This window comes from Arvicanthis niloticus, chromosome 5 (genome assembly GCF_011762505.2).
Source record: "Arvicanthis niloticus isolate mArvNil1 chromosome 5, mArvNil1.pat.X, whole genome shotgun sequence".
In the NCBI taxonomy this organism is placed as follows: Eukaryota; Metazoa; Chordata; class Mammalia; order Rodentia; family Muridae; genus Arvicanthis; species Arvicanthis niloticus.
The window spans coordinates 102,799,788-102,943,966 of NC_047662.1; the positions used below are offsets into that span (position 1 = coordinate 102,799,788).

At 43.7% G+C, this 144,179-nt stretch overlaps 1 protein-coding gene, 1 long non-coding RNA gene and 2 pseudogenes across 2 annotated transcripts; 2 read left to right on the forward strand and 2 right to left on the reverse strand.

Annotated features, from left to right (window-relative positions):
• Window positions 1-752: 752 nt before the first annotated feature.
• On the reverse strand, window positions 753-1,505 carry LOC117708286 (sperm motility kinase X-like; annotated as a pseudogene).
• Window positions 1,506-20,635: 19,130 nt separating this feature from the next.
• Window positions 20,636-21,507, forward strand: LOC117708269 (sperm motility kinase X-like; annotated as a pseudogene).
• Window positions 21,508-64,880: 43,373 nt separating this feature from the next.
• LOC143442488 (sperm motility kinase Z-like) lies at window positions 64,881-67,909 on the reverse strand. Its single transcript, XM_076935190.1, has 2 exons — window positions 65,579-67,909; window positions 64,881-65,432 (listed from the first exon to the last, which is right to left on the reverse strand). The coding sequence occupies exon 1, from the start codon at window positions 67,907-67,909 to the stop codon at window positions 66,020-66,022; it is 1,890 nt and encodes a 629-aa protein (XP_076791305.1). The 3' UTR covers window positions 64,881-65,432; window positions 65,579-66,019.
• A 17,559-nt stretch (window positions 67,910-85,468) lies between these two features.
• Window positions 85,469-94,822, forward strand: LOC143442474 (uncharacterized). The gene is made up of 5 exons (XR_013110718.1): window positions 85,469-85,551; window positions 87,426-87,462; window positions 89,604-89,733; window positions 91,437-91,613; window positions 93,802-94,822. It is a non-coding gene; the product is annotated as an uncharacterized LOC143442474 (long non-coding RNA).
• Window positions 94,823-144,179: the final 49,357 nt, after the last annotated feature.

Consider the following 144,179-nt stretch of genomic DNA (forward strand, 5'->3'; position numbering starts at 1 on the left):
GGCTGCTGGTTATAGACACCCAGGAAGATGTGCTGGAGTCTGGGGAGGATTTGGAACCTGTATTCTCTTCCTGGAATTTCTTACTGGGGAAGGGGCTGCTGGTTATAGACTCCCAGGAGGATGTGCTGCTATATGCATACGAAGCCTCAGAGCTCTCACTGGTCCCATCTTGTGTGCTTTCAACGGTTGAGGTTTGGGACAGCGTGAACAGTGAGCCTGTGGTTCCTGAAGATGATGTTATTGTTGTTGTTGTCTCCTTTCTTTTTCTTGAGGGTGAAGTTGTAGAGCTTATTCTGCCCCCCTTTTCTCTGAATGTGTCCTTTCCAACATGAGGCATAAAGCCCTGCAGTGGGGAGGTGTTTTCCAGGAAGCTACTCTTGAGGGAAGAAAGGGTGGGAGGCACACTGTGTCTCCTCTTATGGCCTTTCCTCCCAAGCCCAGGCAGCTCAGAGTGGCTGGGAGAAGTGAAGGTGCGAATGGTAGATGCACTGCTTCCCCCCCTTAAAGAACAAGGAAGGCTGTGAGCTTTTGTAGGGTTCAGTGTGCCACCCTGCCCTGCATCATAACAAAATTGGGGCCAGAGGGTACCCTTTCTTTTGAGGATGAGGTACGTTGCCATGGCACGACTATACTTCCGTTCCTTCAATGCATATCTGAGCTCTTGAACTTTATGCCCCATTAAAAACATTTCAAAAGCAATGTTGGGCTCTGGTACTTGAGGGATTTTTTCTGAGGATGTCAACGTGCCTTGATCACGGCGCAGCCATGGGTGTGCTAATACTTCTTTGATGGATGGCCTTGTTGTGGGGTCTATTGTAAATAATCTCTTCAATAGGTCTTGAAGGTCTGGGGAGAGGCGATATGGGATCCAATAGTACTGGGATTGGTTCAGGTACTTTATCTTGAAGTGCGCTGCCTCTGTAAAAGGAAGTTGACCCACAACTAAGTAGTATAAGAGCACACCCAGGCTCCATATATCTGCTGGAAGGCCGTCATATGGTTTCTGATGGAATACTTCAGGAGCACAATATTGTGGGGTACCACAGAACCCCTCAAACTGTTCCCCTGAGGCCAGTCTTTTGCCTAAACCAAAGTCAGTTAGTTTCACATGCCCATCCCAGTCCAACAGGATGTTCTCGGCTTTGATGTCTCGGTGGACAATATTCTGACTGTGGATATAGTCGATGGCCAAAGACAGCTCTGTGAAGATGGTCCGCGCCTCTTCCTCCTGTAGACGCCCACACTTGTTGATGTGTTTCTGCAGGGATCCCTTGGATGCATATTCCATCACAAGGTAGGTTTTGTGCCTTGTGTCAATTATCTGTAGTAACTGCACTATGTTACTGTGATGAAGAGTTTTCATTAATTCAACCTCAGAAACAACTAAGAAATCTTTCCTTGTGCCCCTTTTCAATATTTTGATGGCGACCATTGTCTGGGTCATAAGGTGGAGAGCCACTTTGACTTCTGCAAAGGACCCTTTGTCTAAGGTGCCCAGGATGTAGTAATCACGTGCCAGGGTGTTCCCTTCGTGGCAGCTGGCCTCGAGCTCCCTCGACAGCATACTCCCCTTCTCTTGGTCAGAGTCTCCAGGAGCAAGAGCAAGAAAGGTGGCAGGGGAAACACATTGGAGTTAATTCTAGGCAAGCTTACTGCTAGAGACTCTAAGATTCAAAGTCAGAGATGCGTCCAAAGACATGTCTGGCCATGCCTCAGGGGCACAGGGAAAGCAGAACAAAGCAAAGACAAACACAGTGGATGGAAAGAAGGAAGAAGGCTCAGAGCAGAAAGACAGCAAGGGCAATGGAAGACAACATTTTAGTCAGGAGAACAAGGATCCCCATCTCAAAGGACAGAACATTGACAAGCTTACCGAAGACATCCATTATGAAGGCAAAGCACTGAGTTAAAACTCAAACTTGAACTTCAAGATAGCTTTACCCAGAGTGCATGGGTAAATGCAACCTGCCCCAGTAGATAAACACAGTATATACACAGGATGGGGGCAAAAGTCGCACAGCACCTATGAATAAGAATGAAAATTTGTCATTTTTCTGGAAATGGATGTACTTTGAGGTCACTGTGTTACACAGAGTAATGTAGCCCAACAGAGACAAACGCCACCATTTTTCCTTACCTGCAGGAGCTCAGTGGTTTGAGGCTGTGTTAAACGAAAGGGGAACTATGTGGGGACTGGAGGTTAAGAGGCAGGACGAGATAGGGAGTAACAGAAAGTGACAGAGTCAAATAGAAGTCAGGAAAAGAAATGTGGATGTTGGCAGGCAGCGATGCCACTCAGGTTTCTCCCCACATTTCATCTCAACCCTCAGGAGGCAAGACAGGTGAATCTCTGAGTTTGAGGCTACCCTGGTCTACAGAGAAAATTCCAGGTTAGCCAAGTCCACACAAAGAAACCCAGCCTACAAAGATCAAGAAGAGCAAACCAAACTAAAGCAAGAAAGAGAGAGAGAGAGAGAGAGAGAGAGAGAGAGAGAGAGAGAGAGAGAGAGAGGAAAGAAGAAAGGAAGAAAGAAAATGGATGGATGTTAATCCACACCCAAAAAAAATGAAAAACCTAAACAAACAAAAAACAAAAGGCAAAGTTGTAAGCAAAGCCCCCAAATGAATAAAGTCACATAAACAGAAAATCAAACCTCTGAGCTTGTGGAAAGAAAACACAGGAAAGAACTCACTCTGGAAGTGTAGCTGATGTTCAATGTCCAAATCCAAACAATCGCCAAGGTTCAAATCCGATCCAACAACCAACCACCGAGTCTAACCACCACCCACCAAGTCCTACAGATCACCAAACAGCTCTCTGCACAGAAGGACACAAAACAGCCCAGACAGTGCATTATATGATCAGCTGTGGGTCACTCCTCATAGTGGCTCTCTGTGACATCAGAGCATTACTGGCCACCCAGAACCGGCACAGCTCACCGGGGGCTTTTCTCACTCCTTGGTACCAACAGGCTCTATCTGTTACTGTTCATTTCACTGAGACCAATGCCCTGACAAGAGGCACGTGTCGGGAGGGAGAACTTTATTTAGGCTCATGCTATGAGGGGTTTGCTGGAAACGTTGGGATTCCTCCTCTGGGGTTTTAGTCTCCTGCCTAAAAGAATGTTTCATATTGCATGGAGACAAGATAAAATGGATTTGGAGGAACATCTAGAAGTTTCCAGAAGGGGAAAAACAAGAAATATCATCTCCCTCTGTCTTCGTCTTTGTGTCTCTGTGTCTCTGTGTCTCTGTGACTCTGTGTCTCTGTGTCTCTGTATCTCTGTGACTCTGTGTCTCTGTGTCTCTGTGACTCTGTGTCTCTGTGTCTCTGTATCTCTGTGACTCTGTGTCTCTGTGTCTCTGTGACTCTGTGTCTCTGTGTCTCTGTGTTTCTGTCCCTCTCCCCCTCCCTCTTCTTCTCCCCTTCACCCTCCCCTCTGTGTGTGTGTGTGTGTGTGTGTGTGTACCTGTGGATCTTAGAGGGTTATGCTGGGGACAGTTTGTCAATCTAAATGCCAAAATATTTTCTACCTGAACTCTCCTTTCTAATACAGTTTGCTAATCAATTTAGCTACCTCTTAAGGTCCTTTCTGAGTCATGATTGAAAACCCAGGTCAGCAGCATAAAGGAAGGCTTTAGTCTTCCCGCATGCACTGGCCAAGTAAAAGCTGTTTCAGGTTACTTTGACTCCACGTGCCCGCTGCAGAAGCCCTGCATATGCCCTGAGTCTGCTCCTCAGCCTCGAGCCCCACCCTCAACCCCAGACCCACCTCCCACCCCCTCAACCCAGCTCCACTCTCACTCTTCACCCTGACATTTGTTTGTTTTATAGTCTTTAGTGTAGAACCAGGCCTACTGGAATCTTTCTCCACCTCTTGTCAGCGTCTACAGATTTATAGAATCTATTAATGTGTTCCCGCCATTGTTTTGGAGAATGGTTATTAAAAACAGCTCTGCTTATAGGTTCAGTAAAAGTAACTGAATCATTTTCGCTATACTTCCTACGCATTTAGACTTCCTAGTTGAATTGGTTTTCTGGATTTGGAAATGCTTCTGTGGATCATGGTTCGTTTGTACTTGTGAGTCGGTAGAGGCCCTTTGAGTTGGTACTTGCATGCTCTCTATCTGGAGTTATTCTTTCCTGCAAGTGCTTGTTCCAGTTCTTTTCTCAAGTCAGTAGACCATGAGTGGCTTGGCAAGGGGAGGACCATCACAGTCCTTATAGAAGACTGCATCCAGTTCTGGCCCTTGAAGTCCCTTCAGCCACGGTTAGGGCCTCTGGACCCTTGTCTGTCTGTCTGTCTGGACTGCTCTCTGGCCAGGTCCAAGGAAGATTTCATTACCGAGGCAGAGACCCTTGGAATTGAACCAGAGGACACAAGAGTAGACTGCTTCTGCCCTGTGATTTAGCCACCGTTCTGTTCTCCCAGAACCTAAATAGGCAGACTGAACTTTTGTGGCATCTGCAGAGTTGGGCTTCCCTGAAGCTGGCTGTCAGAAGAGCTCGCTTAGGCCTGTTGCATTTGTTGAATAAAAACCAACTAAGAATAGATATTTGATTGGGACTCCAAAGGGTCAAATTCACCTGAAGATGGTAACAGAAAAAGAAATCTGAACTCAACTGGAGAAGGGGGCTGGTGTGGGCTACAAAGGGGCTATGAAGGGGCCTCGTGAGGGCTGCTGCTCTATCCTTCTTCACGTTCACTTTCATACTTTAACTTTGGCATTGTTAGCTTGTTGCACTTAAATCTTGTTTACTGTTAAATTAGACAAACACACCCTCTGGTTTCTTTGGCAGTCTTTTTTCCTATGGGGTGACAATTAACAGTTTGGTCTCCATCATAAGAAACTGACAGGGCTTATATTTTTATTACAGCCTTCTACACAAGGCAGAAGTGAGAAGTGTACTGTATTCCTACTGCAGTTTAAGCGACAGCATATGTAAACAAGTTTAGCTTCTTTAAACGTTTACTTGTATTTATTTATTTTATAGTCTTCACACTTGGCCAGTGGGTTTTCTAGGGAGTTTCACAAAGGACCAGCTCACATCCCGTTTCTCCTTCTGTATTGCCACATTCAGAGTTTGCAATCTCATATAATTTCACTTCTTCACTGCACTTTAATCTGTTTGAAGATAAACATAAAATCATAGTCTATTCTTACCCCTCCGAGGATACTGTCCAAGGGCCTAGTGGATGTCTGAAACCATGAATGATGCTATAGTTGTGATGACTCCTCTTTACTGCCACCGTGCTGGATTTATAATCACCATGGAAACACTCTTCTGGGTCTATGAGGGTGTTTCTAGAAAGGTTGAGCTGTGGAGGAAGACCCACTCTGTGTGTGGTTGGCCTCATCCCACCGGTTGATAGGGTCTGAGCCTAAAAACAGAACTGAGAAAACAAGGTGAACACCATTGTTCATCAGTCTTTGCTCTCTGACTGCAGGAGCAATGTGACCAGTCAGTCACACCATGCTCCTGCCACACAGCTAGGTCCCTCCTGCCTTCTTCACTGAGATAAGCTCTGTCCCATAAAATAAAATAAAGTAAAATAAAATAAAATAAAAAACATAATCTCTAAGACAAACTCTTCCTCCCTTAAATTGCTTCTTTTCCATTTATTTATTTATTTATTTATTTATTCACTTTACATCTTAGTATCAGCCCCCTCTTCCTTCAGTTCCCCCTCACACAGCTTCTCCCTAACCCCCCTTCAGTTCTCCTCCTGCCCATATCATCCCATGTTGTCACATCAAGTCACTGAAGGATTAGGCACCTCCTCTCCCACTGAGGCCAGACAATGCAGCCCAGTTAAGAGAACAGGATCCACAGGCAGGGAACAGCATCAGGGACAGCCCCCACTCCAGTTGTTGCAGAACACCCATGTGGACCAACCTGCACATCTGCTACGTGTGTGTGTGTGTGTGTGTGTGTGTGTGTGTGTGTGTGTGTTCGCGCGCGCGCGTGTGTGTGTGTGCGTGTGTGTGCATGTGCGTGTGCGTGTGCGCTCGCCTGTGTGTGTGCGTGTGTGTGAGTGTGTGTGTGTGTATGTGCGCACGTGTGTGTGTGCGTGCGCGCATGCGCGTGTGTGTGAGTGTGTGTGTGTATGTGTGTGCGTGTGTGTGCGCACGTGTGTGTGTGAGTGCGCACATGCGCGTGTGTGTGCGTGTGTGTGTGTGTGTGTGTGCGCACGTGTGTGTGTGCGTGTGTGTGCGCTCGTGTGTGTGTGTGTGTGTGTGTGTGTGTGTGTGTGGGTGTGCGTGCGTGTGTGTGTCCAGCTTCAGTCCACGTATGCTCCTTGGTTGGTGGGTCAGTCTCTGGGAGCCCTCAAGGGTCCAGCTTCATTGACGGTGGGTCTTCCTGAGGAGCCCCTATCCTCTTTGGGTCACCCATTTTCTTTCTCAACCCTCCCATAAGACTTCGTGAGCTCCACCTAGTGTTTAACTGTGAGTCTCTTCATCTGTTTCCATCAGCTGCTTGGTGGAGCCTCTCAGAGGACAGTTATACTAGACTCCTGCAAGCATGACAGAGTTTCATCAACAGTGTCAGGGATTGGTTCTTGCCCATAGGATGGATCACAGTTTGGGCCAGTCAGTGGTTGGCCATTCCCTCCATCTCTGCTCCATCTTTGCCTCTGTACATCTTATAGCCAGGACACATTTTGGGTTGAGGCTTTGTGGGTGGGTTGCTGTCCTTATCCCTCCACTGGGAATCCTGCCTGGCTACAGGAGGTGGCATCTTCAGGCTCCATATTTCCCCCTGCTAGGAGTCTCAGCCAGAGTACCCCCTACAGAATCCCTGGGGCCTCCTCCTATCCCAGGTTTCTGGCACATCCTAGAGATCCCTTCACCACCGATTTTTGTTCTCTGCCTCCTGCTCTCCATACATATGATCCCCTTGCCCTGTTCCCCTCCACATTCCCTCTCCCACCCGGTTCTCTTCCTCTGATATCTATTTTATCTCCCCTTCTGAGAAAGATTCAAGCATCTCCCCTTAGACCCTCCTTGTTATTTGGCTTCTTTGGGTCATGGTTATCTTGTACTCTATGGCTAATATCAATTTTCAAGTGCATGCATATCATGCTTGTCCTCACCAGGATGATATTTTCAAGTTCCTTCCATTTGCCTGCAAAATTCATGTTGTCCTTGTTTTTAATGGCCGAATAGTATTTCATTGTGTAGATGAACCACATCTTCTTAATCCATTTGTCAGTTGAGGGACATCTAGGTTGTTTCCAGTTTCTGGCTATTATGAATAGAGCTGCTATGAATATAGTTGAGCAAGCATTCTTGTGGGATGCTGGGATATATGCCCAGGAGTTGTACAGCTGAGTCTTGAGGTGGAACTATTCACAATTTTCTGAGAACCTGCCAAATTGATTTCCAGAATGGCTGTACCAGTTTGCAATCTCACCAGCAATGGAGGAGTGTTCCCCTTGCTCCACATCCTTGCCCACATGTGCTGTCACCTGAGTTTTTGATCCTAGCCATTCTGATAGGTGTAAGTGGAATCTCAGCACTATTTTGTTTTGCATTTCCCTGATGACTAAGGGCACTGGACATTTCTTTAAGTGTTTTTTGGCCATTAGAGATTCCTCTGTTAAGAATTCTCTGTTTAGCTCTGTACCCGATTTTTGAATTGGGTTATTTGGTTTGTTGGTGTCTAACTTCTTGAGTTCTTTATATATTTTGGATATTAGTCCTCGGTCAGATGTAGGGTTGGTGAAGATCTTTTACCAATTGGTAGGCCATCATTTGGTCATCCTTTTGATGGTGTCCTTTACCTCACAGAAGTTTTTCAGCGTCATGAGGTCCCATTTAATAATTGTTGATCTTAATGCCTGAGCTATGAGCATTCTGTTCAGGAGGTTGTCTCCTGTACCAATGAGTTTAAGGCTGTTCCCCACTTTCTGTTCTATTAGATGCAATGTATCCAGTTTTACATTGTGGTCTTTGATCCACTTGGACTTGTGTTTTGTGCAGAGTGATACATATGGATTTATTGCCATTCTTCTACATGCAGACTTGCAGTTAGACCAGCACAATTTGTTATGATGCCCTCCCTTTTCCATTGCATGGTTTTGGCTTCTTTGTCAAAAATCAAGTGTCTGGACGTTAGGGGGTTTATTTCCTCGTCTTCTATTTGATTCTATTGATCAACCTGTCTGTCTTTGTACCAATACTATGTGGGTTTTTTTCTTCTCTTATTGCTCTGTAGAACAGCTTGAAGGCAGGGACGGTGATTCCTCCAGAAGTTCTTTTATTGTACAGGATTGTTTTAGCTGTCCTGAGTTTTTGTTTGTTTGTTTGTTTGCTTGCTTTGTTTTTCCACATGAAGTTGAGAATTGTTCTTTCAAGGTCTGTAAAGAATTCTGTTGGAATTTTGATGAGAATTGCATTAAATCTATAGATTGCTTTTGGTAAGACCGCATTTTTAGTTTGTTAATTCTGTCAATCCCTGGGCTTGGGTGATCTTTCCATCTTCTGATATCTTTTTCAGTTTCTTTCTTCAGTGACTTGAAGTTCTTGTCATACTAGGTCAGTTTTTGAGAATTACACTAGACTTCCTTGACTTCAGTCCATCACCCTTTAGGACCACAAGCCTCCCCACCGTCTTCTACATTTAGAACTGAGTGTAAGGATGGAGGCCTGCTGTAACTTTGTCCAATGTGCAAGGATTTCTATCCGGAATAGGAGCAGCTGTGATCACCTGAATAAGCCCGTGACAAGACTGGGCCACATATTAACTTACTGGGGGATGAGGAGGGAGGAGACACAAGCAGCTATCAGCTGCTGGAGAGGGGGACTCCTCTCTGATGAGGTAGTCACACTTGGGTTGCCCAGGCTCCTGTAACCAGGATCAGACTCACTGGTTCACCAACTTAGACTTGGGTGGAATGGTTGGTCTGTCATTAGTGCCATATCTGGGATGAAGAGACATCTGTTCACATCTCCCCAGGGAAAGTTCCCTAAGGCCAAAACTGCCAGAGTACCAAGCAGCCTCCTTGCCTGTTTGCACTCCAGCTGCACCCTAGCCAAGTGTCTCCTTTGACATCAGCATGTGAATAACATTATCTATGAAGGCTTCAGTGTTAACAACCAGACAGACAAGCAAATGACCCATTTTTGTATTAAACACTAATTTCACTATTATGGGAAACAGATGTGTAAGGAGTGGATGAAGTCCTGAATGAATGTGTGTTGTTGCCAGGACCAGTCAAGGCAAGGACCTCACTGCCTAGATGGATTCCCCAGATAGGGCCCAGAGGGATGGCAAATCCCTCCTCTGGTCCCAGTGCCAGTGCTTACAAATGGCTGGCTATGCAGTGTATGCAGAAACCATCAACCACAGCACCTCCTCTAAGGTGTTTGCAGCCTGAGACGGCTCCCTTACAGTGACCTCCTACCAGTATTAGTTAACCTGTCTCCTGGTTCAGCTATATACAATAGAGCCGCCTCCTCAGTTCAGATGGATAAAATAATCATGCTGAGTTTCTGGGCTGTTGGTGGTGCTGCCTCTCCATTAGAGAGCACAGCCCACCTAATTCCAGCTTCTCTCTCTCTCTCTTTTTAATTGGATATTTTATTTATTTACATTTCAAATGTTATCCCCTTTCCAGTTACCCCTCTAGAAAGCCCCTATGCCATCCTCCCTCCCCTTGCTTCTGTGAAGGAGCTCACCCACCCACCCATCCACTCCTGCTTCCCTGCCCTGGCATTCCCTACACTGAGGCATCAAGCCTTCCCAGGACCAAGGGCTTCTCCTCCCACTGACAACTGACAAGGCCATCCTCTGCTATGGGGCTGGAACCATGGGATCCTACATGTGTACTCTTTGGTTGGTGGTTTACCTCCTGGGAGCTAAAGGGAGTCTGGTCGGCTGATACTGTTGTTCTTCCTATGGGTTCCAAACCCCTTCAGCTCCTTCAGTCCTTTCTCTAACTCCTCCATTGAGGACCCCGGGCTCAGTCCAATGGTTGGCTTAATTCCAGCTTTTCTACACCTATCGCCAGACTTACTGTCTTGTCATTCAAAGTACTGAGCCTCCGTTCAGTCTGCAGATGATTTTCCCCAGTAGATAGCCACTGTGTTTAACAAAGCAAACGTTTGGAACGCAGACTTAAACGAAAGATCTTCTGCCAGCAAACCACTCATTAGCCAAAGCGCCCTCAAATGTGTGTCTGAAACCATCAGTGTTAAGTGAACCCACAGAAGGACTCTGGAAGCAAGTTTCTCTCTTCTCCTCCCAGGCTAGTATCACGTCTCCCTCCCACCCACACACCCACACCTCCCGAAAAAAATCCCTTTTCAGAAATAAAGCAAGTAGTAAATCAGAGCGTGCCTGCAGCTTGTGAATTCAGTAAGTACAGTGATGGGCATTTGTTAAGTGCTTCTGCATTCCTTTCCCAGCCTGTCTCAAGTTCAAAACAACCATGCTGACTCTCTCTGAGTACACATTACACCCATTTCGCTAATGCAAAAATGCACCCAAAGTCCCAAAGAAATGAGACAAACAGAACTTCTTCAGGAACCTTTTTCCTTTGTGAGCTTTTGAAGATTATATGAAATATCACCCAGGTTTTTAAATTTATTTATTTATTTATTTTATTTACTTATTTATTTTAGATTTTTAAGTTGAGAAAAAACTTTCAGGTTGGCCTGAAGTTTGAAAGATAGTTGTAACCCAGTCACCATGGCGATTTTTCCTAGGGGAAAAAACATGCTGGGTGTTGAGATGGCCATCAGAAAATCAGCTCTAGTTGGCTACGCTGGGAACTTGGGCAAAATTTTTATCCTGGTGGAAGGGCAACATAATTCTAGACCCAAAAACATCAAGATGGAATGGAGGGAGGTAGTTGGTGATGAAGATAGTTTGCTTATTTTGTCTGTGGACAGAAACAGTATATGTCAGAGGCAGGGGGTAGCTGAAGCAGGACTGTCAACAGAGAAAGGAGGCAACAAAGAAACTTCATTTTGAGAAGGCAATCACAGGGCCTGGACCCATACCATGATTTCTAAACTCAAAGTCACATACAGATAAAATATTCAGCTAGCTTATGATCTGGGAACACAAGAGGTAATTATAATGAGAATTTATTTAGATTTTTAAAAAAGATTTAGTGTTTTGATTGGAGAGAAAGTTCATCCATTAAGAACACAAACTGCTCTTCCAGACATCCTGAGTTCAGTTCCCAGCAACCACATGGTGGCTCACAATAATCTGCAATGGGATCCAATGCCCTCTTCTGGAAGACAGTGATACATTGTTTATTCATTCATTCATTCATTCATTCATTTTATATATGTGAGTGCACGGTCACTGTCTTCAGGCACACCATAAGAGGGCATCAAATCCCATTACAGATGATTGTGAGCCACCACGTGGTTGCTGGGAACTGAACTCAGGACCTCTGGATGAGCAGTCAGTGCCCTTATCCGCTGAGCCATCTCTTCAGCCTCTATTTAGATATTTTTAAATATAAACAAGTCATTAAGTGGGTTAAAGGCATCCCTCCTTTTGCACAGATCTGACACATAGACACGTCAGGCAGCTTTGTTCAGTTAAATGAAAGATCAGTCATTCACAATGCAGTTCAAACTGCAGTTTCTCCTCTATGTGTGCTCTAAGTAGTAACACCAGGGACAGATGGCTGGCTGACCTTCAACCCACAGTTCACTATGAAACCTGCAGATGGGCACCATGATCAACAACCAACCACACTGCTTCTTTCATTGTTCATGATTGTTCCTGTGCCTAAACTAACTCCAGCAGACAGTAACACATACGGCACACCATGACACAGTTTCCCTATCCTAGGGATAAACTCTACTACCATAGTCCACCTATATACAAGATTTCACTTTCTGCAGTTACCATTACCCAAGGTGAACCAAAACTCAAAAGTTTTAAATGGAAAATTTCACAAGTAAAATCTCATAACTTTTAAGGAACTTCATTATAGTGTGTTGTTAATATTATTTTATTTTGCTGCTAGTTGTTATCATTGGCCTCCTCCTCCTGTATTTATCCTAGAATGTAAGTCTTGTCATAGGTCTGTAGTAACAGGAGAATGCAGAACAGTCCTATACCGCATGATGGTATTTTAGTCAACAGTAGATCATATATCATGGTGTTTGTACAGAAATTATAGTAGAGAGGCCTGGAGAAATTGCTCAGTGGTCAAGGGCTCTTGTAGTAGACCTGTATTTGTTCCCACCAATCACATGGTGGTTGACAATTCTCTATAATTTGGTTTCAGGATCTGTCTTACCTAGGGTTGCGATTGTTGTGAAGAGACATCATGTCAAGGCAACTCTTAGAAAGACAAACATTTAACTGGGGCTGGCTAATAGATTGACAGGTTTAGTCCACTGTCATCATAGCAGGAAGCATGACAACATGCAGGCAGATATGATACTGGAGAAGGAGCTGAGGGTTCGGCAGTGTAATTTGAAGGCAACCAGAAGAGACTGGCATCCATAGGCAGCTAGGTGGAAGTTCTCTTCTACAATGGGTGGAGCCTCAGCATAAGAGGAGACCATCAAGCCCACACCCACAGTGATACAACAAGGCCAAACACCCTAAGAGTACCACTCCCTTGTGGGCAAAGTGTATTCAAACCACCACAGTATTCAACACCTGACCTCCAAAGGCACCAGGCATAATTGTACATAAGTGCAGGCAACATAACCATACACATATATTTTTAAGTGATAATAACCTTTAAATTAAAGATCATGAACCTGGAGAAACCCTGTCACCTTGTGACTACATCTGTAGAAGAGATGTCTTGGTACTTTCCATGTCATTATAAACTAATACCTGGCAAGAAGCAACTTAAGGGTTCAGGCTAATTTCTATTATGATCACTGATGGAAAAATTCTCAATAAAATACTGACACACTGAATCCAAGAACACATCAAAGACACCATCCACCATGATTAAGAAGGTTTCATCCCAGGGATACAGGGTGGTTCAATATACAAAAATCATTCAACATAATCTACCATCTAAACAAACTGAAAGATAAAACCATACGATCATCAAATTAGATGCCTTTGACAAAATCTAACATCTCTTTATATTAAAACTCTTAGAGAGATCAGGGTTACAAGGCACATTCCTAAACACAATAAAGGCAATATATGGCAAGCCAATAGCCAACAACAAATTTAGTGAAGAGAAATTTAAAATAATTATACTAAAATCAGGGACAAGACAAGGCTGTCCATACTCTTCATATTTCTTCAATATAGCCCTTGAAGTCCTAGCTAGAGCAATTAGACAACTAAAAAATATCAAAGAGATATAAATTGGAAAAGAAGAAGTCAAAGTATTGCTATTGGCAGATGATCTGATAGTATACATAAGAAACCCCAAAAATTCTACCAGAGAACTCCTATAGCTGATAAACAACTTCAGCCGACTGGCTGGATACAAAAGTACCTCAAAAAAATTAGTAGTCCTCCTTTAATGAAAAACAGGCTGATAAAAATGTTAGGGAGACAATACCTTTCACAAAGGTCATAAATGATATAAAATATCTTGGTGTAACTGTAATAAAGCAAGTGAAACACCTGTATGACAAGAACTTCAAGTCACTGAAGAAAGAAACTGAAAAAGATATCAGAAGATGGAAAGATCACCCAAGCCCAGGGATTGACAGAATTAACAAACTAAAACTGCTGTCTTACCAAAAGCAATCTATAGATTTAATGCAATTCTCATCAAAATTCCAACAGAATTCTTTACAGACCTTGAAAGAACAATTCTCAACTTCATGTGGAAAAACAAAGCAAACAAACAAACAAAAAAAAAAAAACTCAGGACAGCTAAAACAATCCTGTACAATAAAAGAACTTCTGGAGGAATCACCATCCCTGCCTTCAAGCTGTTCTACAGAGCAATAAGGGAAGAAAAAAAACCCACATAGTATTGGTGCAAAGACAGACAGGTTGATCAATAGAATCAAATAGAAGACGAGGAAATAAACCCCCTAACGTCCAGACACTTGATTTTTGACAAAGAAGCCAAAACCATGCAATGGAAAAGGGAGGGCATCATAACAAATTGTGCTGGTCTAACTGCAAGTCTGCATGTAGAAGAATGGCAATAAATCCATATGTATCACTCTGCACAAAACACAAGTCCAAGTGGATCAAAGACCACAATGTAAAACTGGATACATTGCATCTAATAGAACAGAAAGTGGGGAACAGCCTTAAACTCATTGGTACAGGAGACAACCTCCTGAACAGAATGCTCATAGCTCAGGCATTAAGATCAACAATTATTAAATGGGACCTCATGACGCTGAAAAGCTTCTGTGAGGTAAAGGACACCATCAAAAGGATGACCAAATGATGGCCTACCAATTGGTAAAAGATCTTCACCAACCCTACATCTGACCGAGGACTAATATCCAAAATATATAAAGAACTCAAGAAGTTAGACACCAACAAACCAAGTAACCCAATTCAAAAATCGGGTACAGAGCTAAACAGAGAATTCTTAACAGAGGAATCTCTAATGGCCAAAAAACACTTAAAGAAATGTCCAGTGCCCTTAGTCATCAGGGAAATGTAAAACAAAATAGTGCTGAGATTCCACTTACACCTATCAGAATGGCTAGGATCAAAAACTCAGGTGACAGCACATGTGGGCAAGGATGTGGAGCAAGGGGAACACTCCTCCATTGCTGGTGAGATTGCAAACTGGTACAACCATTCTGGAAATCAATTTGGCAGGTTCTCAGAAAATTGTGAATAGTTCCACCTCAAGACTCAGCTGTACAACTCCTGGGCATATATCCCAGCATCCCACAAGAATGCTTGCTCAACTATATTCATAGCAGCTCTATTCATAATAGCCAGAAACTGGAAACAACCTAGATGTCCCTCAACTGACAAATGGATTAAGAAGATGTGGTTCATCTACACAATGAAATACTATTCGGCCATTAAAAACAAGGACAACATGAATTTTGCAGGCAAATGGAAGGAACTTGAAAATATCATCCTGGTGAGGACAAGCATGATATGCATGCACTTGAAAATTGATATTAGCCATAGAGTACAAGATAACCATGACCCAAAGAAGCCAAATAACAAGGAGGGTCTAAGGGGAGATGCTTGAATCTTTCTCAGAAGGGGAGATAAAATAGATATCAGAGGAAGAGAACCGGGTGGGAGAGGGAATGTGGAGGGGAACAGGGCAAGGGGATCATATGTATGGAGAGCAGGAGGCAGAGAACAAAAATCGGTGGTGAAGGGATCTCTAGGATGTGCCAGAAACCTGGGATAGGAGGAGGCCCCAGGGATTCTGTAGGGGGTACTCTGGCTGAGACTCCTGGCAGTGGGAAATATGGAGCCTGAAGATGCCACCTCCTATAGCCAGGCAGGATTCCCAGTGGAGGGATAAGGACAGCAACCCACCCACAAAGCCTCAACCCAAAATGTGTCCTGGCTATAAGATGTACAGAGGCAAAGATGGAGCAGAGATGGAGGGAATGGCCAACCACTGACTGGCCCAAACTGTGATCCATCCTATGGGCAAGAACCAATCCCTGACACTGTTGATGAAACTCTGTCATGCTTGCAGGAGTCTAGTATAACTGTCCTCTGAGAGGCTCCACCCAGCAGCTGATGGAAACAGATGAAGAGACTCACAGTTAAACACTAGGTGGAGCTCACGAAGTCTTATGGGAGGGTTGAGAAAGAAAATGGGTGACCCAAAGAGAATAAGGGCTCCTAAGGAAGACCCACCGTCAATGAACCTGGACTCTTGAGGGCTCCCAGAGACTGACCCACCAACCAAGGAGCATACGTGGACTGAAGCTGGACACACACGCACGCACACGCACACACGCACACACCCACACACACACACACACACACACACACACACGTGCGCACACACACGCACACACATACACACACACACTCACACACGCGCGCGCGCACGCACACACACACGTGCGCACACACACGCACACACATACACACACACACACTCACACACGCGCATGCGCGCACGCGGACACACACGCACACACACATGCACACACACGCACACACACAGGCGAGCGCACACGCACACACGCGCGCACACACACACACACACACACACACACACACACACACACACGTAGCAGATGTGCAGGTTGGTCCACAGGGGGTTCTGCAACAACTGGAGTGGGGGCTGTCCCTGATGCTGTTCCCTGCCTGTGGATCCTGTTCTCTTAACTGGGCTGCATTGTCTGGCCTCAGTGGGAGAGGAGGTGCCTAATCCTTCAGTGACTTGATGTGACAACATGGGATGATATGGGCAGGAGGAGAACTGAAGGGGGGGTTAGGGAGAAGCTGTGTGAGGGGGAACTGAAGGAAGAGGGGGCTGAAAAGTGAATGAATGAATGAATAAATAAATAAATAAATGGAAAAGAAGCAATTTAAGGGAGGAAGAGTTTGTCTTAGAGATTATGTTTTTTATTTTATTTTATTTTACTTTATTTTATTTTATGGGACAGAGCTTATCTCAGTGAAGAAGGCAGGAGGGACCTAGCTGTGTGGCAGGAGCATGGTGTGACTGACTGGTCACATTGCTCCTGCAGTCAGAGAGCAAAGACTGATGAACAATGGTGTTCACCTTGTTTTCTCAGTTCTGTTTTTAGGCTCAGACCCTATCAACCGGTGGGATGAGGCCAACCACACACAGAGTGGGTCTTCCTCCACAGCTCAACCTTTCTAGAAACACCCTCATAGACCCAGAAGAGTGTTTCCATGGTGATTATAAATCCAGCACGATGGCAGTAAAGAGGAGTCATCACAACTATAGCATCATTCATGGTTTCAGACATCCACTAGGCCCTTGGACAGTATCCTCGGAGGGGTAAGAATAGACTATGATTTTATGTTTATCTTCAAACAGATTAAAGTGCAGTGAAGAAGTGAAATTATATGAGATTGCAAACTCTGAATGTGGCAATACAGAAGGAGAAACGGGATGTGAGCTGGTCCTTTGTGAAACTCCCTAGAAAACCCACTGGCCAAGTGTGAAGACTATAAAATAAATAAATACAAGTAAATTTTAAAGAAGCTAAACTTGTTTACATATGCTGTCGCTTAAACTGCAGTAGGAATACAGTACACTTCTCACTTCTGCCTTGTGTAGAAGGCTGTAATAAAAATATAAGCCCTGTCAGTTTCTTATGATGGAGACCAAACTGTTAAAGTTAATTGTCACCCCATAGGAAAAAAGACTGCCAAAGAAACCAGAGGGTGTGTTTGTCTAATTTAACAGTAAACAAGATTTAAGTGCAACAAGCTAACAATGCCAAAGTTAAAGTATGAAAGTGAACGTGAAGAAGGATAGAGCAGCAGCCCTCACGGGGCCCCTTCATAGCCCCTTTGTAGCCCACACCAGCCCCCTTCTCCAGTTGAGTTCAGATTTCTTTTTCTGTTACCATCTTCAGGTGAATTTGACCCTTTGGAGTCCCAATCAAATATCTATTCTTAGTTGGTTTTTATTCAACAAATGCAACAGGCCTAAGCGAGCTCTTCTGACAGCCAGCTTCAGGGAAGCCCAACTCTGCAGATGCCACAAAAGTTCAGTCTGCCTATTTAGGTTCTGGGAGAACAGAACGGTGGCTAAGTCACAGGGCAGAAGCAGTCTACTCTTGTGTCCTCTGGTTCAATTCCAAGGGTCTCTGCCTCGGTAATGAAATCTTCCTTGGACCTGCCCAGAGAACAGTCCAGACAGACAGACAAGGGTCCAGAGGCCCTAACCGTGGCTGAAGGGACTTCAAGGGCCAGAACTGGATGCAGTCTTCTATAAGGACTGTGATGGTCCTCCCCTTGCCAAGCCACTCATGGTCTACTGACTTGAGAAAAGAACTGGAACAAGCACTTGCAGGAAAGAATAACTCCAGATAGAGAGCATGCAAGTACCAACTCAAAGGGCCTCTACCGACTCACAAGTACAAACGAACCATGATCCACAGAAGCATTTCCAAATCCAGAAAACCAATTCAACTAGGAAGTCTAAATGCGTAGGAAGTATAGCGAAAATGATTCAGTTACTTTTACTGAACCTATAAGCAGAGCTGTTTTTAATAACCATTCTCCAAAACAATGGCGGGAACACATTAATAGATTCTATAAATCTGTAGACGCTGACAAGAGGTGGAGAAAGATTCCAGTAGGCCTGGTTCTACACTAAAGACTATAAAACAAACAAATGTCAGGGTGAAGAGTGAGAGTGGAGCTGGGTTGAGGGGGTGGGAGGTGGGTCTGGGGTTGAGGGTGGGGCTCGAGGCTGAGGAGCAGACTCAGGGCATATGCAGGGCTTCTGCAGCGGGCACGTGGAGTCAAAGTAACCTGAAACAGCTTTTACTTGGCCAGTGCATGCGGGAAGACTAAAGCCTTCCTTTATGCTGCTGACCTGGGTTTTCAATCATGACTCAGAAAGGACCTTAAGAGGTAGCTAAATTGATTAGCAAACTGTATTAGAAAGGAGAGTTCAGGTAGAAAATATTTTGGCATTTAGATTGACAAACTGTCCCCAGCATAACCCTCTAAGATCCACAGGTACACACACACACACACACACACACACACACACATACACAGAGGGGAGGGTAAAGGGGAGAAGGAGAGGGAGGGGGAGAGGGACAGAGACACAGAGACAGAGACAGACACAGAGACACAGAGACACAAAGACGAAGACAGAGGGAGATGATATTTCTTGTTTTTCCCCTTCTGGAAACTTCTAGATGTCCCTCCAAATCCATTTTATCTTGTCTCCATGCAATCTGAAACATTCTTTTTGGCAGGAGACTAAAACCCCAGAGGAGGAATCCCAACGTTTCCAGCAAACCCCTCATAGCACGAGCCTAAATAAAGTTCTCCCTCCCGACACGTGCCTCTTGTCAGGGCATTGGTCTCAGTGAAATGAACAGTAACAGATAGAGCCTGTTGGTACCAAGGAGTGAGAAAAGCCCCCGGTGAGCTGTGCCGGTTCTGGGTGGCCAGTAATGCTCTGATGTCACAGAGAGCCACTATGAGGAGTGACCCACAGCTGATCATATAATGCACTGTCTGGGCTGTTTTGTGTCCTTCTGTGCAGAGAGCTGTTTGGTGATCTGTAGGACTTGGTGGGTGGTGGTTAGACTCGGTGGTTGGTTGTTGGATCGGATTTGAACCTTGGCGATTGTTTGGATTTGGACATTGAACATCAGCTACACTTCCAGAGTGAGTTCTTTCCTGTGTTTTCTTTCCACAAGCTCAGAGGTTTGATTTTCTGTTTATGTGACTTTATTCATTTGGGGGCTTTGCTTACAACTTTGCCTTTTGTTTTTTGTTTGTTTAGGTTTTTCATTTTTTTGGGTGTGGATTAACATCCATCCATTTTCTTTCTTCCTTTCTTCTTTCCTCTCTCTCTCTCTCTCTCTCTCTCTCTCTCTCTCTCTCTCTCTCTCTCTCTCTCTCTCTCTCTCTTTCTTGCTTTAGTTTGGTTTGCTCTTCTTGATCTTTGTAGACTGGGTTTCTTTGTGTGGACTTGGCTAACCTGGAATTTTCTCTGTAGACCAGGGTAGCCTCAAACTCAGAGATTCACCTGTCTTGCCTCCTGAGGGTTGAGATGAAATGTAGGGAGAAACCTGAGTGGCATCGCTGCCTGCCAACATCCACATTTCTTTTCCTGACTTCTATTTGACTGTCACTTTCTGTTACTCCCTATCTCGTCCTGCCTCTTAACCTCCAGTCCCCACATAGTTCCCCTTTCCTTTAGCCCAGCCTCAAACCACTGAGCTCCCGCAGGTAAGGAAAATGGTGGCGTTTGTCTCTGTTGGGCTACATTACTCTGTGTAACACAGTGACCTCAAAGTACATCCATTTCCAGAAAAATGACAAATTTTCATTCTTATTCATAGGTGCTGTGCCTCTTGTCAGGGCATTGGTCTCAGTGAAATGAACAGTAACAGATAGAGCCTGTTGGTACCAAGGAGTGAGAAAAGCCCCCGTTTGTCTCTGTTGGGCTACATTACTCTGTGTAACACAGTGACCTCAAAGTACATCCATTTCCAGAAAAATGACAAATTTTCATTCTTATTCATAGGTGCTGTGCGACTTTTGCCCCCATCCTGTGTATATACTGTGTTTATCTACTGGGGCAGGTTGCATTTACCCATGCACTCTGGGTAAAGCTATCTTGAAGTTCAAGTTTGAGTTTTAACTCAGTGCTTTGCCTTCATAATGGATGTCTTCGGTAAGCTTGTCAATGTTCTGTCCTTTGAGATGGGGATCCTTGTTCTCCTGACTAAAATGTTGTCTTCCATTGCCCTTGCTGTCTTTCTGCTCTGAGCCTTCTTCCTTCTTTCCATCCACTGTGTTTGTCTTTGCTTTGTTCTGCTTTCCCTGTGCCCCTGAGGCATGGCCAGACATGTCTTTGGACGCATCTCTGACTTTGAATCTTAGAGTCTCTAGCAGTAAGCTTGCCTAGAATTAACTCCAATGTGTTTCCCCTGCCACCTTTCTTGCTCTTGCTCCTGGAGACTCTGACCAAGAGAAGGGGAGTATGCTGTCGAGGGAGCTCGAGGCCAGCTGCCACGAAGGGAACACCCTGGCACGTGATTACTACATCCTGGGCACCTTAGACAAAGGGTCCTTTGCAGAAGTCAAAGTGGCTCTCCACCTTATGACCCAGACAATGGTCGCCATCAAAATATTGAAAAGGGGCACAAGGAAAGATTTCTTAGTTGTTTCTGAGGTTGAATTAATGAAAACTCTTCATCACAGTAACATAGTGCAGTTACTACAGATAATTGACACAAGGCACAAAACCTACCTTGTGATGGAATATGCATCCAAGGGATCCCTGCAGAAACACATCAACAAGTGTGGGCGTCTACAGGAGGAAGAGGCGCGGACCATCTTCACAGAGCTGTCTTTGGCCATCGACTATATCCACAGTCAGAATATTGTCCACCGAGACATCAAAGCCGAGAACATCCTGTTGGACTGGGATGGGCATGTGAAACTAACTGACTTTGGTTTAGGCAAAAGACTGGCCTCAGGGGAACAGTTTGAGGGGTTCTGTGGTACCCCACAATATTGTGCTCCTGAAGTATTCCATCAGAAACCATATGACGGCCTTCCAGCAGATATATGGAGCCTGGGTGTGCTCTTATACTACTTAGTTGTGGGTCAACTTCCTTTTACAGAGGCAGCGCACTTCAAGATAAAGTACCTGAACCAATCCCAGTACTATTGGATCCCATATCGCCTCTCCCCAGACCTTCAAGACCTATTGAAGAGATTATTTACACTAGACCCCACAACAAGGCCATCCATCAAAGAAGTATTAGCACACCCATGGCTGCGCCGTGATCAAGGCACGTTGACATCCTCAGAAAAAATCCCTCAAGTACCAGAGCCCAACATTGCTTTTGAAATGTTTTTAATGGGGCATAAAGTTCAAGAGCTCAGATATGCATTGAAGGAACGGAAGTATAGTCGTGCCATGGCAACGTACCTCATCCTCAAAAGAAAGGGTACCCTCTGGCCCCAATTTTGTTACGATGCAGGGCAGGGTGGCACACTGAACCCTACAAAAGCTCACAGCCTTCCTTGTTCTTTAAGGGGGGGAAGCAGTGCATCTACCATTCGCACCTTCACTTCTCCCAGCCACTCTGAGCTGCCTGGGCTTGGGAGGAAAGGCCATAAGAGGAGACACAGTGTGCCTCCCACCCTTTCTTCCCTCAAGAGTAGCTTCCTGGAAAACACCTCCCCACTGCAGGGCTTTATGCCTCATGTTGGAAAGGACACATTCAGAGAAAAGGGGGGCAGAATAAGCTCTACAACTTCACCCTCAAGAAAAAGAAAGGAGACAACAACAACAATAACATCATCTTCAGGAACCACAGGCTCACTGTTCACGCTGTCCCAAACCTCAACCGTTGAAAGCACACAAGATGGGACCAGTGAGAGCTCTGAGGCTTCATACGCATATAGCAGCACATCCTCCCGGGAGTCTACAACCAGCTGTCCCTTCCCCAGTAAGAAATTCCAGGAAGAGAATACAGGTTCCAAATCCTCCCCAGACTCCAGCTCATCTTCCTGGGTGTCTATAACCAGCAGCCCCTTCCCCAGTAAGAAACTCCTGGAAGGGAACACAGGCTCCAAAACCTTTGAAGACTTCAGCTCATCTTCCTGGGGATCTACCACCTGGACTCCCTTCCCCAGCAAGAAAATCCAGGAAGAAAATACAAGCACTGAATTCTTCCAAGACAGCATTTCACCCTCCTGGGAAATAGACCATCATGGGCCTCTCCCAATGAGAAGGTGGGGATGGAAGGGCCTGAAGAAGAGGATCTCCAAAGCCTTAAGAAGACTCTGTTGCTGCCTCCCAGCGACAAATAACAATATCGTGGCAGCCAGTGAAGAGTGCTTCAGAGACTCGGGCTGAAACAAGTAGGTGGGGTGTTATGGGAAAGGATACACTCTCTAGTTTCTTCTTCCCTTAATGTATTCCAGCATGCTCACTGAGGGGGTTGGTGACATTGTATCTATCATGCCAGAAAGAAAATCCCATCCTGTCCTCCCTCCTCTGAGGAATCCTCCAATGCTTGAGCTCCATGTAGACAGCAGAGGATAGTGACCCAGCGCTGGGCAAGGATGCTGGGGCAGGTTGGTGAAGGGATCAATGGAGCACTTGGGAGGAATCAGCTTAAGGGCTCATGTCAGCACGGAGCCAGCACAGCCATGCACAAGTCCTGCAGATTTCTAGTAACATTTCTTGTGTCTGTCTCAAGTGCTGTCAGAGTCCCCCTGGTCCCAGGAGGGTGATACCAGAAAGTGGAGAGGAGCCAGCTGAGGATGCAGACAGGTGCATGGAGGAGAGGGCCAGGTAGGAATTTCAGGGGGCTGTGTGCCAGTGGGAAGTTTTGTCCATACTGCAGGCTAAAACTAGAGGCAAAATGTTTTCCCCTGAAATCTGAAATGAGATTCTGGGAATAAGGTCTGAGCGATGTTCCTTCTGCCTATTCCCTGTAGAGAGTTCCCCACAGGGCAGCAGTCCCAGAACAGCCGTGGCCCTGCACATTCATCTTCACAGCACCCAGAAGCCCCTGGAAGAAGCATCCATGGACTGCTGGTGATTCCCAAAAGAACTGAGAAGAAACATCAGACTGCAGAGAACCTCCATGCACAGTGAGGATGTCAGCTCAGCTGCCTGTCTCCAGGTGTACTTGTGAGCTGAGCAGACAATGGTGCCGGGGGCAGAGGAAGGAACTCAGGGAACCTGACCTGTTCCATGGGTCCAAGAGTTATGTGTCTCCAGGATAGAGGCAGCAACAGAACTGAGAAGCAGTGAGGGTCCAGCTGGAGTCCGCAAGTCAATCCAGAGTCGGCAGACAGAGCTCAGCCCCACAGTTCTGCTGCAGGCCTCCATAGCCTCCTGACTACTGCAGTCACAGTGAGATCCAGAAGCCCTTACTAAGCTCCCAGCTCTAGTCTCTGATTGTGCAAGTTACAGTCACACTTGAGTCATTTCATGGGTATTCCTTAAATTTGGTTGGACATGCAACACACACACACACACACACACACACACACACACACACACACACACACACACACAGTCTATAGTGTTGATGTTTTCTTGAAGTGTAGAGAATCCACATTTGAAACAAGGTAATTTCATAATTTCAGTGACTTTGCCTTCTGGAAACAGTCCCCCACATCAGTTTTCTCTTGTCTCCACTCCCTTCTGACAAAGTAACTCCCTATTCTCTGGCTTTCTAGGAGTCACGGGAAGCCAGGATAGGCCTTGTTCCCCACTTTGGTCCAGGGTACCCAGCCATGCACAAAGTGATGCTTACCTATGGACTGTCTTTTGAGGAGACCCAAGGTGAAGTCTGAAGTGCTTGCCACCTGAGTCCAGAGAAGGTGCTGGTAAGAAGTATTGCAGTGGGGAGCAGGGAAATGTTGAGGGGAGAACAGATGAGATCCCCTGATATAACAGTGTGGGGTTTCCTCTGGGTAACCCATGGTGACTTGCCCTATTTCCCCCAAGTACAAAGACCCAGAGACCCTCAAATGTGTTAAAGAGGAACTGGATTCCTCTATCCCCTGACCCCACTCTCTCCTGCAAACTCTCTGGTTTTTATACAGGTGGCTGCTGGCATGCTCATGTCTTTGCTAACTCTGCCACCCCTGCTTCTGCTGCTGCTGCTTCTGCTGCTGCTGCTGCTGCTGCTGCTGCTGCTGCTGCTGTTTGTCCTGCTCCTGCTCCTGCTCCTGCTCCTGCTCTTGCTTCTCCTGCTGCTGCTGCTACTGCAGCTGCTACTTCTGCTGCTGGTGCTTTGGCTACTGCTTCTTCTGCTTCTGCTGCTGCTGCTGCTGCTTCTTCCGCTTCTGCTGCTGCTGCTGCTGCTGCTGCTGCTTTTGCTTCAGCTGATGCTCTTGCTGCTGCTGCTCCTGCTGCTCCTGCTGCTCCTGCTGCTCCTGCTGTTGCTCCTGCTCCTGCAGTCTGTGCTGAGGGCAGCCTGGGGCAGTGTGAACTCTATAGTCTGTGCTGAGAGCAGCCTGGAGTGTTATGAACTCTGTAGTCTCTACTGAGGCAACCTTGGGCAATGTGAATTATATAGTCTGTGCTGAGGGCAGCTTGGGGCAGTGTGTATTGTTAGCTTTAGGCAAATTTTACTGAGGCTTCAACTACTGATCTTTAGAATTACAGACATTTAACTAAACTTTAGAGAAGGCTTCCCCAATGTATCTTGGAAAAAACAGACGTTGCAAAATAGTTCATTTAATTTCTACCTAATACTATATAGTTTAGCACATTGATATTAAATTGAATATTTGGTTATAAACTGCAAGAGGTGTCTGTATCAGACAATTGTAAGAATGCCAGCTATAATGAATAACAATTGGATAATGAGGTAACCATGCTTACATTTCTTCATTTTGCACAAAATACGTTTTTTAAGGCTGGGGTGAGTGCATGTTGCTCTTCCTGAGGACCTGAGTTTTGTTCTCAGCACCCACATCAGATGGCTCACAGCCACCTGTAGCTCCAGGGGATCCTATACCCTCTTCTGACCTCTGTGGGCACTGTGTTCAAGTGCAGAAACCTGAATACAGATCCACACATTCATACATAATTAAAATCTTTAAAAAAGTAGGTCTCGTAAAGAAAAAAGTATAAATAATGACTTGTAGGAACCAGAAAAGGACACGAGGTTTTGAGGTATGTTTATCCTGTAGCCCTCTTCTCCCTAATGGGCTTTTATCACTAGGGGGAAGAAGACTGTCTGGACTCTGGATTACTTGACAGACGTGTTATTGCACAATTAGTTGAAGCCTTCCTTCAGAAGCAGAGGGAGGGATGATGGGAGACTGCAGAGTAGAAGAAAGCCAGCCACACCTAAAGTCAGGCACAGTGGCAAACTCTCCTGCAATCCCAAAGTTAGGAGACAGTGGAGCCAGGAAGGCCAGGAGTTCCAGGTTATCCTGGTCTGTATGGTGAGCTTGAGGTCTGGACTACATGAGCTGGTGTGTCACATAAGCAAATAACATATTTAAAAGGGGGAAATAAAATTATATCTGAGGTGCCAAAGCATATTATTTGCCCCTGTGACCTTGGCCTTGTCATAGCCAGACAAGACAATTTTATCAAAGCAGTTGTTAAGGTTCGAATCTGGAATAACTCCCACAGGCTCATGCCTTAGAGTGGTAAGTCCTTTCCTTGCAGTGTTATTTAGATGGCTGTGGAGCCTTCAGGAAGTGACGCCTGGCTGGCAGCAGTAGATCTCCAGGAGCAGGCTTTTGAAGGTTATACCCGTTCCTGGTTGGGCTTCTTTACCTCCTGTGAACCGGCCCCCCATCTCTGCTACTGCAGATTGACACACTGTGTGTGTGTGTGCATGCGTGCGTGTGTGTGTGTGTGTGTGTGTGTGTGTGTGTGTGCAGGCAAGAGGACAATTTCTGGAAGTCAGTTGTCTCTACCATGTGAGTCCTGGGGATTGAACTCATGTCATTGGGCTTGGCTGTAAGTCTCTTTGCCCACTGAATTCCAGTAATTCAGAAATACTTTTTAAAAAAAGTAATAACTTAATGCTCAAGTAAATACACACACACACACACACACACACACACACACACGTAGAAGGATTAGGTAGACATTGCCTGTATTTAATTAAAATTCAGTGTTTTCTGAGAGTGAAATGTTGTCAAGAAATATTCCCTTTTGCAGTAGTGTTCAGATCTGCCTCTTTAGAATGTTCTTTTTTTTGAATGTTGATAGTGGTGCCTTGGCTGGTTTTGTGTGTCAATGTGACACAGCTAAGAGTCATCAGAGAGGAAGAGAAAATGCCTCCATGAGATCCAACTGTAAGGCATTTCCATAATTAGTGATCAATGATGATAGCACCGTTGTAGGTGGTGCCATCCCTGGACTGGTAGTCCTGGCTCCTATAAGAAGGCAGGCTGCACAAGCCAGGGCAAGCAAGCCGTTGATTGGCATCCTGCTAGTGGCCTCTGCATCAGTTCCTGCCTCCAGGTTCTTGTCCTGTTTGAGACTTTCTTGTCCTGACTTCTTTGGTGATGGACATGATGGCTGTGGGATTGTCTGTCTGTCACTCTGGTTTTATGCTGTACCAGGACATTCCAAATTTGGAGGTGCATAATGGAGCATTACTTAAGCCATGAATAAGAATGAAATTGTGTCCTTTGCCAGATTACAGATACCCTGGAGATCATCATGTGAAACACATTCAGCCAGACTCAACAATTCCCTCATATTGATGGTTTCCAAGTTCTTGGCTCCCCTGACTCTAGGCCCATCCTGAGGCAGCATGGCAGAGGTGGAGGCACATACAAAGCCTGCTTGGCACCCGGGACACAGAAGCAGAGACAACACTTACTTATTCTGAGATTGGTCTTACTATGTAGCCAAGGCTGGCCTGGAACTCATGTAGTTCAGGTTGGTCCTAAATTCAGGACCCAACTGCCTTAGCCTTGAAGGTTCTGGGTATGTGCTAGTGTGCCCGGCTAGGATGTGTTCTCAGAATACTGTTTTCAAAGCATGAGATACCTTCATGTGTGGGCCACTATGGGTCAACTAACCCTTCTGTGGCTGGTCCCTTCAGGTAAGGGGTGGAGTGCAGGGCAGAGGAGGGGCTTCTGGCACTCAGTTGGAAGGAGCCCATGGTCCAGCTGGATTCTTATCTGCTGGTAACATTTCTACACCACAGACACTCTCTAGTTTATGGCAGCTGGGAACTTACTTTTGCTTTCAAGAATCCAGTGATAGGTCAGATTCTCAAATACAGCGATTGTGGCTGGCCATGAGTGAGAAGAGACTCAAGATTTTAGAAAGACTCCCTGACGGAACTTGCCCCTCACAAGCTGACATTCCATTGCATGTTTACATGAATGAGAAAAAGGTGATTTCCCATGCCTGTTTAACCCGGATTCCCTGAGGCCGAAGCCCATAAGAGGCACAAATACATGACTCTATAGGGTGGGGACCCTGTTTCCCATGGAGTCCTCTATCACCTCCAGAAAGGAATTCTGACTTTCTGGAAATAAAGAATACAAGATTTTGTTGAGTGAATAAAATGTCATGTGTTTTGCAAGCAGACAGTAAAAAGATTTCTTTCACACTGGACTGTAACAAGCTTAATGTGCTGTCTGGTCAGCCCGTTTGTTCATCTGATAAGCCTCTTGATGTCATCCTAACTGGGCAAAGAACTCCCATAGGTAGGAATGAGGCGGCTGTGGAGAAGACAGTATGTTTCCCACCTAATGTTTTAGATTTCCAGCTAACAAAATAGGAGGTTTCTTCTGAGGCAGTGTTTCAGAGTTTTCTCACTTTGGCCACCAGGTGGCAGTAGAATTCTTTTAACTCATTAAAAATTTTTTTAATTATCCTTTGCCCTAAGGTTTTTTTTTTGTGAAGATATTATGTAAATCTCTTGTTTCAGAGTCAACACTTTAAAATAATATATGTACGTGCTTTAACTCTTATCAGCATATGTGAGTTGCACAAAGTAATAGTTTCATTATGACTCTCTTAAGACAGGTTTTCTCTGTCACATGGCCTTGGCTGTCCTGAAACTCAGAGGTCTTGTGCCTTAGAGTGCTTGTGCCTCCCCAAACGCTGGAATTAAGGTTGGACATCACCACACCCAGCTCATTACAACACTTTCATAGATAGATGTGGTGCATGTTGGTCATATTTATCTCCTATAAGGGTTTCTTTCATTTTTTAATCTTTCATTCTTTATTTTGTTAACTGGGATTGTCCGTGTGAGCCAGTATGCTAAGTCTGTGTGGGGCTGGAAATCCAGCCTCAGACTTTGGTCCTAGTAGGTAAGCACTCTATGAACTTTCTTCAGGGGGAAGTTCTTATATAAAGTGTTTACTCCTTTCCCAAGGATCTCCTCTCCTCATAATAAAAACCTACCACTAAAGATAAGACTTTCCAGAGGAGAGAACACCATTGCTAGCAGACAGGCAAGCACATTAGGGAGACTGGAATGTGAGACCACCATCCTTCTAGGCTGTTTGTGTCCTTGACAGGTGTCAGTGGTTTGGGGTTTCAGGAGCCCTTCTTGTCTTTGGGCTGGTTTTGTTAAATGACTTTTAATTCCAAGATAATTGCTTTGATTTGGATACCCGTGCCCAGCCCATATGTTGAAAGCTTGGCCCCTACATAAAGGTGTTGCTGGCCAGTGGGGCCTTGTTGAGGAAGGTCTGGTGACTGGGGGCATGTTCTTGAAGGGGATCTGGGACTCTGGTCCCTTCCTGTTTCCTTTTTGTTTCCCAGTACTTGAATGTACTAAATGCTCCTGTCTCCCAGGCAACCGAGCTAAGCAACCATGCTCCATACCTTTGAAACTGTGAGCTAAGCCAAACTTGATCTCTCCATTATTCCTGTGGTGACTGAAAGCTGAGCAATGCAGAAATTCTCAGCAGAGCCTCTTGCCCCTGCCTGCCTGCCAGTGGAGAGGCAGTGCCGTTCAAAGAACTGTTCATTTGCCTTGAGTGTTAATCCTGAACCCACTTCAGGATGTGGGTGAACATGAGCAAGAGCTGCTACACTGGATAAGACTCAGACTTTCGTAGATTAAATGATCACAGTTTGGAAAGAATTTGTCACCCTGTGTGATCTGCCCAGGGGCGCTCTCCAGAACAACCAAAATTTTGGCTGCAAACTTTTTATCTTTTTGAACCTTGGGTTTTCAGGAGGCACTGTGCCCTGCTAAGCACTGTGTTCCACAGGCAGTTTGATTTGCAGTTGAAAATGGTAGGAGGAATGCCAGACCAGCATCTGCATAAATAGAGAGATGGGACCAATCCTGAAAGAGAGATGGCTTCCACAGCAGGGGGATGCCCATGCATTCCAGTGAGCTCTGGGTATGGGGCAGGGGATAGGAAGATGGATGGGGCCAAAAATTAATTCCCATGTATGACATTTATTTATTTAGTCTCTTTTTGGGTTATTATATGAAGGAGTTTTACTAGTCCAACTTAAAAGCAGACTCCAAATAGTTGTATTATACAAACTTTGATGGTTTCAAACGTGTAATAAGGGATGGAAGGGAAAATCTCATTACAAGGAAGTCCTCACCACAGCACTTAAAACCCAGGATCCTTCAGCTAATCACCCTTAGCCAGGCCAGTCTGTGCCAGGGACTGGCACACACCCTTGTGCTGGCCTACCTGTAGCTGGATTTCTTCTCCAAGTTCTGGGTTCCTCCTCTTATTCTCCCTCCTCCTCTTCCTCTTCTTCTTCATCCCCTTCTTTCTCCTCTTCCTCCTCTCCCTTCTTGAGATATGGTTTCTCCATGGATGTCCTGGAATTCACTATGTAGACAGGCTGGCTGCAACTCACAGAGATCTACCTGCCTCTGCCTACAGAGTGCTGAGATTAAAGGCATGAGCCACTGCTGCTGGGTGGCAAATTTCTTTTAATCCTGAGTGATCCCTTGGTCAGTAGTTAGGGTCTTCATGCTGTTTCTCTGTTGAATTCCTCAGTCCAGTAAGAAGCAGGTCATCATCATCCTTACTATCCTTAGCACCAGCAATGGAGTTGGAAGAAGGAAGGTTCTAGATATCAGACCAGCAATCTTCCTCAATGGAATAGCCTGTGGAAGGTGGCTGTGGGAGAAGTGGGGGACACAGTGTTGGGAAGTGAGGGACACAGTGTTGGGAATTGGGGGACACATTGTTGGGAAATGAGAGGGCTGTAGAGGGGAGGTGGCTGAATCCTCAGCAAGTGGTTCAGCAATTGGGACCATGATGGCAAACTTTGTCATTTTGTCACAATCTAGCATCACCTGGCAAGAGAGTCTCCATGAGGGACTGTTTAGGTCAGGTTAGCCTCTGGAAAACTATCTTGATTATAGTCATTATGGTAAGAAAACATGACCTGGGTAGACTATGTGAGGGGATGAAGTGAGCTGAGACATAAGCACACGAACATTAATTCATCTGCTTCTGCTTCTTGGCTGTAGATGTGGTACACTGTTGTTACCATGTGCTGCTGTGGCTTCTCTGACAAGGATGGACTGTAACCTGGAACAAAGTGCCAAAGCAAACCATTTCCCCAGAGCTGTTTTTTCATGATATTTGTCATGGTAACAGAAATGAAACTAAGACCCCATGTTAGAGAAACAGAAACCTGCTCCTTCCAGATGAAACTTCTACCTAGGTTGGCAGGAGCCTGGATTTTGGAGGTTCTAAAGTCACAGTACTGGGGCTCCTGCTGTTATGTTTTATAAAAATAAAGAGGAGAGAGGGAATATGTTTGGTGGATGTGCAGTCAGGTGTGAGAGAAAGGGTGCCTTTGCAGGCTCGTCCTGAGGCGTCCCTTCCCCCTGAGGGACTAGCCACAGGACTGTATAGTATAGAATAGAGTTTCTTCAGGGCATGGGGAGGGGAGTTGAGAGGGTAGCAGAGACAGGGAAAGGCAGAGAGTAGAGGAGTAGAGGTCAGCCATGAGCACGTGGAGGGGGGAGGCAATGGGGAGAGGGGGGAGCAGGAGCAAGGGGACAGAGCAAGAGCATGAAGGAGAGAGAGTGAGGAGGGGTCAAATGGCCCCTTTTATAGTGATCACACACACCTGGCTGTTGCCAGGTAACTATGGGACAGAGCCTAGACAAAATGCCAACATCCGCTGTGCCAGTCATCAATCCTGGCAGGAAGGCCAAACTGTGCCTCTCTTTGCTTGAGTTCACAACTCAGAAGTTATGTCACAGACCAGGCTAGGAGGTGGAAGATGCAGCAGTCAGAACTTAGAATGCATGACCCAGGGTTATAGTTCACTGGTAGAATACTTGTCTAACAGGAGCCTACCAAGGGGCCTCTGTAGCCTCACAGAGCAATTCCTTTTTTTATTCGATATTATATTTACATTTCAGATTTTATCCCCTTACCCCATTGCCCCTACCACCCAGGAACGCCCCATCCCATCCCTCCTCCTCCTGCCTCCAAGAATGTGTGCTCCCACCTACCCCCCCACTCCCACCTCCCCACCCTCGAATTTTTCCCTTCTCAGTGTTCAGCCTTCATGAGACCAAGGATCTCCTCTCCCACCTATGCCTTACAAGGCCATCCTCCCCTAAGTATACAGCTGGAGTCATGGGTGCCTCCCTATGTGCTCCCAGGCTGGTGGTTTAGACTCTGGGAAGCTCTGGTTGGTTGGCACTGTTGCTCTCCTCTTTGGGCCACCAACCCTTTCAGCTCCTTCAGTCCTCTAACTTCTCCATTGGGAACCCTTGATCAGATCAATGGTTAGCTGTGAGCATCTGCCTCTGGATATGTCAGACCCTGGCAGACCTCCGAGGAGACAGCTACATCAGGCTCCTGTCAGCATGGACTTCCTGACATCCACATCAGTGCCTACCTTTGGTGACTGCACATGGGATGGATACCCAGGTGGAATGGTCTCCTGACAGCCCCTCCTTCAGTTTCTGTCCCAAGTTTTGTTTCCATGTTTGCTCCCTTAAGTATTTTTGTTACTCCTTCTAAGTAGGACTGAGGCATCCACACTTGGTCTTCCTTCTTCATGAGCTTCATGTGGTCTGTGAGTTGAGTCTTGGCTATTCCAAGCTTTTGGGCTAATATCTGCTTACCAGTGCGCAAATACCATGTGTGTTCTTTTGTGATTGGGTTACCTCACTCAGGATAATATTTTCTAGTTCCATCTATTTACCTAAGAATTTCTCAAATTCATTATTTTTTAATAGCTGAGTAATACTCCATTGTGTAAATGTACCACATTTTTTGTATCCATTCCTCTGTTGAAGGACATCTGGGTTCTTTCCAGCTTCTGGCTATTATAAATAAGGCTGCTATGAACATAGTAGAGCATATGTCCTTATTAAATGTTGGAGCATCTTCTGGGTATATGCCCAGGAGTGGTATAGCTGGGTCCTCAGGTAGTGCTATGTCCAATTTTCTGAGGAACTGCCAGACTGATTTCCAGAGTGGTTGTACCAGCTTGCAATCCCACCAACAATGGAAGAGTGTTCCTCTTTCTCCACATCCTCGCCAGCATCTACTATCATCTGAGTTTTTGATCTTAGCCATTCTGACTGGTGTGAGGTGGTATCTCAGGGTTGTTTTGATTTGCATTTCTCTCATGACTAAGGATGTTGAGCATTTCTTAAGGTGCTTCTTGGCCATTTGAATGTCCTCAGTTGAGAATTCTTTGTTTAGCTCTGTAGCCCATTTTTAATAGGGTTATTTGGTTGTCTGGAGTATAATTTCTTGAATTCTTTGTATATACTGGATATTAGCCCCTTATTGGATGTAGGATTGGTAATGATCTTTTCCCAATCACAGAGCAATTCCTTAAATGCCATGTCTGAGCCTTGAATGCCCTTGGGCATGTATTAGAAGGGAGTCGAGGGCATCCTTGAGTGCTGAGCGGAAGGAGAGAATCATGATGGCTGGGTATGCCCTGGAAAGCTGGCTTCTTCCCACACTCCCTGTCAAGAGCTCTTATGCCACCCAGCTGCATCTGCACAGAGTGATGGTTTTGTTTTAGCAATGCTAACAGAGGACAAAGGGTAGCTAAAGCCCAGCTCACTCTGTCAGGATCTCTGTTGTCCCTGAGTGGGAGGCGTAGTGGAGACCAGCTATGGCTCTTGGGATATCCTTCCTGCTCTAGCGGACTTTTCTGAACCTTGGGTTAAAACCTCCAGAAGTAATGCAATAGTACATCTAAAGTGCCTGGGCGTGAGGCCTGGCACTGGAAGTTTAGAGGTCCTCTCTTTTTCCAGACAAGGAGCAGAGGGGTGCGGGTGACCAGAGATGTGCCCGGGAGGACATGTCTGGACCTTCCTCTACTCCCTCATTCCCTCTCTCCCTCTCTCCTTTCCTCCTTCTTTCCCTCTCTCCCTCCCTCCTTCCCTCCCTTCTTTCCTCCCTCCCTCCCTCCCGGCTTCCCTCTGCAGTCCACCTAGGAGACCAGCTGCTTGCCTGGCAGGCTTTGCACTGGGGTTGCAATGTGGTGCAGTGGTGATCTGTGTTCTCAGCTCTACAGGAGGAAGACTGGGAGTCCTGCTCCCAGATGACTGGTGGTGTAGCAGGCTAAGCCTCTGGCTCTGCTCCAGATGCTATCAAGAAAGGACTATGTCCGAGGACCTATTGGTGTGGCTTGGGTAATCAGAGCAACTTGCAGGCCTGCAGGCAGCAAGTGGTGGGCACTAACCCTCAGCTCCAGGCTTGGATGCTTCCTGGGCTTGGCCACTAGCAAGAGCCTTACAACAGCTCTAGGGCAGCCAGCCTATGAGTGGGTTTCTGCTGCCTCATGATAAAATGTCAACACAGTTTTTGTTTTATTGACCCATCTTGACTTTCATTAGTTTTATGTTAACCCAAACCACTCACACGCTAGGCAACTTTAGAAGCTGCAGAGTCTCTGGGTTCGATTCCCAGATCTACCCCTTAGCAGCAGCATGACTCTGGCCAGCTGTAACTCCATGATCCTCCCGTTTCTCACCTATAAAGACTCAGAAATGTCATATCTAATGAAAAAACTATTTTCAATAAGAGAAAAATAGGAAAAAATATTAAAATTAAAAAAGAATTTTCATAAAAATATTCTTTATCTTCCTTTCCAAACTTCCAAACACAAAGCAGTTGTTTGTACATAATGTAAACTATATCTTTTGAAGTAGAGAAACACTGACAGGTGAATTAACTCACACGTGTGTAGGGCAATGATTAAGTTAAGTCATTTGATCAGGTGCAGACTAACCTCCCAACTGGTCTGTTGTACCTCTGGGAAAGGAACTGTTTATAAAGTACAAGCACCCATTGCTACCAAAATACTCATGTCTGGGAGCCTTTCCTATGGATGTTCACCTGTTCTGTCCCCACACATCTGAAGCTTAAAGCAGTGTGATCAATGGCTAAGGTGCCCAGGCCATCTCTTCTTTTTGTCCCACTGCTGTGTATCTGGCTCTCCCCATGGGCGTTTGTAATTACATTTTGCATATTATGTCTCCTTAATTTAAAAGTGAAACAGGAGTTACCAAATAGAGGAGATCAAAGAGAGCTCATTACAGAGGACAGCACAGGCAGCTCTCTGTGTGGTTTCCTCTGTAGTGTTGTGGAGCAGGACTTTGTGTTTTAATAAAACATGCTTTCAAATTGCTTTTTTAGTTTCTCATCACCATATTAGTTATGGTTTTGTTTCCTGAGAGAAAAGGCCTATTTAAAAAAAACAAAAACAAAAACAAAAACAAAAACAAAACAGGCCCTTCTGCTCCTCTCCTGGGTCTGGTGCCTGGAGCAGACACTCAGCTGGTCTGCTCCCATGTGGACATCTCATCTCAAGACATCCTAGAGGAGCCTCTGAACTCAGAGCAGTGGGGACACCTTATCCTGAGACATCCTAGAGGAGACACTGCACCCAGAGCAGCAGACACCTAGCTGGTTTGCTACTGTGGAGACACCATATCCTGAGACATCCTAGAGGAGCCACTATACTCAGAGCAACTGGAGAGCAGGATTAAAAGACCACAGAGACATCTGGACCCTGAGGAGTTCAGACACAAGCAGGATAACTGGAAAGGCAGGCTCCAGTCAGAGACAGTGAGTGTAGGTAGCACTAGAGTTAACCAGATGACGAAAGGTAAGCGCAAGACCGTAAGCAACAGAATCCAAAGTTACATGGCATCATCAGAACCCAGCTCTCCCATCATAGCAAGCCCTGAACATCCCATCACACCAGAAAAGCAGGATTCAGAATTAAAATCACTTCTCATGATGATGATAGAGGACTTTAAGAAGGACTTAAATAACACTCTCAAAGAATTTGAAGAGAACACACGTAGACAGGTTGAAGCCCTTAAAGAGGAAACACAAAAATCCCTTAAAGAATTGCAAGAAAATACAACCAAACAAGTGAAGGAATTAAACAAAACCATCCAGGATCTAAAAATGGAAGTAGAAACAATAAAGAAAACACAAAGGGAGACTACCCTGGAGATAGAAAACCTAGGAACACAATCAGGAGTGATAAACACAAGTATCACCAACAGAATATAAGACATAGAAGAGAGAATCTCATGTGCAGAAGATACCATGGAAAACATTGACACAACTGTCAAAGAAAATGTAAAATGCAAAAAGCTACTAACCCAAAACACCCAGGAAATCCAGGATACAATGAGAAGGCCAAACCTAAGGATAATAGGTATAGATGAGGGTAAAGACTCTCAACTTAAAGGACCAGTAAATATCTTCAACAAAATTATAGAGGAAAACATTCCTAACCTACAGAAAGAGATGTTCATAAATAAACAAGAAGCCTACAGAACTCCAAATAGTCTAGACCAGAAAAGAAATACCTCCCATTACATAATAATCAAAACATCAAATGTACAAAACAAAGAAAAAAATACTAAAAGCAGTAAGGGAAAAGGGTAAAGTAACATATAAAGGCAGACCTATAAGAATTACACCAGACTTCTCACCAGAGACTATAAAAGCCAGAAGATCCTGGACTGATATCATACAGACCCTAAGAGAACACAAATGCCAGCCCAGACTACTATACCCAGCAAAACTCTCAATCACTATTGATGGAGACACCAAGATATTCCATGACAAAACCGAATTTACATAATATCTTACCACAAATCCAGCACTTCAAAGGATAATTGGTGGAAAACTCCAACATAAGAAGGGAAACTACAACCTAGAAAAAGCAAGAAAGTAATCTTCCAACAACCCCAAAAGAAGATAGCTACACAAACAAAATTCTACCTCTAATAACAAAAATAACAGGAAGCAACATTCATTTTTCCTTAATATCTCTTAATATCAATGGACTCAATTCGTCAATAAAAGGACATAGACTATCAGACTGGATACATAACCATGACCCAACATTTTAGTGCATACAGGAAATGCACCTCTGTGAAAAAGACAGACACTACCTCAGAGTAAAAGGTTGGAAAACAATCTTCCAAGCAAATGGTCCCAAGAAACAAGCTGGAGTAGTAATTCTAATATCAAATAAAATCGATTTTCAACCAAAAGTAATCAAAAAAGATAAGGAAGGACACTTCATATTCATCAAAGGAAAAATGTACCAAGATGAACTCTCAATTCTGAACATCTATGTCCCAAATGCAAAGGCACCCACATACATAAAAGAAACTTTACTAAAGCTCAAAGCATACATTGCACCTCACACAATAATAGTGGGGGTTTTCAACATCCCACTCTCAGCAATGGACAGATTATGGAAACAAAAACTAAACAGAGACACAATGAAACTAACAGAAGTTATGAACCAATTGGATTTAACTGATATCTATAGAACATTTCATCCTAAAACAAAAGAATCTACCTTTTTCTCAGCACCTCATGGTACCTTCACCAAAATAGACCATATAATTGGTCACAAAACAGGCTTCAACAGATACAAAAAGATTGGAATAATCCCTTGTACCCTATCAGACCACCATGGACTAAGACTGGTCTTTAATAATGACAAAAACAACGGAAAGCCCATATACAGGTGGAAACTGAACAATGCTCTACTCAAGGATGACTTGGTCAAGAAAGAAATAAAGAAAGAAATTAAAGACTTTTTAGAATTTAATGAAAATGAGGACACATTAAACCAAAATTTGTGGGACTCCATGAAAGCAATACTAAGAGGAAAACTCATAGCTCTAAGTGCCTACAAAAAGAAACTGGATAGAGCATACACTAACAACTTGACAGCACACCTGAAAGCCTTAGAACAAAAAGGAGCAAAAATATCCAAGAGGAGTAGAAGGCAGGAAATATTCAAACTCGGGGCTGAAATCAACCAAGTAGAAACAAAAAGAACTATACAAAATATCAACAAAACCAGGAGCTGGTTCTTTGAGAAAATCAACAAGATAGACCCTTAGCCAGATTAACCAAAGGGCACAGAGACAGTATCCAAATTAATAAAATCAGAACTGAAAAGGGAGACATAACTACAGAAACTGAGGAAATTAAAAAAAATCATCAGATCCTACTACAAAAGTCTATACTCAACAAAATTGGAAAATCTGGAGGAAATGGACAATTTTCTAGACAGATACCAGGTATCAAAATTAAATCAGGAGCAGATAAACCATCTAAACAGTCCCATAACCCCTAAAAAATAGAAGCAGCCATTAAAAGTCTCCCTACTAAAAAAGGTCCGGGACCAGATGGTATTAGTGCAGAATTCTATCAGACCCTCCAGGAAGACCTAATACCAATTCTCTTCAAACTATTCCACAGAATAGAAACAGAAGGAACAATACCCAATTTGTTCTAAGAAGCTGTAATTATGCTCATATCTAAACCTCACAAAGACACAACAAAGAAAGAGAACTATAGACCAATCTCACTTACGAATATTGATGCAAAAATACTCAATAAAATTCTCGAAAACCGAATCCAACAACACATCAAAACAATTATCCATCATGATCAAGTAGGCTTTATCCCAGAAATGCAGAGATGGTTCAATATTTGGAAATCCATCGATGTAATCCATAAATAAACTCAAAGAAAAGGCCACATGATCATCTCACTAGATGCTGAGAAAGCATTTGACAAAATTCAACATCCCTTCATGTTAAAAGTCTTGGAAAGATCAGGAATTCAAGGCACATACCTAAACATTGTAAAAGCAATATACAGCAAGCCAGTAGCCAACATCAAACTAAATGGAGAGAAACTTGAAGCAATCCCACTAAGATCAGGGACTCAGTCTCACCCTACCTATTCAATATAGTACTGGAAGTCCTAGCCAGAGCAATTAGACAACAAAAGGAAGTCAAAGGGATACAAATAAGAAAGGAAGAAGTCAAAATTTCACTATTTGCAGATGATATAATAGTATACTTAAGTGACCCTAAAACTTCCACCAGAGAACTCCTAAACCTGATAAACACCTTCAGCAAAGTGGCTGGATATAAAATCAACTCAAACAAATCAGTGGCCTTCTTCTACTCAAAGGATAAACAGGCTGAGAAAGAAATTAGGGAAATGACACCCTTCACAGTAGTCACATGTAATATAAAATACTTTGGAGTGAATCTAACCAAGCAAGTGAAAGATCTGTACGACAAGAACTTCAAGTCTCTGAAGAAAGAAATCGAAGATCTCAGAAGATGGAAAGATCTCCCATACTCCTGGATTGGCAGGATTAATTTAGTAAAAATGGCCATCTTGCCAAAAGCAATCTACAGATTCAATGAAATCCCCATCAAAATTCCAAATCAATTCTTCATAGAGATAAAAGAGCAATTTGCAAATTCATTTGGAATAACAAAAAACCCAGGATACCGAGAACTATTCTCAACAATAAAAGAACTTCTGGGGGAATCACCATCCCTGACCTCAAACTGTACTACAGAGCAATAGTGATAAAAACTGCATGGTATTGGTACAGAGACAGGCAGGAAGATCAATGGAATAGAATTGAAGCTCCAGAAATAAACCCACACGCCTATGATCACTTGATCTTTGACAAAGGAGCTAAAACTGCCCAGTGGAAAAAGGACAGCATTTTCAACAAATGGTGCTTGTTCAACTGGAGGTCAACATGTAGAAGGATGCAAATCAATCCATTCTTATCTTCTTGTACAAAGTTCAAGTCCAAGTGGATAAAGGACCTTCACATAAAGCCAGATACACTGAAACTAATAGAAGAGAAGGTGGGGAATACTCTCAAATACCTAGGCACAGGGGAAAAGTTCCTGAACAGAACACCAATGGTATATGCTCTAAGATCAAGAATTGACAAATGGGACCTCATAAAATTGCAAAGCTTTAGATTGGGAAAAGATCTTTACCAATCCTACATCCAATAGAGGGCTAATATCCAATATATACAAAGAATTCAAGAAATTATACTCCAGACAACCAAATAACCCTATTAAAAATGGGCTACAGAGCTAAACAAAGAATTCTCAACTGGGAAATTCGAATGGCCAAGAAGCACCTTAAGAAATGCTCAACATCCTTAGTCATGAGAGAAATGCAAATCAAAATAACCCTGAGATACCACTTCACACCAGTCAGAATGGCTAAGATCAAAAACTCAGGTGACAGTAGATGCTGGCGAGGATGTGGAGAAAGAGGAACCATTGTTGATGGGATTGCAAGCTGGTACAACCACTCTGGAAATCAGTCTAGCGGTTCCTCAGAAAATTGGACATAGCACTACCTGAGGACCCAGCTATACCACTCCTGGGCATATACCCAGAAGATGCTCCAACATTTAATAAGGACATATGCTCTACTATGTTCATAGCAGCCTTATTTATAATAGCCAGAAGCTGGAAAGAACCCAGATGTCCTTCAACAGAGGAATGGATACAAAAAATGTGGTACATTTACACAATGGAGTATTACTCAGCTATTAAAAATAATGAATTTGAGAAATTCTTAGGTAAATAGATGGAACTAGAAAATATTATCCTGAGTGAGGTAACCCAATCACAAAAGAACACACATGGTATTTACTCACTGATAAGCGGATGTTAGCCCAAAAGCTTGGAATAGCCAAGACTCAACTCACAGACCACATGAAGCTCATGAAGAAGGGAGACCAAGTGTGGATGCTTCAGTCCTACTTAGAAGGAGTAACAAAAATACTTAAGGGAGCAAACATGGAAACAAAACTTGGGACAGAAACTGAAGGAGGGGCTGTCAGGAGACCATTCCACCTGGGTATCCATCCCATGTGCAGTCACCAAAGGTAGGCACTGATATGGATGTCAGGAAGTGCATGATGACAAGAGCCTGATACAGTTGTCTCCTTACTGGTCTGCCACAGTCTGATATATTCAGAGGCAGATGCTCACAGCTAACCATTGATCTGATCAAGGGTTTCCCAATGGAAAAGTTAGAGAGAAGACTGAAGGAGCAGAAAGGGTTGGTGGCCCCAAGAGGAGAGCAACAATACCAACCAACCAGAGCTCCCTAGGGTTTAAACCACCAGCCTGGGAGCACATAGGGAGGGACCCATGACTCCAGCTGTATATGTAGGGGAGGATGGCCTTGTAGGGCATAGGTGGGAGAGGAGATTCTTGGTCCCATGAAGGCTGAACACCCAGTGGGGGAGAATTCGAGGGTGGGGAGGTGGGAGTGGGGAGTAGGTGGGGGCACATCCTCATAGAAGCATGAGGAGGGGGGATGGGATAGGAGTTTCCTGGGTGGTGGGGGTAAGGAGGTAAGGGGATAAAATCTGAAGTGTAAATATAATATCTAATTAAAAAGACTATAAAAAAACAAAACAAAACAAAAAAACCCCAAAACCCCAGAATTACCTAATTATAATCGTTTTTAACCAGACAAAAGGCAACGCTAAAAATGAATCAAGGGTAATAATGATGATTTCCTGACTGTAATGAAGCAAATGTCATGATAGAACTGGGTTTGGGGGACTTGATTTGACATCGGCAGAAAGAGAGCATCTGTGTGTGTGTGTGTGTGTGTGTGTGTGTGTGTAAAGAAAAACAATCTTATAATCTATTCCTCGGTTCATTAAGCTACATTTAGTTGTATGTGATTGAACTTCTCTTAATTTTTTTTTTATTCATGTGGTGCTTAACACAGAGATCACTTTACCTCATACATCTCAATTTATTGTACAATTCCTTTTTATAACTCCTACTGACCACTGAGATAAACAATCGAAGAGGTCCTCATGGATACATATCAAGGTGAGACATCTCCAGGAGACAAAAGTAAATAAGGGCAGGAAAGTATTAACTGTGGTCTGACAGGATGTCTTCGTGGATAAAGGTCCTTGCTGTACAAATCTGAACCCAGAGCACACAGAGATGTACAAGGAGAGAACCAATTTCACAAAGTTGTTCTTTAACATCTGCACCCTAATTGTGGCATGTGTGTGCACATGCAATAAATAAATAAATAAATGGATAAACAAATCAATAAGTAAACATGAGTTAAACTATATGATATAGTCCTGTATGAATATGCCTCGGATACGCACCCATGTATTCAGATATGTAGGGAAAAAATAAATACTTATATCTATGGAGTAGAGGGGATACATTATCTCTTGTGTATGTTCATGGACATTTAGAGGGTTGAAGTTAGATGTGCTGGAAAATTTTATGTCAACTTGACACAGCTAGAGTCTTCTGAGAAGAGGGAATGCCTCCACAGGATGGGGCTGGAGGCAGGCATGTAGGGCATTTTCTTAATTAGTGATTGATGGGAGAGAGCCCACTCCTGAGAGGCACCACCCATGGGCTGGGGGGCCTGGGTTTTATATGAAAGCAGGCTGAACAGATCACAAGGAACAAGCTAGTAAGCAGCACCCAACCATGGCCTCTGCTTCAGCTCCTGCCTTCAGGTTCCTGCCCTGTTTGAATTCCTGTCCTGATTTCCTTTGATGATGAACAGTGATATGAATGTATAAACAGAACAAATCCTTTCCTCCCCAACTTGCTTTTGGTCACAGTGTTTCACCATAGCAATAGAAACTCGCACGCTGGAGCTGAGAGTATTTTAGAGATAGGGCATGTGCTAGCCCAGAGTGCACAGAGTTCAGTCCTCAGTACTACTAAGGAGGAATATTAGGGAACTCACCTCACACACAGTAGCAGATATTCTAAACGGCAAAACCTTGACGTAATCACATGGAATGCAGGAGACAGAAACTCCTTGACATTAGTATGCTTCAATGTCAGAAGTGTCTAGGTAGGTTAAAAAAAAAAAAAGAAGTAGTTACTATAAGCTCAAAGAAAAGGAAATGACAAAACTTTTTGCTTTGTTTATGATTTGCTTATTTGCTTAGAAAACTCAAGAGACTCGAATAACAAGTGATTAGAGTTTTCGATGAATTTTAGAAATGTGGAAAGATTCCAGACAATAGACAAAAAGCAGCAATTTCTTTCTGTATTAACAATCTGTAAAGTACCTTATTTAAAATAATAGTTAAACTTAAAGTACTTGGGAGGATAACATTAAAACACTCAAGCTCGCACGAGAGCACAGAGGGCAGTACCAGCAGCCAGCTGCAGGAATGGCCAATGTTCTGTCATCACAATTTTGTTATGTCTTATCCTCCTCCTGAGAGGCCAGATCTTTTATGTTTAGACTCCATTTTAGAGAATCTGATTTAGGTTTGAACTCAGGGAAACTAACAGACAGGTACCTAGCATTAGTTTCCAAGTTGGCCCCTAAACAAAACCTCAGCCTAGCTCCAGACTCTAGGCTAATTCTCAACAAGACCAGCATCTCCAGGTTATTACCTCAACAGACCTACACCCCCAAATTACAAGCTCACCCCCCGCCTAATAACTACCAATGCAGAGGGGAGCAGAAATTAAGTTTATGATATGAATCCCAGCACCAGCCAATTGTGTTAAAGGACACAGTAGTTTTCCAATTAGATGCTTGCACACATACACCCTGATTGCTGCTTACTATAAAGCTTGCCCTGATAGATATTTGGGGCTTCCCCACCACCAAAACCATCCTGTATTACTGTCCTGTGCTGCGGAGGGGCCTGAGCTAGCTCTAATGGAATAAAGACCCTGCTGTGAGTTGCATCAAATCGGCTCCTGTCTGTCTTTTGGGGATCACTAATATTTCCCTGGTACTACACTTTCTCTTTACTGTAGTGTTTTGAAACAAAACACAGGAATCAAATCTGCACATGTATAAGATACAAGACTTATTTAAATAAGGTTTAAAAGATCAAAGTTCTAAATACCTGAACTCATGGGCATACCGTTTCCTTTGAAGGGTGGGAATGGCAGTGTACTTATTGTTTCCACGTTAGCCATACATTTAATGCGTTTAATGAATGTTCTCTAGTGAGGGCTAAGAGAGGTACTAACGTCTGGGTACAACAGTGAGTTGTTAGGGGTCAGACCGTTACTATGTCCATTTACCAGAATATAGTAGTGGGTTCGCCCATGAGACTTAGGACCTGTCTAACCACAGGCTCTTGGCTCTGATCACAGTGCCAACTGTAGGTTTAAACTTGCAAAGTGGGTCTTAAATCCAATCAGAAAGTGTTATTTCCATGACATGCCTGCCTCTATTTTATGAGTGGGTGTGTCTTCCCAGGATATTCACTGTTAGAGCTTACAGGATAGGTGGTTAAGACCAACAACCACTTTCTTCTCCAGTAGCGTACATAGCACCTTCCAGCATTATGAAAGCTAGTCAGGTTTTTAAAACTATGCTTTTCCAAGTCATAACCAGGATAAATAATGCTATTATAAAATTTACATTTCTACATTGACTTTTAGAGTAAAATCTGAATTTGAATGCTTCTTGGTGTTATGGACTGATTTCAACAATGCTTTCATGATAGTGTTTGTCTGATAAGTCTGTAAGACCAAATAGTCTGTATTTAAAAAGGAATCAAAGCCAAATAAACTAGTAGAGTTAGGTAAAGGTTGCCACAGCAACAGTAATTTTCACAAGATGAATTTAGATACTAGATTCTTGAGTGACAGCATGCCTTATTATTCTCTTTGAGGCATCTTTAATGCTTTCTCTCATGGATTCTTCCCACATACACCTTGGGGAATAGGAAATAGGAAAGGAAGCTACCTGTACCTGATGCCATTCTTTGATTAAAAGAAGTAAATCATTTGGGAAGAAGAGGTCCAGAGAAAGTAGACGGGGCCTAAGGAGGCTGAAGGGGGTGAATACAATAAAAATACATCATAGACGTGTATGAAATTGTGAAAGAATAAGTTAAAATATTAAAGGTAATAAAAGAAGCCCATCAGCTTTGGTTCATTTATACAAAGGCACACACTGGTAAGGCGTGAGGATAGTTCATGGCCTGAGGAACATGTGGGTGAGAGGGGATGTAGAGAGATCAGGAACATGGAGCAACTGTGAAGTTCCCAGAGGCAGCAGCCATGAGACAGCCTCTGCTGGCAGCCATAGAAGAGCAAGCATTAAAAAATTACTTTTTAATTTTTATGTGTATGAATGTTTTGTTTGCATGCATGTATTTATATGTGCATGTCTGGTGCCCACTGAGGCCAGAAGAGAGCTTTGGCTTTCCTAGCACTGGCTACAGATGACTGTGAGCTGCCAGGTGGGTGCTTGGGTGCTGTGAGCCAAACTTGGGTCGTCTGCAGGAGCAGACAGTGCTTATAATTGCTGAGCCCTCATTACAGCCCGTGACTGAGCTTTTGAACTAGATTTGATTTCCCTGTATTCAAGGTTCAGGTTCTAAGGAGTTTCTTATCTGCTTAGTCTGAGAAAGAATTGTTTGTATGTGTGCACACTTATGCATACATTTATTCTTCTAGATCAGTGGTTCCCAACCTGCCGGTCTAGACCCCTTCGCAGTGATCACCTCAGATTGTTGGAAGGCACAGACATTTACATTATGATTCATAAAAGTAGCAAAGTTACAGTTATGAAGTGGCAATGAAAACAATGTTATGGTTGGGGGTCAGCACAGCATGAGGAGCTGAAGTAAGTGGTCGCAGCACGAGGAAAGTTGAGAACCCTAAGTCATAAACAATAGATGACAGACAGGTGACCATGCAAGAAATAAAATGTATGTTTCAAAGACACCTTTTACGCTTGGTTTCTCTGTATAGTTTTCCTAAAATGTGCCTTCCTCTGAGAGTTTCTCTTATCTTCTAGACATCTCTTTGTTTTGTGTAGCTTTTCTTAAACTCTGGATTTTCACCAGGGAATCTCACCTAGGAGGATGTTCAGATTCATTATGACATCTTTCAGGGACCTTCCCTGTGGCACTGCCTAGGCCCTTCCTTCTTTCTTAAGCTATGTCCCAAATGATCCTGCTTTTCCTTCCTTCTTCCTGCAGTGCTTCCTTTTGAGATCAGCTACACGTAAAAGCAGAGATGTTATTGTACATTGAAGAGCAGTGAATTCACCTGAGTTTCGAAAGACTTGAATATTGCCCCAAATTCTTCACTTCTCCTTATGGTCCCACCTCTTCCCATGTAACTGCTTTTCTTCGTACTGAAATACTTTGCCCTGGTTGGGCATGGGATATTAGTACACACTGATAGTATACACTTCAAATATGCTGCTGGCTTTTGACTTCCCCTCTTGTTGTGATTCGCTGTGAAGAGCACACTTCAGAAGAGTAAGCGACATGAGAAACAGTTGCTCTAGCAGCCCACATGTCCAACCTGAGTTTGAGCTGCCCCAGGTAGACCTGACCCAGCTAGACATATCTAACAAGTGCTTCTTGTTTCATGCCCCATAACTTAAGAGACATACCTGTGAGCTTTTGTTAACTTGACACACATGTAGACATACTGAGAAGAAGGAATGGTCTCTATTAGATTGGCCTGTGGCCACGCCCATGGGGGCATTTTCTTAGTTGCTAAATGAGGGAGGAGGACTTAGCCCACTGTGGGCAGTGCCATTCCTGGGCAAGTGGGCCTGGGCTATACCAGAGCTAGCTGAGCAAGCCAGGGGACATGGGCTTCTGCTTTAGTTCCTGCCTCTAGGTTCCTGCATTGAGTGCCTGCCTTAGCTGCTCCTGATGATGGACTGTGATTTGTAAATCAAATAAACCCTTTCCTCCCCAAGTTGCTCTTGGTCAGTGTATTATCACAGCAACAGAAAGCACACTAACAAAAGGTGGTAATCTGTTAAACTGCGTTTGTTTTTTTAAAGTGGCCCTTTTAACTGGTACTTATATCAGTAAATGTACTTTCATTTAAACTGGGGCATTCTGAAGTCCGTGCCTTAATCTACGTAACTGTTAGAGAGAAGGATGGGGATGGGGACGGAGGAAAGAGGCTTGTGGGTCTCCTTAGGACGCTTCACAGCGTTTCTATTAGCAACTCAAGCCGACTTTGGGACACCTGTAACGTTGCTGGGCTGACTGCGCTGTAGGCTAGTGATGCTCTCCTTATCACAGCTTAGGGAGACTTTGGCCGCTCTGGAAACTCCACTTAACTCCTGTTTCTGGCAGATTTCCAGACCAAAGTCTCCTGGTGGGAAGAGAATGGCAGTTCCTGAAACTTCTCTGGCTGTGACACTGACTTTGAGTCCACTGTTCTTGTTTTCTGACTTGACAAGGCCAGTGTTTATTAGAAGGTCCGTATTCCTGGCAGCAGGCAGCATATCGAGGAACACTTAGCTGTCATCAAATCTTCCGGAAGCTTCTGAGAAGACCGCATGAATATGCTTGGCATCCTTAGTGTTTTTATGTGTATGAATTACTTTTCTGTTGCTGTGACAAAACACCATGGCCAAGGCAAGTTACAGAAAAGAAAAAGAGCGCATTTTGCTTGTTCCAGAGGGGTGAGAGCCCATCATTGTCGGGCCCCACTTCCGCCCTGGTTTGGGCCTTGTGGAGAAACCGAAGCCTGGCTCGAGTTTTGAGAGCAATCTTAGTCACTCGCGTCCTGGAGTGACTCAACCGGAACTGTTTAGCCCCGCCCCTGCTCAGCTGTTGCTGACGTGGAGCTTTGCTATTGGCCCTGCCAGTCACCCTTCCGCACCCCTAAGTCATCAACCCCACCAAAACCCCTCCTCCCTATGCTCCGAGTTTATATAAACAAGAGGTTGTTACATTAAAGTTGAGTCCTGGTCCACCAGACTCCCGGCCAGGCGCGGTTCTTTGGGCCATCACTCACCTTCCCGCTCAGCCCCGGAGAGACCCGGCTGGACCGGGACCTCTCTCTCTCCTCTCCTCTGGACCTGCCGGCTGCAGGGAGCTGAGACTGGGGCCCTGTGTGAGGAACTTCTCCCCGCTCTTCCTGAAGGAAGAACGCCGACAGGCCAATGGGTCTGAAGGAAGAGTGTACTCCCGTAAGTTGTGGCACAGGCTAACCCTTGTATCCTACCCAGTCCTCCAACTAATGAGTTACATTGTCCCCCTTCTGTGCCCTCTGCTCCTCTGCCTTATCCTACTTAAGAGCAGGGGTTGGCCCTTTCTGATAACCAAGCCCTCCAAGCTTGGGGATGCCAACTTGTGTTTGCTCTTTGGCTCCCCACAAGTAACCTCTTTGACTGGAACACCTGAGACCTCATTGAACCGCTCATTAACCGAGCACAAAAGGAAAAGGATGAGATACCTCCCCTGGGGGTGCTCCCTACCATTGTAGTTCTAAAGAGTTGCTCTCCACACTGGTGGAAAAAGGAAACCTTGTAGTTCTAAAGAGTTGCTCTCCACACTGGTGGAAAAAAAGGAAAAAGCCAAGGAGCCTCCTTCTGCAGCAGAGGCGTCCAAACCAGTAACAAAACCAAAACATAGTCCTTGTGGACCATCGCCCACAGAACCTCTTTATTTCTCTTTAGACCCCGTATGGGTTGAGCAGTGGCCTATTTCTGCCCCAAAATTACAACAATTATACCGTTTGGTACAACAGAAATGAAAATTGGGATATTTGAGGGCCTCTACCAGCCCTTGGAATTCTCCAGTTTTTGTGATTAAGAAAGCCAAGGGGTCCTGGAGGATGTTAGATGACTTGAGAAAAATTAACGAGAGAATGATTCCTTCCGCTCCCCCCAGAAGGGACTCCCATGGATCCCGGTGATCCCTGCCACCTGTCATTTGACCCTCATTGACATTAAAGATTGTTTATTCTCCATTCTCCTATACCTGAAGATAGTTAGAGGTTTGCCTTTTCTATTCCTTCTGTTAATTTTGATGGGCCTGATTCTAGGTTCGAGTGGACAGTTCTACCCCAGGGCATGGCCAGTAGTGCCCCCCCCCATGTGTCAATATCATATGCTTAATATTTTTTCATCCCTTTTAGATGATTCCAGTATTTTATTTTACATTTATATGGACGATATAATTTTGGGTGCTCCTAGCTTTTCAGATGTCCAGGCGCTTACTGATAAGTGTCTCTCCATCCTTAAATGTAATAATTTTTGGGTTGCTCCTGAAAAGGTTCAAAAGGTGCCACTATTTAAGATCCTGTCCTCCATGTTGTCCTTGGATGCTGTGTCCCCTGTTAAGCCTCAACTTCAAATTCTAGATTCCTATACCCACCCGCAGTTACAAAAGGTTTTGGGAAAAATTAATTGGATGAGGTGTTGGATCTCCACTGCCACAGAAGATCTAACACCATTGTTTGACCTCCTTAAGGGAAATGACCTTTCCGCCCCTTTAGTGCTGACATCTGACCATATCCAGCTGTTGAACAAGATTCAACAGGCCATTGATTCGGCCACCTTTAAGCAAGATGATCCCCACCTATCACCTTATTTTATATATTTTCCCTGGAGAAACGTTGTACACCATGGTACTTGTTCCAGAGGGTGAGCCGGTCCACTGGATCAACCTTTCAGTGGGAGGGACCCCTCAAGTTTATTCTATGGCTAACCAGCTGGCCGATTGTATTGTTAAGGGGAGAGATCTTTTTATTAGGCTCTTTGGAACAGAGCCTTCTTCCCTCATTACACCATTTAAAAATATAGATTTCCTTTGGTTACAGAGAAACAATATCTGGGTTGCTCTAGCCTTAGAGGGCTTTTCCTTGTGAAATGGATTGTCACTTTGGACCATATAAGTGGATGAGTTTTTGTTCCAGACTTGAATAGAAGCCCCCCAGTGAAAGACCCCCAAAGGAAGACCCCCACTCAAGTCTCAGGCGGCATGCACCCAAGGACTCACAAGAGACAATCTTGATGCAAGCACATGAGGTAGTTTAATGGTGGAGCTCTGGGTCGACACATATCTCATGCAGGAGACAGGTGAGTCGACCTGGAGGCTCGAAAGCTTGGGGTTTTTATAGGCAAGGGTTGGGGGGAGCAGGAGATTTTCACGTGGTTACACAGGATTGGTTGTTTTACATTTTTCAATGTCAGCAGGCTGTGTAAGTGGAGCAGGGAAGAGTACAGTTCCTGTTGGTGGATGCTTATCTAAGTTAGCAGGACATCTGATTAAACCTAAATTATGATTTTCTGGAAAGCCGAGCGGGCCCAAAAAGGGGAGGGAGGTTGGAAGAACACTAGATACCCCATTACTCATTTGGACATGCCCGAGGCATGTCCCTGTACTTTCAAGGATGTCCTTGCATACTTTTTTCATTTCCAGCCAGTTCCTAGGATGATTTAACAGGCCTTTGTTCTGTAACTCCACATCCTCTGTGACTGATTAACTGGGCCTTGGGCTAACAAACCTGCAGACTGGCATTTTTAACTACTTAGGTTAGGGACAAGGAATCACAGGGCCCTGCTATTCTTATTAGTTTGGGCCTATTTCAAAATTTTCTTTTACCAGACCCTTTCTATCTAGCCCTAACCCAAATCATCCCACTGCCTTTACGGATGATGGGTGCCTGGGGTCCTCCATTGTTGTTTTCCCCCTTCCTCATCAGACAAAGGTCCATCACATAAAGTCAGACCTCCAAAAAATTGTGGGTTCTGCCCAATTTAAAGAATTGTTTGCAGTGGTTATGGCATTAGGTATGATTTCTGAATCCTTTAATTTGTTTTCTGACAGTCTCTGTGTAGTAAACTTACTGCCTAATTTGGTAGAGGCTCATATTAAGCTTGATTCTAACCCTATCACCCACCCCCCATGATCCAGGCATGCACCCTTCTAAAACAAAGACAACATCCTATTTTTCTCCAACACCTTCGAGGAGGTCATTAAGACCTCCCAGGGTTTCTCTCTCACTGGAAACTGCCTGGCAGATCAACTTGCTTCAGGCTTACAATGCCATACTGTTGCTGAGGTGACTCAGTTCATTCATTAACTCATGTCAACTGGAGGGGACTGAGACATAAGTACCCCCAGGTCCCCATAAAAGACCTTAAAAAGATCATCCATACCTGTAGGTCTTGTCAGCCATTCTTATAGGGACCTCCCTCCAGCCCATGGGGACCAATCCCTGGGGGCTCTGCCCTATTAATCTTTGGCAACTTGATGTTGCTCACTATTCCCCATTTGGGAAACTAAAATATATATTTGTGACTGATGATAACTTTTCCCATGCATGCTGGGTGTCGGCCCATGCCAGCAAAAAATCTAAATATGCTATTTTCTATATGCTTCAATGTGTTGCCACTCTCAGACTTCCAGATCAAATTAAAACAGATAATGGCCCAGTTTTTCAAGGAAACCTTTTTCAGTTTCTCCATATGTGGAAGCTCTCCCACACTATGGGCATCCCTTACAACTCGAGAGGACAGGCAATTGTTGAAAGACAAAATCAAGCCTTAAAGTCTCAGTTACAAAAACAAAAGGGGGAGTCTTTACCCCCACACAATCAGCTAAAAAAAGTCATTGTTCACTTTAAATATTTTAAAATTTTCAAAAAAAATTTTTGTTTCAAAGACATTAGACCTTCTCCGTCTCCTATAACTCAATAGGAGTCAGATGGAAGGACCCACTGACGGGAGCCTGGAGAGGACCAGACCCACTCCTCACAGCCGGGAGGGGATTTAGCTGTGTATTTACCCAAAGTGACAAAAGACCAATCTGGATATCAGCCAGAGATATAAAGTATATGCCCTAATAAGGGAAAGCTGACCATGACATTCCCAGGGAATACATCTTCCCTGAGAAACCCCCTATGCTTCTCCCACAAAAGACAGAGATGATCAAGAAAATGACCCTGCTGCTGACATGGATGCTGCTCCCCACCTCAACTACGGGAGGATTTGGGAACCCCAGAGGAGCTAGAGAGACATTCAAAAACAGTCTGGTTCCACGACAACCTGTTGTGGACTAGATTTTATGGCCTATTAACCTATTTCCTCCCCTGGCCTATTACCCTGTTTCCTCCTTCTCTATGGACCCTTCCTTCTCCTTCCCCTTATCTTGACTGTCGGGCCAAGTGTGATCAATAAGCTCACTCAATTTATCCATCAGAGGCTAGAGGCTGTCCAGCTTCACCAAATTGAGGTCCTTTACCAAAGAATTGTCTCTTCTGAGCCAGGCTATACACATCCTTCTGCCTATGAACACCCCTCCTCAGCTCTCCACCTGACCAATGATGGGTAAGATGTTAGATGTGCTGAGACAACCTAAGACAGGTTGTAGAGCAGTACCCACCTTGAGTCAGAGTGACACATATTATCGAGAGACAGGTAAGATCACCATGTAGGGGACAACCTAATACAGGAGCCATGTAACCTGTTCATTACAAAAACAAAAGGGGGAGATGTTTGGCCCCATTTCAGCCCTGGTTTGGGCCTTGTGGACAAACCCATGCCTGGCTCGAGTTTTGAGACCTGTCTTAGTCACTTCCAATCCGGAGTGACTCAACCGGAACTGTTTAGCCCTGACTCTGCTCAGCTGTTGCTGATGTAGAGCTTTGCCATTGGCCCTGTCAGTCACCCTATACCCTCTGTCATCCTTCCCCACCCCCTATATCATCTCACTCCACCAAAACCCCTCTTACCTATGCTCCGAGTTTATATAAACAAGAGGTTGTTATAGTAAAGTTGAGTTCCTGTTCGACAAGACTCCGGGCTGGGTGTTTCTTTGGACCTTTGACACTCACCATCCCACTCAGCCCCAGAGAGACCTGGCCAGACAGGGACCTCTCTCCTCTGGTCTAGACCTGCTGGCTGCAAGGAGCCAACATATCATGTCCTGGGAACAAGTGGCAGGCATGCTGGCAGAGATCACATGTCTTACTGGAAGCACAGAGCAGAGAAGGGAAGTAAAAGTGAGCAAGGCTAGAAACTCTCAAAATCAACTCCAGTGACATACTTCCCCCAGGAAGACCACATATCTGAACCTCATGCAAACCACTATATTAATTTTACAAAAGCCATGTGTGGTGTCTTGAATGAGAATGGGCCCTCATAGGTTCATGTATTTGAATGTTCTCTTCCCAGTTGGTAGAACTATTTAGGAAGGATTAGGAGGTGTGGCCTTGTTAGAGGAGGTGTGTCACTGATACTTGAATTTTGAGCTGTGAGGTTTCAGAAGCCCTCACCCGGCCCAGTCTTGGCCTCTCTTTTCCTGTTGCTTGTGGATCAGAATGTAAGCTCCAAGCTACTGCTTCAGTGACATAGTCTGTTGCTATGCTTTCTGCTCTGATAATCGTGGACTCACTTGCTAAAACTGTAAGCAAAGGCCTAATTAAATTCTTCTTTTTGTATGTTGTCTTGGTCATGGTGTCCCTTCATAGCAATTGAACAGTAACCAAGATACCATGCTTCTATATACCACTCAAACTTTGTATAGATAAATGCCTTAGAAATAAAGGTTCTCAGTAATCCTATACCCCAGAAATAACTGTTCTTAGTTTCTTCAGAGTTTTTCTATGTGTATACAAAGCTTTCTTTTCTAAAAACAGGGTTGGTACCAGGATAGCCATTTTTCAGCGTGGTTTTATTTTTATGTGTGATTGCATCAGACCTGCTTCCTTGTTACTCAATATCACAGCTTTGTTTTGTCTTTTTTAAAATGTTTTCTTTCCCCACAGATAGAGCTGTTTGTAAAGTGATTCTTTTTGAGGCATGATTTATGTTCTTTTCTAGTGTCCTATCATAGAACAACATATTGTTTATTGGCAACTGTTAAAAACAGAAAAAAGAAAATCAGTCAAAATCAGAGCACATTTTAAAAAATGCTAGATTTTGAAATTTTTTTTCTGTACTAAGGAGTGGGCCTTTGTCTCCTCCAACCATTTGCTTTTACTTCAGCCATAATGAAAATGAGCTCAGATCTTAGCAGAAACAGACATTAATGGGGGAAGGGCTTCTAGAGGCCTGGGGTGGTGACAGCAGTGGGAGTTGATGAGTGTCACTCTTGCTTTGAGAAGGCGTGAAGGACAAACAGTCTCCTGGGGAGCACTTATGAGGAAAGAATAATCTCGAAACTTTATGATGGGCGTGGAGGACCAGCAACTCCCACGATTCCCTGAAGGCAGTGCCAGGGGTCTTCTTTTCCTCTGTTTGCATGATGTTGATGTCCATGGCAACCAGAGGAGCCATGTGTATTAGTTTTTTTTTTTTTTTTTTTCTATTGCTGTGACAAAACATCATGACCAAGGAAACTTATAAAAAAAAATGTTTAATTGGGTTCACAGTCTATAATGGTGGAGTAAAGACATGGTAACAAGAACAGCTGAGAGCTGACATCTCAGATCACAAGACGGAGTCAGAGAGCAAGAAGGCTATGCATCTCAGTCCTTTCCAAACAGTTCTACCTACTGGGGACCAAGTATTCAAACACGTGAATTATTGATTGGGAGTGGGGCTGTTCTCATTTGAACTATTATACCATAAATGAAAGATGGCAGAGATCCTCTCAATTTGATTCTTCTCTCCTTTCTTTCCCTTGGGATGACTGGACTTAAAAATTATTTTATTCAAAAATACAGCTAGATATAATCATTCTGAATGTGGTAACCCAGACCAAGAAAGGCACATGTCACATGTGGATGTTAGTATTGAGTCTTCAGACATGTGTGTTTCATTTGGAATACCCACAGAGGTCAGGACACTACTATTGGGGGACAGAATGCACTGACATGAAGGGTCAGAAGGGAACAATGGAAGGGTTAAACTGGGGAGAGGAAGAGGAGCCTAGGATAGAGGAGGGAATACAGGGATGGAGGAAATAGGGTCTTAGTTAGGGTTCTATTGATGTGAAGAGACACCATGGCCAAGGCAACTCTTAAAGGCTCTTATGAGGCCCCCTTACCACTGAAACATGCTGACCAATGGAACTGGGCCTTTTGTGATGATGTCATCTCCAATGTCCAGTGACTGATGTCCAGAACCCTTCAGGAAGCTCCTTTTTCTGGATTTGGCATACACAAACTACCTTTGGTCTTGTGAGGTGCTTCATTGGTTGTGTGTGTGTGTTACCTTTGTATCTGTTGACTTCCATGGCAACAGGTTCAAATCTTCCTGTGTGCAGTGGCATGGTTTTGCACTTGCTTTGTCTTATAAAGTCTACATTTCTTGTTAAGTTTATTCATTGTATATGAAGGGATACCGTGGCAATTGAAATGGGTTTTATGTTTTCATATTTAAAATAAATTCGTGCTCAGTATGGTAGCATTCAAGCATTTGGGAGGCAGAGGTAGGCCTAAGTCTTAGATTGGGTCCAAGGTCAGCCAGGTCTACATAATGAGTTCCATGACAGCCAAGGCTACACACACAGTGAGACCGTGTCTCAGAAAACAAAACAAAACAACAGCAAAATTTAGCAAATTTTGAATTTAGTTTTAGTGCTTGGGCACATGTACATGAATCATGCATGGTACATGTGTGGATGTCAGAGAACAACTTGCTTGAGTTGGTTCTCATGTTGATGGTACCAAGGACTGAATTCAGGTATGAGTCATGGCAGCAGGCACCTTGATCTACTGAGCTACCTTAGAGATTTATGTTTTTAAAATTGTGTGTGTGCCTGTGTTCACGCACACGCAAAAGGAGGCCAGAGGTTGAACTCAGAATATCTTCCTCATTTTTTATCCACTTTTTAAAAGATTTATTTATTTATTCATTCATGAGTACACTGTAGCTGTTTTCAGACACTCCAGAAGGTGAATTCTAATGAACCCTGACTAAATTGTAAGCCAAGTTTATTCTACAGTAGTAGATTTAGAAGATAAAAACGGTAATTCTTGACAGCTTTGCCCCTCTGAATAAATGGTTGGTTATAGGTAACCCCACTTTACAAGGTAAACTAAAGTTAAGGCAGAGATTCATTGTCACACAAGATGGACTCATTGTCAGCTCAGTTGACACCTATGGCTTCCTGCACATGTACGTACACCTCTGGCTTTCTCAGCCTTTGTCACCCCTTGTCACTTTGCTCCATTGAGAAACCCACCCCAGAGGGACCTCCCTCTCCCTAGCCTCCTTCTCTTCCTTTCCCTCCACTTCCCTTGCAAGCTCTAAGCCTGAAGGCAGCTGAGCCCACTCACAGATGAGTGTCAACTGTGCAGGTGGCTGCCCGGGCTCCTTTTTCTGTATAGGGACATAACGCACACTTGGGACAGCTTGCCAACAACACTCCTGCCTCACTGCAGCCCGTTTCCTCTTCCCATCTTGCAGGGGAACTGTCCTCCATTCTCTCTGAGTCACTTCCTGTGCCTGAACTATTACAGAGATGGTGACTCATGTTGGACTGGCCACATTCAGAGATGTTTGAAGCCAGGATGGAGGGGACACCAGGGGCCAGACTTTAACAGCAGGATCTGAGCTACTAGGGAGTTGCCCTCCAGGAGTTCCTTGCCCCTAGGCCGCTCCATGAATCGTTGACTGGGAGATATGGATGCTGCTGAAAATGGTGGGTGTGGCCAGCAGGCCTCACTGTCTGTCTGGTGGGAGAAAGGCTATCATGTGCGTGTGCCCCATCTCCCAAGGCATGTTTGAGCCTGTTTCCCAGTGTAATGGCGTTAATCTGGTGACCTTGGAGACAAGTAGGTGTAGATGATATGCTATGGACCATGCTGAGATCATGCTTTGCTGCAAGAAGAGCAAGAGGCAGATGGAACATAGGTCAGTGGTAAGCACTGTGCCTTTGCAGCATGCACAAGGCCCTGAGTTCAGTTTCCCCTAACACACACACATGCATGCAAACATACGAACAGGCAGGGACTTTTCTCTCCAAGGGTGTGTATCAAGGAAAATGCATGTGGACCCACTGTGAGATGGCAGCTAGTGTCTTTGAGTGAGGATGAGCACTGTCAGCAAGAACCACACCTTCCATCACCATCATCATGGACTTCTCAGCAGCTTTCCAAGCTAAGGAGTCTCCGGTGCTTTGCTATAGCAAAGACTTCGTCTCTCCCACACATCAGAGCATGGTGGGGCGTCTGTTCTCTGTGTTTTCAAACAGTAGATACCATCTGAAGTATAAATTCTTGTTTCTATAATTTAAAAATTTCTTACCACTTCAGTAACATATATATGTTTATATGTTAATATTTGCATGATACATTATATTTCTTTATTAAAGTAAGGTTATGGTAAAAATATGCATTATGTAATTGAAAAGAGCGTCAGGGTAAAAAAAACCTTTTCTGTAGTCTGAGATGATTTTAAATTGATCTCCTATAGTGTGACCTACTTTTACATTCTCTCTCTCTTTCCTTCCCTCTCCCCCTCTCTCTCACACAAACACACGCACATATCAATATTATTATTGTTACTATTATTAAATCTTAAAGATATGACCCTGGAACATGTCACAACCCTGGACCATTCAGAATCTCATTCACATTTATTACCATTTTTTTGTTATTGTTTTGACACAGGTCTCCTGTCACCATATGGGCCGTGAACTCAGTATGTAGCCTGGGATAACCTTGAACTGATGACCCTCCTGCCTCCTTCTGGTGAGTGCTGGGACTGTAGGCGTGGACCTCCTGGCTTATGCCATTCTAGAGCCCAGGGCTTCATGCATGCCAGGCAAGCACTGTACCAACAGAGCTATGATCTTATGTCTATTTTTTTTTATACTGTGCATCTTTTGTAACACTGTGACATTTTGAATAAATAGCATATCTATAATTATTTGAACTTTTATCTTGTTGCCACTGCAGTGGTCACCACAGTCTGCTTTTCCTGTGACTTGCCAGGCTCTGGGTTCTGTCTGTCAGTTCAGGAAGCTGGCTGAGAGTTACTAGGAAAGGCTGTGTGGGCGGTAAGGTTTTGCTGGGCCTTGCACATCTCAGCAAGTCATGATACTTCTCGTGGGAGCCAGTGTGACAGTGGGGAATGACAGTGTTTGCCCTCAGAGTTCTGGTTTTTGTGTTGTGGCAAAAGTTTGTCTTGCGGTTATTTCTTAGCAGGGACCTATGATTTTGCTTGTCTGATGCTTCATGGATTGGTTTCTTATCTTGAAATTTCTTATTTGTAACCTTAAAAACCTGAGAGTAAGTGAATAAAAATAAATAAATAAATTATTGAAAAAACCCCTGAGAGTTAAACGTTGGTTATCAATTCTATGTGGCTCCAAATGAGCCTTTTTCTCCCAGAGGATATAATTCTTTCTTTTTCCTCTTCCCCAGTTCATACTCATTTTTTCTTTCTTGTAAAGATTGTTTTCAGTAGCTCATATTCCCTCTGTTCTCCCCTTTTTGATAGAGTTTAGCCCTAGTGTCCAGGCTGGCCTTGAACTTGTGATCTTTTTGCTTCTGATTCCAACTGCTAGCATGGGTGCCAGGGCATCAACTAGTGATTCTAATTTCCATCTTCATCATTTTACTTCTGTTTCTGTTTTTTACCTTTCTGAGAAACATCTCAGAATGATCCAGACACTGATTTGGCTTTCTACTGTGTTAATCCTACTTTGCAATCTTTTGAACTCTTTTTAAAAAAGATTATTTTTAGGCTTATTTATTTTATATGTAGGAATGTTCTGTTCTTGTGTGTGTATGTGTATGCCATGCATGCTTAGTGCCTGTAGAGATTAGAAGAGGGTACCGGATCTCCTGATTCTGGAATTAGGGATGGTTGTGAGCCACTGTGTCAGTTCTAGGATACGATCCCAGCTCTTCTGTAAGATCAACAAGTATTATTAACCATAGAGACATCTCAAGCCCCTTCTTTTCAACTTTTGTCACCATAGCTTGGTCACAACATTCCTTTCTGATCCCATCACTTTTTAGTCTCTCTACACCTCAGCCAGACTTGTTTCCAGTACAGACAACTCCCATAACTAACCCCTTGTCTCCTTGGAGCAGGTACAGAATGCAAGAGGTACCTCCTTCCTTTGCTGGCCGGGTTCAAAGTTTAGAGATGGGCATTTGAAAGAAGAGGCAACATCTGTCATGAATCCAAAAAATAAGTAAAGTAAGTCAGGCAGATTGTTTCATACGATTCATTCTAAAAATGAATACTAAGTGGTAACTTAGTACCACTACTTGACCTTGCCCCATCCTCTTTGTATCTTTCCTCACTGCCTACTTCTCCCCAACTTCTAGTAACTATCACTGTTCTTGTAAATGTCACTTTTATTTCCTCAGAGGAAGGGATAAGATGAGAACTGTACCCAAGCTATGCAAATACATGGCTTGGGTTGGGCCCAGGCTCTTTTTCTGTTTTAAGTATCCATAGCCTCCTATCTTCTGAGCTGATTGATTCAGTCCGGCTTCTCTCTGCTCCTGACTGAATTGTTCCTCTTGGGTGTGCATACTAACTTTGACAATGTGTTCAAATCTTATGGCTTCTTCTCATTCTCTGGCTCATTCTGTCTTCATTGTGTCTAGCTTGTTCTCTTTGCAACCTGTCTCTATAAAACTGTCCACACATACCATACATACACCATATTCCGCACCACCCTTCTCTCTTTGTGCTGTTCTTAAGTAGTCTCTCCTTCCTCTCTGTACTCCTGTAAATTGGGTGTGTCCTATCTCTGACTCATTCTGTCCAATCTTTCTCTGATGTGTCACTTTGTGTGCCCCTTAGTTAGACATCACATTCATCCACAGATGTGTCCTTTTCCAAACTAACTTAGTCTTCCATGTTTCAGATTAAGGGCATGTCTGTATTCTAGCCAGAACACATAGATCTAGAAGGTCTTTGGATGTGATTCCTTGCCAGAGCAGCTATGTTGCTGAGTTAAATTTTACCTATGACTCTCATTTTCTGTGAGGCCAGTTTGTTCAGATGCAATATGAGTGAGGCCATACAGCACTTGTCTTTTTGTGTCTGTCTTATTTCACTTACCAAGCTCTAGTTCTATCCATGTTGCCACAAACAGAATTTCCTTCCTGTTATATGTTTTATAGTGTTCTACTGTGCATGTGTACACATTGCCTGTCTGTCTGTGGTATATGTATGTCTATGTTTACATGTGTACCTGTACAACTGCCATATGTGTGGAGGCTGGGGGTTGATGTTGACTGTCTTCCTCAACTGTGCCCAACTCTAGTGTTTGAGACAGGGTCTCTCACTAAACCTGAAATTCAGTGATTAGGCGGGACTAGCTGGCCGGAAATCCTCAAGGATCCTTTGATCTCAGCTTCTGAGCCCTCATATTACAGGTGTGCACATCCATACTTAGATTGTAGAATGTGAGTGCAGAGGCTGAGCTCAGGCCCTCATGCGTGTGCAGCACATCCATTGTGGACAGAGTCATCTCTCTAGCCCTGTATGTATTTTCTTTCTGCATTCATAAATTGATGGTCATTTAGGTTGTGTCTATTTGCTGGTTTTTGGAATGGTACTGTCTTGACTGCAAGAGTGCAGATAGTTTTTTGATACACTGATTTCATTTACTTTGGAGATATACCCAGTAATGGGATTATTAGATTATGAGGCAGTTCAAATTTTTTTTGAGGAATCTCTTTTTGCACTAATTTATCCCTTCCCACCACTGTACAGAGGCTCCCCCTTTTCTCAAATCTTTGAGAAGACTTGCTACCTTTAGTCATTTTTGTTGTTTCTTTTTTTACTTTTTGAGACAGATTTTCCCAGGTAGCTTAAGCAGACCTGGAATTTACAGGATGCATCCCAGCCTGGCTTTGAATTTATATTCTTCTTGTCTATCAGTGCTGGCTTACAGGCATGTGCCCCATGTGCTGGATTACAGGCATCTTTAGTCTTTTTCATAACCACCATCCTTACCAGGGTTAGGTGGGGTCTGATTGTAGTTTTCATGTACATTTTCTTGATGACTAGGGATGTTGAACAGTTTGCTTCTATTTCTGAGCCTCCCTCCTTAGATGGGCAAGGAATTAACTTAATTGTTTTAGTGGGCTCTTCTATTTTGTGTTGGTGAAAGAGGGGTCTTACAGAACTTTAGGCATTTAATCACTGCGGAGCATCTCCCTCTGCACTGATTGAGCATCTGTGGGCCTGCCTGGGTAGGAGCTTCAGATCTGAGTTCTGCTGTGCTGGAGCACTGGCCTATGCAGTCAGATCTCAGCATTTCTTTGCTGACTCCAGGCATTGCTAGGGAGAGGGTTTAGCACCTACTCACTGGCCTCAGAAGTCCCCAGCAGGTTTCTGAAGTCTTTTCTGAGTGTGAGGAAATGTGGAGCTCAAAGGCCACACTACTGGGTCACCAAGAAGAAAACTCTCAGAGGGCAACTGCTTCAATTGCAAGAGGACTTAATTAGTCCAATGCATTGGGGATGCTTGCTCACACAGGAGAAGGGGTCAAGAATTTACTCGGGGAGAAGCATATATACAGTTTGAACAGGGCAGGCGTGTTGGTGATAAACTGGCTGGTTGGCATTTATGGGCTGTGGGGGACCCTCTAACGGGGAGTTATCTGTTGTCAGACAGCTCCATATGTCTGATAACCCAAGGTTTTTCTTGGAACCATGTGTCTTCAACCTTTTGCAGAGGGAGGGATCTTGTGGTTTTCCTTGGGACTGTGTGGCCTCATCCCTCTGGGAAGGGAAGGGGTCAGGGGGTAATTTTCTATGGACTTTACATCCCCCCCCTTTTCTTGTATATAGCTCCAATCTTGGAGCTAGAAGCTATTTGACTGAAATCTTGTGCCTGGCTGTCAGTGCCTAGATGTTGATACTGTTGATGTAGGACCATCAGCTGGATGGCACCTATGTGTTCCTCAATAAAGGCTATCAGTTGATTTAAAATGCAAGGGCCAAAGGTTAGTAATAAAAGTAAAATTATCAAGGGTCCTAGTAGGGTGGAAACCAGAGTGGTGTACCAGGGGGAACTGTGGTACCGTATTTCCAAACAGCTCTGGGTTTGTTCTCTTTCTTTCTCTTAGCTAGTCCCTCTCTGACCTTAGGCATAGAATCACTGACCACTCCTGAGTGATCTGCATAGAAACAGCATTCTTCTTTAAGGGCTGCACAGAGTCACCCCTGTTTGGAGAAACAAGAGATCTAATCCACGCCTGCTTTGTAACACTAACTCAGAAAGGGAGGTCAGCGACTCTTGGAGGTGGGTGATTGATTCTTTGAGCTTTTCTGTGTCTAAATCTATGGCAGGCCTGAGCTCTTGATAATTTTTTCCTTGTAACACCAGGGAGGTGGCTCCCGTTGCCGCTCCTGCAACACTTAAACCTAATAGGAGGGAGACTGTTAGGGCGGCAATGGGCTCCCGCTTGGCGCGATAGCCACCGTCCCACCTGTCTAACATTTCTTCATCAGAATGATAAAGTAGCTTGGGCACCAGTTGTACCAGGATGCAAAAATCTTTAGATAAATTTAGGACCGTGAGGTGGATGCAGGGGTCAGTCCAATGGAGCAGGCCCACCACCCGATCTCAGGCAGGACTATGTAAGAAGCAGTTAATGGAGAGGAATTGGTCTCCTTACAGAGAAACTGATGTGTAGAAGGGACTTGACCAAGGCAGAGTCCTGTACCTCTTACTTCTTGTAGGGTTAGTCCTGCTCCTGATTTTTGGGTCCAACGGCAGGACAAGGATTTATTGGATAAACTAACAGTGGGGGAGGTAAAAGCAATCCCTCCTAATTGGGGGGGGGGGTTTACATCATAGCAGAGCCAGCAGGATCGAGTCTCTTCAGGTCTAGACCCATTGAGCACAAAAAAGGTTTTATTAATGAGTCCTGTCAGTGGGGCTAGTTCAGAGGGTTTGAGAGGAGGTGCCCCCTAGCTGTTGGTGGTTCTATCCATAGCTGGCTTTCTCTGGGTAGGTGCCAGGGAGTTTGGGTTGGGGTAACTCATGGGGGATCCCCATGGCCTCTTTTTTCTTTTTGTTGGGCCCAGTGGGCCCAATGACTATAAAAAGGAGTCCCTTATCATGTCCAGACATGTATATCCGGAGTCCTCATGTTTTTCCTTTTAACCAGTCTTCTCTGACCTTTTTTCCTTTCTGAGTAAACTGAACCCGTACAGGATTACAGGCTCCTGAGCTCTCACGCAGGGATGCTTGTATCTGTTTATAACTAGCACAACTGGGGAAAGTAGTTTCTAGTGACAGTAATTAAGTCCCAGGAAGAGGATGGTTTCCAATGGGCCTGTTGGTGGTCTCACATCCCCAAGCCTTGCAATAGAATTGGTCTACTCTCCCACATCTAAACATTTCTGACCTACTGGGCTTGGGGGTGTCCCTGGGGCAGACAGAAATCACAAGTCTGTAGGGCACAGTGGGAAAACTTGTTACCACACCCCACCATGGCGTCCTGAGCCCATTGTGAGTTATCATGTAAGGTGAAGTTGGACTCACAGTGAGTGGGGGTATCCCAAGAGTCCAGTCCAGCAGCCAGGACTGGCAAGGGTAAAACACCAGATCTGGCCACGAAGTACAAGGGGGGGGGGTGACTTTGAGACACTCTGGCTACTTCATCGCCAGTTAGGGTCGACAATACAAGCAAGTTAGTTTAGCGGATTGATGTGGGCTGGGCATGGCAGCCAGTCTTGACTGGTGTGGTAGGATTAGGACATCTATAAGGTTTAGGAGGATCTTCATTCTTGCTGGCCTGTTTAGTGATCTTGAGCTTTAAGGGATGGTCTGTCTTCTTTATACTCCAAGATGGGTGATCTGCAGGGGCTGGACAGGTCACTGGTTTCACGTGGGAAGCATGTATCCAGTCAGCTATGCCATCTACCTTGATGACTGTGGGGGTTGTCAGCAGCACCAGGTAGGGGCCCTTTCAGCAAGGTTCCAGAGACTAGGTCTTATTTCAGTGGACATAGATGGCGTCAGCTAGGGTAAAGGTCTTAAACCCATGCCCACAGTGACACACCTACTCCAACAAGGCTACCTTTACTCCAACAAAGCCACACCCACTCCAACAGGGCCACATCTTCTTATAGTGCCACTCCCTGGGCCTAGCATATGCAAACCATCACACGGAGGAACAGTCTATAGAGAAGGCCTTGAAGCATGGGAGGAGCTGAAGTATTGAGATGGAGTGAGGAATCCAGTGTGACTGGTTTGGGGGCACAAAATACAGAGTAGAGGACACTGAGGCAATCATCCCCAGAGGGGCAGGGACCTTTCACTTCTGCCCAAGAAGCTTGGGCTCTCTCCTGCTGGACAGTGGTTCTCTACCACTAGTGCTTCCAAAAATCACCTGGGGACCTCATTAAAATTGAAGACCCCTATGACTTCTCTCCAAGAAGATGGATGCTGCAGGAGGTGACAGCATAATGAGCTCCCCAGTCGATTCTAGTGTGGTTGGTTCACAGAAGCCATCCGAGCTAAGGGATGTGAGTGCTTTAAGAAGAAGGAATGACATGACCCAATTTAGTTTTTTAGGAAGAGAAGTCAGGCAACTGTAGAGGGTGGACAGATTTTACTGGCAGGGGGAAAAATGTAAGAGCCTCTAAAAGAGGCTCAAGAAGACCTGAACAAAGAAGCACTTGGTAAGAATTACAGAAAGTCCAGTTGTGCATGACCTCATAAATAACTACGCCTTCCTGATGGCCTAAGCCAGGAAGCAGCAGCAATGTGCCTCTCTTCCACCCAGGTTTTCTGTGCTGAAAAGGTAGCAATTCCCATATGCCTGCAGGTGAGACTGGCTGCAAGCCTTGTTCTAGGTTGAGTAATGTTACTGGTGTTTTCTGCAGTTTCCAGAGCATCAGGCTTTGAAGTGCTCACTGATTGGCCCCAGAAGCCCCTGGCCCTTCCCAGCCAGGAATGGACATAAGGAAGCAGCAGCAGCAGGAGCAGCAGGAGCAGCAGGAGCAGCAGGAGCAGCAGGAGCAGCAGGAGCAGCAGGAGCAGCAGGAGCAGCAGGAGCAGCAGGAGCAGCAAGAGCAGAAGCAGCAGCAGGAGCAGCAAGAGCAGAAGCAGCAGCAGCAGCAGCAGCAGCAGCAAGAGCAGCAGCAGCAGCAGCAGCAAAAGCAGCAGGAGCAGCAAAAGCAGCAGGAGCAGCAGGAGCAGCAGGAGAAGGAGGAGCAGCAGCAAGAGCATCAGCTGAAGCAAAAGCAGCAGCAGAAGCAGAAGCAGGGGTGGCAGAGTTAGCAAAGACATGAGCATGCCAGTAGCCACCTGTATAAAAAACATCAATATACACCAGATAGTTTGCAGGAGAGAGTGGGGTCAGAGGGTAGAGGAATCCAGTTCCTCTTTAACAGAAGGGTCTCTGGGTCTTTGTACTTGGGGGAAATGGGGCAAGTCACCATGGGTCACCCAGAGGAAACCCCACACTGTCATATCAGGGGATCTCATCTGTTCTCCCCTCAACATTTCCCTGCTCCCCACTGCAATACTTCTTACCAGCACCTTCTCTGGACTCAGGTGGCATGCACTTCAGACTTCACCTTGGGTCTCTTCAAAAGACAGTCCATAGGTAAGCATCACTTTGTGCATGGCTGGGTACCCTGGACCAAAGTGGGGAACAAGGCCCATCCTGGCTTCCCGTGACTCCTAGAAAGCCAGAGAATAGGGAGTTACTTTGTCAGAAGGGAGTGGAGACAAGAGAAAACTGATGTGGGGGACTGTTTCCAGAAGGCAAAGTCACTGAAATTATGAAATTACCTTGTTTCAAATGTGGATTCTCTACACTTCAAGAAAACATCAACACTATAGACTGTGTGTGTGTGTGTGTGTGTGTGTGTGTGTGTGTGTGTGTTGCATGTCCAACCAAATTTAAGGAATACCCATGAAATAACTCAAGTGTGACTGTAACGTGCACAATCAGAGACTAGAGCTGGGAGCTTAGTAAGGGCTTCTGGATCTCACTGTGACTGCAGTAGTCAGGAGGCTATGGAGGCCTGCAGCAGAACTGTGGGGATGAGCTCTGTCTGCCGACTCTGGATTGACTTGCGGACTCCAGCTGGACCCTCACTGCTTCTCAGTTCTGTTGCTGCCTCTATCCTGGAGACACATAACTCTTGGACCCATGGAACAGGTCAGGTTCTCTGAGTTCCTTCCTCTGCCCCCAGTACCATTGTCTGCTCAGCTTACAAGTACACCTGGAGACAGGCAGCTGAGCTGACATCCTCACTGTGCATGGAGGTTCTCTGCAGTCTGATGTTTCTTCTCAGTTCTTTTGGGAATCACCAGCAGTCCATGGATGCTTCTTCCAGGGGCTTCTGGGTGCTGTGAAGATGAATGTGCAGGGCCACGGCTGTTCTGGGACTGCTGCCCTGTGGGGAACTCCCTACAGGAAATAGGCAGAAGGAATATCGCTCAGACCTTATTCCCAGAATCTCTCTTCAGATTTCAGGGGAAAACATTTTGCCTCTAGTTTTAGCCTGCAGTATGGACAAATCTTCCCACTGGCACACAGCCCCCTGAAATTCCTACCTGGCAATCTCCTCCATGCTCCTGTCTGTATCCTCAGCTGGCTCCTCTCCACTTTCTGGTATCACCCTCCTGGGACCAGGGGGACTCTGACAGCACTTGAAACAGACACAAGAAACGTTACTAGAAATCTGCAGATCTTGTGCATGGTTGTGCTGGCTCCATGCTGACATGAGCCCTTAAGCTGATTCCTCCCAAATGCTCCATTGATCCCTTCACCAACCTGCCCCAGCATCCTTGCCCAGCGCTGGGTCACTATCCTCTGCTGTCTACATGGAGCTCAAGCATTGGAGGATTCCTCAGAGGAGGGAGGACAGGATGGGATTTTCTTTCTGGCATGATAGATACAATGTCACCAACCCCCTCAGTGTGCATGCTGGAATACATTAAGGGAAGAAGAAACTAGAGAGTGTATCCTTTCCCATCACACCCCACCTACTTGTTTCAGCCCGAGTCTCTGAAGCACTCTTCACTGGCTGCCACGATATTGTTATTTGTCGCTGGGAGGCAGCAACAGAGTCTTCTTAAGGCTTTGGAGATCCTCTTCTTCAGGCCCTTCCATCCCCACCTTCTCATTGGGAGAGGCCCATGATGGTCTATTTCCCAGGAGGGTGAAATACTGTCTTGGAAGAATTCAGTGCTTGTATTTTCTTCCTGGATTTTTTTGCTGGGGAAGGGAGTCCAGGTGGTAGATCCCCAGGAAGATGAGCTGAAGTCTTCAAAGGTTTTGGAGCCTGTGTTCCCTTCCAGGAGTTTCTTACTGGGGAAGGGGCTGCTGGTTATAGACACCCAGGAAGATGTGCTGGAGTCTGGGGAGGATTTGGAACCTGTATTCTCTTCCTGGAATTTCTTACTGGGGAAGGGGCTGCTGGTTGTAGACTCCCAGGAGGATGTGCTGCTATATGCGTACGAAGCCTCAGAGCTCTCACTGGTCCCATCTTGTGTGTTTTCAGCGGTTGAGGTTTGGGACAGAGTGAACAGTGAGCCTGTGGTTCCTGAAGATGATGTTATTGTTGTTGTTGTCTCCTTTCTTTTTCTTGAGGGTGAAGTTGTAGAGCTTATTCTGCCCCCCTTTTCTCTGAATGTGTCCTTTCCAACATGAGGCATAAAGCCCTGCAGTGGGGAGGTGTTTTCCAGGAAGCTACTCTTGAGGGAAGAAAGGGTGGGAGGCACACTGTGTCTCCTCTTATGGCCTTTCCTCCCAAGCCCAGGCAGCTCAGAGTGGCTGGGAGAAGTGAAGGTGGGAATGGTAGATGCACTGCTTCCCCCCCTTAAAGAACAAGGAAGGCTGTGAGCTTTTGTAGGGTCCAGTGTGCCACCCTGCCCTGCATCGTAACAAAATTGGGGCCAGAGGGTACCCTTTCTTTTGAGGATGAGGTACGTTGCCATGGCACGACTATACTTCCGTTCCTTCAATGCATATCTGAGCTCTTGAACTTTATGCCCCATTAAAAACATTTCAAAAGCAATGTTGGGCTCTGGTACTTGAGGGATTTTTTCTGAGGATGTCAACGTGCCTTGATCACGGCGCAGCCATGGGTGTGCTAATACTTCTTTGATGGATGGCCTTGTTGTGGGGTCTAGTGTAAATAATCTCTTCAATAGGTCTTGAAGGTCTGGGGAGAGGCGACATGGGATCCAATAGTTCTGGGATTGGATCAGGTACTTTATCTTGGAGTGCACTTTCTCTCTAAAAGGAAGTTGACCCACAACTAAGTAGTATAAGAGCACACCCAGGCTCCATATATCTGCTGGAAGGCCGTCATATGGTTTCTGATGGAATACTTCAGGAGCACAATATTGTGGGGTACCACAGAACCCCCTAAACTGTTCCCCTGAGGCCAGTCTTTTGCCTAAACCAAAGTCAGTTAGTTTCACATGCCCATCCCAGTCCAACAGGATGTTCTCGGCTTTGATGTCTCGGTGGACAATATTCTGACTGTGGATATAGTCGATGGCCAAAGACAGCTCTGTGAAGATGGTCCGCGCCTCTTCCTCCTGTAGACGCCCACACTTGTTGATGTGTTTCTGCAGGGATCCCTTGGATGCATATTCCATCACAAGGTAGGTTTTGTGCCTTGTGTCAATTATCTGTAGTAACTGCACTATGTTACTGTGATGAAGAGTTTTCATTAATTCAACCTCAGAAACAACTAAGAAATCCATCTTTGTGCACCTATTCAATATTTTGATGGCGACCATTGTCTGGGTCATAAGGTGGAGAGCCACTTTGACTTCTGCAAAGGACCCTTTGTCTAAGGTGCCCAGGATGTAGTAATCACGTGCCAGGGTGTTCCCTTCGTGGCAGCTGGCCTCGAGCTCCCTTGACAGCATACTCCCCTTCTCTTGGTCAGAGTCTCCAGGAGCAAGAGCAAGAAAGGTGGCAGGGGAAACACATTGGAGTTAATTCTAGGCAAGCTTACTGCTAGAGACTCTAAGATTCAAAGTCAGAGATGCGTCCAAAGACATGTCTGGCCATGCCTCAGGGGCACAGGGAAAGCAGAACAAAGCAAAGACAAACACAGTGGATGGAAAGAAGGAAGAAGGCTCAGAGCAGAAAGACAGCAAGGGCAATGGAAGACAACATTTTAGTCAGGAGAACAAGGATCCCCATCCCAAAGGACAGAACATTGACAAGCTTACCGAAGACATCCATTATGAAGGCAAAGCACTGAGTAAAAACTCAAACTTGAACTTCAAGATAGCTTTACCCAGAGTGCATGGGTAAATGCAAGCTGCCCCAGTAGATAAACACAGTATATACACAGGATGGGGGCAAAAGTCGAACAGCACCTATGAATAAGAATGAAAATTTGTCATTTTTCTGGAAATGGATGTACTTTGAGGTCACTGTGTTACACAGAGTAATGTAGCCCAACAGATAAACGCCACCATTTTCCTTACCTGCAGGAGCTCAGTGGTTTGAGGCTGTGTTAAAGGAAAGGGGAACTATGTGGTGACTGGAGGTTAAGAGGCAGGACGAGATAGGGAGTAACAGAAAGTGACAGAGTCAAATAGAAGTCAGGAATAGAAATGTGGATGTTGGCAGGCAGCGATGCCACTCAGGTTTCTCCCCACATTTCATCTCAACCCTCAGGAGGCAAGACAGGTGAATCTCTGAGTTTGAGGCTACCCTGGTCTACAGAGAAAATTCCAGGTTAGCCAAGTCCACACAAAGAAAATCAGTCTACAAATCAAGAAGAGCAAACCAAACTAAAGAAAGAAAGAGAGAGAGAGAGAGAGAGAGAGAGAGAGAGAGAGAGAGAGAGAGGAAAGAAGAAAGGAAGAAAGAAAATGGATGGATGTTAATCCACACCCAAAAAAATGAAAAACCTAAAGAAACAAAAACAAAAGGTAAAGTTGTAAGCAAAGCCCCAAAATGAATAAAGTCACATAAACAGAAAATCAAACCTCTGAGCTTGTGGAAAGAAAACACAGGAAAGAACTCACTCTGGAAGTGTAGCTGATGTTCAATGTCCAAATCCAAACAATCGCCAAGGTTCAAATCCGATCCAACAACCAACCACCGAGTCTAACCACCACCCACCAAGTCCTACAGATCACCAAACAGCTCTCTGCACAGAAGGACACAAAACAGCCCAGACAGTGCATTATATGATCAGCTGTGGGTCATATATATGATCATTATATGATCATAGTGGCTCTCTGTGACATCAGAGCATTACTGGCCACCCAGAGCTGGCACAGCTCACCGGGGGCTTTTCTCACTCCTTGGTACCAACAGGCTCTATCTGTTACTGTTCATTTCACTGAGACCAATGCCCTGACAAGAGGCACGTGTCGGGAGGGAGAACTTTATTTAGGCTCATGCTATGAGGGGTTAGCTGGAAATGTTGGGATTCCTCCTCTGGGGTTTTAGTCTCATGCCTAAAAGAATGTTTCAGATTGCATGGAGACAAGATAAAATGGATTTGGAGGGACATCTAGAAGTTTCCAGAAGAGGAAAAACAAGAAATATCATCTCCCTCTCTCTTTGTCTCTGTGTCTCTGTGTCTCTGTGTCTCTGTGTCTCTGTGTCTCTGTGTCTCTGTGTCTCTGTCCCTCTCCCCCTCCCTCTCCTTCTCCCCTTCACCCTCCCCTCTGTGTGTGTGTGTGTGTGTGTGTGTGTGTACCTGTGGATCTTAGAGGGTTATGCTGGGGACAGTTTGTCAATCTATATGCCAAAATATTTTCTACCTGAACTCTCCTTTCTAATACAGTTTGCTAATCAATTTAGCTCCCTCTTAAGGTCCTTTCTGAGTCATGATTGAAAACCCAGGTCAGCAGCATAAAGGAAGGCTTTAGTCTTCCCGAATGCACTGGCCAAGTAAAACCTGTTTCAGGTTACTTTGACTCCACGTGCCCGCTGCAGAAGCCCTGCATATGCCCTGAGTCTGCTCCTCAGCCTCGAGCCCCACCCTCAACCCCAGACCCACCTCCCACCCCCTCAACCCAGCTCCACTCTCACTCTTCACCCTGACATTTGTTTGTTTTATAGTATTTCGTGTAGAACCAGGCCTACTGGAATCTTTCTCCACCTCTTGTCAGCGTCTACAGATTTATAGAATCTATTAATGTGTTCCCGCCATTGTTTTGGAGAATGGTTATTAAAAACAGCTCTGCTTATAGGTTCAGTAAAAGTAACTGAATCATTTTCGCTATACTTCCTACGCATTTAGACTTCCTAGTTGAATTGGTTTTCTGGATTTGGAAATGCTTCTGTGGATCATGGTTCGTTTGTACTTGTGAGTCGGTAGAGGCCCTTTGAGTTGGTACTTGCATGCTCTCTATCTGGAGTTATTCTTTCCTGCAAGTGCTTGTTCCAGTTCTTTTCTCAAGTCAGTAGACCATGAGTGGCTTGGCAAGGGGAGGACCGTCACAGTCCTTATAGAAGACTGCATCCAGTTCTAGCCCTTGAAGTCCCTTCAGCCACGGTTAGGGCCTCTGGACCCTTGTCTGTCTGTCTGTCTGTCTGGACTGCTCTCTGGCCAGGTCCAAGGAAGATTTCATTACCGAGGCAGAGACCCTTGGAATTGAACCAGAGGACACAAGAGTAGACTGCTTCTGCCCTGTGACTTAGCCACCGTTCTGTTCTCCCAGAACCTAAATAGGCAGACTGAACTTTTGTGGCATCTGCAGAGTTGGGCTTCCCTGAAGCTGGCTGTCAGAAGAGCTCGCTTAGGCCTGTTGCATTTGTTGAATAAAAACCAACTAAGAATAGATATTTGATTGGGACTCCAAAGGGTCAAATTCACCTGAAGATGGTAACAGAAAAAGAATAAAGAAAAAGAAATCTGAACTCAACTGGAGAAGGGGGCTGGTGTGGGCTACAAAGGGGCTATGAAGGGGCCTCGTGAGGGCTGCTGCTCTATCCTTCTTCACGTTCACTTTCATACTTTAACTTTGGCATTGTTAGCTTGTTGCACTTAAATCTTGTTTACTGTTAAATTAGACAAACACACCCTCTGGTTTCTTTGGCAGTCTTTTTTCCTATGGGGTGACAATTAACTTTAACAGTTTGGTCTGCATCATAAGAAACTGACAGGGCTTATATTTTTATTACAGCCTTCTACACAAGGCAGAAGTAAGAAGTGTACTGTATTCCTACTGCAGTTTAAGCGACAACATATGGAAACAAGTTTAGCTTCTTTAAAAGTTTACTTGAATTTATTTATTTTATAGTCTTCACACTTGGCCAGTGGGTTTTCTAGGGAGTTTCACAAAGGACCAGCTCACATCCCGTTTCTCCTTCTGTATTGCCACATTCAGAGTTTGCAATCTCATATAATTTCACTTCTTCACTGCACTTTAATCTGTTTGAAGATAAACATAAAATCATAGTCTATTCTTACCCCTCTGAGGATACTAGGTCCAAGGGCCTAGTGGATGTCTGAAACCATGAATGATGCTATAGTTGTGATGACTCCTGTTCACTGCCACCATGCTGGATTTATAATCACCATGGAAACACTCTTCTGGGTCTATGAGGGTGTTTCTAGAAAGGTTGAGCTGTGGAGGAAGACCCACTCTGTTTGTGGTTGGCCTCATCCCACCGGTTGATAGGGTCTGAGCCTAAAAACAGAACTGAGAAAACAAGGTGAACACCATTGTTCATCAGTCTTTGCTCTCTGACTGCAGGAGCAATGTGACCAGTCAGTCACACCATGCTCCTGCCACACAGCTAGATCCCTCCTGCCTTCTTCACTGAGATAAGCTCTGTCCCATAAAATAAAATAAAGTAAAATAAAATAAAATAAAATAAAATAAAAAACATAATCTCTAAGACAAACTCTTCCTCCCTTAAATTGCTTGTTTTCCATTTATTTATTTATTTATTTATTTATTCATTCACTTTACATCCCTGTATCAGCCCCCACTTCCTTCAGTTCCCCCTCACACAGCTCCTCCCTAACCCCCCCTTCAATTCTCCTCCTGCCCATATCATCCCATGTTGTCATATCAAGTCACTGAAGGATTAGGCACCTCCTCTCCCACTGAGGCCAGACAATGCAGCCCAGTTAGGAGAACAGGATCCACAGGCAGGGAACAGCATCAGGGACAGCCCCCACTCCAGTTGTTGTAGAATACCCATGTAGACCAACCTGCACATCTGCTACGTGTGCGTGTGTTTGTGTGTGTGTGTGCATGTGCGTGTGTGTGTGTGTGTTTCCAGCTTCAGTCCACGTATGCTCCTTGGTTGGTGGGTCAGTCTCTGGGAGCCCTCAAGGGTCCAGGTTCATTGACGGTGGGTCTTCCTTAGGAGCCCTTATTCTCTTTGGGTCACCCATTTTCTTTCTCAACCCTCCCATAAGACTTCGTGAGCTCCACCTAGTGTTTAACTGTGAGTCTCTTCATCTGTTTCCATCAGCTGCTGGGTGGAGCCTCTCAGAGGACAGTTATACTAGACTCCTGCAAGCATGACAGAGTTTCATCAACAGTGTCAGGGATTGGTTCTTGCCCATAGGATGGATCACAGTTTGGGCCAGTCAGTGGTTGGCCATTCCCTTCATCTCTGCTCCATCTTTGCCTCTGTACATCTTATAGCCAGGACACATTTTGGGTTGAGGCTTTGTGGGTGGGTTGCTGTCCTTATCCCTCCACTGGGAATCCTGCCTGGCTACAGGAGGTGGCATCTTCAGGCTCCATATTTCCCACTGCCAGGAGTCTCAGCCAGAGTATCCCCTACAGAATTCCTGGGGCCTCCTCCTATCCCAGGTTTCTGGCACATCCTAGAGATCCCTTCACCACCGATTTTTGTTCTCTGCCTCCTGCTCTCCCTACATATGATCCCCTTGCCCTGTTCCCCTCCACATTCCCTCTCCCACCTGGTTCCCTTCCTCTGATATCTATTTTATCTCCCCTTCTAAGAAAGATTCAAGCATCTTCCCTTGGACCCTCCTTCTTATTTGGCTTCTTTGGGTCATGGTTATCTTGTACTCTATGGCTAATATCAATTTTCAAGGGAGTGCATGCATATCATGCTTGTCCTCACCAGGATGATATTTTCAAGTTCCTTCCATTTGCCTGCAAAATTCATGTTGTCCTTGTTTTTAATGGCCGAATAGTATTTCATTGTGTAGATGAACCACATCTTCTTAATCCATTTGTCAGTTGAGGGACATCTAGGTTGTTTCCAGTTTCTGGCTATTATGAATAGAGCTGCTATGAATATAGTTGAGCAAGCATTCTTGTGGGATGCTGGGATATATGCGCAGGAGTTGTACAGCTGAGTCTTGAGGTGGAACTATTCACAATTTTCTGAGAACCTGCCAAATTGATTTCCAGAATGGCTGTACCAGTTTGCAATCTCACCAGCAATGGAGGAGTGTTCCCCTTGCTCCACATCCTTGCCCACATGTGCTGTCACCTGAGTTTTTGATCCTAGCCATTCTGATGGGTGTGTGGAATCTCAGCGCTATTTTGTTTTGCATTTCCCTGATGACTAAGGGCACTGGACATTTCTTTAAGTGTTTTTTTGGCCATTAGAGATTCCTCTGTTAAGAATTCTCTGTTTAGCTCTGTACCTGATTTTTGAATTGGGTTATATGGTTTGTTGGTGTCTAACTTCTTGAGTTTTTATATATATTGGATATTAGTCCTCTGTTAGATACAGGGTTGGTGAAGATCTTTTACCAGTCTCTAGGCTGTCGTTTGGTAGTCCTTATGATGATGTCATTTCCTCACAGACGCGTTTCAGTTTTGTGAGGTCCCATTTATTAATTGTTGATCTTAAATTCTGGCTATGAGTGTTATGTTGAGGAAGTTGTCTCCTGTATCAATGACTTTAAGGCTGTTCCCCACTTTCTGTTCTATAGGATGTTTTGTATCTGATTTTACATTGAGGTCTTTGATCCACTTGGAATTGAGTTTTTACGGGGTGATAAATATGTATTTATTGGCATTCTGCTACATGCAGACATGCAGTCAGACCAGCACAATTTGTTGACGATGTCCTTCCTTTTCCATTGTATGCTTTTGGCTTCTTTGTCATAATCCAGTGTACAAGGGCATGTGGATTTATTTCTTAGTCTTCTATTGATTAACATGTTTGTCTCTGTACCAGTACCATGTGGTTTTTGATCATTATTGCTCTGTAGAACAGTTTGGGGTCAGGGATGGTGATGCCTCCAGAAGTTCTTTTATTGTACAAAACTGTTTTGGGTATTCTTTGTTTTTTTTTTTTTTTGTTTTTCCATACGAAGTTGGAAATTGTTCTTTCAAGATTAATAAAGAATTTTGTTGGAATTTTTATGGAAATTACATTGAGTTGTAGATTGCTTTTGGTAAGACAGTCATTTTTAGTTTGTTAATTCTATCAATCCTTGAGCTGGGCGATCTTTCCATCTTCTGATATCTTTTTTAGTTTCTTTCTTCAGTGACTTGAACTTCTTGTCATACAGGTGTTTCACTTGCTTGGTTACAGTCACACCAAGATATTTTATATTATTTGTAATCTTTGTGAAATGTATTGTCTCCCTAACATTTTTCTTAGCTTGTTTTTTATTTGTGTGAAGGAGGACTACTAATTTTTTTGAGGTACTTTGTATCCAGCCAGTCAGCTGAGGTTGTTTATCAGCTATAGGAGTTCTCTGGTAGAATTTTTGGGGTTTCTTATGTATACTATCAGATCATCTGCCAATAGTAATACTTTGACTTCTTCCTTTCCAATGTGCATCTCTTTGATATTCTTTAGTTGTCTAATTGCTCTAGCTAGGACTTCAAGTGTTATATTGAATAAATATGAAGTATGGACAGCCTTGTCTTGTCCCTGATTTTAGTGGAATTATTTTAAAATTCTCTTTATTAAATTTGTTGTTGGCTATTGGCTTGCTGTATAGTGCCTTTATTGTGTTTACGTATGTGCCTTGTATCCCTGGTCTCTCTAAGAGTTTTAATATAAAGAGATGTTAGATTTTGTCAAAGGCATCTAATTAGATGATCACATGGTTTTTTATCTTTCAGTTTGTTTAGATGGTAGATTATGCTGAAGGATTTTTTTTTAATATTGCACCACCCATGTATCCTTGGGATGAAACCTTCTTGATCATGGTGGATAATGTCTTTGATGTGTTCTTGGATTCAGCATGTTAGTATTTTATTGAAAATTTTTACATCAGTGTTCATAATAGAAATTAGCCTGAACCCTTAAGTTGCTTCTTGCCAGGTATTAGTTTATAATGACATGAAAAGTGCCAAGACATCTCTTCTACAGACATAGTCACAAGGTGATAGGGCTTCTCCAGTTTCATTATCTTTAATTTAAAAATTATTACCATTTAAAAATTTATGCGTATGGGTATGTTGCCTGCATTTATGTACAATGTATATGCCTGGTGCCCTTGGAGGCCAGAAGAAGGTGTTGGATACTGTGGTGGTTTGAATACACTTGGCCCACAAGGGGTGGTACTCTTAGGAGGTGTGGCCTCATTGGAGGAAGTGTATCAATGTGGGTGTGAGCTTGATGGTCTCCTCTTATGCTGAATCTCCACCCATTGTAGAAGAGAACTTCCACCTAGCTGCCTATGGATGCCAGTCTCTCCTGGTTGCCTTCAAATTACACTGCAGAACCCTCAGCTCCTTCTCCAGTATCATATCTGCCTGCATGTTGTCATGCTTCCTGCTATGATGACAGTGGACTCAATCTGTCAAGCCAGCCCTAGTTAAATTTTTATCTTTCTAAGAGTGGCCTTGACATGTTGTCTATACACACAATTGCAACCCTAGCTAAGACAGATCCTGGGACCAGATTACAGACAGTTGTAAGCCACCATGTGATTGATGGGAATAAATATAGGTTCACTGCAAGAACCCTTAACCACTGAGCATTTTCAGTCACTGTCTTCAGACACACCAGAAGAGGGCGTCAGATCCTATTACAGATGGTTGTAAGCCCCCATGTGGTTGCTGCGAACCGAACTCAGGATGTCTGGAAGAGCAGTAAGTGCTCTTAATGGATAAACCTTCTTTCTACTCAAAAAAGTTAATCTTTAAAAAAATCTAAATAAATTCTCATTATAATTACCGCTTGTGTTCCCAGATCATAAGCTAGCTGAATATTTTATCTGTATGTGACTTTGAGTTTAGAAATCATGGTATGGGTCCAGGCCCTGTGATTGCCTTCTCAAAATGAAGTTTCTTTGTTGCCTCCTTTCTCTGTTGACAGTCCTGCTTCAGCTACCCCCTGCCTCTGACATATACTGTTTCTGTCCACAGACAAAATAAGCAAACTATCTTCATCACCAACTACCTCCCTCCATTCCATCTTGATGTTTTTGGGTCTAGAATTATGTTGCCCTTCCACCAGGATAAAAATTTTGCCCAAGTTCCCAGCGTAGCCAACTAGAGCTGATTTTCTGATGGCCATCTCAACACCCAGCATGTTTTTTTTTCCCTAGGAAAAATCGTCATGGTGACTGGGTTACAACTATCTTTCAAACTTCAGGCCAACCTGAAAGTTTTTTCTCAACTTAAAAATCTAAAATAAATAAGTAAATAAAATAAATAAATAAATAAATTTAAAAACCTGGGTGATATTTCATATAATCTTCAAAAGCTCACAAAGGAAAAAGGTTCCTGAAGAAGTTCTGTTTGTCTCATTTCTTTGGGACTTTGGGTGCATTTTTGCATTAGCGAAATGGGTGTAATGTGTACTCAGAGAGAGTCAGCATGGTTGTTTTGAACTTGAGACAGGCTGGGAAAGGAATGCAGAAGCACTTAACAAATGCCCATCACTGTACTTACTGAATTCACAAGCTGCAGGCATGCTCTGATTTACTACTTGCTTTATTTCTGAAAAGGGATTTTTTTCGGGAGGGGTGGGTGTGTGGGTGGGAGGGAGACGTGATACTAGCCTGGGAGGAGAAGAGAGACTTGCTTCCAGAGTCCTTCTGTGGGTTCACTTAACACTGATGGTTTCAGACACACATTTGAGGGCGCTTTGGCTAATGAGTGGTTTGCTGACAGAAGATCTTTCGTTTAAGTCTGCGTTCCAAACGTTTGCTTTGTTAAACACGGTGGCTATCTACTAGGGAAAATCATCTGCAGACTGAATGAAGGCTTAGTACTTTGGGAGACAAGACAGTAAATCTGGTGAGAGGTGTTCATATCCCCTTGCCTCAGACCTGTTCCCTGGAAGGGCTAATGGGAAAGCTAGGGGGTTTCTTCTGGAAACAAGTGTAGCCACACTAGCAAGTTGTTTGTGAGTTGGGAGTCAGTGCTACTTTCTTTTGTATTTTGTTTCAAAATTCCTGTGTTGGAGTCTGAAAGCCCAGCACCTTATGGTGCGATTATTTCAGAACAATGCTCAGGTGAGTTCAAGGCCTGTCTGCTTTACATCCTGCCTGTCTGGAAGGGTTAAAGCCCTTAAAAGGGAAGCAAGGACATTTGGGGTACCAGGCACACATGTGGTACACAGATATAGATGCAGGCAAAACATTCGTGCACATAAAACAAATTGAAAATATTAAGTATATCATAAAACAAATATGGCAGCCAACAAATGGACTAGTAATAAATGGAATATACAGTTCTCAAAAGAAGAAACACAAACAGTGAAAGCAAACAGGAATGTTAAAGTAGGTTGAGATTCCAGCTCACCCCAGCTGGAACGGCTAACATTGAAGAAAAACAGGACAGCAAATGCTGGTGAGGGTGTGGGGAGAAGAGGATGCCTTACTTACTGCAAACTGGTACAGTACCACAGAGATTTCTGAAAACACTAAAAAACAGAACTTCCGTGTGACCCAGCGAAGTGGAAGTTTCTGGATGCGATGGGGTACAGACTCATGTGGTGTTTTGCTGAGGCCAGACCTGTGGGAGGACACACGATGTCTGGGAGAGTATTAAAGAAGATTCAGCGGACAGTGATGGCGCGCTTGCATGTTGGCCTTGTAATGCTCCGTTGGTCTTGAGTCTTAGCTGATCTCCACTCTGTTGAGAGAGGAATGACAGAGAACTTTTTTTCCCAGATGATCCTGTTCTCTCCTGCTGACACGTGCCAATTTTGTGCTGCTGCTGATTTGTGTTTGGCATCCTGACACTACTGAACTGGACTGCTGGTATCCTGACAAATTGAGATTGGAGTCACCCCAAGGAACTACTTCTAAACAGGTCCACGTCCCCTTGTCCTTTTTACCATCCTTTTCCCCCACCACTGAACAATGGGCTAGAATAGGGGAGAGGGTTGAAGCATTTGAGAATCCTTATTAAAGTAAGTTTGAAAAAGTCTATGCCTATAACCCAGTAACACACTCTTGGGTGTATAAACCCAAAGGACTCATAAGTAAGTACATCACAGATGCACCTGTGCATCATTCTCTATTGCTGAACTGTTCACAACAGCTAGGAGGTAGGTAGCACAGGTGCCATCAGATGAACAGATAAGAAAATAGGATACGTGTACACCATAAAACTTTTTCAGCTGTAAGAAATGAAATTATGACATTCACAGTACAGTGGACGGAGAAGGAAATTATGATGTTAAGTAAAATAAATAAAGTGCACACAGAAAGACAAATACTGTGTGTTTTCTCTCACATGCTCTCCCTAGTTTAGTGTGTGTGCTTGTGTGTGTGCATAGTCTGTGACAACGTGAAATTGGAAAGGGAACTATGACAGAGGAAGAAGAGGTCTTAAGGGAAAGGAAGGGGAAAAAAGTCAGTAACTGAAATGCACATGAAGGTAAACAGGGGGATGTGGGGGAGGGGTAAGCAGACCAGCAAGATGGAGTCAAGAAAGATGGCAGAGGAGAAGGCAAACCATGACTTTGTATACTAACTTCAATAATAATTTTTTAAAAAGTGGGACAATTCCATTTATAGTCAGTGGGACTTTGTTTATTTTAATATTGAAATATGTTTGCATGAAGATTGTCATGAAAATTGTGATTACTTTCAATTTGATAAATACCATTTCTAGTTGGATGTTTAATTAAATTTCAAGGCAGGGCATAGGGGCACATGCCCGCAATCTTAGCACTCAGAAGGCAGAGGCAGGAAGATTGGCACAATTGAAGCCAACTTGCTCCACATAGGGAGTCCCAGGCCTGGACTGTATTTTAAGAACATGTAGAGAACAAAATGAGAGAAAGAAAGACAGAAATTTTTTATAGTAACGAGACATCCTCGAAAACATTTCCTATAAGATAAAGATAAGAGCTAAGATTTGTAAGTATAGCAGCCCCAAAGGCCCTTATTTTTTCTTTTTGTAAAATGTGATTCCTTTGAAAAGCCCTTCCAACACTCTGGTATGTTCTTAATTCTTATCAAGTAGTGAATCAAGTAGTTTTGAGGGTTGTGATGGATAGTTTTATGTCAACTTGGCACAAGCTAAAGTCATTTGAGAGGAGAGACCCTCTCTTATGGAGGGGCATCTATAAGATGGGGCTGTAGGTAAGCCTGTGGGGGCATTTTCTTAATTAATGATTAGTGGGGGAGGGTGCAGCCCATTGTGGGTGGTGTCATCCCTGTGCTATTGGTCCTGGGCTCTATAAGAAAGCAGGCTGAGCAAGCCAGAACGAACAGCCAGTAAGCAACACCCCTCCATGGCCTCTGCATCAGCTTCTGTTTCTAGGTTGAAGCCCTGATTGAGTTCCTATCCTGACTTCCTCCAGTGATGGACCACGATGTGGAAGTACAGACCAAATATACTTTCCTCCCCAACTTGCTTTTGGCCATGATGTTTCATCACAGTGATATTGACCCCCAAATAGGATAAGGGTAAAGACAGGCTGGGCCATTTGTGTTATTTAAAGATAATAACTATTCTTGGGGCATCCAGCTCATTGCTGTGCCATTCTTTGAGACCAAGTTACAGAAAAAAAAGATTCTTAAAAAAGAAAAGATAAAGTCCATCTACTTGCATTAGGCTGTGAGACTAGGGAGCTTAATAACCTATTTTCAAGCTTTCCAGTGTGATCACAGGACATTTCTGCCAAGGGTCCCTAAGCAGGAGATAGGGTCTGACTGTCCTCTGGGGGCCATTTTCCTTTTACCTGCTTTTTGCTGGTCACTTTCTTGTCATTATGACTGACTCCTCCATTGTTAATAAAATAGTCTTTTTCTTCTGGTGCACTCTATGGTCCCTGCATCCCTGACAGTGGACACACACTGACTCTCACCCTATCTGATGCTGGCAAATGTCCCAGTGACCTGACATCCAAGGTTCATGGCCCCTGTGCTAGCCAGAAGAGTGGATCATGTGCACCAGCTCCTCAGCTCAAAGCCATGGTCATCAAGAAAAGTAACTTTTTAAAAAAATAATGTGTTATGCCTATGGGCAGCCATGTGTGCAGCAGTCACTGTGACAGGAATAGAGACCGGCTCTAGAGTGAGAGTAGCATGCTAACTCAGATGTAAAACCTATTACCTGTTGTTCATACCAGCTGGTACAGGTGAGAATCAAAGTCAAGAGGAGACAAACAGATGCAGAATATGTTCATTTTACAAGGGCGAAGACTTTAAATAGAATTGTCCTAATATTTGGTAAAAAAAAAATCCCTTTCATCTCATATGACATTTTTCTGGTTATTTCGTGGTAAAAGAATAGATTTTCTTTAAAGATATTTCTTTTTGGGAGTTGGAGAGATGGTCAGTGATTAAGAGCATTTACTCTTCTTTCCAGAGGACCCGATTTGAGTCTCAGCTCCCTCCTCAGGTGCAGCTCACAATTGCCTGTAACCAGCTCCAGGGTATCCGGTGCCTCCGGCCTCTGTGGGCACTGAGTTCATATGCACATACACAGCTGAATTTATTGTTAACGTTGTGTGTGTGTGTGTGCGCGCGCGCGTGCGCACGCGTGAGCATGTGAATACAGGTGCCGGAGGAGACCAGAAGTATCAGATCTCCAGAAGGTTGTGAGCTGGCCTGTCTGGATTCTGGGAATGTGACTCTTGTCCTCTTTAAGAGCAGGACACACTCCTAAAGATGACTTACTTGTTTCTCAAGAAGACAAAGTATTTCAAACTCACTGACCTTTTTTGTGATACTAATGTGTGTTAAAAATAAGATTTTTCAAGGGGAAGATTGTCTTTGTCTTTGAGGTGATGGTGACATTTTGCCAGAGAGAGAGGATGCATCTGCTTTTCAGAAGTGCTTAGAAGGATGCTGAAGGTACTTCATGAATGTCGAAATTTGTCAGTGTTTCCTTCTGTTCTTTGAGACCCTGGGGATCAAAATGATTTGACTTATCTACTAAACCTTGAGAGTGACACATTTCTTTACATTTTTCTTTTCTTTTCTTTCTTTCTTTCTTTCTTTCTTTCTTTCTTTCTTTCTTTCTTTTTTTTTTTGAGACATGATTTCTCTGTGTAGCCCCGGCTGTCCTGGAACTCTGTAAACCAGGCTGGCCTTGAGCTCAGAGATCCACCTGCCCAGTACTGGGATAAAAGGTGAGTGCCACCATGCCCAGCTTTTATGCATTAAAAAAAAAACAAACAAAAAACAAAAAACAAAACAGAGCTTTCAAAGCTGTTGAGATAGCTGAGTAGGTAAAGTGCTTATCACACAAGTGCGAGGACCTGTGTGGCATCCCCAGAACTCACACAACAAAGTTGAACGTGGTAGCTTGTGTTTGTAATCCCTCACTGGGGAGACAAAGACAGGTGGATTCCCAGCCTTGCTGACCAGACAGCCTGGCCTATTTGATGAGCTCTGGGCCAGTGAAGAGACCCTTTAAAAAAAAAAAAAAAAAAAGAAAGAAAGAAAAAAGAAAAGAAAAAAAGAGAGGAAGACAGACAGAAAGAAGGAAAGAAAGAAAGAAGGAAAGAAAGAAAAAGAAAGAAAGAAAGAAAGAAAGAAAGCTGGCAAGATGGCTCAGCAGGTACAGTCACCTGTTGACAAGCCTGAGGATGTGGCTTTTATCCCATGACCCACATGGTTATGTTCTGACTGCCACGTGCACAGTGCACATTATAGCATACTGCCCTCCACACACAAAATAAACACACAAGCCACAATGATTTTTAAAACCATGTGAGGATGCAAAGATGGCTCTCGGTAGAATACTTGTAGAGCAGGGGATCTGAGCTCAGACACCTCTTGTGTTGACATGTGCTTGTGATCTCAGCACTGGGGTATGAAGAGAAGCAGGTTCCAGAGGCTGCTGGACAGCCAGTTTATCTAACAGGGTGGGCTTTAAGCCTGCTTCAAAAAATAAATTAGGCGGGGAAGTGTTGGAGGAAAGATATCCTTAAGTCAACCTTTGACCCCCACATGGACCCACATGGGCAAGAGAGCCTACACCTATATGTGCATGTATGCATATAACACACACATACACACACACACACACACACACACACACACACACACACACACTGGAAATTTTCAATATTTGCCTTTGAACCTCAGAACTTATTGCCTTGGTGTATCTACTCAACAAGCAAGCTGAGCAGACCTGCTCAAACCTCTGAGGTCCGGGAATTCCATCTGGAGGCAATGAAGACACAGCATCAGAGGCTTATCAATTTGCTCTTCCCCCCACTCCTCTTCTAATATCTCAACGCCCATAATCAGCTTGAAGAAGCTAATGAAGAGTCAGTGCCCCTATTCCCTGGGCTTGGGGTCTAAGTTCAGAATGTTCAGTGGTGCCCTTCATGTTTAGCCCGTGTTTGAACAGTTACATTGGTGATACTTCTGGTGCAACTTCTGATGTTACTAGGAGACACAACCTCACAGCAAACTCCGTAGGGATGGTGACGAGTCTGACAAACTTTCTCCCTCTTCTTGCAATGTTCCCTGAGACTGAGGTGCAGAAATTGTGTTGTATGGGTGCCCACTGGGATCCACAACTTTGCATTTTGACTGGTTTGGGGTTTGGTATTGATTTTCATCTATGACAAAGAGAAGTTTTCTTGGTAGGGGGTGAAGACTACACTTATCTGTGAATATATATATATATATATTAACAATAATTATGGAAAAAGAGGGTATGAATTTGAAGGAGCAGAGAGGTATCTGGGAAGGTTTGGAGGGAGGAAAAGGAAGAGAGAAATGTAATTAACATTCAGTCTCAAAAATAAAAAATAAAATATTTACTTTCTCGCTTTAAAAAAAAAAAGAACTTATTGCCTGTTTTCTGTCACATAAGGAACACAGACACATAAATATATATGCCATGAAAGCAGAAGGGATGATGCCTGGGGGAAGGGGAGACAGGACTGTAAAAGGAATTATTCTTGCTAGCCCATATAAAACACACATGATTTTATATTTATAATGAGTCTTAAAGCACTACAGCTGGGCCAATATCAACCCTCTGTGCCATTTTGTCTACCTTCCTGCCAATAACCCTGACATATCACTTGCCACGCTCCTTCTGGGCCACTTTTGCCATGTGCTCACGATCCACCTATTCCATGGCAACTTCTTCCTTTCTATTCCTCTCTCTTTCTGGTCTCTACCTCAGACCCCAAGCCTGGGAACCAAAGCCCCATCTACCTCTCTTCTGCCCAGCTACGGGCTCTAGGCATCTCTACTCAACTAATGGCTTTAAATTAAGGAGCAAGGTTTGCACAATAAAATCTGGCATATGTGACAATTCCCTCATCCTGAGGCAACTAAGACCTTGGGAAACAGAGTTTTAGCATTTGCATACAAGCAACAGCAAACCAACCTTCTCCACGGGACAAAAAAGGATGATTACAGGCATTAACATGAACAAAGTACAATGATACATGTATGTCACAAAGAAGCTCATGATTTTACATCAAATATTTAACAGACACCCCCCAATTTTCAACAGCTGTGGTGCACATGCCCGTACCAGTCCTTGGGAAGCTGAGGTAGGAGGATAAGGAGTTTAAGATAAACCCAAACTACAGTCTCACCCCTTGCCGTGTGTGTGTGTGTGTGTGTGTGTGTGTGTGTGTGTGTGTGTGTGTGTGTGTAAGAGACATTTAGTGAGGCCTGGTTGTACTTGGGAGTCTGAGGCAGGAGAATTGTGAGTTTTGTACTATCTTTGGCTACAGAGCAAATTCGAATCTAACCTTCTCTACACAGAAACTGTCTCACCACCTCCCTTCCTCCAAAAGAAAATATGTACAAGTTGTTTAACTGATAGAAAATTAAAAGTAAATTTGGGGATCATACTTGGAGTATAGCTCAAAGAGAGGCTGTGGTTATGTAAGTTCCCGAGCTCAATTTCTGTTTCTTTTCAAATTTCAGCCCTGGATATTGTTTGTACTTATGGCCTCATAAAATGCTCCATGAGTGTTCTTCCACTGAGTCACATCCTAGCTGGGTGAAGTTTCTGGCTCTCAAAACCAGAAACAAAGGCAAGAGGTCATTTATGGTGTGTGTGTAACTATGTTTAGTTGGGCCAGGCGTCTGCTTTTCAGTAGTTTGTGACCCAGGAAGAGGGTCGCTTAATTCAGCAACCTCAAAATGTAGGTGTTCTTTACCTCAACCACAACAATTACATGGTTTCATGGGGGAAAACGACATTTATTATTAAATAAATTAAATATTAAATTATTAAACATGCTTTCTCTCGAGCGCTCACTGCTAGCCCCTGCCTCTCTCTGCTTGTCTACATTTATTTCTAGTCAGTGTTTTTGATGGAGAGCCACAGCACCTGGTAATGTAAGGATAAACTTGATCCAAGTTGGATGTGAAGTGTATATGGCGGCCTTGCAAATACTCTGGGATTTTGAGAAATTGAAGAAAAAGATGTCTGCACATTATTTGGAGAACCAGAGATGTTAACTGTAGATGGTAAAGCCAGAAGGGGTTATGACTTGAAAGTCTTTACAATAAAGAATTTGAATGTTAAAGGGTTTATAAGTAAATGAGCAATTCTTTTACTTGGTATAAAATTGTATTTATGTTGTATTATGTTGTATAATATTGTATTTATGCTGTAAAATGTTGTGCATGAGAATGGGGGATATTATAATGTTGCTATGGCTTCTTTGTTCCAAACGTTGTGTCTGTTGGTTATGGTTTGAATGTGAACAGTGAGCTCATGGATTTGAACACTTGGTCTCCAGTTAGTAGTAGATCAGTGTGGGAAGAATTAGGAGGGATGGCTCTGATGGAGCAGGTGTGTAGCCGAGAGTGGGCTTTGAGGTTTCAAAAGTCCATGCCAGGCCCAGTGTCTCTCTTTCTCTGCCTGCTGCTTACAGATCAGTATGTAAAGCTCTCAGCTATTGCTCCAGCCATATCTGTCTGCTTCCCATCACGATGAACCTGTAAACCAGCCCCAATCAAATTCTTTTCTTTGTAAGAGTTGCCATGGTCATGGTGTCTCTTCACAGCAATAAAACAGAGATTAAGACATTATAGAGCCTTTGGGACATATATGGTCTAGCTAGTAGAAATAAGTCACTGGGTCCGGGCCTTGAGGGTTTCATCTGCCTTTTTGTTTCTCTGAACTTTCTGCCTCCTGACCCACCAGGATGTGAGGAGCTCCTTTCTCTGCCACCTGCTTCTATCACCAGGAAGTCCACCATGCTGGCTCCACTAGGCTGAGCTGAAATGGTGAGTCAAAACAAAATGTCCCTACTTTAACTGGCTCTGTCAGGTATATTGGTTACAGCAAGGAGAAAGGTAACTAGTATCTTCCCTCAAAGATTTAACACATGGTTGTGCTTATTATAATCTAACTAAAAAAATAAGGTAAGACCAACTTAATTTTTTTTCTATTATAAAAATCACGAAAGGATTGGTTGAGCTTTTTATATTTATTTATTTTTTCATTTAAATTATATGCATGTGAATACAGGTGCCTGCAAAGGCCAGAAGAGGTGTCAGGTCTTCTGGATCTGGAGTCACAGTCAGTTGTGAGCGACTGGATGTGAGTGTGTGAACTCTTGTCACCTTCAAAAGCAACAGGAACTCTTAACTACTGAGCCATTTCTCCAGTTCCTTGTTTGTTGTTCTGTTCTGTTTTTTTTTTTTTTGTTTTGTTTTAAGGTTCATTTATTTTGTGTGCATGAGTATTTTGCTTGCATATATGTACATGTACCACATTTGTGTCTGATGCCAAAAGAGTTCAGAAGACGGCATTAGATTTCCTGGAACTGGAGTTAGAGATGATTATGAGCCACCATGTGGATGCTGGGAACCAAACCTTGGTCCTCTGCAAGTGTTCTTAAGCATTGAGCCTTCTTTCTAGCTCCCCAGCTCCCTCATTTGACTTAGTTTATCAAGGTAAAAGAAGACATAAAGAGTATTAAACAGTGTAGACTGTTATTAACCCTACCAAGAGGACCTAAATTGAGTAAACTCTCTGTTACTCCAGGTAACTTGACTTTAGGCTGTACCTTTACCTGGCCTTTAACCCCCTAAAGAAAACTAAGCCTCATCTCTAGATTGCAGCAATTAGTGAGATACCTGACAGGTGAGGCATGAGGCAAACCAGTCTGTAAGTTCAAATTTAATTTCTTAAATTTAAATTTCTTTTATTTTTTCTTGGTCTTTTGAGAGGGGGTTTCTCTGTGTAGCCTGGCTGTCCTGGAAACTCACTCTGTAGACCAGGCTGGCCTCAAACTCACAGAGATCTGCCTATCTCTGCTGGGATTAAATGTGTGTACCACAGTGGTGCTCCCTGGCCCCAGGTATCATCAGCCAATGGTCCCTGGTGGGCAAATTGGGGGGGGGGGCGGTTCAGAAGCCCCAGGAGTACAAATGGTAATAATGACACACTGGGACCAGCTTCGGGGACGCAGAACAACTTCACTCAGGGTGACTCAAGGGTTATATGGTTTTGGGTTAAGGAATAGGAGTATCTGGGGTGGGCAAAGGCCATTCATTGGCTGAAAGCTAAGGTACTGAGATACCTCATTAGCATGGGGAGGCATTTCAGGAATCTCACTCAGGTGCTAGCTGATTGGGTTCTTATCCAGAGGGAGGAAGCTGGATCTGCAATCTAACCAAGGTTATGTGATGTTCCACAGTTATGTGGAGTGTGGGATCCCTCAAATTGAGAAGAGAAATACCCTTGTTTGAATGGTAGCCTTCAGTGCTTGGGGTTGTATAGGGTGATTATCTTGTACTTTCCTGGGTGTATACGTTGTATCTACATCACTTGTAGAAGGCCCATCTGCTGCCAGTTTATCTCTGCACTACCAACTCTAATATGCCTCAGGGTCCTTTGGGTGAGACCTTTGGATACTCATCTCCAAATTAACCCTTCAACCTTAATCTCACAGAACAGGAGGGGAAAACAGACCCATTTCGCTAGCTAGATGTGATCTGTTGAGCGTGACTACTTGGATCATAACAAGAATGTTTATGGATCATGCCTGGTTTAGCATAAAGAGCGAATAGACTGACTAGTGACATCTGTCAAGGGTGGTCAGGGGCTGTATGATGTTAAGATGCCCACTGTATTCTTTCTGTCTTTCTGCCAGATCGAGCCATGCAGTGAATAACCCTGAAGCATTTTAGGTAAGTCATGTGTTGTCACTTAGCTCTTGACTATTGGCTAAGAGTCACAGTTTGCTATTGAGTTCTTAGGGTCCCTAAAAGGTATCAACGTGTACCATATGTGTTCTGTATGACTAACTCTGCACATACAAGATTAGGAATGCTATATCAATATACATGGAATAACTCACCACTCCTTCCAATTAAACTAAATATAATTGATTTTATTAAAGGGCTTTCATTCGTGAGTACCAAGGTACAAAACTGTCATGTCTATAGAGCTTAAGCTTAGGGAAGATGTTATCTTTTCCCTCATCACTACTAGTACTACACACACACACACACACACACACACACCACACACGTTTGTACTGTCAGAGAAATTTGAGCAGATTTTAGGGATAAGGGCTTCAAGGACATTTCTGGTTGATAAACCCCCCTGAGGGAAACAATAAAGGCTATCATCCTTTATTTTATGGACACACATGGAGTATTAGAGAGAAGTTGTTTATTGTGTTATTATTGGACTCAGGTTAATGTCCTACAAGTTCCTACAAGACTATCATGCCTCCTTAGTGGTCTCTCTCTCTCTCTCTCTCTCTCTCTCTCTCTCTCTCTCTCTCTCTCTGTATGTGTGTGTGTGTGTTTGCAGCAGGATCTTGCTCTATAGTCCAGGCTGACCACTAATTTATGACCCTCTTGCCTCTTCCCAAGGGCTGGAATGACAGGTATGTTTCACAAAGACTGGCCTCAGGACCCTTTTATATACTATAGTTATAGTATTAGTTTTGATTTTTATTTGCCATTTCCTTTTCATTTGTGTATATTTCTTGTATTAAATCATGGGTGTCATCATGGCATTTTAATGCAAGTATATCATGAACTTGGACACACACACACAGGCACAACAAACAAACACCCCCAACAACCCATGGAGGTTCTTTTGTGTTGGTGAACTACTCCTGGGCATGGGCCTGCCCTGGAGTAAAGTTGCTATAGCTAGTGATTCTTCTTTGGAGAGTTTCCCTTTCGCAGCAGGTATCAATTGCAAATAGCTTCTTGGTTAGTGGTGGGACATAGTGTCTACTTTCCCCTCCTTGTACTGGATTTTGTCTGGTTTGATTTTGTGTCTGCTGTTACAATCTCTGTGAGTTCAAAATATATCAATCCTGTTGTTTCTGGTAGACAATAGTCCCTTGGAGTTATCTACCATTTCTGGATCTTAGAATCTTTTGGCCTTCTGCAAAGATTCTTGAACCTCACACCATGCTGGGACTCAGGTAGGGACTTTTATCCTCCACTTCTTATATACATGTGAAACCTAGATTCCTCACACAAGAGAAAACGTGACATGACATTTGTCTTTTGAGACTGGTTCCTAACCTTACTTACCAGACCATTTGTTCTTTATCACAAGGTCCCCAAAGGCTTATTTTGACAAAACAGCTCTGTGGCTGCTGCTGGTAGTGGTGATGGTGCTGATGGTGGTGGTGGTGATGGTGGTGGTGGTGATGGTGATGGTGGTGGTGATGGTGGTGGTGATGGTGGTGGTAATGGTGATGGTGGTGGTGATGGTGGTGGTGATGGTGATGGTGGTGGTGGTGGTGGTGGTGGTGATGGTGGTGGTGGTGGTGATGATGGTGGTGGTGGTGATGGTGGTGGTGATGGTGGTGGTGGTGGTGATGGTGGTGGTGGTGGTGGTGGTGGTGGTGGTGGTAGTGGTGGTGATGGTGGTGGTGGTGGTGGTGGTGGTGATGGTGGTGGTGATGGAGAAGGGCCAAGTCAGACTTTTGTTATGCATGAGAGGAGAAGGAAGCCTGGGCACCTGTCAATGAGCAATTCTCTTTTGTCAAGCACATTGCTCACACTTGTGAAGATGGGATTTCTGGTTGTCATTTGGATTGTATTACAGTCACTAACAAAAGAAGGCTTGAGCCACAACTCTCACACTGGGGTCTCTGACGAGTGTCCTCCATGCTACACAGAGTCTGTCTTTGGGGTGCCACTGCTCCTGCTTTGTCTCTCTAGGGTGAGAGCCGTTGCTCCGAGGCATGTGCTTCAGTAACTGGCCCTGGGTCACAGCGTTTCCTCCATAGCATTGGAGATGTCCTTTCATGATGGGACCTGTAGGGATGACTGTTTTTCTCTCCCATTTTTTCTAGACCCTGTTCTGGAGTGGCCACACATTCAGTTAATAATGTAGACACGTTGTTTTTATTACATGGACCACAACTGGACACAGAGATTATTTTTGTTAGAGTTTTGCTGCTGTGAACAGACACCATGACTAAGGTAAGTCTTATAAGAACAACATATATTTGGGGCTGGCTTACAGGTTCAGAGATTCAGTCCATTATCATCAAGGCAGGAGCATGGCAGCATCCAGGCAGGAATGGTGCAATCAGAGTTGAGAGTTCTACATCTTAATCTGAAGGCTGCTTAGCAGAATATTCACTTCCAGGCAGGTAGGATGAGGGTCTTAAAAGCCCACACCCACAGTGACACACCTACTCCAACAAGGCCACACTTCGTAGTAGTGCCACTCCCTGGGCCGAGCATATTCTAATCATAACAGAGGTGGATATAACACAACCACAGTCTCACTAATTCGCCTCTTACTTTCAAAGCCCCTGTGTGTATCATCCCAGATCAGTCTTTAATTCCAACCCTAGGTAGCATCTCAGGTTGATTTTAACGTTTTCTTCACTTTCTCCATCCTCACTTTCCTGCCTGAGCCTCCTGTCTACTGATTTTATCTTCTTAGAGGGATTTATTCTCAGTAGCTGTTCCTTGATCTTAAGCCTTTATTTTCCTCTTTTAGAACAAAGAAAATATTTCTTTATTGTAAATGAAAGAAAAAACCCCACGTGTTCACTATAGAAATTAGAAGACTACAAAAAAATGCATAAAGCAAGGCCTTCCACATTATGTATGATACTAGAAATAGCGACAGGAAATGTTTTGTGTCTTTCACTTTTTTGTTTTGTTTTGAGGCAAGGTCTCCTTATGTAGGCCACACCAACCTTGAATTCACTATCTTCCTGGTTGCACGCCCTCAGTCCTGAGATTACAGATGCTCACCACCACCTCCTGCCCTCCTTCCAGTTTTCCAGGGTTGAAATATGTCATACCTTTAGATATGTATTCTCAGTCTTTCATCCATATCTCCTCAGCCTGTATCAACTCTCAGCAAAACTCTGAGGCTGCCATGACATTGTTGTGTGTGTATATCTGTGCATGTGTGGACATAGATTTATCACACACACAGACACAAACAGCTCTAGCTAGTGTCTAAGCTTGAGGTCCTGAACTGGTGGCTCGAAGCTAGGCTCACAGCACTCCACATTTTGGCCCTCTTTGATCAGTGTATTATACAAGGCTCTCCCTCCCTTCCTCCCTCCCTCCCTCCCTCCCTCCCTCCCTCTCTCCACCCCACCCCTCACACGTCAATCTCAGGTGTCATTCTTCAGAAACCATCTATTGTTTTCTTTGAGACAGGGTTTCTCACCTTTGTGTTGTGAGGGCAAGGCTAGCCAGTGAGCCCCAGTAATCCAGTTGTTTCTGTCCCTACCACACTGAGGTTATAAGTGCCCACCACCACAACTGGTATTTATTTTTACAGTGGTTTTGGGGATCAAATTCAGGCCCAAACTCAGTGCTTGTGTGATAAGTAGTCTACATACTGAGCCATCTGTCCACAAATACTCTACGTATTGAGCCATCTATCCAGATTCTTGCCTTTTCATAATTGCTTTCTGGTCCACTTCTTGTGGGTTTTTGGAACCTTGGTCTCCACCCTCCCACAGCCTTGGCTCAACCTGCCAGTTCCTAAGAGCTTTTGGCTTCCATAAATTGCTAGGAAATCAGGTCTGAACACCCAAAGAAAGTTCCCTGTTATTCTGCAAAATGATGGTGAGGTGCTAAGAGCTGCATGAATTTGGAGCTCAGGATGTTCTGTTCTTCAGCTGTAATTGCTGTTTTCCCTTTAACTCTAGACATTATTCTGTCAAACAAAAGAAATTTTAGTCTTCACATGGGTATTATTATTTCATCAAACATCTCCTGCTGTGAATGTGTGAATGGAAAAAGATTTCTGCATTGTTGAAGATGATTTTGTTTTGTCTCGGGGTTGGCCTCTGAAGATTCCCAGAAGAGGAAAATTCAGTATGAAGGTGAGCCTTGAAGGATTCATTGATTTCACAGGGTAAGTCATAGCCTGTTCCTGCAAATGTGGAGGAGACTGTGAATACTCAATTAAAAAAATCATTTTAAAATTGTGAGAAATGTTAAATGAACTCTTGTTTTTCAAGTATATTATCTAAATGATGATGTTTGATCTTCAAATTTTAATATCCCTGAGAGTAGTGTGGGGATAAGGATTAAACAGGATTTGGTCAGATTTAAGTGAGCGATCACAAGCTTTGATGGATCCAGAGACGTCAGGATCTGTGCTGAGGGCTGGGAGAGGACTTGGCTCAGACTGTGGAATAAGAGAATAATTTGTCTCCTTGAATTACCCTTCAAGAAGTCAACCTCACGATCCAGGAATGTGGTTTTGGAACCAGCCACACACCGTGCAGGCGACTATGCATCTTGAATTGAGTATCCTAGTCTGCACGAGGGGTGTGGCTGTATGTTTAATAGAACATGAGTATGTTTTCATGAGCTACATGTGTTTTCTTGCTGTCATGTGTTCTCCAATGAGGTAAATTACTTCTCCTTAATCTAGTGGACACATCGGCATTTACTACATTGAATGGCTGTGTGGTATTTATATTAATATAGGTGTTGGGCTATATTTTCCTTCTTTGCTCTATAGTTTTGTAGTCAAAAGACTGATGGATCTGTGTTAGTGGTGCCCATATGCCATCGGATTCCCGGGGTAGCAATTCATGAACTCAGAAGACAATCCGATAGAAAGGGTGGAGTGAAACTTGGTTGTGCTGATAGCTTTATAGCTATTTCAGGTTGAGTTGGTCCAAATGGGTGTAGCCTCTTGTATTTTTCATGTTGGAATCAGAACAATGTAAGCTCCTATGGGAACCAAGACAGCTTTGTTAGGATCAGTAAGTAGAGACACAGAATGGCTGCCCACAGGTCTAGAGGATGGCTCTGCCCTCTGCATAGGTGGCCCTTGCTCTTTGCCATATTCCTATGCACAGTTCTTGGCTAGCACATGCACCCAACCCCTTCAGTACTACTGGATTTCTGAAGGTAGCTTATTTGCTTTGTGGCAACTGGTTCCGTCTCTCAAGAGTGTTGGCTGAGTCTCTACATAGAAGCTGTAGAAGTGTATGCAATAAAGCCTCTCAAACTCTGCCTGCATAACCAGAGGTGATTCTGCTGTGCTTACTGGGTTCTGGAGTGAGGGCTCGTTTTAGAAACACAGGCCAAGGAAGTCAGAGACAGAACTGGGAGGCAGGTGTGTGTGTGTGTGTGTGTGTGTGTGTGTGTGTGTGTGTGTGTGTGTAGAGCTTTCAGATTTGGGGAATTGATAGACTAAGTAGGCTTGGATGTTGGCCTAGGAAGCATCCCTAGACAGACTCCTGAAATGCTAGAGATGTAGGTTTTTTATTGGGTGGGTGTGGTGTTTTGTTTTGCTTTGTCTTTTGGTGGTGGTGGTACTGGACCAAACCCAGGACTAGGCCAGATGAATTCTCTCTTCTGAGCTGTATCTACAGCTCTACACACAGGGCTGACTTAGAGGACCTGTGGGTAGAATCTTTTCTACATGCATCATCTTGATGCCTGGGCCCCCTTGTCCCCAGCTTTATTTTTTGCCTGAGGCAGGACTGAAGAAGGGCTCCTAGAACTCAGATGAACTGCATGCTTTCATTTGCCAGCAGGAAAGCAAGCTCCAGATCTGGCTGAGACTTCAACAGGGCCCATCAATATTGTTGACCCAGTAATCCAGCTCCCTGGGACTCCCCAAAGGCCTGGGATTAAAGCCAAGACTCAGGCTCAGCCTGGCAGGAAGTACTGTTGTCATCATTACCAGCCCTCAGGATGCACAAGCCGATCGTCCCAGCTTCTCTCTTTGCTGCCTTCTGAGGTCTCCAGGGATAAAGACTTTGTGCCAGATGGTCTCACCTTAGGCTCTGTGAAGGCGGCTCTTACAGCACCAATGAGCTCTGAAAGAAGTGCCCATTTCCATGCCAGCATATCACAGGAGTATAGGAAGTTTGTCAGAATCACAAGCAGTCTCTTGTCTGGAATGTAAGATGCTTCTAGCCTACAACATTTTTAGGACCCTGCCTGTGCACCCCAAAGCTCCTTGGGGGCAATTCAAATCACACCCACACCCATGTGGCTGACTTCAGAGGCTCTTTTGATAGAGGTTTTTTGTTTTTTTTTCTTTAGCATTTTCTCATCATATCTGGAGAAGATGAAGCTTGGCATGGATGGAGGAAGCTTGCTTCTGAATTCCAGGAATCAAGGATCCGTAGTTCAGAACTGCTCTTGTTGGTTGGCCCAAAGTGTTCCCCAGCAATTTCATCTTCTCCCAAACAGATGAGGCTTAATTTCTTGGCCAAATTTAGCAACCAGAAGAAACTACATCCACTTTGAGACCATAAGGAGTGGTTTCACTAAAAGACACCTTAGCTGACATGGGGGAATTTAGGCAACAGAAGACCCAGGAACATTTTAAGCTTTCTGCAATTTTCTAGAAGCTTCCTAACTAAACACAGTAAAATGTACCCACATCTTCAATTAAATGCAAAACTTTCATAAAACTGAAGTCGTTTTTATAGCTTTGTCTTTATAATTGTCTCATTCTTACGTTTAAAGAACGTTTAAAGGAATAATTTTACAGTGAAGTTGATATGTTATATTTTTCAAGCAGTTAATTAAGCTGCTATTACTACTAGTTTTACCAACTCCACCAGGCAGGGCTCTCTAGAGGCTCTAATAGAACCAACAGAACACACACACGTTTATATGTTTATAAGAAAAAGACATATACTAGACTGGCTTACATAATAGGGACTACACAGTGCAACAGTGGCTGCCTGCATGCCAGAGAGGCAGAGAGCCTGGTTGTCACTCAGTCCTTGATACTGGGTGCATTGGCAGTCCTAGTCTGCTGTGTTTAGTGTACATAGGAAGTCTGAAGAAGCTGGAGTCAGCGGAAGACCTTGGCAGAACAGTAACAGATACATTTGTTCATCAGAAAAAGGCAAAGACAGGCAGGCACCACTACTCTTTCCTTCAGTCATGTGCATCCTTGAATCCTTGAATTTGGCTTCCTGTTCAAAAGGGCCATTCACTTTAAGGGTCAGTCTTTCCCCTTAGCTAATACTTTCTGGACATGCTTTCACAGACACACCCGGAGGTACCTTCTGCATAATTTTATATCACATTAAATTGACAATCAAGGACCATCTGTGACTTGGAGCCAATTCATTGTGTTTTGTTCTCCCTGGGTTTCTGGGCAATTGGTAGTCCTGGGGAACTGGGGTCTTGTGCCTAGCTGAAGAAGGAGCTCTGAGAGAGTTCAAATCAGATCTTTAGCTCAGGAATAAAGGATTTGCTGTTTTCAAACCCCAGGAGGTCTATAAGTCCAAGAGAGAAAATACCAATACTCTGGTGTTCCATATAACTGGGGTGTATAACTGGGGTGCAACAGACTAGTGAAGCAGTTCCAGGAGACATATGGCCTGGAATGCTCAAGGGTCGATGGAGGATCTTTGCCAAGGCTGGGGGTTTGGAGAATGATGTAGAGTCAGGAGTTCAGAGTTCAGTTTATGTGCCAACCATGACCTGTGTGGTCATTTGATCTCTTTGTATTATCTTTCTCCATCTGTATAGAGATGTGACTTTCTTTTAACACTTGTCACACAGGGTTGATGAACATCAGTGGGATCACTTCAGACTTGATTTAGTTGATTAAGTTTTATATCTATCTTAAGTCCAAATCAAGCGTTAGTGCTCTAGCCCCTGGTCTAAGGACATTTGGATCATGATAACAGGATGGGAGGGAATCTTTTCTTCATATTTTTATTGGATATTATGTTTACATTTCAGATTTTAGATGGGAGGGAATCTAAGAAGTGAGTCCTTTAAACTTCATCAGTGGCACTGACAATATTCTTCTGGAACAGAAGTTCCACCTAACAGATTATAAGGCAAACTTATCATATACCGAAGGACCTGGTGCTGCTTACCGTTACTATGTCAAGGACACAACATGGTCCCTGAGCTGCAGAGATGAAGAACTAGCTGGCAGGGCTGCAGGTGAAGGGATGTGTTGGACATTGTGTCCTAGACTCTTATTCTATACATAGGAAAATGACGTGCAGAGTGACCAAGAATGTAATTTCTATTTATTTATATTTGGTCTTGTTTTATAAGGAGTGAAATGGATTATAAAAATAGGTACAAGAAATATAGAAGCAAGAAAATATAAAATAAAAACCAAGCCGTGAGCATGAATGAATTAGTTTGGGTTCTCTAAAGACTGAACCAGTAGAATATCTATCTATCTATCTATCTATCTATCTATCTATCTATCTATCTATCTATCTATCTATCATGTATGTATGTATGTATGTATGTATGTATGTATGTATGTATGTAAGTATTTTTTATGGTCTGTCTACATACCCATCAATCTTCTATTATATATCTATGTACCATGTATTGATTATCTATTAATAAACTATTAATCATCTCTCTTGTGTCCATATCTACCCCATCTATCCACTGTTTATCAACCCATTTACCTACCTGGGACTGACTAGAAGTGGCTCACATGGTGATAGGAATTGAGAAGTACCAAGATATGCTGTTTACAATCTGGAGACCCAGAGTTCTGGTTCTCTGACTTAGTCCAGGAGCACAAGATTCAAACCCATGGGCCTGATGGTGTATTTCTCATTCTGAGACTACAGGCCTGAGAAACATAATGGTTGGTACTGGTATAAACCCTGGAGGTCTGATGTCAAGGCCAAGAGAATCATAGTCTGTCCCAGAGAGATTCTTTTCTTGCCTTCTTGTTATACTCAAGTACACAGCTGGTTAAATGGTGCCTGTTCACATTAAGGGTGGATCCCCTGTTCAGTCATCCACACACTGCTCAGGTTAATCAAGAACTAGAATCACATCCTTTACCTGAGGTAGCTGACCACTGTAGGAAGATAAAGGAAGTAATGGCTTGCCTGACACACAGAATCCCACGTCATGGGATTTCTGAGGAGTGATGAGTTTAGATCTGTTTAGCTGATAGCAACCCTTCTGTTTACTTGGTAAGAATAGGGCAGGATTTGGGCATCTTAGGACATTGTTTGAAACACTATCATGGCTGGGGAGCTGCTTTGTTTTATAACAGCAGTGTGGCCCAGGGATGCCCTATCTCTGCCTTCCAAGTCATGGAGTCCGGGGCTCTCCATCTTACAGATGGCTGCCATGACTACCTGGCCTTTTGAAGACTTCAAATGTCAGAGTCCCCACAGTAACTCCAAGGCTGTTCTGTCCTGCATACCACCTCCTGCAGCTCTCTGCTCCAATAAAACTGACAAGACTTTCCCCACTGAGCACTGTTCTCTGTCTTCTGAGGCATCCCTGTGGTTTGCCTCCCAATAAACTGTCCTTTCTGCCCGAGGAGTGGTCTCATTCAGTGGTTTTGTTGAGGTTTAGTTATACTATTCAGCCAGACTAGCTGGATTCGAGAGCTCCAGACTCCACGAACGCTTCTGACTCAATAAATAAACCAAAATATGATTGAGGAAGACACCTGGTATTAATTTTGGGCCTCTACATGTATGGCACATACACACACACACACACTCACGCATATGAATAGTCATATACACATACACATTACACACACTTACACATTAAACAAAAAGATTCTAGAGAAGCCAGGCATGATGCCACACTCCAGCGATCATACTGCTTGGGAGGCAGAAAAGGATTGAAAATTCAAGGCCAGTCTCAGCTATACAGTGAATTCAAGGCCAGGCTCATCTATACAGTGACTCCATGCCCAGGCTCAGCTATACAGTGAGTTTGACCATCTTGAGCTACATGATGCTTTGTCTCAAATATTAAAATTAAGAAAACATGATTGGGTGAAGGTATGAAATATAGAATAACTTTTGAATGATGATGAAGTACAATATCTTTATTTTGAAGCTGAAATTTGTGACAAGAAAAATACAGATTTTATTCAATCTGATTTATGTATGGTTATGAAGTGCAAACATGTGGGTGAGTGTGCATATGTGTGCATGTGTGTATGAAGGTCAGAGGTCAACTTGGTCACCTTTTTTCCTTAGGAATTTTATAATGGGCCTGGGGGGTGGGGGATGAAGACTGGGGATTGGGAGTTGGTAGGGTAGGGAGAGGCTGGCTGTCTAGTGAACTATAGGTATCCAGTGAGCTTTGCTTAATTCAGAGCTGGTTTATAAATTTGAGCTACCCTGTCCAGCTTCTGGTATGGATGCCAGAGACTGAAGTCAGGTCCTCTTGCATGCCAAGCTTTTCCCAACTGAGCTATCATCTCCGATGCCCTATGTCTTAAAACTCGTATTCAGTCTCAAATCTTTGGTTTACCATTTATACAACTTATTTTATCACCATTTATTGATATTTACTTATTTTCTTACTACAAGGCCCAGCTTAAACTTGTGATCATCCTGTCTTAGCTTCTTGAGTGGTGAAGTTACAGACATTTTTTTCATGATGGCTGGCTTGTAACATTTATTTTTGGTTAATATGTGTTAATTATACAAATTAATGGGTTCAGTGTGATTTTTTCATACATGCATAAAGTATGCACTGCTCAAATTTAACCTCCCTTCTTTCTCCCTTTCTCTCTTTCTTTCTTTCTCTCTCTCTTTCTTTTAAGTTTACTTAATGTATATGTTTTGACTGTCTGCATATAAATTACAGCACATATGTCCAATACCCATGGAGTCCATAAGAGGGCATCAAATCCTTGTAACTAGAGTTATAAAATGGTTGTGAACCACAAGTGGGTACAGGGAACCAAGCCTGGGTTCTTCCAAGAACAGTGACTCCTCTTAACCGCTGAGTCATCTCTCCAACTGCTCCCGCTGTAGAGGGAGGTGTCAATTCTGTAATTGGTTCTTGATTGTGTCAATAAAGGAGGTGGAAGCCAATGGCTAGGTGAAGGGGAAAAGGTGGGACTTCCGTGTCCAGGAGGAAGAGAGGGGACGCATGTAGGAGGAAAGTTTTTGGGCCAGGCTTTGGAGTGAGGAGGAAATTGCAGGCGTGGAGATCTTGAGGCCCCTAGAGTTTGTAGCCTCTGCTGTGAGCAGAGACCAAGGAGGATGGATGGAGGGAGCTAGTTGATTAAGATTAGGGCAGGAAATTCTTCACCCAGCCATTGAGTTATCTGGTTAGTTTTAAAATAACAAAACTGTCTAGTGTTTTCCATCTGCACTAAGGTGGGCAGGAGGAGAAAGGGGGCAGCCTGGGAAGTTGTTAATGGCTTGGTGAAGGTAGCCATGGCGGGGGTGGGGGGATTGTCGTGATCAAGTTGGAGCTAGGGGAACCAGGAGAGGTCATAGTGCAGGCCTCGGCACTGGGCAAGGAGATAGCATGTTTTTGCAACATTCTTCTGCACTATTTACATGAGTTTAAGCTGAGATCCTTGTTAAAACCATTGCAATGGACGTTACTGAGTACTGTCTCTAACTGGCAGTTTTGCTATCACTAATGATGAATAATACTGATTTTGATTTTTTTTTCTGCAAAACTATTTTTTATTTTTCCTTTTACTGAGACAAAATACCTGACAAAAGCAACTAAGGAATTAAGGGCGGGTTGATTTGGCTTACAAAGCCCACAATGATGGCTGGAGGGCCAGGAGCTGGTCACATACTGTACATGGTCAGTAAGCAAAGGACAGGATCACTGGTCCTCACCTGCCTTTTTTCTTTTTATTCGGTTAAAAAGCACAGCCTGTGGAAGTTGCTGCCCATATTCAGGATGGGTCTTCTTTAGTTAAGTCTTTCTGAATACACTCTCATAGACTGTCTTGGGGTTTCCATTGCTGTGAACAAACACCATGACCAAGGCAACTCTTATAAATGAAAACATTTAATTTGGGACTGGCTTACAGTTTCAGAGTTCAGTCAATTATCATCATGGTGGAAAGCTTACATTGTGCAGCCTGACTTGGGCCTGGAGGAGCCAAGAGTTCTACATTTTGATCCACAGTCAGCCAGGAGGCGCTTGAGTATGAGGAGACCTTGAAGCCGGTCTACACAGTGACACATTTCCTCTGACAAGGCCACAACCAACAAAGCCATGCCTTCTAATAGTGCCACTTCTCATGGGTCAAGTATTCAAACTAACACACACACACACACACACACCTGTTTCCATGGTGACTCAAAATCCAATCAAGCTGGCAGAGACTATTAATGGTCATAGAAATATTTAAGTTAGTTTAATCTTTACTTTTATTTCTTTACAGAGGCTTTAGTGTTAGACACCAAAGATATTTTTGGATGGAAGTTGGATACTAGATTTTACTCATATCAAAGGCCCATCTGCCCAGGGATGGCACCACCCACACTGGGCTGAGACCTCCTGCATACATCAGTAATTAAGAAAAGGCACTACAGGCTTGCCCACAGGCCAGACTGTTGGGGACATTTTCTTAAGTGAGGTTCCCTCTTCCCAAATAACTCTAGCTTATGTCAGGTTGACATAAAACTAACCAACACAATAGCCATTCTGACTTTTGAATCTCAAAGCAATTTAAATTTTTATTTCCCGGATGGCTGAAGATGTCTAAAATGTTTTCAAATAGTATTGGTCATTTATATTTCTTTTGAGAACTACCGGTCTATTCATTGGCTCACTTCTGCACTGGTAAGTTTGTTGCTTCATGTTTACATTTTACAGCTCTTTATATATTTCAACACTCCACTTAGAATGCTTTGTAATTTGAAACTTAATGTTTATTTCTCGTTTTTTATTTAATACTTTTATTAAATATTTAGGGCTGGAGTAATGTCGTGATGGGCAAAATACTTTCTGCTCAAGGATGAGGCCTGAGTTTGATCCCCAGAACCCACATAAAAGCTGAGGGTGATGGCATACATCTGTAACCTTAGTGCTGGGCTGGGGGGGCAGAGACAGGGGACCGTGGGGACCTCACTGTCCTGCCAGTCTAGCCAAACCAGTGAGCTCCCCGATCAGTGAGAAACGCTGTTGCCAAATGTAAGTTGGAGAGAGGCAGAAAGTGGTCAGTCTTAACCTTTGTCCTCCCCATGTACACACATGGACAAGCACACCTACAATGTATATAAGTTATTCCCCAATGTATACATATAATCACACACAGAAAGAAAGAAGTTACAAAATTTCATTGTAAAACATCTGAGGTGTTTTTTATAAAATATTCCAAATATTTACATATATAATAAACAGCATAGATTTTGAAATACTTCTAATATTTTATGACTTCTGATCACAAGTAAAACATGCGAAGTGAAAGATGGGCTGGATAATGTTGGCTAACACATATTCCAAAACGTGTGGTGGTAGCACATAACAGTCAGTGTTTGGGGATCACAGGTGGATGAGTTAGGTAGGTGTACGAGCCAGGGGCTTAGCATATGGTTAGGAAAGAAATACTCTGGCTCAGTCTCACAGGTAATGCAGGGGGACTGAGGATCAGGATGTGAATGCCTGGTGTTGAGGGTGCTGAGGGGCGGGCTGGATGCAGGTGGCTGAGCCTCTGGACAAGAGGTCCCTGTGGGACTCTACATCTGCAGGAAGCCTGTGCTATAATCTTTCCAGCCATGCATATCCAGGGTGACTTAGTCACTAGTTGTACGACCTTAGGCAAGTTACCTGCTATTGGCTGCATTTTTTTATGTGAAAATGGAAATAATAATAATAGTGCCTCCTCACCTGGCTGTGGCAAAGATGAAGTGATGAGCTCTGTGAGTGGCTCAGTAAACATCTGCTCATTGTTAACTGACAATACTTGTATGGGATGAACAACCCAGTGCAAGGGGGAAGCCAGGTACACACATTCCTTGGTATCCGCAGGGGACTGGTCCCAGAACCTCATGCAGACATCATAATCTGTGGGTGCTCAGGTTTTACTGAAAACGTAGTGCTTGTATCTAATGTTTGCCTATTTTTCCATGTAGCTTGAATCATCTCTAGATTATTTAGCGTGCAATGTGCATACTATACGTGTGCTATACAAACCTTTAAACTGTATTCCTTAGGGTACCAGTTCTTAACATGTGGGTTGTGTTCTCTGTGTTGAATGGCCTAAGACTATTGGAAAACACAGCTAGTTACATTATGATTCATAACAGTAGTAAATTTGCAGTTATGAAGTAGCAATGAAAATAATTTTATGGTTGGGGGGATAAAACCATACAGTTTAATACAGCCGAGGAACTGTATTAAAGGGTTGCAGCATTAGGATGGTTGAGAACCTCTGGCTTAGGGTATAGAGAAAAGAAAATACTTTGCACATGTTCAGTATAGATGAAGGGTTAAAAAGTGATTCACTCTTTCTCAATCTCTTTCTCTCTCTTACACACACATACACACACACTCTCTCACACACATGGTCCTATACAATTTCTCTCTCTTACAGACAGACAGACAGACAGACAGACAGACACACACACACACAAACACACACACACACACACACACACACTCACACACTCACACACTCTCTTTCACACACGGTCCTATCCCCACTATCATCTACTCTCATTCCCCTTGGGTTACCAACAAGCCTCTTCTTTTACCCAGAACCCCCCTCCTACTTCCATGTCTGTTTTGTGCCCCACTGCATTTCAGATGCATTAAATGTTTTCTAGCTACTGTTGCTTGAGTCCTTGATCGTAGAGTCTGTGGACAGAGAGCACTCACTGTATTTTACTTCAACTAATAATACTATAGAGTTACTGAGTTTAATCATCAGTTCATTTTAGCCCAAGTTCTTGTTTATAGTTCTCAAACACGGAGGCAGAGGGCTGTGTTTGTAAGGTGGTCAAGGTCCCCATTTCCTCTCCTGGACCATACGATGGCTTAGAAATGGACAAGGTCTCTGCTGCTCTGGGCCATGCCTTGTATCCTACAGGAGAAAGGCCACCCTTGGCTGATGACTTTCCTCACACCCTGTATGCAAAATGGCCTGCAGGTCCTTTCAAGTTGCCTGTCTGAATCTCTGGGGAGCAGAGGACTATTCATAGAGTCAGCACTGACTCTGGTGCCTGAAGACATACATATATTTTTAGTATTTCCTCCCTGGGGTCTGGCTGAAAAGGTCATGGTTATTTTCATGCCTAATGTCAACTTCTGGATCGTCAAGGTGAAGAACTCATTTCTGTAAAGAGAGCCCCAGCGACGTCAGGATGTAGGTTTTCCCTTCTCCCTGAAATGTCATTTTTCTAATGGGTTATAAGGAAAGTGCTTTGTAAACCCCAAGACAGTTGGTAAGGGTTCTCAGAAAGGTAGAGGGTGAGGAGCTGAGCCCAAGGCTAGAGAAGAACGGCCAGGAGCCCAGGTAGCTGATGGACAAGGTCATGAGTGGCAGATACAGAGGTTTTGCTTCTGTTGTTTCTGTCCATCAGAGCTAAGAAGACATGGAGCACATACTGAAAAAGCATCTCAGCCTTGAAAGCATCCAAGCAAAGACTGGGAGTGGGTGGAGACCAGGTTCTGTGGACAGACTGCATGAGATGGGCTGAGAGGCCCTTGCGTTACTAGGATCCGATGAATCTGGAGGGGTGGGGATGAGACTGTTCTGCATTTTGGGCCTGGGCACTGATGAAGGTGGGTACCAAATGACTATGTCAGTCCCCAAAAGATACACTTCTCTGTTGCTTGGAGCTGATTTTGTGTGTCTTTTTTTTCATGTCTTTCTTACTCTCCAGGGTATTATGTTTTCCCAATATGATGGCTAAATTAAATAGAACTCAGATACAGTTTTTTATCTCCTTCTTCACCAAATTTCAATAGAAGCCATTTTTAAATTTGTCTTGTTTGATCTTTTAAAAATATTTTTTAAATGTGTGTATATGTACATGTCTACCTGTATGTATGTAAATGTTGTGCCTTAGGAGGCCTGAAGAGGGCCTTGATCCCTTGGAACTGGAGTTACTGTAGGTTCTGATCCACCCAATGTGGGTGCTGAGAACTGAACTCCAGTCCTCTGCAAGAACAGTCTGCTCTCTCTACCGAGCCAGCTCTCTAGGCCCCATCTCATTGAATCTCAAGGGTCAGATTGCTCTGTGTGTGAGAAAACTGAGGGGTGTGGTAAAACAACTTGCCTAACACTGTACAGAAGATTGAGTAGGAGAGCATGGACTTAGCACTGGCTTCCCCAATACTCTTTCTGGTAGACTGGACTGTCTCCTGCTCTGTGGGAATTGAGGGAACCTATGAGAACCAGGATGCTCAGATAAGCATTGAGTCACAAATGAATATGTCTTTCTAGAGGTACCAGTCCTTTCTTGTTGGTAAAGCATGTACATAATAACTGCTCAGCAAAGTTTGCTGACAGGGACAAGGCAATGCTGTCAGTGTTTGGTACCCAGATATTTATCACGGCTTTCAAGGGCTATGGGAAAAGCCCACCAAGGCTTGGATGCCCTCCAAAACCCATGTCTTTTCCTCATTATATTCTCTACTCCTGGATTTGAGGTAGACTAGACGCCTGGATGCTAGCCATACTTTCTGCATGCTTTGAGGTTTCCTGACTTAATCTCCATCTTTGAACGAATAGGAATCCCTATGAGGATGTATCCTAAAAACCAGGCCATTGCCCAGCAAGAGCTAGCAGGGGACCCAGGTTTAACCATCAGCAGATACAAGCAGCCCCTCCTTTTGCCAGGGCCCTGTGGTGTCTCTGACCTGGGAGCTGTCCAGTTCCTTCATGATTAAGGGATTGCAGCTTAGCTGTGATCAGCATAGCTCCTTGGCAGGGAGTGGATGCACTCCAAACCCAGCTCACAGGAAGCTCTTAATTGGGCTCCACTTGTCAAGAGGTGATAGAAAGAGACTTAGTCCTGAAGTACAACTTTGTAGTTTTTGATGACATGTAAATAACATATGGCCTTCTCATACTGCAGCTCCGTCTATGGGAGGCATAGAAAAGGTATTTCTAGTTTTCATAACTGAGATTTCTTTATTCCCATCCTAACTGCTGCAACATCTAGGATTCCCGTGATTCCCATGAATCTCCCTGTGACTGGCTGTGAGATGGCTTTAGTCAGGAAGCTTCCCAGAGAGCTAGGAAGACAAATAATGATGTTCAGATAGCTGCTCTCCTCACGTTTGCTTTGAGGACCTGGCTAAAGAAACGTTAGTACATGGGGCAACATTTAGGTTTCTATTAGGTGTCAGGAGTGGAAAGAAAAATCCCTGGCTTCAGAAATGAGCTGCCCTAGGGCTTGTGATGGAGCTATTTTGGTAGAGTATTTGCCAAGGCTGTGTAAGGCTGCGGGCTTGAACCCCTGGCCCACATGAAACCGAGGATGGTGGCTCACACCTCTAATCCCAGCTCTCAGGAGGGAGAGCAAGGGAGATAAGACTTCCTGGACCACAAGATCATCCTGGACTACATAGTGAGTTTGAGAACAGTCCAGACACAGGAGACCCTGTCTTCAAACCAAACCAAACCAAACCAAACCAAATCAAATTGAAATCAAACCAAGTAAAACAAGAGTGAGTAGTTCTAAGAGGAGAGTAGAGACCACAGCTCTGAGCTCTCTCACTGCCACGAAAGTAGAGTTAGTGTTTAACCAAGAGGTGTGGGGAGGTAAGACTTAGGCTAGTTCATTTGAAAAATGTGTCTGTTTCTCCTTAGGTGGGTGACATTAAGAAAATCATACAATTTATGGGCCTTATCCCACATCTGTCTCAGGGATGATGATACAAACCTTTGAACTGAAATGTCTTCTCGGTGGATAAATGTCAACCTTGTTTTATATAGCTGTTTCTAAGGGTGATAGCATGTGGCTCACTGTGTTGAAGCACTCTTTTTAAGTGGGATAGGAACATCTTAAATTTAAATACTAATTGTGCAAGCTTAAGCAAATCATATCATATCTCTGGGCCTCAGTTTTCCCATTTTGAGAGCATTAGAGTAAATGATCATTTATGTTGGCCAGGGCACTATCAGGAGACAGAAACTATGCCAGCTATTTAAAGAGAAAATGAACATAAGTGATTCTTATCCTGGCATTAAAAAGCAGAAGGGCTTTCAGGTAGCAAAGAAACCACGGAGCAACTGCTGGAAGCAAGTGCCACCCATAGAGCTGGGAACAGAGGGAGGAAGGGGTCTGTCAAAGCCTGGAAAAGGTGACCCATTTCTCTTAGCATTGCTGAGTACTGGGAAGGGTCAAGGCTGGGATTGAGAAAACTGCCGATAGAATTCTTATGCTGAAGGAGCAAACTGCTTATGGCCTGAGCAGAGAAGAAATGTAGAGCCATGTGACCTACATGAGAAACAGACAGGAAGTGTAACCACTCTACATGCCAGCCCTGCCCTCCTCTGGAAACACCTTAAGGGAGCATCTGACAGGAGAAACAGGATGGTCAAGGGTGGACTCTGAACCAGGACACAATTGCTTGACAAATGAAATCATCTCAGAAGGTCCCCTCAGGTCAGAGTCTGAGTCAGATTCTGTACATCATACAGAGAAGAGCTGGGTCCATCTGTGGGCTCCTGGAAAGCTAGTATGCTGTGGGCTTAAACTTTGGGGTCAGGTAGTTCTGGGTTGGGATCCTGTCTGTGACTTTTCCTAGCTGTGAGATACTAGGTGGTTACTTTGAATTTCTCTGAGCCTCACTGCCTACTTTATAATGATGATACTGACATCTCTCTCAATAGATTATTGCAATGAGTAAGACAACACATGAAAAGTGCCAGGTAGGGTTTGGTGCATACATGACAGCCACTGCTATCCTTAGAGATGCTTGCTCAGGGAGTATTTGTGGATTTACTTGTTCCCTTTATTGATTGCAAAATGTTTGCCTCTGTTTTGTTTCTTCCACTTACATAAAGCTCTGTGGGCTCAAATTGGGAGCTTGGGCAGTGGTCAAGGAGAACCCTGCCAGCTGGCAAACGAGGGGAGCATATGCCTCCTTGGAGTTCAGTAGGCTGATTCTGAGTGTCTGCTCAGTGCAGGACAAGGGCAAACTTCTACTGCCATGTTTCATTTGCACCACAGTAGTGGATACCTTTGGATGCCTTTCCAAACAGAAACAAGAAATTGGTTTTCTTTTTTTTTATTGGATATTTTATTTATTTACATTTCAGATGTTATCCCCTCCCCCCCATTAACCCCCTATCCCACCCCTCATCCTCCTTTTTTGCTTTTATGCTGTTTAAATTACATTCAAGTATTAAGGTCAGTTCTAGGTTGAGGAACTAGCAATACAATAGATGCAAATAGTCCAGGAACAAGCAAGACAATAAACCCAGACAGTCAAAGAACAAGCAGGACAATAAACAGAATCCCATGATCACTCCTGTGATCACTATTTCTAAGGGCTTATCAGTATGGCCAAAATATCTGAGCCTACTTCCCTGTCCTAGCCCAAAGTCATTTTCATGCCTGAAGCCTACTTCTTTGTACTAGCCTAAGATTTAGATACCTGCCTGAAATTACTTTTTTTTTCTAGCCTAGGATTTAGATTCCTGCCTGAAATTAATTCTTTGCTCTAGCCTAATGTCAGATTCCTACCTGCAGACCATTTCCTTGTCCTTGGCCAATGTCAGATTCCTTCCAAGCAGCCCATTTTCTTGTTCTTGGCCAATGTCAGATTCCTGCCAGGCTGCCCCAAAAGCTCTTCGCATCTCCCCCCTTTTTATTGCATAAACTAGACTGAGCCTGTCTTAGGTGGTCCTGACAAGAATGCCTTCCTTACCCATCCTGGAATATGCATTATCAAAAGCAATGCACTTCTGTCTTAGGTTGGTAGGGCTCTGTGCAGAATCTTACCTATCCTTGGCTTGCCAGTCTATTAAATTAATAACTGTCTGGGGGTCCATTTTCAGTTTCAAATCATGCACTTTGGCTGCCAACATGTTGTTGTTGTTGTTAGAGACAAGCTTTAACATGATGGGCAAGAATAAAAGTATTCCCAGGACAAAAAGAACTAGCAAGAAATTGGTTTTCTAAGGAGAGATTTTATAAACTAGGAGAATCACTTAGAATCTTTTCCTTCCATTCAGCTTAGTTCATACCCCTGTAGTTTTTCTGTATGGGTTCTAGAAATAATAATGAAACATGGACCCTTCATGTATTAGTAATTTACATTTATTGGGAGACTACCAATATGCACTGTTCGTGATTTTTGAATCATCCAAGGTAAATTTCAGCCTCCCAGTACTGCATAGGAAGAAGCTGAGGCAAGAGCTCTTTACATAACCTTTCCCAGAGTTGAACAGTATCAATGAGAGCAAGAATTAGAACCTAAATATGTTGTATCCTTAGTCATTCTGTCTATGTTCAGCTAGGTTTATACCAGTACAAGATAAACACAGTATAGACTTGATGATGCTCTTTTGGCTCACACAGTGGTAGATTATCTAGTGGTTCCTTCTAACTTTACATTAAAATCAAAATAAAAATAGATCAAAAAATTAAACCCTATGTGATGTCTCCAAGCAATCCCTTGATCATTTCTGGTCTCAGATACAGGGAAAGTATCAGTGTCTCCCTTCTCTGGATGATCTGTAGCTAATCTTAAGCTAGATGATAGAGACTGTCTTTGGACTCCTGGTTGAGGAACGCAAGGAGCAGGGGATTTTCGCAGTTTACCTCTTGAGACATCTTCCCTGTCTTTAATTTTTTTTTCCATGAAACTTAGGCAGAGTCACACGGGGAAAGTGGGATTCGAACTGGGGGAGAGAGAGAGAGCAGAGGGCACGGGCTCGCCCTCTGCAGGCGGCTACCTTAGCCGCTGCGCCACCACTGGCTTGCTCTGTCTTTAATTTTTGTAACTGATTAATTAAGTCCTGATACTCTTTTTCTAACTCTATTTATTGTTTAAGAACAGATATTTTTTCCTGTAACTCCCATATGGAATCTATAGCCACCATCTGCATTGCGGGAGCACTTGGAGGTGGAGGTGCGTAGGGAGGGGGTCTTCCGGAAGAGGGCCATTCAGGATCGTGATGTTCGGCTGCCTCTTCCTCTAGGTTAGCACAATCTGGCTCTGACAAATCATCATCAACCTCTGGTTGTATTTTAGAGCCTTATTTCGGATAAATACGTGTCTTTTTACTTTGAACATGAAAGACAGCATTCAAACAACGAAACCAAAGCAGACAATTAACACACGTGAGCAGCAAACAGCAAAATAAAAACAGAGAGTTGAGTTCAGGCTGACTTATTTCCTGCCCCATTTTCATTAACATGACTTACCTTTCTCGACACGGCAGATTCCCATAGTGATCACCTTCGTTTCACTTCTGAATTTTCGGCAGATCCTTCTTCCAGTAACATCCCTCACTGGGTCTCTCGTTCTTGCTGCCCCACGTTGGGCGCCAAAAATGTCGTGGCCCGAGCTACCCCGAGTTTGAGGGCCAGAAATGTCTCGGACAATGTTGAAACCCTCACTACCAAAAGCCTTGGAGGCTAAATTGTTCCGGCTCGTACTACCCCAAGCTGCTCAGGTCTGTGGGTCAAGAGAGAGTGAGTGAGGACGGACTTGAGGAATGGAGACCAGACAGATTGTGATTCAATCCTGTTTATTCTTCAGTCTCTCTTCTTCTCTCCAAGTCCAAGTCTTGAGTTCCTAGTCCCTAGTGCCTCCAAGTTCCAAGTTCTTTCTCCAAGTGCTAAGTGCCTACTACCTAATAATCTTCCAAGTGCCTAATTCCTACTCCAAGTTGTTCTCTCTGAAGTGTCTGATTCTCTGTTCCTAGTGTCTCCCTGAAGTGTCTAATTCTCTGATACACTCTTCTGTCTGCCTCTCGCCTTTTATATGTCTCACTTCTGAGCCACGCCTCTAAGTCACACCTTTAATCATGCCCTTAGGTCTTGTCTCTAAATCTGATCTCTAAGTCATGCAATTAAGTCACACACCTTTAAGTCTCACACACCCAAGGAAAGATCCTGGGTATCTAAACCAAGATGTTATCAGAGTGTGCTCAGCTGTTGCAGGCTGATGTAATCAAGTCTCTTTTCAGGGTATATGGCTCAAGATGGCTGCAAGGATGATAGCTGCCTTCTGTTGGCTCCCCACAGATCAATTATTGAGGAAGAAGTCTATATAACTAAACATGTCTGTCCCCCACCAACCTGGCTTTTGTAGTAAAACAGTTCTGTTAAAATGTACATATTCAAATGCTTTCTCTTTAAATTTCAGAGTGGGGTTTTAGTTGTCATCTCACACATGATAGTTAAGCTATACCTACACCCAGAAGTTCCTGTATACCCCATCACTGCTCATCTGCTTCAATCGCTTGTGTAAGTCAGTTTCCTTTACTGGGTTGAATACTGCAGATAGCAACTTAGAAGAGAGGTTTACTTTGGTCCATGGTTTTGGAGGGTTCTGGCATGGCTGGTTGGCCCTGTTCCTTTTGGGTCTGTGATTTGTCAGGGAGCACATGGGAGAACACACTGCTCACTTTGAGGTTGGGTATGAAGAGAAAGAGGAAGGATCGAGGTCCCACAGTGCCACTTGAGAACAGATCTCCCATGATGTAAATCCTCCAATCTGAAAGTTTCCATTACTACCCAGTGGGGTCACTCAGGGCCAAACCCCATACACGTGGATCTTTTGGGGACAGTTAGATCCTCACAGGCTGAGCAGACCTTTAGTTAGAGCTTATCCTACTAAATTCTGCTCCATGTGAGAAAAGCTTCTGAAAATACCGATTTCCAAAATGGTAGGAATGATAGAGTGGGGTTGAAAAAAATAACTCAGAGACTACCCTTGCTTTATATAAATGAGTAGCAACATTCAACAAAGGGACACTAAAAGGGTCTCACTCTCTTATTGCCCATTTCTTATCTCAGAGGCCTCAGGAACATAATAGCAAAGGCATTCTAAATTTCCTCTGAAAAAAGTTAGCAGATGAGTGTATCCAGGGACAGTTATATTTTTAGAAGATGAGAACAAAATGAACTACTTTTATAGTTTGTTATTAAAATAATAGAAAATGAAATATTAAAAGAATGTGGGACTAGGGGGAAAAGATTTGCAGAATAGAGTTAGAAGAAGTAAATTTGAAGTGAACACCCACATTTAATTAATGATGCATTTTCAGACAGGAAGCAAATGCAGGGTGCAAGGCACACTCAATAAGCTGTTTTGAACTGATAGATTGGCTGTGTGGGAAAATGAAGCTATGTCTTCACATCACATGATTTTGTAAATTAATTCTAGATGAAGCAGCCTGTTACCAAAAACAAAAGGGAAAATCTGTGTAAAAAGTTTATGAGCTGAAATGGCTGTGGGCTCACTTGAAAGGAAAGTGTTGGTAGATGTGTCTGTGTTAAAGGATGAAAGCACGCAACTCGTTTTACCCTTTTGGGAAGACCCGGTGAGATGAGTGCTACTAAATTCTCTGCACATTGCAATGCAGATGCACCTCAAGCCACAGATATGAGGAGAATCTTTTTGTTTGGTGGTTCCCAACTTGCTATCTCATTAGTGCAGTTTTTATGTGAAACACGTTAGGATTGAGGTTGTCAGAGCTCTCGTTTGTTTAATTTTTGTTTGTTTTTGCTTTTTGTTTTGTTTTTTTGCAAAAACATGACCAGTGAATTATTTTATGCCATATTATTATGGCAAATGTATCCATAACTTTTTTAAGAACGAAAGTTGCACCTATATACAGTATATTAATTTTTTTCTGTAGCTTCCACTGTCAAGAGCCTATATTTTTGACACTATGTCATGTTTCTGTCCTCCACACCCCAACTGTTTAAAAACTGGGATAAAATATTATATGAAATAAAATATACCACTTTGGGGCCAAGGACATGATTCAGTCAGTAAAAAGCGCTTGTCATACAAGTGTGAGGACCTGATGTGGCTCCCAGCACTGTCATTCTAGCTGTAGAGGCGGGGGCACAGGTTCCTCGGGGCTTGTTGACTGGCCATTCTATCTGAATCACTGAGCTCCAGGTTCACTGAGAGAGACAGTCTCAAGAAAAGGATGGTGACAGAAAGAGACATCCAACAATGATTCTGTCCCCCTTCAAGTACTGTACATGCCAAATACACACAATCTACCATTTTACTATTTTTTTTTTTAAAAAAAACTCTACAGTTGTGTGCCATTAAGTAATTCTCATTGTTTTGCAACCATCAGCTGCCTGTTTTTCAGCATTTAAAGGCACTATGGAGTTTTTAAAAAAATTATTTATTTTTTTATAAATTATTTTAATCATGTTTTTCCCTTCCCCCATCCTCCCAGGTCCCTGCCCCTCCCCCACTCAGCCAACTTCATGCTTTCCCCCCACATATCTCTTTCTCTCTTTTTCTCTTTCCTGCCTCTCAAAAACAGAAATAAAAATAAAGACAGTAGAGGGTCACTCTTGCCTCTTGGTAATGTCTCACAACATCATTAATCTTGAACAGGAGCCACTGAAGTTTGAATTTTATGATAGTTTGCTAAATAATTATTTGATGGTGGCCCAAATGCATACCTAAGTTTAGAAAATGTATTTGCATTTATTATTTTCTGTCAGGAATGTCATAGTCTCCCAACTTCAGGGATTAAATGAAATCATCCCACTGTTGTGATTAATTACACTCAGCTTTAATAAGTGATAACTGATCTCAGCCTATAGGCTTGCTATCTGGATGCAGCAGACATACCACGAAAAGAGACAGTTAAATAAACCAGAGAATTCATGTGAGTCATCTAATTAAATAAAGTAATAGTTCACAAAATCCTCAGGTGACCCACTTTGGGGACAGTGGGAATGGTAGATTGCTGGGCAGGGGAAGAATCAGAATTTAGTTCAGTTCCCCCCCCCCGGCCCCCACCAATCTAGACATTTTTACTGTCCTTATAAGACAGGTGCACAAAACCCTCCCCAGCCTGGGTACTACTAATGTTTCTTTCCTATGGTGGCATCTGGAGTAGAAGCCAACAATTGCTACAGCCCTACCAGAATGTGCCACCCATGCCACCCTCTTAGATAGTGACTCCTGTTGCTGCTTCATCAGGAGCTTGTAGTACTTGCGGTATTTACCGGTCTAATGACTTCACCCAAATGGACTTGCAAATTGTCCTTTTGGGGTATAAAACTGTAGGAGTTGAGGGGAAGCAAGCATTGAAAACCCAAGTTTAACCCCCCAGAACCCATATGAGAAACCTGAGCATGGTGGTACATGCTTTTAATCCCAGCACTGAGGAGGTGGAGACAGGTAGGTCCACTGGCTAACAAGCCTAGGCTATTCAGAAAGTTCCAAGCCAATAAGAAAAAGAAGGTGAAAGGCTTTTGAGAAACCACACCCAAGTTGACCTCTGGCTTCCATATGCACATATACACATGGAAACTCTCATGTGCACTCAGATGAACTTGTGCGTGCATGTGTTACCAAAGGCAGGAAATATGTTCAGTACTCATGTTCATGTTCACATGACCTTTAGTAATATTAGTAACTTTCACTCTGAACTAAGATCTGACCTCAGAACCCATCTAAATGTTAGAGACAATGAATAGTCTTAGTGCAGCACAAGGAACATACAAGCAAACAAACATGATTCAGCATCACAATTCTTATTACAGAAAGGGTGTTTCAGTACTCAGGGATTAGAAACATAAGGACCCAAGATGCCTCTGGGTTTTTATCTCTGACTTATGTGGTGATTGTGTCTCATACTGTTGGTGGGAGCTCAACTTCACAGTTCGACAGGATTGGCTAATCCTTGCAAAGGGGGAAGGGAAGGTTCAGGAAATATGATTAAAAATCGAAACAAAACAAAACGGTTTCTCACGCTGGTGCAATGCTTCAGTCTGGAAACCATCACCTCTCAGGGTCAAGCACAGACACAAGTCTATTGTGCTTGAAAGAGGCGGCAGGGATGGGAGATACCAAGAAAACAGTATCTTTCAAGCACAATAGGGCAGGCAGGGTCCTAGGGCAGAGAGGGGGAAGTGGACATGATCTCCCACCCCTAGCCAAGAAGCTATCTCCAACTGACAATTGCTTGCAAAGGAAAATTTAATTTTCTCCAATGAACTCTGAACCACACTATATATCTAAGTGTGGTTATATATCTAAAACCACACTTAGATACATAATAAACCATACTATGTACCTGGTAGTAGGTAGCCAACAAGAATGGTATTTTTGTAATTTTTTAAAAAGTCTTATATCGCTTTGTTTGGGCATTTAAAAAAAATCTTGCTGGTCTTTTGCATGTATATTATGGTTTCCAATGTTCTGTTTGTGTGTGTGTATGTGTGTGTGTGTGCATATGTGTTTTGCTTTATTTTTTTAATTCTAGTTTGTTTTTCTTATTTGACTGTTTTGTTTTTTAAAAAGATAAAGAGAAAGAAGTTGTGGAGTGGAATATGTGTGTAGAAGGGGAGGACCTGGAACCAGATGGGGGAAGGGAAACTGTCATGAGAATATATTGTATGAAAAATTCTTTTTAATAAGATAATAAAAGTCACCAATTCTAACAATTTCAGCCCTTATTTGTTTGTTTGGTTGGTTGGGTTTTTTGGTTTTTCAAGACAGGGTTTCTCTGTGTGGCCCTGGCTGTCCTGGAACTCACTCTGTAGACCAGGCTGGCCCCGAACTCTCAGCCTTTATTTGATGATTAAGTTATGCCAAAAAACTTAACTATTATTGAAATTGTGATTGTGCCCAGCCTCGGTGATTCAGCTTGGTCCTATTTCTCCATACTCCTTCAAGATGGATTTATGTAGAATTAAAGGAGGTGGATGCCAGCTGAGGAGGCAGCTTCCACAATGAGGACCTAATTGAAGACTGCCTGAGAGCCTAAAGATTGGTGACACAGACAATGTCACAGTCAATCAGAAGAACTACCACTTTGAAGATATGCTTATTGGGACCAATGGGACGCGGGTGGAGGGCATAAAGGGTGCCCCCCGAGGATTAATAAAGGAGCTTGTGGCAGCATCCCCAACCCCCAAAGGCGAGTATGGTCGGGAAGCGGGCGGTCCAGGGCATACAGCAACAGATTTAGAGTCTGGAGAGGAATAATGGGAGGAAAAACATTACGCCTTTTATTGCATTTCTCTCTTTTGCAGCAAAGGGTAGGGAATGGATGGGGGAGACACAAGTTGATGTTGGTTTATATTGGTTAGGACAGACCAGGCCGAGAGAAGTTTACAAATTAGTGAAGTTGGCCAAGTAGACGTGATGCTGCAATGAGGAGCGCGCAGTGTCTGCAGCCACGAGCATCTTGTTACCTTTGCAAAGGTGCTCTGTGGCTCACCAGACTCAGCAAACAAAGCATCACTGACTTGAGCAGATAAAAAGCATACTATAGAACACACGGCTGGGCCCAAAGGCATCCTAACATCACACCATCCTTCAGGCCTTTTGGGGAGCTTATTCAACAGTGGGGAGGGGATTTCTTATGTGCCTGTGGCTTGGTGTCGTTTTAATGTTCGGCGGGATTATTTCTGGAGACTGCTTCCTAAGATCTCTGGCAATCAGGTTTGCTGTGTATCTCTTTTCTTTCTGATTCTGACCAGTGAGGAACACACATAGGGATGATAGCCACAGATACCACTTTTTTTTTTTCATGGCTAGACAAGCTCCTGAAAGGAGCAAACTCCAAGCAAACTCCAAGAAAGGCTGGAGTGGAGAATGTGAGTCTGGCCTGAATTTGAATTTCAGGCTTCTTCCTCCTAGCCCAAACCTGTCCTGAGATTCACCTTCTCATTTGTTGGAGGGTGAATAGCTGAATAACCTGGTCTCAGAACATCTAAAGTCATCTATCTAGCCTTGCACTCACCAGGTCCATAGTCTGTCTTCCTCACCCATTTGTAGGTAGAACAAGAGGAATGACAGCTTTCCTACCCAGGGGGCCTGTCCAGGAAGCAGCATTAGGAGAATGGTCTTTGATACTGAGAAAACGGTAATGTTGGCACGAGTATGAGCTCTCAGCCTTACGATGATCTATCTCCTTGGAGGAATGGGAGTAAAGGCACCAGAAAGACCAGAAACATTCCCTCAACTTTCCCAAGAGAAGAAAGAACAGTCACAGGGTCCTTGTCCTAGCTAGTTTCTATGTCAGCTTTCCATAAGTTAGAGGATTTGGGAAGAGGGACCTCAACTGAGAAAATACTTCCATCCAGATTGTCGTGGAGGCATCTTCTTGATTAATGATCAATATGGGAGGACCCAGCTCACCTAGGGTAGTGCCATCTCTGGGCAGGTGGTTCTAAGTGGTATTGGTAAAGCAAGCTGAGTTGTCAGTCAGTCCATGGACAACAAGCTGGGGAGAGGCATGTCTCCATGGCCGCTGCTTCTGACTTTCCCTCTAGATTCTACTTTGAGCTCCTACCCTGACTTTCATCAGAGAAGAGTGTGGCCTGAAAGCTTTAAGTTGAAATAAGCCCTTTCCTTTCTAAATCGCTTTCGGTAATGGTGTTTTATCACAGCCATGGAAACTCTAAGACCATCCTTCATCTTCCAGTTAAGACTATATGACAATCAAGGTCCATTTCCTCCCCAGCCTTGCTTTTGGAACACGATGAGGTTTTTCCCATGGGGTTGTCTCATTTCTGATTTAATGTAAGGACTGATGATTGGGGAAATAGAACCGTAAATGGAAAAGATAGTGGAATTTTGAAAGGAAAAAGATCTTAGGACTGCACAACTCCTGACAACCGGCAAGTGAACCCACAAAGCAAATCCGGTAAGGCAGCACCTGTGCTGACCACGCAGATTCGATAATTAGACGTGTGGAAAAGCCAGCTGCGCAGCCGCAGTTTAGGGACTGCTTGCTCCCTCCGCCAGAGTGGAGGTGAGGTCTTCCAACACGGAGCAAAACAAACAGGAGCGAGAGGTGTGTGAGGCTGCAAAGTGGTGGCTGCTTGGCTTGTGCAAATCCTGGTTTGGTTCAGGCCCTGAAGCCGCACTGGTGAGAGACCCAAGCTTTTCCCAGTGTGAAGTGTTTTTTTGTATTTTATATTGGAACACACTATGACAAAGTAAAGCAACAACATGACCAACACTAAAATGTGAATGAATTTGGGTTCAAGCAATGTCAGGCTTAGGAACTGGCTCTGTAGGACGCACTTAGAGGGTGAGGACAAAAATAGCTCCCACTTACGGTTTTTGTGCAGATTAGTGACTCTCGGGATGAGGAGTGCTCGCTGAAATGATCTGTGTTAACAATGTCGATCTTACCGGGTGCTTTGCTCAGCATCCCAGTGTATTTGCAAGCTCTGTCTGTACACAACACTAAATCCATAGGGATATTTTATCCCTTATGTGGCCAGAAAAAACTAGGTCAAAGTTTAACGTAGGAATTAGGAGATCAGAGTCTATGTAAATCCTTCCTGATCTGTGTCAATTCGATTCTCCCAGAGAATCAGATCATTTAAAGACTTGCAGATTCGTTGGAGGTTGTAAGGAAGTGCCAGATGTTATTATGATGGAATGTTGCCCAGAGAGAAGCCGGATGGACATTCTCAGTGATCACTTTCCTCTGCATGGGGGTTTCTGGCAAGAGTCAGACATTTAAGTGGGAGGAAACATAGCCAGTGAGCTCCAGCAGTCTGGCCCTCCTTCCACCAGAGTTTCTTGGAATTTACTGTCATGTGAACACATTAGGTTTGAAATGAATGTGATGTCATGTGCCATATTTTGGGGTTCATTGGGAATGGATGGGCCATTATATCTACACAGATCAGGGTTTTGAGTAAGACCCTTCCATGGATGTCTGGAAAGATCCAGCTAAAGATGCTGTCAGACAATGCTAGATAGCAACCAAGTGGTACAGTTGCAGGCAACAGCAAGTCTCCTTACAGCCAGTTGGTACTGGTTAGGTCTGATATACGTGTGTGTGTGTGTGTGTGTGTGTGTGTGTGTGTGTGTGTGTGTGTGTGTTGTGCACATGCACTTGAGAGTTCACATAGGTTCCATGGCACACACGTAGTTGTAGTACCAAGGAAGTGTTAATGAACCGGAAAGACTAGTTGGGAGCTGATCTGATGCAATCACACCAGGGCCTTTATTCAAGCTAGAGTTTGGGCTCAGCCCTCTGCTGATGTGCAGGATGGTTTTGGTGGAGAAGAGCCCAAACACTTGTTGGGGCAGGGTTTTATAGAAAGTAGCAAGCAAGGAGTGTTCTAACCTGACAGGCATCTATTTGGAGAGCTACTATGGCCTTTACCATAACTGGCTGGTGTTGGAAGTCAAACCATAAACTCAATTTCTGCTTCCGTCTGCATTGGTGGTTGTTAGGCAGAGGTCAGGCTTGTTGGGGATTAACCTGGAAATGCTAGATTTGTTGGGGGAGATTAACCTGGAGATGCAGGTCTTGTTGGAGGAATAACCTGGAGAAGTAGGTCTTGTTGGTGGATAACTTGAAAACTAATGCTAGATACTGGCCTATTAGTTTACCTGAGTTCAAACTTAGGTCAGGTTCTCTAGAATGGAGTCTGAATTTAAAAGATTTTGTCTCTCATTTCCCCCTTTCTCTGGTAACCAGACGGTCCAGTCATGAGGCTTCCTGAATCTTCATGAAAACAGCTGGTATCAGGGCTGTGTCTTTGTGGTGTCTCTGGGGCACAGGTGTGGGAGACAGTGGGAGACAGGAGGGAGTCTTGAGTCTGAATTTTCCTCCTGCTGGCCAGGGTCTTTCTGCAAATGAATGTGTGGTGGATCCATGCTGCAACTCTGTAGCATAGGGACCTTTTCAGTGAGGCTCTAGTGACCTCTGGCAGTGTCTCTTGACTAGGACCCCATCTCCAGGCTAAAGTTGGTAAGACTCTGGAGGTGGATCTGTTTTATAGAAAGCACAATGTTTAGGCCAAACACATTTGTGTATTCATTGGACACCCTCAGAATTGCTCAACAATTGGTGATTGTCTGCTTCTGCACTAACCTCTGTCAGGAGGTGAATCAAACATAATTTAAAAGGGGTGAGTCTCATCTGGTATGGGGGGAGTTCCTTACTCTATAAAGGGTAAAGGGGAGAAGAGTTACCCAGTCACCATCAGTCTCCAAGGTTAACTTAGTTAAGGTCTCTTTTGGGGTTTTATTCATCCTCTCTACCTGTCCTGAACTCTGGGGTCTGTAAGCACAATGAAGTTTCCAATCAATCTCCAGAATTTTAGCTAAGCCCTGACTCACCTGGGACACAACTTCAGGTTCATTGTCTGACCCTATAAGCCCAGGAAAACCATACTTTGGAAGAATTTTTTCTAGTAGTTTCTTTGCTACCATCCGAGCAGTCTCATGCTTAGTTGGAAAAGCTTCAGTCCATTCTGAGAAGGTATCTATGAACACCAACAGATATTTGTATCCAAATTTTCACCTCTGTGAAGTCTGTTTCCCAATAGATTCCCAGTTTGATGCCCCAGTATCAAGTACTGGGGTTCTTCTCACTGGCAACCACATTGATCAATTGGCAGGCCTTATAGTTCTTAACAATTTTAGCTATTTTCCAGTTGGCATCTCTAAATCTGATGTGAGACTGGCAGACTAAGTCTTGCATTCTCCTGGCTCAAATGAATGAAGAACAATAGATCTTTTTCAGTATGTGTAGACTTATTTTCTCTGGTACAATTAGTTTGCAGTAAGCTGTCCTCCACCACACCTATGACACTGAGACATGGGCAGGTCTCTGGCCCAGATCACATCTTCTGTAGTTAGGCTGGTTAGAGAGTGTGGAGTCTCTTGGGTATAGGACAATCAAGGGCATGAGGGGCCCAATTTCTAGGGCCACCCTCTAGGCTGTTTCATCTGTCTTGCTGTTGCCCTCTGAGATGGAGGCTCTTTCCTTTTGATGCCCTGGACAGTGAATGATGGCCAGCTCTTTAGGCCCCCATAGAGCCCTTAGTAGGGAGAGGATTTCCTCTTTATTTTTCATAGTCTTTCCCTCTGCTGGCAGAAGGCTTCTCTCCCTATAAATAGCCCTATGGATATGAGCAGTAGAGAAGGCATATTGACCATCTGTGTAGATGTTAATTCTCTTATCTTTTCCCAACTCTAAAGCCTTGGTTAGAGCTATTAATTCAGCTTTCTGTGCTGATGTTCCAGCAGGGAGTGGCTCTGCCCATATGATCTTAGTGTTTGAGACTACTACTGCCCCAGCATATCTCTGTCCATCCTGAATGAAGTTACTACATTCAATGAACCATGTTGTCTCTACATCCATCAAGGGGGTATCTTGAAGATCTGTTCTGGTTCCCTGGATGTGGGCCAGGACATCTGAACAGTCATGCAGTGGCCCTAAGAGATCTGGATAAGGCAGCGGAGTAGCTGGGTTCAGGGAAGTTGGGGCTTGGAAGATTATCCTACAAGGGTTTGAGAGGAGATTCTGGTAATGAGTCATCCTGGCATTGGTGAGCCATCGATTGGGGGGGCTATTTGAGTAACCCCTTGATAACATGAGGCATGGTGATGGTCAGACTCTGACCCAGTGACAGTTTGTTAGCCAAGAGGGCCATTGTAGCTATGATGTGGAAGCAAGGGGCCATGGCTGCCAATAGGATCTTTGCCAGGTTGTGAGTCTGTTGCTTCTGTCCTCTCATCTGCTTCTCCTCTGCAGTCTCTCTTCCATTGAACACTCTCTCTGCCACTATCACTAAGTCCCTCAGACTCCTTTCTCCTAACCTCTCAACCCTCTGGAGCGTTCTCTTGATATCTGATGCTGCCTGATTAATAAAACTAGAGCTACTGCTGCTTTTGCTTCTTGTAAATCAGGGTCCATGAGAGTGTATTGTTGAAATGCTTCCATGACCCTCTCTAAAAAACCTGCATTTTCTCCCTGCCTAATGTCATACATTTTGTCCAAATTTGTGAGCCGTCTTGCAGCCACCTTGAGACCTGCCAGAAGAGCCTGACAGGAGCCTCTTCTTACCTTTTATGGTGTTAAAATCCCAGTATGGGTGAGTTAGGGGGAAGCAAGCATCAGTAGCTGCTTGGTTACTGGTGGGCTCCCCAATGAGGCCAGGAACTAGCTTCCTGGCCTGTGCCTGGATTCTCTCTCTCTTTTGTGTGGTGAAGAGAACCTGAAAAAGTTATTGACAATCATCCCAAGTGGGCTGGTGGGTGAAGAGGACTATTTCTGGGAGGTTGATTAGATCTTTGGAGTTTTCTCAAAAGGGAGAATCTGAGTTCTCTGGTTATAGAGGTCACTAGTGGTAAAGGGCCAATAGTGATAGAATTGATTTCCTTGGTCATAGATTGGCCCTGCTGTGTGCAAGGGCAGGATGACAGACTCTGGCTCAGGGGGCAGCCTCTCTGGCTTCATGTCCCTATAGCAGGTTCCTCTTCCCCTGCCAGTGATGGGGCTGCCTGTTGCAGAGTTGTCTGTGAAGGCTGCTGTTCCACCTGAGGGGTTAAATAAGGTGGGGGTGGAAAGATAACATACTCCTTGGAGTATGTCCCTCCTTGGAGAACCGGGTAGAGGGATGGTGCAGAGGGAAATGGATGATCCAGTATCTCTTCCTTCATATCCTTGGGCTTTTTGATAGCCAAGGAAAGACCATCTGCCTGCTGTTTGGGGAGAAAAGGTTTAAACCAAAGGGTGGGTCCTGTAGGAGGTTTTCCCAAATCACTACATAAGGTATTTGGTCTGAGTGGCCAAATGTGGGTTTAAAAATGAATGTTTTGATCCACTGGATTGATCTCAGGTTAAAGGATCCTTCTGGGGGTCAGTTGGTGTTGAAAGTGAGCCATTATCTTTCTTAATAATGACTGAGAGATTCCTTCCCCCTGCCGTTAGATTTAACATCCTTAAAATGACTGAGGAGTAATTCTAATGGGGTTGAGGGTGCCTGTCCCATATTAATATGCCTGTCAAAGTCATCTTGCCAAAGTCACTTCATAACAAGAAACACAAATATAACACATACAGAACCACAAATGTAACCTTTCCTCTCTATCAGGCAAAAATGAGAAAGAACCAGAAAGTGGCACTCATAAAAAAGACCTTTCTGTAACACACAAAACACAAGTCCAACTTTCCTCTCTGTCACACAGAAATAAGAAACAGTCATAGGTGGTGGTCACACACATGAAAAGAACCAGATTGGTGGGTGTCTTTTGGCTCTCTGAGCCTACACCAACCTCAGGATGTCTCCTGCTCCCCAAACCCCCTGCTGTGTCCATGGCTTCCAAACATGTCTTCCCTGACTGCCACCAGCCATGGACATAAATCCAAGGCCTTTTTCCAGAACAGAATTACAAATGTGGCACCACTCAGATTTTGTAGACAGAGAAAGACACAGCCAGAAACAAGAACCAACCAAAAGTTGGTGCTCACACACAAGATGGATATGGCATCACTCAGAGTTTGTGAACAGAAAAAGATACAGACTGCAGTGCTGCACAGATGTTCAAAACCAAAATCACCAGAGCACGGCTCAGACCTGGAAGGATTACACAGACACACAGCTCCAACACAGAATGAGGCACTGTGAGGGTCTAAATTGCCTCTGCTCTGCCAAGCAGGCACATGAGCTGCTGCCATGATGTGAGCTGCCATGGCTGCCATGGTTGCACGGGCCACTGCTATCACTGAAGGCACACACAGACAGATTAGTATGCAAATACACAGAAAACATTTAGCATGAACAAATTTAGCATATGGACAGACAGGAAACAGGAAGTTTATTGTAGCACTACAAACACACACATAGAGATGAATCTAGACCTGATTTGTTGGGATTGAGAGGAACTTCCTGGCCAATGCACCAAAATGTAGTATGTTTCTAGCCTGACAGGCATCTAATTGTAGTGCTACTATGGCCTTTAGCATAATCGGGTGGTGCTGGAAGTCAAAGCATACTCAAATCAAACTTCTGCTTCCCTCTGCATTGGTGGTTGTTAGGCGGGGGCAGGCTTGTAGGGATTTACCTGGAAATGCTGGATTTATTGGGAGAGATTAACCTGGAGATACAGGTTTTGTTAGGAGTTAACTTGAAAACTAATGCTAGGTACTGGCCTGTTAGTTTACCTGAGTTCAAACTTAGGTCAGGTTCTCTAAAATGGAGTCTGAACTTAAATGATTTGGTTTCTCCATAGTAATTAACTCTTTGCTTTATGAATGAGAATTCCTGGGGAAATCTGTGTCTACAAACACGAATTGATTGATTAGAATTTCACTGATGTGGAGAAGTTGGGATGTTGCAGGCTCAGACCTACTGACAATTTATCTTCAGTGATGTTTATCCCCCTAAATAGCTTTCCCTTGCCCACCTCTATGTCCCACCTAACACTCTGTGACTAGCAGATACAAATATCCTTTTGGAATATATTTTAAAAATCCCAGTTTCCCTCAAGTGAAGGGGCTAAGAATGTTGGCAGATAACATTTAAGGTCTATAATAGAGTTATTATAGCATACAGTTGACTTTCAGAATACTGAGAGGCAACGAAAGGAGAGGGAATAAATTGAAAACTCTAAGGAGTATTTATATTTAAGGCTTGGATGTGGGATGAGTGAAGATTAGAGGAAGAGACTGAGAAGTGGTGGGGCATCATGAAGTGGCCAACAATGACACTGAGGACAAAGAGCCCAGCCTGTCAAGGCCATTGACAGGCAAGAAATGAAGGGCTGAAACAAGCACCTGTTGGGTTTGGCAATAAGGAAATTGTCAAAGTAGGCAGATTTGGATTCAAATGGGAGGTAGGGACAGGAAGTGACAAATCTTTTAAGGACTTTGATCATGAAGGTAAGGCTAAGGGGAGATTGCTTCTAAGATGGAAGTTCTATTTGGATAGTTAGGAGACAGCAGGAAGGGAGGAAGAGAGGTTTTGAGATAATTGGTAGAAATGGTTGGGGATTTCTGTAAGTACAGGGTGGTCTTAGGGTCTTAACAGTGGTCAGAGATCTGAGCAGGCTGGCAGGCATTAATACCATCAGCAGAAATAGAGTTGAGAAAACCACACATCAGTCCTTTATAGAGTTGAAAAAAAACCCATGATTATCTGGGGTTTTAGCCTGAGTTGTTGGTTCTGATCATGTACAGGGATTTGGTTACCTGAGCTGGAGGAGTGGAAGGTAGGGAATGGACCAGGAGGTTGAAGTAGAGTTTACAGAGCATGAAGTTAAGGGTAGCTGATGGACAGCTGTAATCCTCTTTGAGATCCATGTTGTTAACCTGGAAGTTTTGGGATTTCTTCTGTCTTGGATCAGGCCTAACACTAGAATCTTCTGGGTGAGCACATTGATGGTAGCTGTAGGGACATAAGATAGATTTGAATCCTACTGTCTGCTTTTCAAAATATCACTCTGCTTTTGGAAGCTTGAGACTTATGGAGCAGATGAGGTGGAACCTAGTAGGACTCTTAAGAAAACTGAGTTCAGTTAGGAATTCCACTGATGGCCTTGTACTCACAGGTAAGTGTTTTGCAGCAGGTGGAGGCTATTACAGAACGCCACAACTGGTCAACATGCAGAGAACACTGATGGGGTGGTGCCCAGCCCCAGTACATCTACAGTACAACCCTATATCTATGGCTCAGGGGACATCATGGACGCACAGACGGAATTACTGTAAGAGTCAGAAGACTGAAGTCTGCTGGGAGAGTGTGTCTTCTAGCTATGACAGAGAAGTAACACCCATGACATTTCAGCAACATGGCTGCCTAACAAGATCTGAATGGTGACATTAATTGACATGCCAACATGGAAAGGGGAAATCTCATGGGGTCCCACTCCTAGATGGAGAGCTACAGACAACCAAAGATTGTTGAGGAGAGGGAGTTTGTTCTTTCCCAGGGTTAAACTCCATAATTGTTTATCCTATACTAAGGGATCAGCCCTAACACCATATACATACAAACAACTGAATGGACTCAGCAGGTTGTATATGTTCCCCCTCTTGTGTGTGTGCATCACTTGAGAGTGCGTGCATGTGTGTGTGTGTGAGTGTGTGTGTGAGTGTGTGTGTGTGAGTGTGTGTGTGTATGTATGTGTGTGTAGCAATAATAATTAAAGAAAAAGAGACCATGGATTTGGGCGGGGGGAGTGGGTGATAAAGGTGATGGAGGTGGTGGGAAACAATGTAGACATAGTACATATAAATTAATTATAAACCAAACCAAACCAAAACCTACAACAGATCAAATCAGGGCCCAAAGAATGATATTTATTAGCAATATAAAAAGTTAATGGATTTACCATAACAACGAAAAGTTATGAAGTTTCAAATTGTAAAAGAAAACAATTTAATATAAGGGGTTACCCAAAGTACGGACATGAAGCTGTGCTTTCTTCCCCCACTCTTTCCTTTTCTTCTTCCTCTTGTTTTTTTAGCATTTATTTATTTATTTTATGTATACACTGTTTACACCGTTGCTGTCTTCAGACACATCAGAAGAGGACATTGGATCCCATTACAGATGGTTGTGAGCCACCATGTGGTTGCTGGGAATTGAACTCAGGACCTCTGGAAGAGCAGTCAGTGCTCTTAACTGTGGAGCCATCTCTCCAGCCCCCTTTGCTTCTTTCTTAATCTCCTTCTTCAGCCCCTGTTTCTTTTCTCTGTTCACATCTTCTGTGTACTACTGGAAAGTCAGCCATCTGTACTGTATGAATTACCACTCCTCTTAAGAGATGTTTTATTGCAAAAGCTTATTTTTGCTCTGGTGTTAATTAAAGTGCAGAGAACTTCTGGGAACATTAGATGCCTGGATCTTATTCTTCGAGCTCATAGTGCCCTTTGGTGTGTTTCAGGTTGTCTTTAGCCTTGGCCACTGCATTGCTGTCAGCACTAGATGTACTACAGGAGGCTGGGATTTACTAGTGGTGAGGATAGTGATTGCTGACCTCATAGGCTTTCAAGTGACAGTAGAAGTGGCCTATCAGCATGCCTGTTTATCTAGCTAGCAGTGAATCTAATTGGAAAATCACTGTTTAGATGGGGTCAATTTTCACAGTAGCTATCACTTATGGGATCAGTGGGAGTAGATGAGGAGGTGTGCCCAAACCATCCTTTATGATCACTTATATTTCTTCTATAACTTGTGTTTGTAAATAAACTTTTATTGTCTGACAGCTGTAGTTATTTGTTTACATGTGGTCTGTGTCTCTTTTTATGATGCAATAGATTGAAGCAGTTGCTGCCAAAGATGGGTCCACAAAGTCTAAAACGTTTGCTGTCTGGCCTCTAAGTCTGTGTGCTGCCCCTGAGGTCAGGTGGTACAGGGCTACCCCATATATCTGTGTAGGGCGAGGACTGTGCGTGAAGGTGATCCTGGAGCTGTACAGTGCTGGTTGTGTCACGGAACCTGAACACTGGGCACAGACTGAACTTGTTTACAGGAGAAACGATGGTTGTGTGGTGGGATATATCTTATATTTCTTTTTCTCTGATGTGTATGCATGTTTACGTGTGCATGTGTGGAGAGGTCAGAGGTTGACTCTGGGTGTTTTCCTGAGTTGCTCTCTACCTTAATATTTGAGACAGGGCCTCTTACTGAACTTGGATCTCATTAATTTGGTGAGACTAGCTGACCAGCAAGGCCCAGGGATCCTCCTTTCTCTGGCTCTGCAATGCTGGGATTATATGCATGCACCACCATATTTGCCTTTTTTATGTGGGTGTTGGGGATCTGAACCCAGGTTCTTATGCTTGTGTAGCCAAAACTAAACCTACAAACTGTCTTCCCAAACCCATTTGTTATTAGGTTGACTGGTTTGTTTGTTTGTCTGTTTATTTATTTATTTGCTGTCATTTTATAGTCCATACTAGCCTCAGACCTCTGGGCTCGAGCAGTCTTCCTCTCTCAGTCTCTTAAGTAGACATGTGCCACACTGCACTGGGCTCTGGGATTTAATTTAAAACACTCAGTCAAAAGAAAGCACAGAGACTCTTGGGAGACATAGGGGAAACACTGATGGAAGGGTGCTGTTGGCTGTTGAATACGGGAGCATGTACTTGGGGTTTATGCAATGGCTATCTTTACATGTCTTTGAAGATGTTTTATAATAAGAAGGTAAAAATCAAACAACAAAAAAGAGGCACAAGTCAATTATAAAGAGTTAAGTTCCAAGGTCAGACAAGGTGGCGAATGTCTCTAATCCCAGCACTCACAGCTCAGTGGATCAACGTGAATCCAGGAGCAGCCGGAGCTACACAGAGAAATCCTGTCTCAAAAGAAAAAAAAATCTGAGATGCAATTGAGGGGAGCAACCTATGGCAGAAACTGGGGGAGTCCGGTGGCAGCTGGTGGTTAGGGAACTCTAAGTGTGGGGTGTGCCTGCACTGATGAGCGCTAACACATCCAGCTGTGTGTGTGAAGACTGAGCCTCGTGAGTTTCTTGGTCTTCAGAGTCCTGTGTTCTTCAAAGGCTTGTTTGACTAATGGTCTGCACAGTGTTGCTGAAAGGCAGAGAAGTTGTGGGTTGTGAAGCCAGACATGATTTCCTAGCCGTCTGGGGGTGGCTCTGAGGCGTGAGTTTCTACCTGGACCCCAGAACAGAAACAGTGTGTCTGTTTTATTTGGATCCCACCCTCACCAGCCTGACTACTGGGCACCTACACTCTGGCGGAGAGACAGAGCAGGATGGGATTGCCACCGTAGTGTTGAAATACAATCATGTGGACACTCTGGAGTGTGAATTAATGCTTAAATTTGGACAATGTTCCTTGAATAAAAATGGACTCACTTTTTCCATATCATTCTGTCGAGTACAACACTTTTGTTTATTTTAATTTTTTTTAGTTTTTGAAATTATCAAGTAGAGGTCTTCCCCCTGACTCCTCCACGTACCCCATTGTTCTCTTTCAAACCCATGGCCTCTTTTTTCTTTAATCATCCACACAATACTTTTAAATACAAGTCTAATTAGACTTATTAGCTTTAGCCCTTAGATGGGAACCATCTAATTCCTCCCCACCCCATAACTGACGTCATTTCTACTGCTCATGGTCCTAAATCACGTTTAAGCTACTTATGAAGGTGATGGTGCTTTGATATTTCTAAGTTTTGTGCAACTTTACATCCTTACTGAAAGTGGATTTGTTCTCTTTAATGTTAGAGTCTAGTTTGCAATCATAGGAGGAAAAAAAGAAAAAGATCCCAATGAGCCCTGAGGGTCACAATACCAACGCTTGAAGCAGATGTTTCTTTCTAGTTCCAGATGTTCACCTCCTATTACGCTCTGCTTACTGTTCTAGGAGATGTGTACAGGTGCTCATTAGGGTTTAAAGTCCCTTCTTCTGACCATTATTCTTTTTGTTCTGGAATCACGTTCAGTGAAAGCTTATTATGAATACTAAGGGCAGTAGGTATTGAAAGACTTAAATAAAGCTAATTCTGCTCTTAGAGAAACAGATGAACAAAGTGAGTGGGCCCATGCAGACTAGGGTGATCCAGGAGCACAGAGAGTTATGTGAACAGCCATGAAGGAAGTGGCAACCAGTAAGAACATAGGCTTCTCAGGCACCTTGATGAAATAAATGCTCCACAGCACGGCCTCGTTAAGCACACCACAAGCTTGCAAGGTATGTACTGGTTACAGCTCGATTTTCTAGGAGCTTTTGAGTTACAGAGCTGATGACTGGCAGACTGAGGATTCAGATCAGGTCAAAGCCTTCCTATCCCATGTATTGTGGGCATTCAGAGCAGAGGGAACATGAACACAGAGGCTGAGAGATATGATCGTGGGATGGCAATTAGCTCTTTATTGTCATGCAGGATTGATTCCTTGGGAGAACTGAGAGCCATTCTTCTCAGTTCCAAGGAGGTAAGAGAACATTTCCAGGCACACAGTGCTGGTGATACAACAGCCATCTTGTTCTCTTAGAGCCATAATCTAGGGCTGCCAGACAAGGCTAAAGAAATATAGATTTAACAATTTGAATATGTTTTGTTCTGCTCAGGCTTCCAGCCTATGGGAAAGCATTGTCTACAATCTGGGTGAGACTTTCCCCATCAGTTAATACTCTCTGGAAATGCCTTCACAAACACATCTGCAAGTGAGCCACACCAGTCTCCTAGGTGATTCTCAGCTCAGTCAAGCTGACAACCAACTTGACATTAACCATTACAGTGTTCTGGACTCAGTAGACTTACGTGACTCCATTGAGGTGAAAGTAAAACTCAGACACAGAATCTGTTTATTGTCTACCAGTAGAAAAAAATATTTGAAAGACAATTTGGTCATGAACACTTAGAAAGTGAAAGAGATACATTAGTTTATTTTGTTCAAATATTTAAGAAGTTCAGAAAGAGAACAGATGCTGTTAGCAGAGGAGGCATTTAGGAGTGAGAACAACCTCTCAGCTGCCTGGAGCTGAGATCTGGTGAAGGAAGTGAGAGGAAGACTTCCCAGGCTGGTTGCTAGGCATCCTTTGACTGATCTGATGACAAGTCTCAGAGCACTGGGTATCAGTAAAATGAGCCAAACAAACAAATGAACACAAGTATTTTCAAAAACACCATTGCTGCTCTATGATTCCATTCATATAAAGAAAATGGCTGGTAGAGCTTCCCTGGGTTGTTAGGAGTCAGGCTGGTTCCCCTGGGTGTGGGAGCAATGGCGAGTGACAAGAAAAGAGCTATGTGGGTGGCGACGTTTGTTCAAACCTGGTGCTGGTGTTGCAAATAGGTTCAGTCTACAAAAAGTCACCAGGATGTGTACTTATGCTTTTCACACTTTAAAATAAAACATTGAAATATCAAAATGATGCCAGTGTGAAGCTGGACAGGAGAAAAGAATAAGGTTAGCTCTTAAATGGATCAAAGTAGATACAATAATACAATATATTGTTATCTTATTTAAAGAGAAGATAATTATCTAATCATTTGGCATAAGTAAGGTCATGTCTTTACAGTACCTCCTTAGCTAAAATTAATGTGGGACAGCTTTACATCTGAATATAAAAATGAAACTGTAGAAATACTAAAAAGAGATATACACACATAAGATTACATAATGCCACCATGAAAACTGACAGGCAAATGAGTGAGGAAAATTATTGCTAAAATTTCTTACAAAATATAAATAATAAATTTTTAAGGCTGTTTTTTTTTATAATATTGTGGATATTATCAATGTAAATGCAATAACATATAACCTCTAGCCTGTAAGTGTAGACAAGGCTTTCAATGTTTGAATTCATTCTGCAATGTCACACACACATACACACACACACACACACACACACACACACACACACACACACACACGGGCGCGCGCGCACGCACGCACGCACGCACGCAGAACAAAAACAAAAACAAAAACAAAATCAACCAGTCAAGCAAACAAACAGAAAAACAAGACCAGATTTATTTTGAAGAAATAGTGACCTACCTTTCTTTCTGGTTATTTATGACCCTGCAGAATTCACTACAGTATAGCTGAGCTTCCCTGAAATGTTGCCACAGTCTCTGTAAAAAGTGATTCTGCTGTCGTAGAGGAAGAGAAGACGTGTGAAATTTTAATTTGTAGGTGAGCGATATCATGTCAAAATGTACATCTTTTTTGGGTAAGGAGTCATCATTCTGTTGGGGGTTGCTACCTGAAGTGACCCAGCATCACTGAGACCTCACTGAACACATTATCACGTGAGTCAGAGAGTGTTTCTCTGCTGCTCAGTGAGTGGCATGCCCTGCCCTAGCCAGAGAGACATATTGTGGCTGGCTTGCTTGTGTATGTTTAAGAGATAATAATAGGGATAGCATATTAGCTAGTGTAACTGTGTGACAGTGGGCAGACATTACTTGTAGTTTCATCAGCAGTGGAGAGAATGTCACCAGGCGCTCTCTCTGGCACTGGCTTTTAGCTGCTTCGGCTTCCAGCTGTCCACAGACACTACATCTGAGGGTCTCACAGGATCCGTGGGAGGATGTGTTTGCTTCTTTGACTTAGCTCTGCTCTTTAGAGTGGGCTTCTAGTTTGAGCTGATGAACCTTTGAAGTATCCCTGAACACCAAACTGCCACCATAGGGGAGAAGGAGGAGCTCCAGAGGTGGAGCAAGAACAAGGTGAGATATGTTAGTAATTTAGAGGTTTTTCCCAAGACAAGGATAGGGCTCTTTTGTGTACAGCTGTCACATTCAGACACTGGTATTTTTCTTTTTTCTTCTTTCCTTTTCCCTCCTCCCTTTCTGTCTCTGTCTCTGTCTCTGTCTCTGTCTCTGTCTCTCTCTCTCTCTCTCTCTCTCTCTCTCTCTCTCTCCCTTTCTGCCTTCCAAGTGCTAAAATTTCTGATGTGTGCCACCTCACAAGGCTTGGACACTAGTTTTGAGAGAGAAGGAATAGCTAGATATGTATACATATATATTTGGAATAGTGTACACTTCTGGCTTGAATAAACACTGAACAAAAATCCTATACTGCAAAGTCACCTGGGTATGGGCAGAAATCCCTCCCCTCAAATCTGAACATATTTCAGTGAGAGAGATAACAGGACTAAAAATACTCAGGCAGCGGGCAGCAGCTGGAACATGGAAATCCTTTGGGATTTGCTTCATTTGCCTAGATTCCAGTCATAATCACGTTGAGTGTGGATTTAGTTCCCCAGATATGAGTCCTCAAATACACCACCTCAGGTTTTGTTTATTTAGAAAACTTCCTTCCAGGTTTATAAATCCCAATAGGTCACATAAGTTATGCCATTTTTTGGTACATATTAAGAATTGTCACGAAGACATGGTGCATAAGCTACATGGGGGACACACACGCAAGAGTGCATCATGGTCTTTGAAACTGTTTTCATTTCATTATTCAGCTTGCAAAATTATCAGTGATTGTGTGTATTAACTAGTAGCTTTGTATGCTTCTGAATGCCACATAATAGGTAAATTATGAGATGTGGGCATTTCATTCAGAACAAAAAAATGTTATTTACTGGTTTTGGTGCTGTTAAGATAAACACATAGAGGAACAGAAGGAGCAATGAAAGAATATAATGAGAAGTCTGCTCAATTTTCAAATTTGAGAAATGAAGACCATTTGACTGTAATAGAGTATCCTCTCTGTGCCAGAAGCTACACTACTCAAGTTCATATTCTATTTTCCCCAATTATCTGGGTCTAACTACTTTTAATCTATGTTTATGCAAATTGCTTCTCAACAGCACCTTGCCATTTAAGTAGGCTCCCTGAGCCACTGAAGACAAAGTCAAGAAAAACTCTACCAACACTTCTGAAAATTGGTTCATCGCACCCTCTATAATGTCATCTGTATCTGACAAGTACATTCGAGCAAGAACACTTCTGTCTGGCACAGAAGTCATGTGTGGAGTTCGTCCATGTCAGGGACATGATGGTTGACATCTCTCTGTCCTTCATGGGAAGGGCAGTATGTGTGTGGGAAGAAAGAAGAAGACTGGGGGTGGGGAGAGTGTAAGAGGCAGCTCAGTATTGTGGGTCTATCCAGTTTTACCGGGGTGCAATGGCAATGACTAGATGCCCAAAAGAGGCCTTTGGAAGACAGTCTTATTTGCCAACTTGAGAAAGTCACTTGGTCAAAAAGGAGCAATGTGAGCTTTTAAGTGGTGCAAAGAAGAGAGTCAGGTTTGGAGGACTGTCTTAATCACTGTTCTATTGCTATAAAGAGACATGGTGATGAAGGCAACTCTTAAAAAGAAAGAATTTAATTGGTTCTTGCCTACAGTTCCAGGAGGTTTTAGGATTTCCATATCTGTAAAGAACACCATGATCAAGGCAAGACTTATAAGGTCACACATTTAATTGGGATAGCTTACAGGTTCAGAGGTTCAGTCCATTATCGTCAAGTCAGGAAACATGGCAGCATCTAGGCAGGCATGGTACAGGAGGAGCTGAGAGTTATATATCTTGTTCTGAAGGCTAACAGGAGAAGACTGGCTTTCAGGCAGCTAGGAGGAAGGTCTCTCAAAGCCCACTCCCATAGTGACACACCTACTCCAACAAGACCACACCTCCTAATAGTGCTGCCTCCTGGGCCAAGCATATTTAAACAACCACAGAGTTAATCCGTGATCATCGTGGCAGAAAGCCTACAGACACGGAGCAGTAGTTGAGAGCTTTATATCCTGACACACAGGTCATAGACAGAGATATATAGGGCCTTGCATGGGTTTTTGAAACCTTGAAGCCCACCCCAGAGACACACCTCCTTCCACAAGGCCACACCTCTTTTTTCCCCTAAGACTTGAGGTTTTATTTCCCTTGTGACATGAAAAGGTACAAGATGTTCTCCTCCTTCCCTCATCCCTTTCCTTCCTTGTAGTCTGATTGTATATATAAACAACAATTCATATTAATGAAATCAACAATAATTCTAAGGTAACCTGTAGTTGAGAAAATACAAATCTGAGCTCTGATAATAACCTTAGCCTTTCCTGGTTCAATTTTTTTCCCCATATAATATTTTTATTGATTATTTGGAAATTTCACACAATGTACCCCAATCACACTCACTTCCCATTCTTCCTATGTCCACCCCCAACACTTGCGTCCTCCCCTCAAAAAGAAGAAAAAAACCCCACCAAGTTTAATTTGTGTTGCTCACTGTAACGTGATCAAACTCCCAGTGGCCAGACCCTTAATGCTAACTGAGGCCTTCCCCTCCCCTCAGCCAGAAGCCTTCAGCAGTGACTAGCTACACTTTTTTCTTTTCCTCTTTCTTTCTTACTGTGCGTGTGTGTGTGTGTGTGTGTGTGTGTGTGTGTTAGGGGAGATTATCACAGAAGCCTTCTATGCTTTCTATTCTCAACCATGAGTCGACAGTCATCAATACCACCAAAAAAAGTTTCCTTACCCATAACTGTCAGCAGCTGCAGGGATCGTGAACTTCCACATGGTTTCCAGGAGCAGCAAAGACCATGGACATCAACATGGCCCCCTATGGCAGCACGGGCCACAGACACCAACGTGACCTCCAATGGCAAGGCCACACCTCTTATTCCTTTCTTAACAGTACGTCGACCAGTGACCAAGAATTCAAACATATGAGCCTATTGAGGGCATTCTCACTCAAACCACCAGAGCGACAGAACTGAAGTTTGTTTTCCTTGTGATTAACTAAAGTTGTAGGAGCTGACTCTCTGATTCTGAGTCATAAGTGTTCTTTAACATAAAATAGAATATTTGATAGTCTGTTGTTTTTACCCATCAAGAGGAGGGCCTGGGACTAAATCAACCACCTCAGCTTTTCCAGTCAAAACCATCCGAAGACACTTCAAGCTGGACGTCACATAATTGATTTTTGATTGCGTTATTTCGTTTTCTGATTAGCTACTGAGAACCACAGAGATGAGGAGGTTTTCTTTTTCTTTTTTTTCAAGACTCTAGTTTCACTGACACTCACCTATTGGTTTGGTGGAAAGAGAGAGAGATTCAGCCCCATGCCTTGTGCTTCTCTCTCTCCATCATTATTGTAAGTTTGGGGTACCTCGGTACCCATGAGGACAATGCATCAAACCCATGGTCTGTCAGTTCTTTGACTTCATCTTTGCCTGTAGTCTCAGCCTTCACCCTGTCTCAGCTACTCATTTCTGTGTCACATCTGATACACTCAGTATCATCTATCAATTGATGCCATTCACAATGTCAGGTTCAACAATGTCTGGTTTGTTTTTTTTTTTTTTTTTTTCAGAAAACCCTCTAGTCTCCCAAGTCCACCACTGCATCAGACTGAGATGTCTAATTCACTGACCCGACTGTTCCTCCCTCCCTCTCTTCCATGTCATACTTTCCTCACTTGGCTTAGGTTCCATGGCTTGCCACCAACATAGACTCATTTATCCACACTCTCGTCTTACCTAACTGACCATCGGTGTATGCTCATGACCATCGCCCTCTTCTGGGCTAGAGTCCTCTCAGGAACCTGTGTTTTGTCTTTTTGCTCCTAGCTGTAGCCCATGTGCTTAGAACAAGATTGACCCATGGTAGGCACTAGGAAATGTAAGTTGAATGAGTGAATAAATTAGTCAGTGAAGTCTCACTAATTTTTGGAGAAATTAACTTAATGCATTTGCAGTGGGGAAGCGAGGCATATGTTTCTGTTCTCATTATTTTTAAATAATTGTTTCCATTTTTCCTCATTTGTCCCTTTCCCTCCTATGGAAAGATGGACCTCATTCTGAGAAGACTTCCTGTGTTTCCCTCTTGAGGAACAGCTTATAGGGCAGCCTGTCATCATGTTCTGGGCATCCTCCAAATATATACAGGCAAATATATAGAATGAGGAAGGAAGTGGGCACGTGATGGGTGTCACCTCTGAAGCCATCATACTGGCTTTGGATCCCATCTCAGGTGAAATGAGTCCACAGATTCATTGGGATGTGCACCAGGAGCTTGGGAAAGAGGCTCAAACAGAGGTAGGAACTAGTGGGGTACATTTCTTTAGTTCTGTGATATACCTATAGGTGGGATTAAAACAGAAGAAATATACAGAAAAGAGCAGAGAGGGGCCATGGTAAAATCATGGGATATGAATCCAGCATTACTAGAGAGCTCTGGTCTTGTGAAAACACAACATCAAAGTGATTCACTTTGACTACGGGACAAACTGAGCATGCTCACATGCACATGCCCACCTGCAGATATGGTCATTCTACCATTACATTTAGAGTTTTAGATGCGTGTGTAGGCTCTCAGTGGTTTGTTAGATTCGGTGTACTAAAGTAAAAATGAAGATTGTGACAGTTCTAGCTTGTTTTCTATTGCTGTGATAAACACATTGACCAAAAGCAGCTAAGGAAGAAAAGTGTTTCTTTGGCTTACTCCTCCGAGTTCTAGTATATCACTGGGGAAAGCCAGAGTAAGAACTCAAGGCAGGTAATTTAGAGGCAGGAACTAAAGCAGAGAGACCGTGGAAGAACGTCGCTTACAGACATGTTCCTCAAGGCTTGCTTGCTCAGCTTGCTTTCTTTGACACCTCAGTGCCACCTGCCCAGTGGGGCACCACCCACAGTGAGCTGGGTCCTCCCATGGCAATCATTAATCATTAATCAGGAAGTTGCCCTAAAGATTTGCCTGCAGGCAATTTGATGGAGACATTTTTCTGTTGAGGAGCTCTCATTCCAGGTGACCCTAGCTTGTGCAAGTTGTTAAAAAACTAGGTATGACAGTTAGGGATCTGGGAAGGGTGAAGAACAGTTGATGGGAGAGTAGAAAAGACCAGCTGGTGTCATGACACAATGGCTTTTTGATTTTGTTCCAGGAGTGCATTAATTGCCCCGCCAATCCTGCATCCCCAGGCCTTTGGCGTCCTTAACACTTGGTCCACTTCTCCTTGTCTTTAAAATAAAGTGGGTCCTGTGAGTCTAAGAGGCAGTATAGTCAGCACACTGACTCGGCCTTTATACGATCTCATCACACTGGATCTTACTATCAAACTTTGTAATGTGAACAGAAACCACACATTGGTTTGGTATATCGCGCTGTAGGAAGTGACACCCATAAACTCTTCCTGTTGGTGAGGAAAGGGTTAGGAAGCAAAGCCTGGGATTGGGGTAGTTTTCAAGCCATTCAGTTTGGCATTTGTGTTGAGAATAATCAGTGGTGATTGTTACTTTTAATTGGTGTGGTTGAGTAGGAGCTGCTGGCAGAAGCAGCCATCTTAAAGACCTGCCTTTGAACAAATAAAGCTTCTTTTATTTGAGATGAATCTCTACAAAATTAGACCGGTGGTTGTGATGATCCTTTGGTAAGCTTGGGTGACTTCCCAATCCTTGATAACTGCACTCATTCAGGTATGGATTTTCGGGAACATTCAGGGGCTGACTCAGACGTGCACCCTTCATGAGGAACACATGATTGGCTCATTACTGGATCCCTAGGGAATAGTATCACAGTTACAAACCCAGGAACCCATGAGGCTGCACCGTGGGCTAGGAGCTTTCAAAGAACCTTCGATTAGTACCCAGAGAGCAAGAGGTCTGTGTGAAGTGGCTTCTCTTTGTGGTGAAGGCTGAGATGGAGGTACACGACAAGCACCTGGAGGTACTTGTGACAGAAAGGAGCATAGACACAATGAATGCAAATAAGACTTAACACATGCAAGTTCCCTTTCCCCCTGACCTGGCTAGTTTTTATGTCAGCTTGGCACGGGCTATAGATATCAGAGGGGAGGGACTCTCAAAACAAAAACAAACACAAAAAAAAAACCAAAAAAAAAACCCTCCATAAGATCTGCAGGCAAGCACGTAGAGCCTTTTCTTAGTGATTCATGTGGGAAGGCCAAGACTGCTGGGCTTATCAAACTCAGTAGCATACAAATTTCCTGACTTCAGCCCTGGCCCTGAGTTCTTTAGATAAGCAGGTTGAGCAAGCCAGAATGAGCAGCCAGTAAGTAGCACCCATTGTACCCACTGCCACCTCCATGCCCATGGCCTGAGCATTAGCTCCTGCCTCCAGGTTCCCGCCTTGGCTCCTCTCAGTGGTATGTAGCGATTCTTCCTCCCCGGTTTGCTTTGGACCATGGTGCTTCATCATAGCAGTGATCATCCTCACTAAGACACTCCCCACCTCCTGTCAGCGCCGGGTACTAAACTCAAGAGCTATGTGCTTATTAGGCAAGAATTCTACTAACGTTGAGTCTGATTCTCAACTGCTAAATTTTATTTTGTGTTATTTTATTTTGGAGCACTGGCTTCGACTGGAGGTGTTGGCATGCTAGTCAAGTACTCTGCCATTGAGCTCTGAGACCCAATGCAGGAAAAACGACCAACTGACCACTTGCTCTATAGTAATTAATGCCACGCTGAAATAAGAAACCAGACATCAAGGCTGATTTGGGACACAAGGCATTTTTGTTCAACTTGTTTCTCTGTTATGTTCTCTTTTGGAGAGTCATTGAGGAAGCCAGGAAATTATATGTCATTGTTTTAAAAACCCTGTGTTCTGTGCGCCTGGATGCTCACAGGCCAGGTATCATGTGTGCTAGGCATTTGGTAGGTCAGCCCTCTTTAACACAAGTCCCTGTGTACCAAGGGCAGAAGAAGAGCTCGTACCTGTAATGCCAAGGGGAGGGATATAATGTTAGCACTATCTCCTGGGCAGCTGAACTTGAATTCTGAGGAAGTGTCCAGACTGGGAAGGTGCAACCGGAAGAGGACTCTCACTTTCAGGTCTGCAGAAGGCTCCTCCCTTGGGCAGTTGACTGGATGAGGTTTAGTATAGACATGGCTCAGAGATTGGGTTCTGGAGTGAGCTAGAACTGGGTTCTAGCTTTTCCCAGCATCACCACCTGCAAATAAGTAGCCTTATGAACCGTTTTCTTTATCCCCTGAAATAGGAATAAAAGCTGTGCCTACTTTACAGAAACATATTCTTATTACATCAGAGACTGTGATGACTCTGGTAAGTACCTGATATAAATGAAGAATTCAATCAATACCATTTTAAAAAAACAAGTGACTAGGGCTAGGTCTCTGTTTTTAATGATTTGTCAAGCCAAGGGCACAGTAGGCAAATGACATTTGGCAGAGAAAATGGTTGTCTCACCCCCCAGGCTTGAGCACCTAGGCCAGGTGCACCAGCCACATGTTCCCTCAGTCTCCTGGATCACAGTTTTCTGCCCTCTGTCCTGGTTCACAATCTTGCTGCATGGGCTAGAGTTGCCCAGTATGTGTCAGACATGGAGGCTTCCCATGTGGTTCTTGTAGACAGCTCCAGCTTCCCCAGAACCTCTGTCTTGGCCGTGTATTGTCAGCCCTGGTGGGGCTTCCATGGTGATGTAATGCCTGGGTCCTACCTCCTCCTACACACCCTGCTCGCATTATCCATGGAGAATATCCAAGCATTGGGAAACTCTGATCTGAAATTTAACAAGTGAACACAACACTGTTTTCATGGCACAGAATCAGTAAGCACACAGTAGCACGCTTCTTGCCCAAACCATTGTTCTTTTATAGCCAGTTGATATTATTGTTTCTTCTCCCATCTGAACCTTTTCCCATATCTGGCACTGTGGCCATCACCTCTTCTAAACGCTCATCTTTCATCTCTCCGCTTTCTCTCTCTTGGCTCATCTACTGCTCAGCTGGTCCCCTCTCTGTCTTCTTAATGCTCGGCATCTTTCACAGCTGGTTTGGGCATTAACCATTCCCTGGAGTATATCTTCACTTATACTTTTTATTCATTCTTTTTTAAAAATATTTTTTATCAATTTGATTAAATGTACAAAGTGATGGTCTTCACTGTAATATTTTCACATACCCACATAACTCACTCGTTGCTTCCAATCTCCACCAGCACCTATAAGTCTGTGTTTACCAAACCTGGAATTTAAGGCCACCATCTAACTTGGCATCCAGATGTGGAGGCCCATCCAGAGACCTGTGTGATTCTGAGCCATGTCAATTACAGCTGCTTGAGAACCTTTTCCTATTTTCCTTTATCGCTTTCATGGTCATTTCCAATCTTTACTGTTTTATTCACAGCTGTCTTCATCTCACTTCTCTGAGTCTTTGGTGCTCTAACTTACTCCTCCACCACTCCTTCCCAATTACCGGTTCTAAATCAATAGAGTTGACCAACATTTCCTGCTTTTTTTTTTTTTTTTTTTTTTGGTTTTTTTGAGACAGGGTTTCTCTGTGTAGTCCTGGCTGTCCTGGAACTCACTCTGTAGACCAGGCTGGCCTCGAACTCAGAAATCTGCCTGCCTCTGCCTCCCAAGTGCTGGGATTAAAGGCGTGTGCCACCACGCCTGGCACATTTCCTGCTCTTAATTCTCATGAAATTTGCCAACTAAGGCTCCTCTCTATTTCATTCTAAAAGAAGAGCTGTGCCTGCCAGTTTTGAGGCCAACTACTTTACTCGAATCCCATATGTTGGTCTCCTTTTGTTTCGGCACCAGGCAGAGAGTGCAGCATGTCCATGTTCTTGTGGCATTCATAATCTCATGGAAGAAGACAGGAAATACAGACTAAAGGTAAATGTCTATCAGATGGTAGTTAAATGCTAGGAGGAAAACAGAGGCATGCAAGGAGAGAGGCCAGAGAGGATGCTCTCTGTGATGTGGTCAGAACACAAGATGAAGTGACAGACAGACACTAGGGGTATGAGAGACAGGAGGAGTGCAGGCAGGAAATGTGAGTGACAGCTGAGGTGACACTGAGGAGGAGGACAAGATGATAAGCTGTAGATGGTAGACAGGGCAGCCTTGGTCATGCCTTTGGATGCCTGGGTGCCTGGATGAGGACTGAGGTTTTCTTCTGAGTGATGTGAAGTGCACTGGGAGGGTTGACCGAAAACAAACAAACCAATATGATCTGACTGTGATGTTCTCTTTACTGCAGTAGAAGACTATAGAAGAGGTGGATATGAAGGCAGAATGACCAAAGAGGTCAAGTCCAGGGCTGGGCATGTAGCTCAATGGTAGAGCACTTGCCTACAGTGTATGAGGTGTGAAGCCCTGAGTTTGCTGTCTTGAAACACACAGGGACACACACACACACACACACACACACACACACACACACACAGACAGACATACACCCACAGACATATACACACAGACATAAACAGACAGAGACACATATAGATGTACACCGACAGACAGAAGACATAAACAGACACATACACATACCACACAGACATACACCCACAGACAGACAGACAGACACACACATATTACCCAAGTCTGTGTGAAGGTGATAGAGTTTTCAAGGTGGAATTAAATAATTAATTAGTGTGAAGTTGTCACACAAATGATTCTGGCAAATTGTCATGTGCTGTTTGTACCTGGTTCTGTAACAGAGACAAAGGAGAACAACAAAAAGCTAAGAATATTAAAAAAAAAAAACAAAAAACAAAAACAAAATCAAAAATCAAGAAAAGCAACAAAAACCACATCGCACCCCTGAGAACAGTTGGAAGGGAAACATTCGCAATGAGAGTGGTTACTTCTGTTTACCCATGGCCTAAACTGCCTGCAGTGGAACTCTTAGGGCTGATGCCCATCCATGGAAAGCTCTGTGCTTGCGCTGTCAATCAGGAACTTCAATGGCATGGTCTCAGCAAGGTTTCTCCAACCTATTTCTGCTGATATTGTGATCACCATATTTGATGATGTTTTGACCTACGAAGTTAGTTCTCGTACTTTGGCTGCTAAGCACTTAGTACCTTAACCCATCCCAAACTGAACAGCTAATGCAAATCAACTTCCAGACATACCAGAGGTGATTGGATAAAGTACTTAATTTTGAAAGTATTCTTTTCTTTGGGAGGTAATGCATGTTGTTGCTGTTGCAAAAATTATTTTTAAAAGTAGTATGCACTGTTTAACAGTTAAGTCTAGCTAATAAATGCTTTCCTTCACACAATTAGGATTTTTGTGATGCAAAATCACATCATCCACTCTCTTTGCGACTTTCAGGTGTCATCAACCATAGTGGCTGTTCTATCCGACCAGCCTCCCAGGATTGACTGATCACTCCGATCTGCTAGTTAGATTTGTTTTAGAGTCAGAGCTTATGGGATTTGATACAGGATTAGCTCTTAGATATGAGATGCAGATGAAAGAAAGGAGTCTAAGATGCCTTGTAGATTTTTGACCTGAGCCATTGTAAGAATAAAGTTGCTGTTTATTAAGAAAGCTTTGGTCAGAAATAACTTTTGGCAGAAAAACTAAGATGACTAAGGCACAGTATTTTATTTGTTTGTTTGTTTACATCGCAAACACTGCTTCCTCTCCTGGTCTCTCTCCTCACAATGTCCTTTACCCTCCCTTCCCTTCTCCTCTCAGAGTGTGTGACCTCCTTGGGTATTCCTCCATCCTGGCACATCAAGTCTCTGCCAGGTTAGGTGCATCCTCTCCCACTGAGGCCAGACAGGGCCACCATGAAGACTGAGCTGTCTCTGTGCTACATATGTGCTGAGGGGCCTCGTTCCAGCCTGTGTGCCTTGTTCCAGCCTGTGTGTGTTCTTTGGTTGATGGTTCAGATTCTGAGAGCTTCCAGGGGTCCAGGTTACTTAACTCTGTTGGTCTTTCTGTGGGGTTCCCATCTACCTCCAGCCTTCAATCCTTTCCCCAGGTTTTTCATAAATGTCCCGACCTCCATCTAATGTTTGGCTGTGGAAATCTACTTCTGTTTCAGTCCACTAGTGAGTAGAGTCTCTCAGAGGACAGTTATTCTAGGCTCCTGTCTGCAATCATAACAGAGTATCATTAATAATATCGGGGATTGGTGCTTGTCCATGGGATGGGTTTCAAGTTGAGCCAGTTATTGATTGGCTTTTTTAATTTTTTTTGTCTCTTCTCTATCCCTGCATTTCTTTTAGACAGGACAAATTTTGGGTGGAAAGTTTTGTGGGTTGGTTGATGTCCCTATCTCTCCACCTACATGGCTACAGAAGGTGGCCTCTTCATGTTCCATGTCCCAGTATTAGGCATTTCAGCTAAGGTCACCAGCATTGAATCCTGGAAGCTTCTTCTATCCCAGCTCTCTGGGACTTCCTAGAGATTCTCCCTCCTTCCCTCCCTCCTTCCCTCCCTCCCTCCCTCCCTCCCTCCCTCCCTCCCCACCTCAGCAGCTGCAGATTACCATGCATTTTCCTAGCCCTCTGGGACTCTGTCCTGTCTCTGCATGTGATCCTGCATCCCCATTCCCCTTTCTCTCTCTTCCCCTTCCTCTCTCCTCCCCTTCCTCTCCCCTCCCCCAGGCACTCCCTCCCTCTGCCTCCTATGACTACTTTGTTTCCCCTTCTAAGAGTGATTCAAGCATCATTGCTTGGACCTTCCTTTTCATTTAACTGTTTTGGGTCTGTGGGGTGTATCATGGGTGTTCTTTACTTTATGGCTAATAGCCACTTATGAGTACATAGCATGCCTGTCCTTTTGGGTCTGGGTTACTTCACTCAGGATGATATTTTCTAGTTCTATCCATTTGCCTGCAAAATTCATGATGTCCTTGTTTTTAATAGCTGAGTAGTATTCCATTGTGTAAATGAACCACGTTTTCTTTATTCATTCTTTTTTTCAGAGACCTCTGGGTTGTTTCCATTTCTGGCTATTACGAGTAAGGCTGCTATAAACATAGTGGAACATGTATCCTTGGGGTATGGTGGAGCCCAGGAGTGATTTGGCTGGGTCTTCATGTCAATTTTCTAAGAAACTGCCAGATTCATTTCCAGAGTGGTTGTACAAGTTTGCAATTCCACCAGCATTGGAGGAATGTTCCCCTTTCTCCACATCCTAGCTAGCATGTGCTATATTCCCTGAGTTTTTAATCTTGGACATTGTGATTGGTGTAAGGTAGACTCTCAGGGTCATTTTGATTTGCATTTCCCTGATGACTAAGGATATTGAGCATTTCTTTAAGTGTTTTTCAGCCATTCCAGACTCTTCTGTTGATAATTCTGTTTAGTTCTATGTCCCAGTTTTAGTTGGGTTATTTGGTCTGTTGGAGTTTAACTTCTCCAGTTCTTTATATGTTTTGGATATTAGTCTTCTGTCAGATGTAGGAATGGTTGGCAGGGATGTAGCAGTTGGGGGAAGGGGAGAATCTTTAGGAAATTCCCAATCTGTAGCCTGCCATTTTGTTCTGTTGACAGTTTCCTCTGCCTTACAGAGGTTTTCAGTTTCACGAGGTCCCATTTATAAATTGCTGATCTTAGAGCCTGAGCCATTGGTGTTCTGTTCAGGCAATTGTCTCTAGTATTAATGCATTCGAGGCTCTTTCCCACTTTCTTGTCTATTAGGTTTAGTGTAGTGTATCTGGTTTTATGTTGAGGTCCTTGATCTACTTGGACTTGAGTTTTGTGCAAGGTCATAAGTATGAATCTGCTTGCATTCTTCTACATGCAGACATCCAGCTAGACCAGCACCATTAGTTGAAGATGCTTTCTTTTTTCCATTGTATGGTTTTGAATTCTTTGTCAAAAATCAAGTGTCCATAGGTATGTGGGTTTATTTCAGGGTCTTCAATTCTATTCCATTGATCAGCCTGTCTGTTTCTGTACCAATACCATGCAGTTTTTTGTTTTTAAATCATTATTGCTCTATAGTACCTCTTGAGGTCTGAGATAGTGATTCCTCCAGGGGTTCTTTTATTGTTCAGGATTGTTTTGGCTGTCCTGGGTTTTTTGTATTTACATATGAAGTTGAGAATTGTTCTTTCAAGGTCTGTAAAAAATTGGGTTGGATTTTTGTTTGTTTGTTGGTTTGATGTTGTATAACTCCATCTCTTTGAGCCTAGGAAAAATAACCCTGACAAAGTTAGGTCATAATAGAGATAATGGATAAAGGATTGTCTTTTGTTTCTGGTTAATCTAGAAGGTCATCATGGTAGCCGAGCTCAACACTTGGTGAGCTACACCCTCAGCCATAGTGCCTTGTTTTTGTTAGGAGGGGCTATCTTGTTGCATCTGATTGCTATTTTATCAGACAGTGGAGACAGTGGTGCCCTGGGAGGCACCACTCACAATGTGTGGGCAGCCCTCACAATCCTCCAGAATTGTGACAATGTTAGTTCCCTTCAATGGTTCTTCTTTGTTAACCCTCCTTAAAAGCCTTTTACTCCTAGATAATGAATGATGTTTACTTTAAAGTCATTTCTAGCTCTTTTGTCAGATTATCTAACTCTGGTGCTCAATACAGACCATAGATTTCATGTGGTCCCTGCATGAATTCTGGAAATCATTTGTAAGATAGGATAAATGCATGCATGCCCCAAGTCAGGAGAAAGACCACATTTT

Bases quoted from the DNA above. Each gene is read 5' to 3' on its own strand.
- LOC143442488 (XM_076935190.1), bottom strand. From the start codon at position 67,909: ATGCTGTCAAGGGAGCTCGAGGCCAGCTGCCACGAAGGGAACACCCTG.